Source organism: Populus trichocarpa, chromosome 1, assembly GCF_000002775.5.
Source record: "Populus trichocarpa isolate Nisqually-1 chromosome 1, P.trichocarpa_v4.1, whole genome shotgun sequence".
NCBI classification, from domain to species: Eukaryota; Viridiplantae; Streptophyta; class Magnoliopsida; order Malpighiales; family Salicaceae; genus Populus; species Populus trichocarpa.
This window is the reverse complement of record NC_037285.2, coordinates 6498863-6641432: the sequence shown is the minus strand read 5'-3', so window position 1 is coordinate 6641432 and position 142570 is coordinate 6498863. Positions and strand designations below refer to the sequence as shown.

The following is a 142570-nucleotide window of genomic DNA, read 5'->3' as shown; positions in this document are numbered from 1 at the left end:
ATAACTCCACTAGGTAATATAGGGTTGAGACTAATTACTTGTGTTTATTTTTTTAATTTCAATTCTTTTGATTGTTATGTTATCCACATATGAATTTTTTTGTAAAGATTTTTCTTTATTTATTCTCAGAATAATTTATTTTTATTCATAATAGTATTGCATGCACATGTATATTTATCATGAATGTCACATGCTTCACAAAAAACCGATGAAAGGTCCATACCCGAGCTCAACCCCTTTAAGATTGGATAGGTAGATTCGATGACGAGTTTAAGATTCAATGGCGAGTGTAACTTATGTCTATTGATGCTTATTCAGACTCCCACTCAGATTGGTACTCACCCTATGTACCGGGTATCATATAATTTTCCCCATGTTTATAGTGCATAAGGTTAAGAGACTAAGTTATCCTGTTGGTAATTTGAATAATCTAGGAGCCTGAAAAGTCTTTAAGTTTAGACTAGTTGAGCCCAAAATCTTTATGAGTTAGATCCTTTCTTTTAGGATTGACCCTTCATAAAACACAAATAATAATATGCCATGACATACATATTCATCTTTTTTATTGTGTTCTTATTTTATCTCCTCTGATCCTTATAGGAAGTGAGAGATGAGAAAACACAATGCCATTGAGGAGACGAGGAATAGGTTAGAGCAAGGCCAAAAGATAAAGGAGACTTCTTGCTTATAGGGTTTGAGTCACAATTGCTAGAATAAATGGAATTGGATGAAAAACTATCTTGCATTGGTCAGCTTTTAGACTACTAGGAAATGTTATCTTCACATGAACAAATTGATTTTCAACAACAATATAGGGACATAACTCGAATGCTCAAGATCAAAACATAATATTCTTGTTTTGAGGCCATAATAAAGTTTCAGGATCTAGAATATAGGTACTTTACTTTTGATATAACAGATATGACTCCCATTTTCGAAGAATATCACTATTTGTTATCTATGGTTAGATAAAGTGTACTTCTACACACCAAGAAAACAAACCATATCTAACCATGCCTGGATTAATGAGATAGGCAAGAAACAGGTAGAAGAACAAACAATCATATGAGAAAATAGTCAATGGTGGTACTGAAATCTTTTAGAAGTTACATTTAAGAAGAAGCTTCATGATGAAGAAAATGAAGACCATCTAAAAATAAAAACATTAGGCATTTATGGTTTGGTCTTATTCCAATCAGCAGAAGGGATGATTGACTTTGAGACCGTGAACATGTCTAAAAGTATGGTTTCTCTCAAAATCAATTCAGTTGTAGCAGTTTTAACAGAAAATTTATCTTCACTGAACCATTGTCGAAAAACTAGAAAAGGGCATTTGAGATGTTTTACTATTGTTTTTTGTATGGATCATTTGTCATTGAGTGGAAGGAAATATTTTTTGTTTGCTTAGGACTCCATGACACTTATACTTGAAGCTGGATAAATTCGCAAAATAGCCATTAAGGGAGTTGGGAAAAAATACCTGGGAATCCATATTTCACAGTTTGAGCGAGTTTGCTTTTCATTGGAAGACTCAACATGCTTATTTTCGGATATATTTGGCTTATTGTAGAGATTATTAGTGGGTCCTATTGATAGAAGCACATTGTTGCATTAGTTACTGCCCTCATATGGCTCTATGATAATTGAAACTCGAACAATTCATATCTCAGACTACTAGATTAAATGAGTTCTACAAAGACTTCAAGACTTTTGAAAAATTGATTGAAACAATTAAGCCAGCCTGGAAGCACCCTGTTATAATGGTATCTGCTAATAGAGTTTATAGAAAAACAACTCTAAGTTACCCGATATGGCAAAAACCAGAGGAAAAGGCTATCAGGTCCTACCACACGAGGGTCTTCGAAGACCCATGGTTCAAACCATGAAAGATATACAAGAAGAGATTTGAGCTCAATAAGAGACCTATATTGAGAATTTGAATATAAAGTTAGAACAACTTAGGGCAAAGAAGAGAAAGTCAGAGTCTAATTTAGTTGTTCATGAACAAACTCTAGTTGTATTAAGAAAGGAGAAAGATGGTTTATTGGCACTGTTACAATAATAGCAACAATATTATCAGGAGTTGTAAGACAAATTTAATTTGTTATAAGAGGCCAAGAATGAATAAGATAACAAAATAGCAAAAATGACTCGAGCAACATTGGAAGCTCAAGACAAGATTACAGAATTGAAGCGGACAAAGAAAACACTAAAAAAGTTATTTCAGCAGTAAAATATATAACTACTAGACTTGATGATCAACGAAGGGTTCTTATTAACTTGGCTAACAAGTTCATTTTCACCAAATAGATCTTAACTAGAGATAAGATCATTTCCACTGAATATATCTTAACAAGTTTGTTTTCACCGATAAGATATTAACTAGAGAGAATGTTTATTAATATTTTAAAACGATTTTTATAATTCTAAATATTATGATGGTTTATTTTTATTAATATATAATTAAATAAATAATATTTTTTTTTTACTTTAAAAGAAAAATACTGCGTATCATTCTATAGTTTCAGATCTTAAATGGACTAACAATTTTATTTTATTTTTGTCAATGAGTTATGATAATACTACACAAGGAAGTTGCAAGTGCATTCATAGGCTTACAAAGAGGAGGTTGCGCATGGAGTTCCAAGCCCTCACTACAAAGCCCAAAAGAAAAACCTAAGCCAGCCCTCCCTAGAAGATTGCCAGGAAAACGGCGACAACAACAATAAGACAGGAGCTACAGAAACAACAATGGAGTTTCCGAAAGCATAAAACACAAATAAGGGCAAAGGAAAGTAATCCTCTCTCCTCTTGCTTGGGAGGGGTGAAAAGGGAAGGAAATAAGAGGTAAAAAAATTCACCTCATGCCCTTGTACTTTCAATTTTTATATTTATATGAAACTCTTCTCTATTTTGATTTATCCCAACACTTCTACTGACAGTTTTTGGACTTTTTAACAATTCACTCCGTCAAAGTAGTTTGACCTAATATCACTAGTTGATCAATCCTTATTCAATTAGATGTCAACACGTGTCATGGCTAAAAATCATCAAATACCCATGCACTATATGAATTTAGTCAAATTAAGCTCTCTATAATAAAATGGATTAAATAGTAAAATAACGCAAAAAATAAAGGACTTGACTATCGTTGGTTTCATTAACTAATAAAATAAATCATAAAAAGATTAAAACAAATAAAGCAAATTGTAAAAAATAGTTTAACTCCTTCAATTTATGCTTCATTTAAAATTTAAAATAAAACATAAAAGAATAAATATTTTTAGGTTGCGTTTGAAAAAATACGAGGCAAGTTTAATAATTTTCATACTTAGTTAACCTTACCTAATAATAGCAACTCCTTCATTTTATACTTTATTTTTATTTATGAATAATTAAAAAAAAAGTTGCTATAATTTGATAGCATTTTCAATTTCTTTCCATAATTTTAGAAATAACAATTTATTTTCTAGATCAAATATAATTTTTTTTTAAAATAAAATTGATCTTATGAGAAACAACATATCACACACTTATCCGCTTTCTCTCCTTAAATTTCTAGTCTCTCTTTATTTGATCAAAATCTGAATCCTAAAATCAAAAAAGAAAATTAATCTTCTTTTTCTATGTGCATATCTGAAAAAGAAAGTAGGTCATCCATGGAGAAACCAGCAAAGTGGCCCAAACAACAGCCACAGTAAAGGAAGGAGGTCATCCATGGAGAAACAAGTAAAAAAAGTAGGTAAAAACAGAGAAAAGCAGGGGAAAATCCCTTTGAGTAATTGAATTGTGCAAGTTTTTCATATTACTGACCGCAACTACCACATGTATAGGCATTAATTATTGCAAAAACATGTAGCAGAGCTTAAACCAGAATTATTTATTTAATTATTTTTTGATGTTGTAGTAACTATTATTTTTTTAAGTTTTTTTTGAAAATATATTAAAATATTATTTTTTATTTTTTAAAATTTATTTTTAACATCAATTTATTAAAATAAAATAAAAAACATAAAAATAATTTTTTTTTAAATAATGTTTTTATCACATTCTTCACATGTGATGAAGAATAAATGGACGAAATTGAATTAGCCGTGAGAGTGGTGAACGAGTCACCAACACAATGTTTTCTGGTACACAGGTGGGCCGCGGAGGGATGGATGTTTGTGAGTGTATGACAAAGAAAAGTTTTGGTTGCGGTTTAAAAGTTTACTAATGTCATTTGAAGGAAATGATGTCGTAAGGTGGAGGGGGCGGGGCGGGGCGGGGGAGGAGTGATGGTGGCGGTTGGAGTGATGGTGGTGGTTGATCTGGTTGTGAAATGATGCAAGGAAATAGCGTGGTGTTGGTAATGGCCTAATGAAAGAGGGGAATGGGGGCTAGATAGGACATGACTTTTTGACCGGCTATTTTTTTTAATTTTTTAATTGGTTAAATGCATAGCATATTTGTTATTTTGAGGTTTTATGTAGTTTTAAACATTAAATTGAATATAATAATAAATTTGTAGATATTTAAATATTTTTTTGATAATTTTTAAAGCGCGAGGTTAAAAATATAAATTGTTATTTAATATGTAAACTCCATAAAATAAAGTGTATTTTTTTAGAATATAAAGAAAAAAAGGTAAAAACAAGTTCAAACTTCAAACTATTTAATAATTTCTTTTCTAATTATCTTTTTTTTTATTTATTAAGCCTAATTTATTATGAAAGATTTAATTTGATCAAACTTACTATAGAGGTATTTGATGTTTTTTAGCTATCTTATGTGTTTGTATTTTATTGATCAATTTAAAGTAATGTTTAAGTGTTTTAAAAGTTTTTTTCATTTAAAAATGTATTAAAATAATATATATATATATATATATATATATATATTATTTTTTTAAATTTATTTTTGACATTAGCAAATTAAAACGATTCAAACTCATAAAAAAACTCGAATGTAAAGGGGCAATGCTGATTTTTTACTGGAAATAAAATGAAAAAATATATTTTAAAAAAATTAAAACAATAAAAAAATATTAAAAAATAAAACTACTACTACGTGCATTTAGTTTAAACTAGCTAATATATTTTATTAAAGATAAAATTATAATTTTACAAATGAGAATTTCTTGAATCTTGTGTTTTCTTTTCTTAAAAAAAAAACATAAATATTGAAGAAGAAAATTACTACAATGTGCATATATTTTAAACTAACAAATAGATTTCATTGATGATGAAATTATAATCTTAAAAATAAAAAATTTCTTGAATCTTGAGTTCTATTTTCATCCATATCATTCAATTTTATTTTCCACTCTTTCAAACACAGTATAAATAAATAATTTCTCATCAATGTATGCTTTAGGTATGAATGATCTATTTACTATCTAATTAAGAAGAAAAAGAGAAGGTTAATTTCGGCAGTAACTGCTATAATTATTGAGACCATGCCATGATTTGAACCCTTCACCGGGACTCTTTCCATGGCCCCTCACCATGATTATGGCTTTATAGCAAGGACCACGAGGCTGAGGGTATAGCTAGTCATGGTCACCGACACTTCATTATAATTATTGCAGGAAAAGCTAAAATATACGGGAAAACACTTTATTTTTTTATATAAAACATGTGAGTGTTTTTTGTTTGGTTTATATACAAGTTTTTTTTTATGTTTTTTTTAATTATTTTTAGCGATTTTATTTTTAATTTTGAAAAGATTAAAAATTTCACTTTGTAATTTAACTTACCTGATTCACAAGTTTAACGTATTTACCCAATTCATAGATTGGCGATGTCGATCCAATCTGTCATCGTCTTAATTTTTTTTTTAAAAAAAAATTATCATCTTAAAGTTTTTTTAAAAGTTAAATCATGTTTTTTTCGACCATCAAAGTTATATTTAGACTTATGAAATCGATCGATTTAAGTCGAGCTAACTCTCACACAATTTAATTAAAAATTTCAGTTATAAAAAGAGTTAAATCGGAAGGTTTCAAAATTAACTCATTTGGTCAAATTTAATAACACTATTAAAAAATTCTATGTGCTTTTAATATTTATTTTATATTAAAAAAATAATCTAATTCGCGGCGTAGCGACAACCAATATTTATATATCAATTTGAATATTGGAATATGCAATTTGCTTAACTTGATTTAATTTCTTCCAATGAATCATGTTCCAAAATTGTTGGCCTTCGCTATGATCATCTCCCATCTCAAAAGATTTTGCACGAGCGTAACCAGCAATAACCATGGATTATGCAGAGAAATATCCAGATTATAAAATCACCATGGCTCGTGGGATTGTACCGATACTGCACCATTTTCATCCACACAAACTTTTTAATGGGATCCAGGCACAATAAACTTACAAGGCAGAATTTAAAAATTTAATTTCCATATATAAATGCCATTGAATGTTGAGTCTTTATGTGCCAGATGAATAATTGAATTCAAAGAGATTTATCTGTTTCTTTTGGCTAGTGTTTCTTTACAAGTTCATTGAAAGGGTCTCTGAGCTTCATTACGGGGGTAGCATCTCACAGCCCTCGATCAAATTTGCAAATCAGTGCGCAGTCAAGTATGATCCAGCCACTTATGCCATGTAAAATTAACTAGCTATCGCACAAATGTCTAAGCTGCCAACAAATGAATGGAAAACACTTAAACTGGGATGAAACTTAATTCATGGAGTTTTCAGAGCACACAATTAACCAGACTGATGCATCATCTGTAGCTACCAGGCATAATTAAATGCATTCTTGATGCTCGTAATTATCAAAACAAGATGGTTGTTCAGGGCATTTACAGCCTCAACACTGTACAAGTCCGGATTCTGAAACACAAGGCAATTATGCATCTAAGGTCAACTCATGATGAGGACCTTCTCACCTACCAGAGCTACCAAAAATAGAAAAAAAAACACTTGCAAACTAGTATTAAACGATCAATTAAGTGCTTAAAACCATTTTATTGTCTTCTCACTGATTAATGATTGCTTCTTGTTTTAACGTTGCTATCTATTAAGCCTCCATAATAGTTAGCTCGAATATGAGTTACTGTTCACTTCAGTAACTAATTCTAGAGGCTTTAAATGCTAGTGCTTGGCTGATATTTTTTGACGGTGCCAGGCTGCAAGTTGCTGTTTGCTGATTTCAGGTCTATATAATTTGGATCTATACAACTTCACTTTTATTCCAAAAAAAAGTCTATATAATTTGGGCAGTTCATAAAAAAAACACATATAGCTAATGGTACCGAGGCGCTACCATGACAACAAAATCCTTGGTATGTCTAATCCTGGTAACCAGTTCACTGTTCACATTAGCATTAGGCAGCCAAACACACCGAGGAAAATGGAAGTTATTGAAGAGAAGCATCGGAATTTCAGCAATGCACATGCAATTGTTACCAAATGATAAAATCATCGCATTTGACTGGAATTCCGGTCCATCCAACATTTCTCTACCAGGAGGAAAGTGCGTTGTTGCTTCAGAAACTACGACTAATTGCTATTCACATTCTGTAGAGTTTGATCCCTCCAGCCGGAGTATCCGACCGCTTACCATTACAACCGATACATGGTGCTCTTCAGGTGCGTTGTTGCAAAACGGTATTCTAATCCAGAGTGGTGGATTCAGGCTTGGAGATCGAGTGGTTCGGTCTCTTACACCGTGTGCAAATTGTGATTGGGTTGAAAAAAAGAATGGTCTAATTACTTCAAGATGGTATGCATCAAATCAAATTTTACCAAATGGGAAAATCATTGTTGTTGGGGGCTTAAATCAATTCAATTATGAGTTCATTCCGAAAACTTCTACTTCTGATCAAACACTGTACCAGCTTCCATTTCTGGAAGAAACCAGATATTCCCCACTCATTCCCAACAATCTTTATCCTTTCCTACACCTCACTCCTGGTGGAAAGTTATTCATTTTCGCTAATGACCGTGCAATTCTACTAGACCATGTCAACAACAAGGTGGTTAAGAACTATCCTGTCATGCCCGGAGGCGTTTCCCGCAACTATCCTAGTACAGGTTCCTCAGTTCTGCTTCCTCTTATCCTTTCCAGCAATTTCAACAGCCACCCAGAGGCTGCAGTTTTTATCTGTGGTGGGACAGTACCAGACTCAAACCAAAAGGTAAATGCAGGAGTCTTCATTACTGCTTCCAAATCTTGCGGTCGACTAGTAATAACTGCCAATAATCCAAGCTGGGAAATGGAAGAAATGCCTCTCAATAGATTGATGGGAGACATGATTTTGTTGCCTACAGGTGATGTACTTATCATTAATGGTGCGGCAAAAGGATCAGCTGGCTGGTATGCAGGTAGGGAACCAGTGCTAAACCCAGTTCTTTACCGGCCTAATGCACCTATCACTGCTAAAACTAGCAGGTTTGAGATAATGAGTCCCTCAAAAATTCCACGTCTTTACCATTCAACAGCCCATTTGCTATCAGATGGTCGTGTTTTGGTGGGTGGAAGCAATCCAAATAGTAACTACAACTTCACTGCTCTTTATCCAACTGAGCTAAGTGTTGAAGTATTTTATCCACCATATTTTAGCCCCAACGTTTCTAGACCATTAATTAGTAAGATAAATCCAGGGACCAATCTTGAATACAAGCAGAAATTCACCATGCATTTTCACATACATCAGTGGCATGAAGAGCTTGGAAAGATTTATGTGACAATGGTGGCACCATCTTTTACTTCACATTCCTATTCCATGAATCAAAGGTTGCTGGTTTTGGCTCTGGACAGTGAAGCCCAAAAGGTGGATTTCAGCAACTATGTTGTTGATGTCCATGCACCGGCAACTGCAACACTGGCACCTCCGGGATATTACCAGTTATTTGTGGTCCATGAAGGTGTTCCCAGTAAAGGAACATGGGTCCATATCAAGTAGAAGTTGTAGTAGTTGTGCTTCGTTGAATTGAGAATTTATGATGGTATGGTGATCTTAAAGAAAAGAATGGGTAATCTATTGCAGTCTTGTTGAATTTGTTCTGGAAATGTTACTTTGATGATTTGAATTACGGCATTCATTTCATAATCTCTTTTTTTTTTTTTTTTTGGTGTGTGTGTTGAGACAAATGGATAATTCCAAAGCATACAAGCAACATCGACATCTGCAGCAGCAGGAACCTTTTGATGCAATTATTGAAACTGATGTTCATTATTTACACACGTCAATTTTTTTTAATTCATTAAAAGATTTTTTTAATTTTTTTATTACATGGAAGCATTTTTTTTATTAGGTAACATATATGCCACAAGAGGAGAAATTTAATCGGTTTTGTCCGGTACCAGCTGGGTTAGTCATTTTCCCACTGCTATAAGTAAAATGACCCGGATACCCTCACCTTTTTGTGCCGGCTTTCCTTTCACTGTTCACTAAAGATTGTCCAGTCTATTTCGTTCCGTCCAGAATGATAATTATATATCTCGTTTCAATTCATAAAACAAAACAAAATTTCATCTTGTTCAAAATATCGGCTTGTTCCAGAAATACCTTTTAAATTCCAACCAAAACATTCCGGTTTGTTCTGGCCTTTCTATTCTAGCCAAATAGTTTTTTTATATAATTTTTTTGCTTTTCAAAAAATATATTGTCCACTTTTACAGTATTAATTATATCTCTCAATCCAACCATTGGATCGTGCTAAACTTTTACGAGGAGTCTCCTTACATATTGTTATATCTCAAGTTAAGATTTTAAGATAATCAGAGTTTAGAAAGGTCTTGTAAGACTGTCAATGATATTTTTATAATTTTATTCAAATTCATAATTCTGTTCAGAAATATCATTTTATTTTATCTTTTTTTTTAGATTTGATTTTTTCAATTTCATCATTCAACAATAGGTTTATTGGTAATTGAGTTTCATTATTTATTTTAATTTACTTTATTTGAGGTTATCATAGTCTCATAACCCATGTCACGGATTTAGAAGGTTAATCCGAGTTAACTTGGATCAACACAATATGTTATTATCTCAATATTATTTTTTTAAAAAAGATGTTGTCTTAAATTTGTTTTAGTCAAACAATATTTTTACCACTCATCCAGATTGTCTTTGGATCCTTTGAGTAGATCGTCATATCGGTTCAACTCTTATTTTTTTTACTTGTATTTAAAATTTGAATTAAATAATTTCAAGTTAGTTTATTTTTATATTTGAATTAATATTTTGAATTATATATATATAACCAATACAATCTTGAAATGACATGTGAAAACACTTTGAAATCGAAACACATCGTTTCAATTGAAAAACAAAACACCAACCGGAGCGGAATTAATAACCTTGGAACCACTGGTAATAATGTTGCTGGGCTGGTATTTTACACTTAGGCTTTAGGAGCCAGTAGTAGTTTCCTTGTATTTGAGAACCTACCAGGAAAGCCCATTCATTGCTTGGGCTTTTATGGACCAATAATTGATTGTTCTTCCGTGCAATGATGAACAGAATCCCCTTCATTTCTTTAGCTTGAGGACCCATTTGCAATGTTCTTGTATTTGGGATCCTACTAGGTGTAGCCCTATGCTTGAATTGGGGCCTTTTTGGCCCGATTTCTTATAACTTTATTCCCTTCTTTGATTTTTTTTTAATTTTTTTTTATGAAAACCCTTCTTTTGTTTTTTATAGAAAGATGTTCCTTTCTTTTTGACAGCTAAAAAAGAAAATATATATATTTCCATCACCATTGCTTTAGTTTAATTGTCACTATTGCATTGTGAAATCATAGTCACCACCATGGCCGTGTCTTGCATTTTACATGATGCCCTGCTTTTTGTGATTAAACATCAAATTCCTTATTGGAGGGATTAGTGATGGGTTAATTATCTTATTCCCGCCTTAAAGTATATTGTAAAAGTAGGTAATGATTATCATAGACTTAGCTAAAGGATCGTTTTCCCTCTCTCTCCTTTATAATTTTTAAAAGATTCTTTAATGCCACAAAGATAGACTTTTTGAAACTCTATGAATTACAACAGAGAAAACAAATTAAAATTGATTAAGTTCTAAAAATTATAATTAAAATGTAGAGGAAACTCTGATTTGATCATTTCGAATGTCAATAATAATAATAATAATAATTCAATAATCTTCTATGAAAAACGACATATGAAACTGTTTAAATAATAGTTAAAGGGACCTAGTTAATTAAAATCAAATTAAATAAAAATTGTGAAACTTAACTAGAAATTGGAAAATAACGAGGAATAAAATTAACTAGAAATTTTATCAAATTAAATAAAAAAAACTCATTTGATATATTGATGTTTTTTTTTTTTAACTCGAACTTTCAATATTGTGCCTCCCACATCATTCTTGTTTTCTTACATAAGGTCATTTCAGACACCTTTAGTTAGATTTTACTTTGCTAGAGATAAAGATATCACGTATCTCAAAATCATCATCCTCTAATTTACTCTAAAAATTAAATATGACTGTTGACAAATTATTTAACACACACATAGATATATAAAACGAGAGTAGATTTTATTCCTTTTCTTTCAATTAAATGTATTTTTTTGTGAAAAACCATTGTTTTTGTTATGATAGCTACGATATGTCAAACTTTTGGAGGTTCAGCTTGGTTGGAAAATGTACATTTTCTATGTTATCATCCATTAAAACATATGGCAGGTGCACAGAGCTACACCATTAAACTCTCATTTTGGATGCTGACAACAAAATTACAGTATAGTTTGTCACTTGGATTGTGGTATAACAAGCAAGGCACAGCCATAAATAGGTATCTAGAGTCATTTCATCGATTAGCAATCTCATTCTAGATGGACAAACTAGCCCTTTTCTAGAGGGCACACCGAAAGAACATGGAGCCAATAGTACCCTACTTGATTGATTAGGATACCTCTCCAGGATGCATGAACTTTACCAACGTGTTTTGACGTCTATGAAAAGCTTGAATGTGATCTAGCTAGCTATCAAGTTATAGGAATGGAAAACAACCTCCTTACAATATAATATAGCAACTAAATGAGAAATCATACTGGATCCCTGGAGCAAATGATGAATAATAAACGGTCGAGCAAGCGTTGATTCATTTGAAGAAATTCTATACAGCTTATTTGTTTGTATAAAAATATTAATCTTCTCCCTCGAAATCGCTTTGAAAACACGACTATATAAGGTCCAAAATCACTGTCAATATGTTGGTAGCCATTTACTGGGGAAACAGGGTGTCCCTGGTGCGGGCATGGAATGTCAAACGAGTGAAAAGCTGACGAATTAATATGGGTGTACGGATTTTCATTATTCACTGTATTTTAGCACGCCCAGCAGCCCACGTTGATCATGTGTTCCCTGGTGCTTGTTTCTTAGGCATCACAGTCATTCCATTTATTCTGCCTAGGCATCTCTCCATCAAGTATGCACACGCATAGGACAAACTGACCATGCAAAATGCCACAAGATATCATTCATCTCCCTTCTCTAACCTTTATTTTTATATTCCTCATCAATGCTTGTTCACTCCGAAAGATTCAATGAAACACCCTTTGATCTCTACTAAACAAGCCAAGGCTCGATGAATTTTTACATGCAAGTTTTAAACTTTAAAATCAGGAGATTCATGAAGGGAGAGCAAGAAATTAATGGATTCGAGATGTCTAATGGAAGTGGTCCACTATGACTTTAGTGCGGTTAAGCTTTAGTCCTCAAACTATATAAAACTTATAGAATAGCCCTAGCTTGATCTTTCATGTCATGGTGAGACACTAGTACTTCTTCAGTATCAATGGCGAAGCAAGATAATGCACTTTATGGGTCAAACTCAAACTATAATCATTATATAGAACCAAAACATACTTGGTGACCCCCTCGCTAAGTTTTATGTGAAATAAAAGAAATATTAGACAAGGAACCTTAGAGAAATAATTACTTTAGCCTCGTGATAATTAACCCAAAAAAACACCGAGTTAGGAAAAACTAAGAAAAAGTACTTGTAATTAAACGAAAAAAAAAGGGGGGGAGGGCTTGGAATTGTTTACTTTTATAAAAAGAAATTAGAATTGATGCTATATATTGCATTATTGATGTTAAAAGGTTTGCTTGTGCAAGGAAAAAATAAGTGGAAGGGGGGCATTGATATGACCGTAGCAGCATCAAAGTATGGCTCCGTCCATACTCAAATGTTTTTATATTTGGGCAACCCTAGGTGCAAATAAAAAGACTCTCCATGTGATTCACTGTTAGTTTGGTTTCCTGTCCATTTAGTAATGAGAGTCAAGTTGACTGTTTTAAGGTTTTTTTGTTTTTATTATTATTTACTTCTCCTTCCAAATCATTATTTATTTGAATAATTTACTTTTTTTTCAATTAATATTTTTTTAATTTCATCTTTTAATATTATATTTATTTTTTATTAAGTTATTATACTATCATAACACGAATCGTTGATTTGTCAGGTTAATTTGGTTTAACGGGTTAATTTCATTTACAAGTTATATGGGTTGTTTTTGAACCTACAAAGTTAACCGGATTATATCGAGTCGACTCTCGCACGATTTAAATTCTTTTCTGCTGAAAAAAAAAACATTATTAACATTTCAATATTTTTTTATGTTCAATAAAAATTTAATCACACGTAATATAGCATGGCATGGGTAAATAATTTAGTTTTTATATATCTTAAAAAAAAGGGTTTTGAAATAATCTAGTAGAAAACCCAAAAGCTACTTTTTTTTTTCATCGAGAAGCTTAATTTTGAAGCCTTTTGGCTTTTCTAACTATTCTATTTTTATTTTCTCAAATTATTTACAACCTTTATTTCAACAATGAGTTTTTTTTTTCTACCAAACGTTATTTATTTAATGAACACTGCAACTATACAGTTACAATTCAGTTTTAATTTACAGCTATAATTGTAGCGATGGTTAAAAACTCTTTAATAAAAGGAATTAATAAAAAATAGGTTGCCAATAATAAAAGTAGAAATTAAAGCTTTGAAAGCTTTAAAATGAAGCTTCTAAAAAAGCTGACTTTGGAATCATATTTGAAAAAAAAAAAAAAAAAAAGCTAACTAACTATTGGTTAGTGATGGTTGAAAAATCTTTGATAAAAGGAATTAATAAAAAATAGGTAGCCTATAATAAAAGTAGAAAAGCTTTGAAAGCTTTAAAATGAAGCTTCTAAAAAAAGCTGACTTTGGAATTTTGAAAAAAAAAATTGGTAAATATATAGCGGTAATTAAGGTTATGATTGAAATTGTATTTCAATAGTATTTTATAAAAAAAATAATTTTTTTGATATTTTTAGATTGTTTCAATACATTAGTATAAAAAATAATTTTTTTAAAAAATTTATAATTTTAATATAATTTAAAATAATAAAATATTTAAAAAAATAACCATTCCTATCTTCCGACAACTTTTAGTAATGCACTCCACGTCCCCTCTTGATATGTTTAAGATGCTTGGTGACTAAAGTCTAACTTCACTAAACCTAAGACTCAATTATATTGCAGTAAAATTAAAGCAAGTCTTCATTTAATCGAACCTTGTTTATTTCGAACATGTTTTGTAATCATTTTTTGCCCCATCTTCTAGAAACGCTAGCTATAGATTTCCAATTCTCAAATTGTAAAAACAAATTATGTTTTTTTTATATGAATATCTTAAATCCAACGAGAGGTGACAATATTGTTAAGGGAAAAAAAAAAAACAACTAGAGGTGGCAGTGAAATAGGTTCTAAATATAGCTAGCCACACCTGATTTCGAGTACGTAGCTATGACCATCGTCAACCCTCACATTTTGTTTCTAAAAAATCAATATTAATTAAAATCCCTAAATAAAAATTAAAAAAATATATTGCACATGTCTAAAACGCAAATTTACACACACAAACTTATACTAATGTATTAATAAAAATTATAATTATTAAACAATTTTGACAGACATGTATAAAAAATTCAAGTATAAAAAGAAACTTGGACATTTTTTATAAAAATTAATATAATTTTTTTTATCCGTTAGATCAGATTAAAATTTTATCCGAGCACCGTACAAGCCGTGTTTTCTATTAGGACAGTTCTTTAACACAAGCTAGGTCGGAAACATGTTCAAATTATGTTCAATATTTTTCATTATATCCCTTCTTATTTTTGGATTCCTTTACTAGTTAGATTTTAAAATTTTAAATTGATTTGGTTTTAATTAACTTTGTCAGTTTAGCTAAAATTTACACATCTTTGTAGCTTATTTTCAAAATATGATTATTCATACATTTATTTAGAACTTTTACAGTTCAGAATTTTCTATATAGTTTAGGAGCTGTAATTTTAGGGATTGAAAAATCTTAATTTCTATCTATATAGTTTAAAGTTATGATTTCAGGGAGCTCTTATTTTATGATTTTTCAATATATTATGCGTCAATGAATATTAGAGTATGTTGACCAATTAGATCGACAAAGGAGAGAATCAAATCCCATATCTATTCTTGTAAAGCTATACAGGCATATTTTTTAAACCCGATCTGGTGGTCGACCCGGTATAATAACCGGGTCACAGGTCAGATGGGTTGACCCGGGTCAACCCAAAAAAAGAGCTTAGATTGTGACCTTTACTTTCAAGTAGTTTTGTCTGCGTCTTTTTTTAGCAAATTAAATAATGAAGAAATTAACTTCACCTTCCATCATCTTTTTTTTCCTTCCTTCCCCCTGTCTTGATTTGCCTTTCTTTTCCTCTCCTCCTTTTCTTCTAAAACCAGACTCAATAGCCCTTGACATTAAAACTTTTGAAACCATAATCCCCTCTTGTTTCCTCTCTTTCACAATCCCCGACCGGGTCCCGGGTCGACCTGCCGGGTCGACTGGGTTTCACCGGGCCAATTCCCAGGCGAGTTTTTGCCTCTATCCGGACCGGTCCCAGGCCCAGGTCGGCCGAGTCCCGGGTCAACCCGCCAGGCCGGTCCGGATTTTAAAACTATGTATCCAGGCATCATCATGAGGATATATGAGGAGTGGTATTTACAGCAAACAGAGCACTAAAGTCTTCGTTCAAACGCAATCTTTTCATAGATACATTCCTACTTTCTATGACATTCCTCTTTTTAATGGGGATTTTTTCGAAGAAAAAATTATTAGATGGTTGTATGAGTTGAGAATGTACTTTCAATTAAAGAAAATCCCTAATTATCATAAGGTAGTGTTTGCAAGATGTAAATTTATCTATGGTACTAAAGATTGATGGTACAATATTCTAGAAGATAGTGTTTATGTTAGAAAAGCTTGTAATTTTATCACATCAAACTAAAAAAAAACATATTTTGAAGTTTGTACGAGATAACTACAAAGGCATTTTATTCCAGACATATAAACAATTTGACTGTATATTCAACATTTTCAAGTAATAAGAAGGCGAAACGTGGAGGATACAGCAATGGATTGTTGTGAAAAAATCTAGTCTTTCTTTTCCTTTATGCTGTGTCAAATTTCAATTATGAGCTATGTGAACCCGTGACTGTTTAGGAGCGTGATTGTGATTGTTTTTTAAAATATTTTTTATATTAAAATATATTAAAATAATATTTTTTTTATTTTTTAAAAATTATTTTTAAAATCCATATCAAAAACAAATTAAAATTTTTGTTGAACGGTGCCACAATCCGATTTCAAACCAGTCTTACACATATATTATCAAAATTTAATCGATTAAAAATTAGATTCAATCTAATTAGATAACTTCAGACATTTGAATGAAATTATTATCTCAAATTCCAATATGAATTTATCACCCAGTTTTTAAACAAACCAAGTAAATTTCATTCCGACAAAAACCCAAGCAAGGCCGAAAACACATCTTTCAACTATCAAAGAAAAAAATAGTAAATCACCGTACTATCTAGCTTCAAGGTTCAAATCACTTGGAGAGAGAGAGAGGGAGGGAGGGAGGGAAGGGGAAACAAGGACATGAATCCAACAATTTAATACTTTTTTTTTTCCTTTTTTCTTAACAGAGCGATTTGCTATCATTTCCCAAGAACTTGCAAGTTTTCGGTGGAGTTTGTATGCTTTGCTTTTGTTATTCACAGCAGAAGCTCGAATTTGAGAGCTTTTTAGAAAGAATAATATTGTTTAATTTCATCAATTTAATCTCTTATAAAATCACGAGTGTGAAAATCTTAATTATTAAATTTCTGAAAGCCACAATGATACTTTTATTTAATGGATGTGATTTTTTCGAGATGATTTTGACACAACCTTTCAATGAAGTTAAATAGTTTGAACTCTTTTTCTTTGTTCTTTTATAAAGAAAGGATCAACTTATCCACGCGTCTTTCTCCTATTGGATTGGTTTATAACTTTGTTGAAAGACGAGATTCGTGACAATAATTTTTTCATCTCTAGTACTGAATTTGACTCCTAAAAATTAAATTTTTGCCACTTACGCTAAAAATAATTAAGACCCACCGGCCATAACATCTCGAAGCTCCATGGATGCAGTCAAGTATCATTGAAATCAAGGAAGAAGAACACGAAGAACATAGTCTAAGTTGGCATGCTTAGCAAGGCGTTTGCGAGGAGGGCTACAATTGCATTTAAATTGGGTCGTTGCACATGGTGTCATGCTGTTTCTGTTGTGCCCAAGGCCAGATTCAATGGATCTCGCATCCCCTTTCGAAAATGGTAACGTTGGGGTCAGATTGGAAGAGAGACAACATGGTTTTATTACTATGGCAAACAGAGACCTGATTTTCTCATGCCATTTCTTAAACGACAACCGTACAATTACTTTGGTCCATCGCAGCCACTGTTTCCGGCCCATCTTGGAATGACCCCTCTCACATCGTTGTTGTCATTAAGAATTTGTTTATTTATATATTTTATTTATAAAATATATATTATTTTAATATATTTCCAAACAAAAATTATTTTAAAAAACAATCACAATTATATTCTCAAAAACTTATTAAATCTCTATTATATCCAAAACATTTTTAAAAAGTTTTCTTGTAATCGGTTTCAACTGGTAGCATTATTTATAGTTTTTAAGGTGTTGATATTATAAATGTAACATGCAATTGTTTAAATAGTTAGGGGGTATTAATTATATATCAAGATCGATATATAACTGTACTTCCAATGTCTAATCAAGGAACTTGCCTCATCAACCATGTGATCACTCTATCGGATTGCAAATTGTGATGTAGGTTTCCTATCAATTAGCATTAGCCACAACGAGCACGTATGGCTTCCAACCAGAAGGAGGAGGAAAAAGAAAAAAAAAAGTGAAAAATTATTGGACAAATCATTTGACCTGATTCAAGTAGTGGTTGAAGATTCTTAAGTTAAATTCTTCAATCTCATTAAAAGCCTGTTATTTATGTTAAGATTAAAGGAATAATGGGAATTTTACTCTTTATTTTCTGAATTAGTGATCAATCGGAATGAAATTTGTGTCCTGGTTGCCAAATAAGTTACACAAGTAGCCACTTTATAATCATGAGAGCAAAGCTCTCGATCGGATTACGAGATAGTTGGATGTTTGAACGGCAATTAACACTAGCAATGGCTTGTTGACTATACGGCCTACCGTAAACGAAAAGAAGGGGAAAGGGACTCAGAGAACAAAAATTGCAATCATATTTTTGAGCACATCATGGACTTTACAAAGGTTATTGAGGGAATACCGTGTACCAATGGCCGTGAAGACAAGACAAGACAACCATGATGTTCACGACAGTAGACATCATACTCAATGATTCAAAAGTCAAAATAACAACGAACAACATGCTGATTTCTCGTTCTTTTTCGCCGTTTTCCATTGGCCTTTTCAGGATCTGGTGGGCTAATTATTCAGTATGGGGATGACGATTCGTCTGCACCTAGAGATATCCATCCTAATCAATGTGAATGAGTTGAATATTTTACTATTACTTGTTGTTTGAGTTGGGTTTGGGTAAATTTTGAAAGAATGAAGTCGGGATTTGGGCAGGTCATGGGTACTGCTAACCTATAACCGATCCAAAATTTATTTGTATGTTGTATATATTTATGCTCATAAAGTTAATAAAAACTATATTCTTCTTATCAACTATTTAAATGCACGTTCGGGTAATGGATAATTAAATTAATATTAACAATCTATTCAGATCTATTTTAGATATCCAAAATTCATACTCCTCAAATAATATATTGTGTATACATAGTAGTTTTGGATTGGATATAAGTATGAATAGTACTAAAACTCGATACATAAATACTTATTATTATTATTATTATTATTATTATTATTATTAGTTAGTATTCAGTAGATAGGTAGTTTGCGTTACGTTGTAGGTTGAGTTAAATTTTTTCTAATATAAAAAAGATGCCCGGGCGAAGATAATTTGAGCGGGCCCGGGTTAACTATATTAACACGCGACCCGGGATATAAAATTGAAATAACTCGTAGAAAGAAAAACAAAAGGAAATTACAAAGCTTAAGGTCTAAAAATAAAATATGGAATAAAAAAAACAATTTCAAAAAATATAACGTCAAAGAAGAACACTTGAGTCAACCCGAGCTAACTTGACTAACCCACAACCTGCGATATAAGATTAGAATAAAAAAAATTAGAATTTCAAAAGAAATACTTAGTAAAAAAAATAATCAAAGTTCAATAAAAAAATACATAAAAAAATATGAGCTAATCCGGGTTAACTTTATTATCCTCCTCTCAGGATGACCTAGTAGAAAGAAAAGTAAAAAATTGACAAATTTCAAGGGTTAATAATTTAATGTCAAATGATAAAAAAATCAATTTCATAAAAAAAATCGAGGAAAAAAAAACCCAAGTCAACCCAGGTTAACTCGACTAACCCGCCACCCGCGACATGACATTGGAAAAAAAAATATTAGACTTTAAAAAAAAGGACCTAGCACAAAAATCAAAGTTAAATAAAAAAACATTGAAAAAGAAAACTTGAGCTAACCCATACTAACTTGACTAACTCGCACTCAGAATAACCCAACAAAACTCCAAAGCCAATAATTTAATGTCAAATGATGAAATTAAAAAAAATAATTTTATGAAAAAAACATCAAGGAAAAAAAAGTTAACTCGACTAACCTGATTACTCGGGATATGAGATTAAGATAACTCAACAAAAGAAAAGTGGAACAAAAAATGAAGATAAAAGTCCAATAACTAAATATCAAATGATGAATCTGGAAGAAAAAACTATTTTTTAATAAACAATCTCAAAAAAGGTAGAACATAAATCGGGTTTGGGTCATGAGATGAGGATTACCTTGTGTAGGAAGGGAATTGTAAAAAAATAACAAAGTAGAATTTCCAACCGTAAAACAATTTAAAACCCAAATAATGTGGATCAAATATGATATAAAAACAAAATGAAAGAAAATAATTAAGGGCTAAATTGGAAAACAAAATAAATTAAAAAAGGATAAAAAAGTATTAAAAGAATGATGATCAAAATTAGATTAAAAAAACTAAATGAAATAAAATGTTGAGGGATAAAAATATATATAAATCAAGAAAATGATAAGAAAATAGCAATCAAAAGAATGAGAATCAAAATTAGATTAAAAAATAAATACAATAAAATGGTAAGGGATGAGATTGAAAAAAATAATAATCAAGAAAAGTATAAATACAAAAAAAAAAAAAAAGCAATCAAAAGTAGAAGGACCAAGCTAGATATAAAAATCAAATGAAATAAAATGTCCAAAGATAAAATTAATAAAAAAAGCTAAGCTTCAAAAAGTATAAAAAACAAAATAAATAGTAATAAAAAATAAAGGTTAAAATTGATAAAACTACAAATCAGATGACATAATTGTTTTTCGAAATGATTGACGCTAATTTCAAGAGCATGAGAAAGAAAAGAGAGAGGAAAGAAAAAAAACTCAATTGCAGCCTAACCGAATCTCCGCTGTGATCATATGTCACACTACTGGAAAGAGGATGATTCACCACTTTTTATGCCGTCATGAATGGAGAATTTTTGTAATTGTAAGGCCCCACACATACTGCCCAAAAGATACAGGGTTGTCACATGCTGACGCATGCATTGCACGCATCAACAATTATTTTAATAATATTGAATTATTTAAAATGAGCAACCACCCCTAACTAAATAAAAAAATAACAAAAAATATAGAATAAAACAATTAAAATATCCTTGAAACCTCTTTTATTTTTTTGGATTTCAAAAGTAATTATGTCATTTAACCTTTTTAAAAAATAAAAAAGATGAAGAAACCATATGTGCACATTCACTTTTTTGTTTTCTAAGGATATGTTGTGACTTTATTTTGCAATTTTTCTTCGAAAGATAAAAGAGCTCCTAACCATAAGCTTAACATTTTTTTTTTTTAAGAATAAAATAATTATTTTACTATGATAAAAAAAATGTATCTTGACCTGTTTGGCCCAAATTAATTTTTCTATAATTAATGAAACTACTGGAAAAAATGATTTCACTCCTAATTGTAAGTTTCCTCAAAAAAACAATTTGTCAAGAGTAAAAGCATTTTACAGTGAAATGTTACATTATTTTAGAACAGCTTTTAGTGTCTTTTTGTAATCATTAAATATAGGACGACACCTCTTGTCACTACTGTCCAAAAATTAAAGGTTTCTCAACGAAACTTCTGATGTGTAAAGAGAAATTGGCAGGCTCCTTCATCACCAAGGTACAATGTCATGTGTGAGACAGCGTGAGAGAGGGGGGGGGGGGGGGGGGGAGAGAGAGAGAGAGAGAGAGAGAGCAAATGCATGCATAATAAAAATTTTAGTTGGGGTAATTATTTTTTTGGTTTGGTTTTTTTTAAAAAAATAATTAAATTAAATTTATTTTTTAAAAAAACTGAAACCACTTCAAACCGACCAGTTTTGGTTCTGTTTTTTAGGACAAAAACAGGTTCAAACCGGTTTGGCTTGGTTTTTTTGTTTTGACTCGGTTTTTTCCGGTTTGGCTTGGTTTTTTTTTCTGATTTGGGTTCGGTTCGGTTTTTTTGATTTCAGGCTTATAAAACTAAAACAAACCGAACCGGTCAGTTTTTTCAAAATTTTAATTGGTTTAATCAGTTTTTTTCACGGTTCGGTTTTTTTGGTTTTTTTTCTGGTTTTCTCGGTTTAATCAGTTTTTTGATTTTTTTGCTCACAACTAAATTTTAGTAATCATCAACACGGATATTTTCCCCCAATTCTAGACCATGTTATTTAAGTGATTATAAAGGTAGGTTTTTTAATTTGCAATTTCCGTGTTTTTAAAATTTTTTGAATTTTTTAACTGAAAATTAATTATTTTTTATATTTTTAGATTATTTTGATTTGTTTTGATGTGCTCATGTCAAAATGAGTTTTAGAAAATGAAAAAACATTATTTTAATATATTTATAAGTAAAAAGTACTTTGAAAAACAACCCCTACTATAATCTCAAATACGCTCAAAACCTAGTTTAGTCCAATATGCTGACCTAGAAAATTTGAAACCTAAAACTTGACCTGGTTTTAGTTGGTAGTTGATTTAACCAAGAACTTGACTTGGCGAAACTAGTTTGATTCGATCGAGTTTTTAATAATTAGGATGATATAGCCAAATAAGATTGGATATCTTTTTTCTAAAGAATGAAACTAGAGATGCTAAGATGGTTTTTGATATAAAGATTGGTCGTTAATTGGTTTCAATTAAGAATGGTGTGTGCACTACTAGAAAATTAGAAACTACACATGGTAACACTAAAAGATTTTTTCTGTTAGTATATTACGGTGACATTTACTAAGCAAATTTTGAAATATGTCATCAGTATATGCCGAGAGAATCGCGATCAAAATAGAATAAAAAAAAGCTAAACTGTGCGATGATGTGTAAGTTTTTACATATGTAATTACTGATGGAATGAAATTGTCGGTACAATTCATCCATGAACACACTAACAAAAACATTCCATCAATATATAGTAATGACATTGCGGACGGTAATACAATGAGATTCAAAACAACAAATCTTACAGTGACATGGAATTGAGACCGATAAAATTACCGACAGAATTACTATTAGAATAATTTCATTGGTCAATCCGTCAGTAAAATTTAAAATATGACCTAGTGCTCGACCCTCTTTCCCCCCTCTCATTTCTACTTCTTCCTTGTAAAATTTTTCTTTGCAACAAGATAGTCACCCCCCTAATCTCAACACAACTTAACCTCCCACGCCTTTTCTAGCCACTACAACATTTGGTTTGCCAGCATCTGTGTTCTGATTTAAATTTTATTGAGGGTTCTCCACCTTAAATAAGCAAATCTATCATTTTTTCTAATTTGAACATAATTTTAAAATGTTATTTTTTTTGTATATTTTTGTAGTATATATATTTTGTTTGGGTGTTTACTTGTTTTGTAGTTTTTTTCTCAAACAAACTTGTTATATGGATTTATGTTTTGTACATGTTATGGTTTGTTTTGGATTTTATAAAATTATATATTTTTTTATAAATTATTGAAATTTATATTAAATTACAGTGTGATGAAATTAATAATTACTTATTTAAAGGGATGATAACTCAAATTCTTTTTGAAGTCAATTATCGAATTGTATTTGACAATTAATTATAGTTGATTGTGTGATAGGACTGTAAACAACAAGAATTAATATTTTAGCTAGGCATGGGATGTTTTTAATTTTATTCAGTACTTGATGCATGCAGGGTATTTATTATAATCGGAGCAACATAATTATTCTGATTTTATAAAAAGTACATCCATTAGATTAAGCTAGAGATCAGTCCTAAACTATATATTAATTAAGATAGGCGATATATCTACCTTTTTAACAAGTAGTAGTCAATGGCCATTAATTTCTTAATTACACCTGCTAATTTTGTACAAGCAGCTGCTCCAGCAATATAGATGTTCGAATTTGAGAAACATATATCACGTTGAAGGTTCTACACATAGCAACGTACGTTATGTGGGTCATTAGCGAAACCTACAAGTCATGTTAATTGATTACGGAAAAACTGGTATTTTTTTGCTAAGACCAAAATCAAGTAAAGGTTCATAGTACTTCCATTCAAATTTGCTAGTCGGTGAATTCGACTAATTAAGTAACAATCTAAACCTCGTCCGCCTCTCTCCTATTCCTTCTGTTTTTTTTTTTTTTTTTTTAAATAATTTCATTTCTAGTTGTTAGATCTAATGTTTTTAATAGTCCGAGTAATTATATGGATATAGATATTTTACGATCTTAAATTTTATGTTTTTTTTTTGTGTGGATTGCATCTAGTATATGAGATTATCTGTTTTTGGTTTGTCTAGTGATCGGATTGGAGAACAAATTTACAGTTTTAAGTGGATTTTAGGTTGTAAAGTTGTCATATTAGTCACTTGTTAAATCCTTGTTTCTTCCGTTAATTGAATCTAATGATGCGACCCATTTTTTCATAAACAAAAAATTAAAAAAAATATAGACAGAATATTTTATTGACATATAAAAAAGATTTTATTAGCATTAAAAAAACAGAATATAACAACGATGAAATGTCATCATCAAAAAATATTTTGTTGGTTTTCTATTATGTCAATAGTTTTAAATACCAATAAAATTATTGATGAAATATTCATGTCTCAAACTCCACTTTTACCTCTCATTTTTTGTCGGAGATTCCATCGCCATTTAATTTCTAACAGAACTTTTTGTTGACTAATTCTGTAGGTAAGTTGCTATATATATATTCTGTAAGTTTTACCAAAAGTTTTAGAATGGATGTGAAATTTTTGTGTGGAAATCTTGACGAAACTGCTTTTTCATTAGAGATTTTATTTGTTATGATCTTCGAACCAATAATTTCTTACTCACAATAAACCCTTAACCATAATAAAAAAAACATCTTCAAAAATTGACTTAGACAAATTTCATGATGAATAATGCTAAATGAATTATGTAGACTTGAGAGTTTTCACCGTTGAAAGATTTAAGTAGCAAATTTATATAAATAATACAAAACAATGAGATAGACAGAATTTCATACACAAACATTAAAAAAAAATAGAAATGTAATAAGAGATATAGTAAGAAACCATTAAAGTTCAAATTAAATAAATGTAATAAGAGATATAGAGAGGAGATTGTTGTTATTGAATCACATGAAAAAAAAAAAAAAACTATGATTATTGACAATTCTAAATGAAATGAAAAAGTTTGGACAATTGATTTAGAAGCATGCTAGATACAGAGAATGAAATGCTACCCATACAATCTATGATTACTATTATAGTTATTGGATTTACATAATGAAACTACGAAGCTCTTCTCATAGAAAGAGTTTTGCTAGCACTGGAGCTAAGCCCCATTAGCTTGAGAAAATTTAATTTTGAATCTATATTTCTGTTACAAAGAAGTCAGGTCATGGATCTTCCCTCATATCGGAGTAGAATTCTTGGTAATACTTTATCAAGCAGTGCAAATACAACTTACCTTTGAAAGGTGTTTATCATAAACAGAAACAATGGTACCTAAAACGTCAGAAAACATCTCATTCAAAATCATATTACACTAGATGTGACAAGATTCAATGAAACGAGAACATAATTTTTACCAAGTGTGGGGATCATAATCTTTGAAATAACTTCACGTGATAATGGTGGCAAACAGTGGAAACTACAGTACATGACCAAACACAATGCTTCAGGAAGTCTTTTTATAAGCGGAAATCTCTTGTACATGACCTCCCATTCTCTTTCATTTACAATTACGTTTTTGGCTTTTATACAATCTCCCCCACTCTCCCACTCTATCAAACACAGTGACGTTGAGCTGAAAACCTAGAAAAAAAAGAACAAAAAAGAAAACAAAATTTATCAATGGAAGAGATACTGTCCTCCTCTTCTTCATCTTCACTCATGTCATTTGCCCAAGAAACCTCTTCAACACTTCAACAACGCCTCCAATTCTTCCTTCATAGCCGGCCAGAATGGTGGGTTTACTCCATCTTCTGGCAGGCATCAAAAGATGCCAGCGGCCGCCTTGTTTTATCATTGGGCGATGGCCATTTCCGTGGGAATAAAAAGTATGCAAGCAAGGAAAGCAACAAGCAAAACCATTCCAAATTCGGCTTCAATCTTGAAAGAAAGTCCCTTTTCAATGAGGATATGGACATGGACAGATTGGTTGAAGGTGATGTTGCTGAATGGTACTACACAGTATCGGTAACACGAGCATTTGCCGTTGGAGATGGAATTCTTGGCAGGGCATTTAGCTCTGGCGCTTTCATTTGGTTGACAGGTGATCACGAACTGCAAATTTATGACTGCGAGAGAGTCAAAGAAGCTCGGATGCATGGAATTCAGACTTTCGTCTGTGTTTCAACTCCATCCGGGGTTCTTGAATTGGGTTCCCCGGATTTGATCAGTGAAGATTGGGGCCTAGTGCAATTAGCCAAATCAATTTTTGGTGCAGACATCAATGCAGGTTCAGTTCCAAAGCAGGCCAACCAGGAATCTCAACCTCAAATTCCAAACCGCACTGTTTCTAATTTCCTTGATTTTGGAATGTTTTCAAGTCCTCAAAAGGAGAGAACAACTTGTCTAGAGAATCAAAAAGAAAGCGACACACGGAAAGAACCCTCAGGCCAAGGCCGATCGTCTTCGGACTCAGGGCGTTCTGATTCAGATGCTGGATTCACAGAGAATAATATCGGGTTCAAGAAGAGAGGAAGAAAGCCAAGTGGAAAAGAATTGCCTCTAAACCATGTGGAAGCAGAAAGGCAGCGAAGAGAGAGGCTAAATCATCGATTCTATGCACTTCGATCCGTGGTCCCGAATGTGTCAAAGATGGACAAAGCATCTTTGCTCGCAGATGCAGCTACTTACATTAAAGAGCTCAAGAGCAAAGTTAATGAATTGGAAGGCAAGCTGCGAGCAGTATCCAAGAAATCAAAAATCTCTGGTAATGCGAACATTTATGACAACCAAAGCACCAGCACCAGCACCATGACGAATCACATAAGGCCCACTCCAAATTATATGTCCAATAATGCAATGGAAGTGGATGTGAAGATTTTGGGATCGGAAGCTCTGATCCGTGTACAATCCCCGGATGTTAATTATCCAGCTGCAAGATTGATGGATGCACTTAGAGAGCTGGAGTTTTCAGTCCATCACGCGAGCGTGTCCAAGGTCAAGGAGCTGGTGCTTCAAGATGTTGTGATTATAATTCCTGATGGATTGGTAACTGAAGAAGTTATGAGGGCTGCTATTTTTCAAAGAATGCAGAACTAAGTCAACTAAACAATAATAAGCTGGTGCATTAGAAGTAAGAAATGCGAATTAATTTCATCGTTGAGACAAGCAAACTCCAAGGTGAAGTTCCCGTCATAAGCAACATAAAATGATATTAGCATATGCACTTGAATTATGTGGCTCGTTTTTCATTATCCCACTTGTATAATAAGTTAATGTTCTGCTGTGAGTTTATTGAAAAGCAAGCACTTGAAATTGCTTGCTTGCTCAACTCTTCTAGCCCTTGTTAATTTTCTCTCTTGTTATGCTTTGAAATTAAGTAAGTACTGGTCTTATGAATGTTATGTATCTGCAATTCTTCAGTCTTGATATTCAGTGCATGGATACTGAATTAAGTTTTGTTCATGTGCTTTGTATTTTTCTCTCAGTTTCAAATTAAGGTCTGTAAGAAACTAGAGCTATCAGAGTATATGTGGTGATTAAATGTTTCAGAGTGATGATCATGCGTTTTTTATATTGTTTAACTTGAAATTAAGGACTAGGTCAGTTAACATGATGAGTTCTTCTCTTTACGGATGTTGATTAATGTTTTGATTCATCATAGGTGACCGCTAATCTAGAAATCACCCTATATTATTTCTTTCCTAATTTCTTTGTACATGAATATTCTTCTCTCGAGCTTTTTCAAGCAAAAATGTTTGGAAGGAAATTAAGTTTTATTTTTCACCTAATTAACATATCAAAAGCGGCAATCAAATATTTTTTTCTCACCTAAATCCTTCGTCTCTTAGTCTCAAAAAAGAAAAAGAAAATCCCAACAAGCTGCAACAAGAAAGAAGAAAAATTGCCCTCTGAAGAGGAATAAAAAGGAGGAATAGGAAGTTCTGATTGAATAACTTAGATGAAAAGAAAATGGGGATAACTTAATCTGTATCACTAAATTAAGGACTGCACATTACTTCGGTTGAAACTCATTACAAAATTAATAATATATGATTCTTGGTTAATTGGATTTGGTTATTTTGAATTTATTGTGCTTTTCTTTCCCAAATAAAATCTCAATTCATGCATTTGGACAAATTAATAAAACTTATATTTTCATCATTTTGGACCAAACAAGAGAGGAAAAACAGATGAAATTATATCCGTACTTTCAATTAAATATGAATACATTAACAGTACGGTCATTTAAAATTTCGATTTCGTCAATGTTCAACTTTGAGCAAATGCTAATTTTTCAAACATGTATTCCGAAAGGAGGAAAAAAACTCGGAAATGGAATCTTCAATGCTCAAAAACAAAAATGGAGTTGAAAAGCAAATGCGAGAGAATTGAAAAAAATAGAAATGCAAATGCAACAAGTGATGCAAGTTCAAGCTAGTTTGGGGACGCAGCTAGTTGCAGGATAAAAGTTTTGATTTTTAAAAATTTTCAATTATTTTTATATATTGATATAAAAACTAAATTTAAAAAAATTATTTAAATATATTTTCAAATAAAAAAATACTTTAAAAAATATTCATTATTACAATGTTAAACAAGTTGTTTATCTTATATCTTATGGATGTATACTTTCATGATACATTTAAGAAAAATCCATACAAGCTAGTAAAAGGAAATTTTTATTTTTCATTTCACAAGAAATTTATAGCATTCACAGAAGACAATAGAATAAGGATGACAAAAGAACTTCACCATAAAAAAAAGGTGATAGAATATATATATATATATATATATATATATATATATATATATATATATATATATATATATATATTTTGCAGTACAAATTAACAATTGTTTCACTCTTGAGGTATTAATTTGTACGAGGGAGTTATATATTATAATATTTCTGCTAATCTATTTGCGTAATGATCACTTGCACACTCTAAACAGCAACGAGCATTTGAATTTGGACAAGGTAAAACCTTACACAATTATGCATGCACCCAAATTAATTTGTAATAAAACTTAAGTCATAAGCCAAACTTTTATTTGTCCTCTTGAAAACTACAGATATTAATTTCAAGTGTCAACTTAATTACCGTACCAGTTTCTTAGTTCTAATTTGATTTTCTTGAAAGTAGTACTGAAGAGTGATCGATCATGTGGGAAATGGGATTCCACCACAATTTTGAACTTAATATTTCGTGCCAAAACTCTTCTTATATTTTCGACGGCTTGGCATTTGGAGAAAGCAGAAGTTAGGGTGGAAAGTTGTGGAAAATGAGCTTTCTTCTTTAGTAGAGACGATCTGCAACGGTACTAATTCTCAAGAAATCAAAATAGAAAATATCTATCCCAAGGTTGTCACTCTATTTCAATAAGTGTTTAATTTTTTTAATTGAAATAAAATATTTTAATTTCAAAGTGTTTTAGCGTATAATTTCAAGGTTATACTGTTCATATATATTCAATCAACATAATTTAAATTCAAGATAAATTAATTATAAATTATGCAATATAAATACAATGCCATATAAATATAATTTCAAAATTTAAAATATTTTTAAATAGTCAAGATTAAATAGATCTTTAATTTAAAGTAATTCAACTTAAATAAAATATTAAAATATTATGAAAGTAAAATGTTTTAACACAAATATTTTAAATATGAAGTTAGGTCAATGTTATTAAGACTAATGGGGTCTAAAACATCCTTTGTTTTGCTCAAATTTCTACAAAGTATAAACATGAAAAAAAACAACATGAATATAAACTATATATATTAGTGATAAATCTAATTTTAAAAAATTAATATCATTGTTAATGAAAATAGTAATAATAATTTTCAATATCATTATTAATATCATTGTTATTGAAAATAATAATGAAGAAAAGCTTTTTATACTTGGGTGATTTAATTAATTAAATTGAATTAGGTTCAATTTGATTCAATGGCTTTTCAAGACCGGAACGAAACATGTGGAATGAAACCGGAACATTCCGGCTAAAATTTAGCCGAAAAATCTGGAACAGACTAAGATTTAAAATGAGATGAAAATTGTTTCGTTTTGTTTCATTTTTTTAATTGGTATGAAATATTTTGATCATTCCAGGTAAAACAGAATGAAAGTGACAATCTTGATCTATACATGAAAAATATAGAGAAAAACAACCTTCTTTCTTAATTGGTTTTCGTCCATTTATTTTACTATGTCTTAATTGATTCGTTTCACACATGGAAAACAAGCGGTAAGATGGTCAAGAAGGTACATAGCTGTTTTCACATGAAATAATATTCCGCCGTCTCTTTGCTTCTATAGCTAGCTCGCCTTATAATTTGTCCCTTGGACGGTGCACATACCAAGGATGGAACACTATATCGGTTTTGGGCACAAACATTTTCCCCTAAGAGCCAAGCTCTTGTGGGAATCGAAAAGGCACTGGTTAAAGAGTAATCGATCCATTTAAAGAGTTCGTTTTACGTTTTTATTTCGGGACGTGCCAGAATTAGGGTACATTATCAAGAGAATCATGTTATTAATTATTTGATTTTTCTACTGTACTTCCAATTATAATTTAATTATTTTAATTTCTTTAAATCCAAACTCCAAAAGTAACTTGAATTAATTACATTAATTTATGACAATTTCATGTGGGTAATTGATGGGTTTTTTGTTTTGTTTTTTACTTTGGTGTTGGCTACATATATCAAAAAACATTAAACATGCATCCAAATAAAAGAACTGCATGCGCTCAAAATTCATTCGAAGCCATATATAAAAAACCTTAATCATGAATCCATATCGTGTACAACCAACTTACCATTAGACTGTCAGTGAAAATTTCAAACTAGGTTGCGTTTTTAATGACTGCATCTTGGACTCGGAGAGCAATTGGTCTTGACCACTAGTTAATGGATTGACACAGTGACTTCTATACTCACCTGCAAAAAGCACTCTCTATCAGAATATGGACCCTCACATGTTTAAGATAATAAATGTAGGAGAGAGAAGTATGCCGGGTAGGAGAATGATGTGAGGAGTGGGATAAAATGTATACAGAGGGGAGCGAGAGGAGGATGACAGCAATGTGGCTTTGGGGCATTGTGTAGATTCCTCCGTTGCTCAATGGAGTTCTATGCCCTGTGTTGTTAAAGGGTGTTTTACACTTGGTGATTTGAGATATTTATAAATTTTAATTATATAAGTTTATCTCGAGAAGAATAGAGAATAATTACTTTTCATGGCATGTATTTTGGATGTTGTGCTTTGCTATGTCATTGATAAAAAAAAAAGCTAATACTTGCAGGTGATTGGTAAGAGAGATAGATGTCTTTTAAGAAGATACACTGACGGGAAATAGTCATTGATTAAGAAATATTAGGCACAATATTGATAATTTAGGCATGAGTTACGGAGAGTGTATCATTGTATTGCCTTTCAAAAAACTCATCACTTTGCGTTGTGATGCATGCTAGCAGCTTGAAATCCTAAAGATTTGCACGGGAGGATTCAACTCAAGGTGATTGGGATGAGGTCGAGGTTCAGGGGTCCTGCGTGAGTTGGTGGAAACCTGTTAGGTCTGGCCTAAATGGATTGGATTTAGGCCTGAACGGTTCTCTTTTTTCTTTTCTTTTTTGTTGGTAATCGTCATCTAGTAGTAATCTATTTTTTTCTTCTTTTTATCTTGTGACATGCATGCTTGCTGTACTGTAGAACTAACTAATTTGACAAAGAGAGATGGAAGGAATGAGATTAGAAATTTTATATTCCAAGAACCTTGCTGGGAAGTTAAAACACATGATCAGTACCAAGACATATCGAGATGATCACGTCAGTCTACGTGGTTAAACATCAGCGTTGAAAATGTTTAGCATTGACAAGATTCATTGAAACCTTGTGCACCTAGTTTGCAAGCTTCACAAATCATATCGGTCCCAAGGGGGTGGTAGGATGGCCAGGTGAGGTCCTTTTCCATTTTTAAAATCAAGAAAAGTTGACAGTTCATCACGTGATTATGGTGTCAAATAGCAGCATCTGAAGATTGTGCGACCTGAAAGGGATTCTTGCATATCAATTTATACTTACTTAATTGTTATTTTCAAGGGAAAAAAAAGAAGAAGAAGCAAAGGCTGCCCAATATAAATAGCCTAGCTAGGTCCCTTCGTTCAAAGATACTTTTCGGGGCCCATACTGTTCTCAAAAACTAATTAATTAATTAAGCAAAAGTACCAGATACAATGTTAGGGATTTGATCATGGACGATTTTTGATCAAATCCAGCACTTATTATAATTATGTCCCATTGTCAAAGGTTGATTCTCCACTTTAGCAAAGCGTTCGACCAATGCCATTTAACTGAATTAAAAATTGAGGTTTTTGTGGACATTTTTTCATCCAATTTAGGAAAGCAGATTGCTAACACAATGGGGAAGGAAGGGGAAGTTTTCAGTTCGAGGAAGTCATCTTTGTTTTTTTATGAGAAGAATGAAGGGATTTGTACTTAGTTCAATACACTTCTCAATTGAAACGACATCTATGAATCTAGTTAATAATTCATCAAAAGAAATTATCATGTTTTAAAAGTGTAGAGGGAAGGGCTTGAACTCTATTGAGCAACATGGTTCTTAATCGGCCCTTTCTGCTACCAGGCCACCATCTTTATAGAGAGAGGTGGGTACCCTCTTCTTTTTTCTTATTATTACATTTTGGTAGTTTTGTTTGACCAGAAGGGGAGATCAATGAGCATTTCATTGGCCATGGAAGGGATTTTTTTCAATAAAGGTAAACGAGTAAAATCATCCTGATTGCGGTTTTTTCGGAGGTATTTAAGAGTATAGTAGCGATTATTTTTTAAAGTGTTTTTTGGTCGGAAATGTATCAAAATAATATTTTTTTATTTTTTAAAAATTATTTTTGACATCAACACATTAAAATAATATAAAAACACCAAAAACAACTATTAATTTGAAGGAAAGAAAAAAAATTTAAAATTTTAATTTTTTTTTCTAAAAAACTTTTGAAATGTAAATACAAATACACCCTTATTGTACACTAATGTGATTCGAGTCACAATTTCAATAATTGTGAGCTTTGATTTTTCAGCAGAGAATTTGTTCATTCGTGGATAATTACAAGAAGGGCTACAAGCTACTACTACATTTATTCTGTCTCTTAAGAAGGTATCTGGGTCCAGGCCCGATCACTTCCATATTAAGTAAGGCTTTCACAGAGGATATGAGTTGGGCCTGGACTCTTTACCTGAAGTTGAAGCCTTATTCTTGTCGTCCAGTTAATCAGGCCTGTTATCGGCAGTAGGCCTGATTTTATGTTTTGATTGGCCATGTAGCTACTTTGAGCTCACATTTCTTGTTGTGATGCAGTCTTCTTTTTCATCAGCATGCCCCTCGAAGCCATTAATTTGCATCAACGAACACTGTAATAGATTTGTCCAGCTTATTATTCTATAGAACCGATAACGTATCATAAAAATTATATGTTTTTTTTATTGAAATATAATAGCATAATACTATGTTTTTTTAACAAAAAAAGAGGTACTCCAAAAGTATAATCTTGAGTTTTTCTTTTATATATATATATATACACACACACACACACACACACATTTGTAAATGTTAATTTTTCTTTATTTCTTTCAATACGACATTCCTAACATTCTTTTCTATCAGTAATAAACTTGATTACGTATATATATATATATATATAGATTGAGATTTGGTTTCACAAATTGAATTGGGCAAGAGGAAAGTTTAGCTCCTTGAAAAAAATATTTTAAAAGGGGGATAAAAAACTGGGTTGTGAGAATACGTGTGTGAGATTGTTATGTGCATTAAAGAAAAACCAAGTTCTGTATATTATTAAGCCATGAGCTAGACATGTGGATTTGGGTAAGCACAAGATCTTAACAATAGATCACTGGCAATCCCTCACGTCCTCTAATTAGCTTAATTACATTACAAGTAGCAAAAATGTTAGGTTGTTTCTCTCACCAAATTCATGAAGATCAGGCGTGCGGGCATGAGCCACATTGGATAATATTACTCTGATTAGGTTAGCCAACAGCACCCAATTAAGATGTATGCAAGCAGATCAAGTTAAATCCATTTATATTGTTTCAGGCCTTGCCATAGTCCTTTACATAAAAACATTAGCATGCATGACGGGTCCGATAACACTCGCAAACTCTGCAGTCAAAGTTGGGTTACACTCACCCAACCATATTCGAGATTTTCTTCTTCTACAACTGTTCAGTCCACAATAATGGAGATCTTGAAATCTGGCCAGTGGTTGCTTCTGTGCTGTCCTCAAGGAACAGTATATTTCTCCCGCTGCAGATATTTTTATAGGGGAGAAATTTTTAATGAAGTGGCTTCTGACGTCCGGAGAAAACTTCACACTTACATCAAATTTTGTATAGTTTAATTGCAGGCCAAGACGTGTTAGCTGGGCTTTAATTTTGGATGTGAGCATTCCTGAAAAAACAAGCCTTTCGTGTAATAAAAGACTCTTTAATGTTTGAGCCATAAATGATACAAGAAAGATAATAATATTAGAGAGAATTGAGTTTTGCTGCATAATACAAAGTCAAGAGGAAATGTTGAGTACAAGTTTGTGAACTTGGAAGCTTGTTTTGGAGACTAAATGTTTTGAGCCATAGATCTCGCTTCACCTTGAATGTGAAAGATGATGTTGCCATTGATTAGTAAAAGTATCAATTATGAAGAATATTGTGTGCGTGAATAATACGCGCGGTGCCCCTAGTCAAAACCAAAAAAAAAGTACACGGGGCCAAAGAAAAAAAAAGTGCGGGGTGCAGTCCATTTGAGTTAAGCCTAAATTGTGTGGGTGTTTTCGTTGCCCGAACGATGATAAAAGGTTGGGCTGTTGCTGATTGGGCCACATGGCCCAAATAATATAAATTAATTATTGTTATTTTTATATAAAAACTTAAATGCTTGGTTAGTTTTTTTTTTTTTTTGATAAAAACCAAACCGAATAAAAATAATTATTTATATTAAAAATATTAATTTAATAATTTTTTAAAACCAAATATAGACGCTCCTACACAATTTCGAAAGCAATTTCAAATAATCTAAAAAACAAAACCGTACGCATAAAACTTCAAAAAAGGCAGACGATTTCACCTGCAATATTGCGGTGTATTAATTTCCTTTGACACCTGTGGCAATCCGACAAGGTGTTGATAGGAAGTGCATCAGCTAGACTTGAGGGAGACCTGGCATCCCCTAGACTTGAGGGAGACCTGGCATCCAAGGATTTTCAAAATATTTCATCACATTCCTAAAACTTTATGATATTTCTAATTGGCTCCTCCAGCAATTTAGTACATGCTCATGAATTTGATAGTTTAATGATAATTTGTCAAAACAGTCTGAGGGTAGGAAGGCTTTCTCTTCACTTGATTGAAGTGGTTGGACCGAGGAATTCGGTTCGTTAATTTAATTTCTATTCTCTCCGGCCGAAAAATATTTAAGCTCCTAACCATATTAAATGTGTTTGGAAATGAGGTTTTCTGTGCTTTTAATATTTTCTTTTTCCGGTTTACGTCGAGTCATGATCGGCATAGATGGTTTTATGGAACGAAAGAGATGGTAGACATGGACAACCTTGTCAAGCAAGTCGTCGAAAGGGACATAAACGCTTATCAGAACAATTTAATATATATATATATTGATGGTTTGCAAGGACCGGTGCGACGTATACTTGTATTGTAAATTGTAATTATTATTTAGTTAATGTATGGTATATGTACGTATTAATTGCTTTGGTTTTAATTAGCGACTCTCTTTAAGCAAGTAATTAAGTGGGTGAATGTGTGTGAATATGTCTCATTTAAAAATGACATTAATCTTATTTTTTACCAATGAATTCTTCTCGAACTGTCTTCATTTATATATCACCATTCACACAGTCAGTCGTCGTCGTCGTCGTCGTCATCAAAAACAATTTTGAAAAAATTATTTAATTTTTTTTCCCACTCCAGCACTTAATTGGCTGCATTTCATCCAACTAAGAAAGAAGAATTTATTTTGTTATGAAAGGTAGATTTAGTATTGATGGCATTTCGTTTCGACAGAAGTATTCAGACATTAATAACCTTAGAGATATTAATTAACTAAAATAAATTAATGGCATAGAGAATAAATAACTTTTGGATTTGCAGTAGGATGAATTACATGAATGTGTGACTCGAATTTATTGCTTAAATTAACATCTTTTCACTGTTATGGATTGACCATACAATTCATCGAAGACTATATATGAAAGGAAAAACCAAGAAAAAAAAAATGTAAACTGCGCCAAGAAACTTAAAAAAATGTTGCAGATAGATATTTAATTTAGAGCATTTTGCTTATCTTATCAAATCCACAGGCCTATATAGTGATTAAGCATTTCACATGGCCTAGTTGAGACTTCAAACTTGAAGTAGCAGTAAAGAAAACAAAAGAAAACGCCAAGCTTAGGTTACTTAATTATACCCAATTTTGACAGGAAATATTTATGCATGCGGCAACCGACTTTGATTGAGCTTGAGCAAGAAGAGGGTCTTAATTAACCACTTGATCTCTTCCAAATCTCTTCAAGTTCCCTAGCAAACGCCTTTTGTCTATTAACAACAATCGTAATATGATCTTCATCATCAATGACCTTAACTCGAGCACGAGGGACTTTATGCTGAACATTGTAGCTACATTCAACTGGGATAACCTCATCTTTTTTTCCGTGGAAGATATTGACATCACACTTGAGGTGGTCACGGACTGAATCCAAGTACCCTTCGAGCTTGCTGCCGGTGCCACAAATGATGTTGTGTAGGGTGTGCCATGCAGCATTGTGGGTGTGGCAACAGAACCCTTCAATTAAGAATGTCTTGATCCTGTACATTTTTTTTTCTCAAAGTTTTGCATTTATGTCAATAGGAGAGCAGAGAGATGTCTCTTTCATAATGCATGGAATAAATTCAAGCAGAGGTAGAAGAGAAAATATATATTCACACACATCAAGCAAGCGCAGTACCTGTCCCCATCATTTCTGACTTAGTCTTATGGACATTTGACCAGTGTTTTTAGGGTAACTTACTACACGATTCACCTATCATAGTGTATTTCATTAATGGCTAATACTACTTTTCCATATCTATTTCGTCAAGAAGGATATTTTTCCGAATCTTTATTAATTTGCTGCTTAAAATCTACGTCAAGCAAAAATAATTTTCACATCCTCCCTAAGTTCCCACCCCAAATTAATAAATTTAGAAAGCTAAAAGATCTAGAAGTTACCAATTTTATTACCATAATGCATTATTTGGAACAAATTAGCATATTTTAACTTTTGTAGCTTCAAAATCTCATATCACCAGATTTTAAAAGGAGGGATGGACATTTGTCAAACCAAGATTTGCAATTTTCACCGTTTGAACTATTGTAGGTGTACCAAATCAGTCATCAGCACCATACCCTCCTTGGAACGACCGCCAATGCCATAAAACAGTCAAAGATCTTCTAGCTGGGCAGTTGAGGGCCGGAAAAATTAATACGGTGGACACCTATACGGTGATCGGTCATGGATCTCAAAAATTACACTATAGGCAAGCAATTTTTTTTTTAATTCGGATATGACAATTGTCAATTGTGTGGCGGTGCACCGTGGCCCCGGCCCTTAGCAGGGCTCCGGAACTTGGGTGGAGGCAATCTGTGAAGTACGTGGTACTAACTAGCTAACAGTACCGTGGACGTTATAGTATAGTGATTTAAAGGCTTAAAATGCTCAAAATCTAACAATATTGGTGGTGCCATTATCCCAAAAAAAGACCCCGTAATAGAAGGTATGTGAATGTGGTTGGGGCGTCATTGTCGTTGTGTGTCTGGGAATTGACTGGCAGGCTAGTGAAATGCCAGGTCTCACTCATTTCTTGCTATTCTAAAATCTCAAGAGCTTATTAAGAGTCGATCCTAAATTACTTAGAGCCCTTGATCCTTAAGAGAAATTAGATTTAAAGAGCTCAGAATAAAAAGCCAAATACTTATTTCAAATAAGCAAAAGAAAAAAGAAAAGGGAAATTAAGACCAAATTAATAATAAGTTTGGTGGTTAGTTATGAAATTGAGCACGAAAGCATGAAAATGCGTTTATTATGAACAGAAGGAGAAGTCTCGATGTTTGAATTTTATCACGGCACTTGAATTCTTTGGACAGGTTTTAAGGCGGTAGAGGTTTGATGAGAATTTACCTGTTTCTTGTGACTAGTTTGGTAAGGAACTCCCACAACCGATGATTTTTGCATATGACAAGGCAAATTGCCCTGCTGATGTGCTCATACCAGCACGCTATCGATGCACCAAATGTGATCAGTGGCCAAACACGCCTTGGAGCTACTTGTCTCATCACATGCTGTGTTGCTCGGACACCTTTTGGTACTTTGTAATATGGCTGCCATTATCACATAAACTAATCGGTAATCAATGCATTCAAAACTTTGAACGATTCTGTGATTAATTTTCTTGGATAATTGAAACGTTGAAAAAGAACAGCAAAAAAAAACATTGGAAAAAAAATATGAACTTACTGGTGCAAGGAGAGTCAAGGACTTGACCGAGCCAGGGTGTTTCACGGCAAGTGCTAGGGCCAAAATACAGCCTAAAGAATGAGCAACAATGTGGAAGGATTTGACTTCGTATGGTTCAAGAACGGATTGTTCAATCATGTCCAAATGCTCTCTTAATGTGTAAAGGGAGTCAGCTGGCTTAGGGCTCCTCCCAAACCCTAATAGATCGATGGCAAATAATCGGTAGGTTGATTTAGTTGCATGTGAGAAGTTTGGAAATAATGTCTCTGTCCAAAATGCTGAAGATGAAATGAATCCATGAATGAAGAGGACATCTCCTTTTCCCTTATCTGATCACATATTACAAACCCAATATATATTAGCTAGTTTCAAGGACTTAAACTGATTATTACACATTAGAATTAATTACACTAAATGAATAACTAGTATATACTATATGCTACTAATCAAGATAATTATTATTTTTTAATTTATTACCTTTAGGTCCTTCAGCCCTAACGAAGAGGGTTTCTTTGCTAGAAGAGGTCCATGAAGTGCAAAATTTGCAATCACAATCAGACCATCTTGAAATGGGATGTAAGTGCTGGCCTCCAATCTTCCCTTGAAGCATTTCAACAATGGTAGAGCTGACAGTTAATGTGGATCTCATAGTTCCTTTCTTGATCTTCTCGGATGTCTGTACAGTGACAGTACTGGACTTACCCTCCACCTTGATTCGCTTGAGCTCATTAACCGTTGATTTTGAAATCTCAGACACTAATGAAGTACGAGTGTAAAGAGTGTCGGAGATCTCTTCTAACCTTAACTTGGTAGAAGTAAGGCAAACAATTTTGGACTCACCTTGTTCAGAGACCAAGATCTTGCCACTACTAGTTATGGCTTCCTTAGCTGAGGCACAATAACAAGGTTTCCATTCAGCTTCAATGATGAAATCCGCAGCTTTGAATGCAAAGCATAGAACGAGATCAAGGATGTCTAGAAAAGAGAAGACAATGAAGCTCACAGCATCATGTAAAACCCTGCCTGTTAATGTTAAAACCATCATGGTTTTTCCCATTACAGCCATTTCACCAAGAGGCATCACTACTACCCACTTCAAATAGTTGATTAGACCCCAGAGACACAAATACAAAGACATGTAGAAGAAAGAATGATGAGATGAAGCTAGCTATGAGGGGGAAGTTTTAAGGAAATCATTTGTTCCTAATAGATCCAAAATGTCAATGAAATTAAGCACGCATGCCTCTCTTCTTAGTCTTGATTTCTTGATTTAAAGTTCTCGGAAATGTTGTGGAAACAACGTTTCCCTAACTTGTTGACCACTTCCAAAATGTGCCTCGCTTGATGAAAGCGTGAGGGCTTTTCTTTTCTACCTTCTTAAGACGTATTGGGGAGAGAAAAGGGGGGGGGGGGGGGGGGGGGGGGGGGAGAGAGGGAACACACTACTACTACAGATAGCAGATAATGGAATTGATTGTTTCATTAAACATCGTTTGTTGGCCAAGGAAAAAAGTTAGGTGGTAGTTGAACCTCCCCTGCAGGAGAAGAAACAATTCTTCTTAGCAAATAATAAGACTACATTTAAGTTTCTTTTCTTTGCCTCTTCGAATGAATATGAATAAATAACACCATTAATTAAACACACCCGGACCTCTCTCTAATTAAAAAAATTTTATGGAAAGGAAAATAATTTTTTGTAGAGAAGAAAAGATCTCTTTCTTGCACTTGAGAAATACTACTATAGTTTTTTTCTCATCTACCAAGTTACAACCCATCATTTGTTAGTACTCTTGATCAGAAATATGCGCCTAGCGCATTAATGTAAGGATTATTTTTCAAAATTGAACAGCTCCCTCCGAACCTCTTGTAGTTATTGCAGGCTGTCTTGCCCACATGACTCCATCCTCATAGGTAGTAGAAACTATTATGATCCTCGCCACCGTCCTAACTCCTGAGGTGCCTTATAAATGATAAAATCCCTTGCTTGATCTATAGATGGCTTGGAGGATGAATTAAAACGGGTAGATGACAGAATCCTAGTTCTAATAAAGTACTTTTTGTTTGATGGTCAGGTGATATTCTAGCTAGCTAGCAATAGTACTTTGTGCTTGTAAATTATATATGGTGATCATCAATACAATACAAGTTAACACACAAACTAACTTAGTATTTTACTTTTGAGATAGGAAAAGGATTCTTATTGAAATATTATAGTTTGAACTTACCTTTATATCTTATAATCTTTCTATAAATATAAGAGTCATGTTTTTAGAATTTAGGATGTTTGTGTTTCTATATGTGTTAAATATCTATAATGAATAAGATCTTGGGATGTTAAATACTTAGTGTTTATTGTTTTCAACATGGACAACATAATAATTTAATTTCACCTCCGTGCACGGAGGAGAGACCATGAGTTTGATTTGCAAAGATGTGAAATTTTGAACTAACTACATGGGGTTGAAGTTGGATTTTGATTGTAAAATTAATTTGGTCATCACTAGTTTACAGGACTACACTGCACCAAGGCTCATATATAAATAAAAAATGAATGTAAAAAAAATTCATGTCATGGTGAACTATTTGATATTGTTATTAAACTCAGCTGAATCCTGAAACCTCCTAACTTGACTCCTTGCTTAGCTAGAAATTTAAAATTAAACCGTATAAGAGTTGCTTCGACGTGACCTATTTAATTTAACGGATCTAAAGATAATTTAGATGACTGGTAAAAAACCTAGTTTGACTTAAAAAAAATCAAGATGATATTTTTTATATATATATTGAGACGGTAATTTATTGGATCGAATCGGGTTTCGTGGCTTAACCCTCCAAATCCACGATCTAGATGATTGACTCTACTAGGTTTAAGAACTTTGTTTTCTCAAAACTAATTTTTACTTAATTATATAATAACAAAAATAGATGCTCATAAAATCCAAGTACAAACCAAATATTAAAATGTTTATTTAAAACTGTGATAATCTCATTGAAAACAAACCAAAATAATTTATGAAGATAAATATAAAATCAAGCAAATATTAAAGTATAAAATTAAGAAAATAAATATAAAAATGAAAGAAAAGAAAAGAGTGGGGGAATTCAAAAAGAAAAAGAAAAACGAGGCCACCTCCTTCACTTTTCATATGAACACTGAAAGAGTTGGTTGCACCCCAAGTTTTTTAAAGCAACACTAGTTTGGACGCATGCTCTTTGACGTTGTTATTAAACTTGAAAATATAGTTGTTTTGAATTTTTACTTTTCAATAGAGATAATTTTTTTATTAATGTATATATATCTTATTGATCTTAGCAATGCAAGGTATTTAACATGAATAATTGTTTCTATAAAAAAAAAACAAATAATTTATAATTGTTAAATAAATTTTAAAAATATTAAAATAGTATGTTCATATTTTATGTGTCACTAAGAGCTAAAATATCATAAATATGATAAAATAATGTTTAAAATCTATTTAAAAATTTTAAGAACAAAAGGATGGGGTTGAATTTTCATTCATGAAAAAATTATTATTAGTATTATTATTTTTATATCAAATACATAATAATTGAAAAAATTTATTAAAGTTCAAAAAAACATTAAAACAATCTCTATCTGAACCGCAATATCAGATGTGGCTGGCTATATGAAAACGAAGGAAATAAATGATAGGCAACCAAATATTGGCAACAAAATTAACAAATCAACGTGCGGCGAGTGTACTTAATAATGACCAACCACATTTATCAACCTCCAGACGCGACGTGTTTGATTGAATGATGCTCGTCGTTGGTACGGCCCCTCGCCCCGTCGTATTGTGATATTTATTTATACGATTAATTCGGGTCCTTAATTAAGTGCGCAATCATATGTTTATCATCGGAGGAAATCACTAAATTATTAATCGATTGTTAAATTCAGTCAGTTCAATATCTTAATTACACGCATATATTTTTTATATGATTATCAACGAAAAGGGCACATATGCTTCGCTTGTAATCAATTTTTGCCCCCTTTTTTTTTTAAAAAAAAAAGAAAATAATATGCATACTTCTTTATAATATATTATTTACCAAACACCTCTTTTTCTTCTTTTTCTTACCATCCAAACACTTCTTTTTAAAAACACATGGTTAAACACTTTACAATTTATAAGTAAAAAAAAAAACCTAATTCGTGGAAACAGGAACTAAGAAATTGATAATAAGACAACTAGATCTACAGCTAACTTCACAATTAACATCAACTCAATTTCTCCTCTCTTTTTCTCTCTTATACTCGTCAATTCAGAGCGAATGATGCCGTATGTAATACGATGGCAACAGGCAATAGCATTCAACTGGTTATTTGATATGTGATTTGTCAAGGGCTAGATAATTTTTTTTTAAAATTAAATATGTGAGTTTTTTTAATATATTCTTTAACATACGAAAAATTCTTAATTATAAATTAAAAAACTTATATATGCTTGTAATTAAATAGATCAGCAATAATTTGTGTCAATAAACATAAAAAAATATCATTAATGATAAATAAAAACTAATATGGAAGAATTAAAAGATAGATATAAATCAATATATTTAATTTTATAACACGAGTCTTGTACCAGTTATGTTTAATAACTTTATTTACTAAAATAATTTTTTTATTTAATCAAATGATTATTCATGTTAGTAAAATATTTAAAAAAATCATTAAGATAACTAAAAACTAAGCTGAGAAATAGAGAGATAAATGTAGATTAAAATTTTTTATCTCATAACATGGGTCATGTACATAATTGTATTTAATAACTTTGTTTTTTAGAATATTTTTTTATTTAATTAAACAATAATAGAAACATACACATTAAAGCTATTAAATAAAGTCAAAGAAAACTATTATATAATGTTGCACATATTAAAAAAAAAACGTTATAATTTTACATGAGAACAAAGTAAAATATAACTAATATTTAACTGAAATTAAATTGAAAAGTTAAGAGATAGATATGATTGTAGACATTTTATCTCGAAGCACAAACCATAAACTCGATTGTATTTAATAACATTCCAATGTTTTATTTAATAAAATGATAATAAACAAAAAAAAATATGCATAGGAAGGCAATTGAATAAAATTGAAAAAAAAAAGGCTAATAAAGGATGAACTTGCAAGAAGGAAAATAAAAAGGCAAAAAAAGCCTAGGCGCACAAACCTAGCCTAGGCTTAAAAAAAGCCTAGATCTGCGCGCTTGAGCTGATTTTAATTATGTTTTCGTTTATTAAAGGGCGGAAAACATGTCATCCACTATTATTTTTTGAAAAAAAAATTAAGCTGATGAAACGTCGTCTGCTTATCCCTATATTCCAACCAAAATGGTAGCTGAAAAATTAGGGTTGATGTTCTTTTGACCTAGAAACCCATTTCTAATCCAAAACACTCATAAAACATTCATCGCATCTTGATAAATTTGTATATAGCCTCAAAGAACCAAAAACTTCTCTTAAAAATCTAAAATCAACTCGAAACCATAAAACTCCATAAGCTCAAGCCTACCATTTTAGACAAGGAGATGGATAAAAAAAACATTCAGGTAAAATTTCTCTTGTTGAAAGAAATTAGTTCACACCAAAATCAAACTTTTTCATGGTTGAAATCGATATCAACCGAAACTCTCTCTTTTTTACCATAATCTAACTACTTTCTCTTTTGTCTTTCAAATCAAGGACCATAAGATTAAAAAAAAATGAAGTTTCGGACTACAATTATATTTTTGAAAATTTGAGGAATCGAATAATTTATAATTTGAAAAGTAGAAAGACTAAACTGAACTTTTCTTGCTATTTTTGAAGCTGCACCCATTTCCTCCACTTTTTTCACTTTATTCTTCTTTTTTTCAATCTTGCCCTTGTTTAAGAAATTTAAAGCAATTAGTCTTCAATTTGGCCCTAAAAGAATACAATTGACAAAAAAAAAAAAAAATTTGAAGAATAAAATAAAAAAAATTACCACAATAAATCTACAGTGAAAAGTATAAGAGTGAACAGTGTTTTGGCCCACTACGTTTAGAGTTTCTTGTAATATAATATTTTGTTAATTAATTTTATGGTGTGGCCATTAATTAACTACGTCGTAAAGTAATTGGTATGACTAATTATATAGCTAGATTTATTAGAACGATTCCCTTGTATTCACTCCAAGTCATCGTGAGATGAGAGTCTTTAAAGGGTTAGATCATAGCAATTTTTTTCCTTAATTAATCTCCAAGCCCAAATGATCGGAATTTGAGCTGACGATGAAAAAATAATTTTAATTGCTACCATTTTGAACTTCTTAGCTCAAAAACACACTATCCCCGATTATATTAGTTTTGAAAAGTCTAGTGTATGTGTGTATTGAAATGAGCCCCATACTCGACCCTCAAAAAAAAAAAACATTACTATAACTTACCCTAAATAAAAAAGAAATTATTAATTTCATTATACTGTGTAAAGCACAAATCCGAAAAGATTATAACTTACTATTTGAAAAAGTAATCCACAATACCGGCAATATATCTAATCTTTTGAGCAGCAAACTTAGTTAGTCTTTATTAATATACAATATGACTCCAAGATACTCATAACGTGAAAAATAACTTTGGGAACGCACAAGTCTGATTTATCATCGGGATCAAGAGCGGACAGAGCTTCGAATGACTAAATTATCATCACTGTAAAAAGAAAGGACTAGTAGCATCGCCGAGGAGTCATCAAGCTAGGTCGGAATGGAATCACTAGTTAAGTTGTTACTTTTTCTCATTTGTTTTTTTGATATTTTGGAATGTTGAGGTCGAGATCTAGGAGCTATAGAATCTCAAATGACTCATTTGGTAAATAGAATGATATAAAGATAATTACAATCAATCACACAAGAACACATTTAATTTGATAATTTAGACCTACTCTACAAAGAAAATAATTATAAAAAAACTAAAATATTACAGAGTGTCATATAAAATTTACTAGAGAAATTCATAATAAAAATATCTTTATAAACTTTCAAAACTAAATATTTAGCGGAATAACTATAATCTTAGAAATCAAGAAAACTAAAAAAATTAAATTATTCTTCATCTATGAAATATGTTGAATCTCTAATATCCTAACAATGCCATCATATATCCTATTACAAATTATATCTATGTCAATAACATAAAATTATTTGTTGTCTCTTAATAAAACAATATCATTGATATCTTCATAAGTGTAAAACCAATTTTATTATGATAATTATGAAATGTGTAAGTCAAAACTAGAATCCATTCATCACCTGAGCTACTAATAGGCATAATTAGAACACTTTCATTCAATGTCATCAACAATTTCCTCTTCACTAGAAACATTTGCAGCATCATAGATTTCCTCCTTCTTAACCTAATCTTTTCACTTAGAATAATTATTTCTAAAATGGCATACTTCATGACATTTAAAGCATTTTATATTTTTAGACTTTGATTTTGATCTAGTTATGCCTTCACAACCAGAACTCTTATTATTTGTTCTACCCCTTACAGTTAAGCCCTCTATATGGTTATCATTATGACTCTTTAACACTCGTTTTTTCAACTTCCTAGAGGAAAGCTTTGACATCTTCTGGACTGGTATTTTTCTATCCATATAGTAAAGTATCAATAAAATGATCAAGGCCATGAACAAAGTAGAATCAAAACTTGATTCTCATCTTCAACCTTAACATTAATATTTTATAAATCTAAAATTATTCTATTGAATTCATTATAATGGTCTTTAATAAGCATGTTTTCTTTTCTATGGAGAGTATACAATTGATACCTGAGATCAATCCAACAATTGTAGTTTTCTCAGCAATTTTTTTTAGAACCTAATCAGACAAACTAAGCTGGATATAATTATATGTCCATTCTATGAAATATTGTTTCTCTTCATCATCCATCCTTTTAGACAAATTGTCTACATCTTTCAGTGCATTAAATAAAACCTTATTGAACTAACAAAATACACATCCAACTGTTAAATTTCCTTACATCAAACCTTGTCGTAGATATGATAGGTTAACACGGGTTGATTCAAGTCAATTCAATATATAGTCATTTTAATATTAAAAAATTATATATATATATATATATATATATATTAGATTTTAAGTTCATAATTAGAATTTTTTTTCCAACCTAAAAACGTGTTAGCAATGACTTAGACATTATTTTTTACATTAATAAAAATGGAATCTAGTCCGATTTGAATTAGATTTTGATTCCATTAATAGACTTTGTTTTCAGCTAAAAAAACACACATTAATAACTTCTGAACTTTTCTTACATTAATAAAAATTAATTCTGACAAATGGGTGAATGATCTAAGAAAACAAAGCCGAGTAGCCGACCAGCACTACTCTATGAATTAACTTCAATATTCTCTTTGTAAACTACCACCAACACATGGAACCAGTTATTACTGAAAAAGGGAAAGAAAAGGAAAGGTAAAAGAAATGGCTCTTAAATTGAAGCACCCGTTGACCTTCAAATTGAGCCCAGAAAGAGTTGAATGCGTGAGAGATCAAAAGTCAAAACCCCAACTAAATTTTGGTCTGATGAATTCTTCGCGACCCATAACTTCCAATGCTGTCATAATTTTGCATTCCCGAAGCTTCTTGTTATTGGTTTGTCCCCTTTTTTTTTTTGGAAACCCTTTAGTTCTCATGAACTGCTATCAGTATTAATTACGTAAACGTTGATTTCCTCCCATTGAAAAAACTGAAAGCAAAGATGAGCTGTTGAGTGTTAAAAGAGGCCATGTCTGGGGTTCAGTCTACCTGGCCTCCCGACAGCAGGATATGGGCTCTCTGCTAAACTATTATCGAAGCAGGAAATAGGAGAAATGAGTTAAGAGCCAATTCGGTGTTGAATTCTTAACCATTACCGCGTGAGATGTATCTACTTTGTTCATTTATGTATCCATGCTGTGCTTCTTGTGACACCTCTCCTCTGTGCATTTTGTGCAAGCAGCCAAGACATTGACCAGCTGGTAAAGAAAAGAGGGATTTCCTTTATTTATTTTAATAAAAAAAAAACTTGAAATCTCTTTGTATAAACATTAATGTGAGCTAAGCTACAACTCATTAGCTTTTCTTTATTTGTTCAATACTAATATGATCAAACAGTTGCATATTCAACATAATTTCATCAGTTGCGAACCCTTACCATGATTTTCTTTAGAATAATTAATCTTCTCATGTCATAATGACAATTGATGATCAATTAAAAAAAGAGGGGCATTTGGGCTGGACAAATTCACTAGACAGGCTAGCTAGCTAGCTAGTTTCTCCCTGCTTTGGTGCAATGAGATCGAGTTCAATTTTGGATGGATCTTGCTTCTGGGTCTCTGTGTTAATGCTTTGTAGGGTGATTTCTTAAATAGATGAGATGTTGAGCTGACCTGCTTTAGGTAATTGCATATTGGGCTTACTGACCCACATACGTATTCAGCACTAGCCCTACCAAAAACAAATCTCCTCCTCCAAAGTAACACCAAAATGAGCGAGACCATCTGCACAAGAAATGGGCCACACATCTTCATTAAAAATGTCTTTTTGATAAGCTAAAGTTGGGCTTCATCTTCGTTAACAGCAAACTCGTAAATATATCCACTCTAATTAAGACCATGGATGCTGTTTTTATCCAGATAAACGCATCTTGTTTTGCTTACTTTATACATATACGGTATCTTGGGCTCACATCCACGCACCGAATTAGATTCTTGCACCTCGAACAATGCTCGAGCAATGCTTGCGAAGCAGAATTTACATCCTGCTATTCGTGACTATTAATATTAATGAGCAGAGAGAATCAAACTTAAAACCACATAGAAGGTATATTTCTTAAACTCGTCTATTTTATCAACTCAGCAACTTGTAGATGGTTTTGTTTTGCTTACTTTCTCTTTCCTTTGATAGGCTATTTTTATCTACAATTTGAATAAATCAACATGATGAACCTTTTCTTCATTGAGGACGTATGCTACCTATCTATCTATAGATATGGTTACATAACTATACGTGTGTGTGTTTTACAAAAAAAAAAAAACTAATAGCGCTTAGCTTTTTTCTATAATATGTGAGGAGAAATATTATGGATAAGTAGTATATTGATTATTTTGTCTTCCAATGCACTGAATAACTGTCTTGGTTTTGGAGATAGAGTTGTTTTTTTTAAGGAATTAAAATGTCATTTGTCAATTCTTCGAGGTTAATTTCATAAGTTTAGCAAATTCCATTACCCTTGAAAGCTAAAAATATAAGTGTTTGTGTATTTTTCAACTTTATTTGTATAGTTAAAGGATGATTATGCTCTTAAAAGCTCAAAAGTTTTGGCGTTGTAGAGAGGGGTTTTTTTTTATCTTTGTATATTTTTTTTACAGTAAAATGACATGTTTAGCCTTTAACTTTAAAAATCTAATTTAAGCCTAGCAAGGGAGGGCATTTTCATCTCTGTTACATGTTTTTTTGTCATATTAGGATGTCGTCGAGAGCTTTTAAGTAATTCTTATTATTAAAAATTAAAAAATTAATATAAAAGGCTGACATGCGTCAATACATCATCATCCCTCTCCAAACAGGTGGCGCGTGGACGTATTAAAATAGCCAAAATCTACTGACCGTCGTGTTATCCGACACTTCAAGTGGCGGCGCAACTGTTGGTATGGCGCGTTTGGCTTGGTTAGTGGAGATTCAGTAATGATGGAGATTTTTCCTCCTTCCCTTCTCTTTCTCTCTCATATGTATTGGTTTTCATGCCGATCCTTTAAAAATTCAAATGTATCCTCCGATTTGTATTTGTTTTAAAATTGGTCCTTATTTTTTTAATTTTTATTTGTTTTGATTTTAAGACTTTTTGATTATTTTTTTGTTTCAATTTCATCCCTCTGCATTTTATTTCATAAAACTTTATATCTAATTTGGTCTTCATTCTTTTTATTGCTATTTTTTTGTATCCTTTGCATTATTTTTTTTATTTCATCATTTAGAATTTAATTTAATTTTGTTTTGTTTTGAATTTTAGTCCTCATTTTTTTATTGCTCTTTTTTAATCATTTTCTTCATTTATTTTGTTTTTCAATTTAATCCCTGATTATTTTATATCAATTATTTTTTTATGCATGATTTAGTGCTCATTGTTTTTATTTTTGATTTTTTTTCAATTTTTTTATGATTGAGAATTTTGCTTCGTTATTTTTTCGTGTTTGTCTTTTATAATCATGACTCGGTCCACCAGTTTTGATTATTAATCAATTTTAAGTTCGGTCTTTTTTTAAAATCCTTTTTAAAAATTGATTTTTATTTTTATTTTCATCATTTAACATTGATTTATTAAGCCTTGAGCTTCATGATTTGTTCTGATTTTGTTTTTGTAAGGTTATCCCTATCTCATATCTTGAGTCACAGGTTATTAAAATTAAGCTGGTTTAGCTCAAGTTTTTTTTTTATCATCCGGTATTTTTTCCCACTTTCGATGGGTTTTTTTGAATTTTTTTAGAGTAAGACGGGTTACCACGGGTTTTGTTTTTGTCTTTGTTGTAATTAGATTAAATTAATTTATATCATCCTTCAACATTAAATTAATTTGATATTGCCTTGGTTTTTTTAGTGATCTTTGTTAGATCTTACTCTTTTAACAATAATTTTTTTTAATTAAATTAATTTATCTCACCTTTCAATATTGAATTTGTTTTATATTGAGCTTATTAGTTTAGCTTAGGTTTGAAATTTAATAGTTTGCGACTTTAGAAGATTAACCTGAGTTTAGAAGGTTCACCGAGATTTACTTGGTTTTTTTCTCTTTTTTAGCTCATTTTTTTTTTGTTTCATTCTCAAACATTTTCTTACTTCTTTTTTCTTCCAATTCATGTGATATTTTCCATTCGTTTTGAAAAAAAAAACACGTGATACCTAGAGACCCAGGCCGACCTATGCCCCGGATCCCCCAGGTCACGAGTCAACCTGTCGGGTCGAGCATTTTGAGCATGTATTTTGATTTTGATTTTTTCAATATTTTCCTTTTTTTAAAATATGGTCCTCACTCACTTGATTTTTATTTTTGTTTTGGATTGTTTTGTGAATTTATGGACTTAAGAATTTTCAATTTGGCACTTCATTTCAATATTTGATGGTATTTTAGGTTTTGGCCCTCAATGTTTTGGTTTTAAATTTTTATTCTTGACACTTTTATCAAATTTTAATTTGTTTTTGATTTCATCATTGAATCCATACTCTTGTTTTTTTTTCAATTTCATCACCCAGGTTTGTTAGTATTTTTTTTTTTACTTTTTTTTCAATGATTTTTTCTCCTGATTTTTTCTTTCATCGTTTGGATTCGTTGGGATTGACGATCGGTATTTTTTCCGTTCTCTTTCTATGATGTGGAGCTATTAATTTTTTTAAAAAATACACTTACAACACTTTATCATTGTTTTTTTTACGCTTCAAAAAAATTAGATCCACCCGTAGCGAAGCGCGGGCAAACTATCTAGTATATTGCTATAATAGTAAGGTATTTTGGGTTATTTTTGTATGGGCTTTTTAGTAATTCTAAAGTTGGATGGGAATCTTTTAGTAATTCTATAGATCAAATGAATAAGAGATAAAGCAGATAATAAATCTCTTACAGAAATCTAATGTATGGCTTTAAATTTTTCTATGGAAACAATGCAGGGACAACAGCCAACCACGGTTACCACGCCCTCTTACCTTCACTCATTCTTCCTTCTCGAATTCCCAAAGCACAACATAAATATAAACAAAAAAAGAAACAGAACTCAAAAACATTTGTGAAAGTTCAAGAATTAAAGCACATTACAGCATATTAATTCATGGTGGCTCTAAGCAGCCTCCAAGTTGTCCAGTTTAGACCTCCACAAGATCTTTCATTACATAAATGTAGACCAAGAAGTTTCATCAAGTGTAGGATTGCAGAGCCAACAGGAGAACCGGCCCCTTTAGGACAAAAAACAAAATACATGGATGGGTTCTTTGAGAAAGCGTTCATGACTCTATTTGCTAGAAAGATGGAGAAGTTTGCGGCTCCTGCAAAAAATGGTTCTGCGAGTAAAGAGAAGGGGTGGTTTGATTATGATTATGAGAGTTTTGTTGATGTTTCAAAGAGAGTGATGCAAGGAAGAAATCGCAAGCAGCAACAAGAAGTGGTTCGTGAGGTTCTCTTGTCTATGCTCCCTCCAGGTGCTCCTGAGCAGGTGGACTTCCTCCCTAAACTATTATTACTTCATTGTTTCTTGTTTTTCAGTATGTTTTAAAATTCCAATGTTTGAGAGGCAGCAGCAATACAGTACTTATTAAATCGTGAAGAAACCTCTGAGTAATTTTTGTGTGTGATTAATATGAGAATTTTTTGAAGTTGATGTATGGGGTTGTTTAGCATAACATAGCTTATCTAGTTGTTGTCCTGCAAACACAGAAAGCTTACCTAGCTAGCTTCTGTTATTGCAGTTCAAGAAATTGTTTCCACCTACAAAATGGGCTGCAGAATTCAATGCTGCATTGACTGTTCCTTTCTTCCAGTGGTTGGTTGGGCCTTCTGAGGTAATCTAACCCTGCCTTCTGATCAGGTGTTTTCTCACAGCTGAAAGTGTCAATACTAATTTCCCTCTTGAAAGTTATGCTAACTGGTCAATAATTTGAGATTCTGCACCAAATTGTACTACTTTTAAGTGTAGCACAAAGGATCAAGGATATATTTCCTTATTTAGATTTATTTCTGAGCCTAATTGCCCAAAGGAAACTCTGTTTTTTATCAGTTACAATGCAAGCTACTTGAGAGTTTCAATTGACGCTTACATTTTCTGCATTTTATATGTTCTAATTGAATAGGTTGTGGAAGTGGAGGTAAATGGGGAGAAGCAAAAAAGTGGAGTACATATAAAGAAATGCAGGTAGAAATTCTAATCTCTTCAACAAAATCTTACTATGGTAACATGAATTATCAAAGCCTTCCTCTTTCTGTCTCCTGCTGCAACAAAACTAGGCACAGTAGATAAGTTCATCATGTTGAACAAATTTCCCAATGCTAACTGTAAATTTGAAAAATTCTTTTTCGTCAAGGTACCTTGAGAATAGTGGATGTGTAGGAATGTGTGTGAACATGTGCAAGATTCCTACTCAAGACTTCTTCACTAATGAATTCGGGCTTCCATTAACTATGATACCTAGTAAGTCTTTGTTTATGCTTTCAAACTGCGATTTATGCACGATATCAATAGAAGCATTGGTGAATTTGAAGCAAACATCAAATTCTGTATCATAAATGGATTTTTATGCTCGCAGATTTTGAAGATATGAGTTGCGAAATGGTTTACGGCCAAGTTCCACCCCCATTTGAAGAGGATCCAGTAGTAAAACAGCCTTGTCTTGCAGATATTTGTAAGTTCCCAGTGCTTCTCTTTTGTGGCTGATAGACTTTCTTCTGGTTCTGACTATAACATCCTCTGCAGGCACCATAGCAAGTCCCAACTCAAGTTTTTGTCCCAAGTTAGAAGCTTGAAATGATCTTGCTTCTCAATCCACTTGATTGTAAAAGAATCATGTATTTGATGTGTGCCTTTCAAACCATCAACCTCGGTCTTATCATTATTGGACATAAAAGTCTTCTGTAAAATCTAGCCAGAACCAGCTTCTTTTTTTCATCTTTACAAATTTGTAAATCTCAAACTAACTGATAGTCTGCTTTTTTATAAGCCATGGTCACATCCATGGCAATCGGTTAAGTGTATATTCTACACTCAGTACGATAGTTTCCAAGAATGCAGCTTATTAGCTGGAATATGTTTGCAATAAGAAGATAATTTAATTTTGTGCATGAAAAGGATTGAGTTAAAATAGCTGCATATGATCGGCTACTTTAGGTGTTGTATATATAGTGACCAATTGACGAGGATTCAAATATCATGAGTCATGACATTTTCTCTTAATTTTTAAGGTAAACATCAAGTTTAATCTGCTCTTTAATTTACTTGGCAATAACCTGGGAATTGCTGATGATGGAAGACCAGAAAAAATCCGTTACTTGCCTGAAGTTGTCGATAGTCATAACAGCCTAAATAAATAAAAAAATCAAATTTTAGTTATCAAATAATACATTCTCTGTATAGAAAGAAACGTTGTACAGATTATTATTTATTACAGGGTGAAATATGAACAAGAAATGGCCGTTTTCTTAAGCAGATGAATTTACCATATTCGAATTCTGTTGATCATGTACTGTCTAGCAGAAAAGTTTGAATTAATGTAACGACACCCCCTGATCTCAGAAACCTTACGTTTATGAGAAAGGACAAGAGCTAATTATGGCACGATTTAGTGTTTTAATACTTCCATGTGAAGGTGCCTCAAATTTCTCTGGGGCTAAAATTTAGTTTCAAGTAACAACAGTTACTCAAAGAACATTGTCTCCTTGTCTAAAGATGACACGTGAATCCATAATCACTAGCTCAAAAGGTTTTTCTCTTAACTAGTCCAATCTTTAGGCTCATATGCTCTCTTAAGAGTTCCCAAATCAAGCCGCAAGTATTGCAAAGGAGATGGTAATTCCTGCCCGAAAAAATGTCAAATCTTTGACGAACTATGTGAGATTCTGACATGGAAGGCTCAGCTGGTAATTAAGTCCCACAATATCATCACGGGTTTAAATTTTATCAGTAGAGGAATAATCTCAGTGCATAAAGCAAGCCTAAGGATATACTTGTACCGATACTGAAACCAACAGAAGAAATGCATAACTCTATGTCCTAATCACATGACTTGTGGAATTATGGTTGGACTAGATAGACTCTTTTAAGTAATAAAACTGTTCATTCAAATTGTTGCCTGTGTGTGATAGCCTCATCCTTGCTCTGTTGAGTCTCATGTGATTTTTGACTATATATACGTATCCGTGACTTCATTGCTAAAGACAAAGTACATGTCCACCAAAATTCATTACCACACTCCACACCCCAGCCATTGATTACGGTATCCGAAGTTTAAAAATTCAAGCAGTCTTTAAGAGACATTGTCATGGATTAATAGTAATTTACTCTCCTCTCCCAGATAATTCCGCTTTTTTAAAAGCACGAGAACCATCAAGGGCATAAAATATGATCTTTGCCTTTTGATGTGTTTTTTTGTATGTCATGTCAGTGACTTTCAGGTCCATCATATTTTACATTTTGGATGAAGTTTTTGTATGTTGTGTCTACGCAAAATGTCCAAATTTGCGCACTTGATCCCGGGATCAGCGTTAATTTCTCTCTGTTAACGACCAACGAACAACCGAACTTCCTGTCTATAAAATGGCAGCTCCTCTTTAATATAATTCAGACCCACAACCCCTTGACTGCTATACATTGCAGCAAGCATAGTTCAAGACTCTATAGTGTGGAGCTCTGGAGGTGGGGAAATGGCTAATGCCACTACATTTTCACTAATGTTGCAGTTTTTCTTCATAACTTTTTGTTGTCTGAGCTATTTTAGCTTTGCCTTCACTTCTCAAGACTATGCTAATGCTCTTGAAAAATCTATCCTCTTTTTTGAGGGTCAGAGGTCAGGCAAATTGCCGTCTAACCAACGGCTAACATGGAGGGGGGACTCTGGGTTGTCTGACGGTTCTACTTATCACGTACTAGTTCAAATTCTACTATAAATTAACTTCCTTTTAAAATGAAGAAAACAGGACTGATTAATCCTGGTTTTACTGTTTTGTGGATTTCAGGTGAACCTAGTTGGTGGTTACTATGATGCGGGTGATAATGTCAAGTTTGGCCTTCCAATGGCCTTCACAACTACATTGTTGGCATGGAGTGTCATTGAATTCGGTAGCTCGATGCAGAATCAGATTGAAAATGCCAAAGCAGCCATTCGGTGGAGCACTGACTACCTTTTAAAAGCAGCCACTGCCACCCCTGACACACTATATGTTCAAGTGAGCATCCATAACAAAATTCTACTATAAATTTTGCATACAGAAACCTTCATAAGGAAAAATGCGCCTGCTCTCTTAAAAATAGATTGAACAATTTTGTTAAATGGCGATACAGAAGCAGGAATATTGAACTCTTAGATGACAGCAGGGTCCAGTAGCATAGTAGGTTTCTGCATTACTTGATAATTTGAAATGGAACTTGCGTGTGCGCTGGATGGTGCAGGTTGGAGATCCAAACATGGATCACCGGTGCTGGGAGAGGCCAGAAGACATGGACACACCACGCAATGTGTACAAAGTAACCATCCAGAACCCGGGATCTGATGTGGCTGCCGAGACAGCTGCTGCATTGGCTGCAGCTTCAATTGTTTTCAAAGAGTCTGACCCTTCTTACTCTACCAAATTGCTTCATACGGCAATGAAAGTAAACATTCACTATTGAAACTACATCCACTGCTCACTAGTCCTCAGCTTCTACACTTCCATTTACAAATAACCTAATTGTGATTATGCAGGTATTCGATTTTGCAGACAGGTATAGAGGTTCTTATAGCAACTCCCTCAATTCAGTAGTCTGCCCATTTTACTGCTCTTACTCGGGATACCAAGTAAGATAGTCTTCAGCTTCTTGGTTTTCTGAAGTTCCATCACTGTTGTTGACTAAGTTTGTCTGTTCAGGATGAGCTTCTTTGGGGTGCATCATGGATTCATAGAGCGTCACAGAACGGGTCATACTTGACTTACATCCAGTCAAATGGTCACACGATGGGTTCTGATGATGACGACTACTCCTTTAGTTGGGATGACAAGCGACCTGGGACTAAGATTCTTCTTTCCAAGGTTCTATTCTATAAAGATCTCCGCTTCACCAGCACAAATATTAGAAACCATATAAAGCCTTAACTTTGTGGGATTTTCAACAGGAATTCTTGGAGAAAACTACTGAAGAATTTCAATTATATAAATCGCATTCAGACAACTATATATGCTCTCTAATTCCAGGAACTTCTAGTTTCCAGGCCCAATATACACCCGGTGAGCAATTTGTTCTCTATTTCTGTGCTCCTTACTAGAAATGTTGATGCTAGTGAAAATGACAGCATTTCCTTATGCTTTGCAGGGGGGCTTTTTTACAAAGCAAGTGAAAGCAATCTGCAATATGTAACCTCCACAACTTTCCTTCTATTGACATATGCCAAGTATCTTGGCTCAAATGGAGGAGTTGCCAGATGCGGTGGTTCAACCGTGACAGCAGAGTCGCTCATCGCACAGGCGAAGAAGCAGGTGGACTATATCTTAGGTGATAATCCAGCAAGGATGTCTTACATGGTTGGATTCGGTAATAGGTATCCGCAACATGTTCATCACAGGGGTTCCTCGGTGCCATCTATACACGCACACCCGAATCGCATTTCCTGCAACGATGGGTTTCAGTTCCTCTACTCCAGCTCTCCCAATCCGAATGTCCTTGTTGGAGCCATAATAGGCGGTCCTGATAACAGAGACAATTTCGCTGATGATCGAAACAACTATCAGCAATCCGAGCCAGCTACGTATATCAACGCACCATTTGTTGGTGCTCTCGCTTTCTTCTCAGCCAAAAATTAACAGCACCTCCCACCATCTCATGTAATGTCGTGTAGACGAAAGGTGTAAGAGAGCAATTTAGTACATTTAAGATTGAGCATCATGCTTGCCACTCTAGTTCCAGATCGCTGGATTTGGTCATTTCATTTCCATAAGATCCACATGATCCATGAAGAAGGTAAGGCGCCTCGAGCAATAATTACCTGCTAAATCCTTCAGAACCTATCTCGTGACATGGGCAACGCAAGAACTATTGCTAGTCATCTGGCAACAAAACACGAGAAGGAACAAGTCACGTCAACATATAATAGCATTCGCCTAAAGTTCACCTGGGAAGGTTTATCTGCTTAACCTTAAAAATAAAGAATTCACAGCTCAAAATAATTTAAAAAATCATTTGCTAATCAGCCAACTGTTCTTGCGGAGAAATCAGGAGCTTAGAATAAATAAATAAATCAAGCATTGAAATAATCATCAATACCTTTCAACCTAGAAGTCAACATCGGTCAAAATTCAAACCAACATGCAAATATAGAAACGAAGACTTTGAATTTTTATTTTATTTTTTAATTTTAAATAAAAAATATATAAAAAAAAGTTAACGAATAAAAATAGAAATTTTTAAAATTATTGTTTTATCAATCAACTTTTTCCAACAGTAAAAATACCTTCGGACCATCTTGTTTATCAATCAAAACTAATTTTTTTCTCTAATAATTTTAAAAATATAATTCCACGTTGATTTTATGTATTCAAGATTGAACCAAGATAATTTTTAAAAAACAAAAATAATTTCTTTAACCACTAAATTAAACCCTTTTAGTTGCTAAACAACCCATAAAGCAAGATGATCTCCATCGAATCTTCAACTCCCCAGCATTTTTCCCTTCCTAATTCACGCAACCTTCTCAGATGGCAAATCGGTAATTCTAAGAAAACCCAATCCAATCTCGTATTCTCAACCAAAACTTTCCCGTCTTTAAATAATTGTTCGTAATTCCATCAGGGGACATCTTAGCTCAATTTATTTTTTATGTTTAGACTACATATTTTGTGGAGAAAAACAATTGTTTAGATCATGATTATATATATATATATATATATATATATATATATATATATATTCCACTTGCATTTAGATTTCTCCAACATAAATACTTTAATATAAAACATTAATATATCTAAATTTATTTGTGAACACAAGGATCAAATCCAAAAAAAAAATATTATGTCCCATGTTGAAAATTTATAAACTTTTCAAGTGATTTGATACTTTATAAGGTTAAAATTGGAGTTAAGAAAAACTTTTTTCTTTCATTTTTTTAAATATAAATTATGAGATTATCAATTAAAAAAAATATTTTTTGTTAATATAGTTGATTGATATAAAGAATACATCTTTGTAATTAGAGAAAATTATCTTAATTCTATGATATTTGAGTGTGATAATATTTTGTTTTTAAAAAGAAAAAAAGAAAGAGTAAAAAAAAGTTAGAGATATTTTAACTTTTTATTAAAATTTGAATTTGATTTTTACCAGTATAATTTTTAAGAATATTACCGTGTAATGTTAGAAAGGTAAAAGTAATATTAAATAAATAAAACTATTTGAAGAAAAAACAATCATGAACGTTTACTTGTAAATTGTCCCCCATGTGAGATTTATTTTTATAACCTTTTTAAAAATAAAAGGTTTTTTTATTGTGTTTAAGTGTATTTTACATGGAAAAAAATATTTAATTAATGTTTTTGTTTATGGTTTTAATATATTAATATTAAAAATTAAAAAAATTATTTATAAAAAAAAATTTTAAAAGTTTTTTTTTGTGGTAAAAAAATATTTTTAAAAAAAATTGAATTTTTTTATTATAAATTAATTTTTTAATCCGTTAATGTTAAAAATAAAACCTATCACAATGCTAAAATGATTCTGCACCATAATATCCAACTTACACTGAGGTGTGTTGAAATGTGTAATAGTTTTTTTTTGTTGTGCCTTTTTAAATTGTGTTTATATTTAAAAAATATTTTTTTAATATTTTACTATGTTTTTTGTGTGTTAATATGAAAATTTAAAAAAATCTTAAAATAATTATTTAATATATTTTTAAATGAAGAATATTCTTGACTTTCCACCAAAATACCGAACAATAAGAAATAGCAACAGACACAATAAAATAAAATATAAAAAATAGAAATATATTCTCTCCTTCAACCAACGCCAACCATCATAAAACACAGATCAAAATCAAAAATCAAACTCCAATCTAATCCCCTCTTTCTCAGATCCATGGCTTCTCGCTTCCTCCTCTTCTTCCTCTTCACTTCTCTTCTACTCTCCATCTCCCTCGCCGAGATCCATTTCTCCGAGATCCGATCCGACGACCGTCAAATTATCCCTTTCGACGAATTCGGGTTCACCCACTTGGGCCGACTCGAACTCAACGTCACAAACATCCACCTCTCAAACCCTAACCCCGATCTTGACCGATCAAAAATCGGATTCTTCCTCTGCACTCGTGATTCCTGGCTTCACGTTATTAACCAACTCGAAGATGGTGAAATCACGTGCGCTCTTCAATCGGATCTTATCAAACCCGTTTTCACTTTCAACGAACTCGTAAAAGACCAAACTAGCCTCTCCAAAACACTCACCCATAACGATGCCGATCAGTACACGCTTGTGTTTGCCAATTGCTTGACGTCGCTGAAAGTCTCCATGGACGTCAAGTCGGCGATGTATAATCTCGATAAAGGCGGTAAAGCTCGTGACTATTTATCAGCAGGCAAAACTATGCTGCCGCGGGTTTATTACTTATTGTCGCTGATTTATTTCGGTTTAGCTGGGGTTTGGATTTATGTTTTATATAAGAAACGACTTACTGTTTATCGAATTCATTTCTTCATGCTTGCTGTGGTCATTTTAAAGACAATGAATTTGTTGTGCGAAGCTGAGGACAAGAGCTATATTAAGAGAACAGGTTATGCTCATGGATGGGATGTTTTGTTTTACATTTTTAGTTTTCTGAAGGGAATCACGTTGTTTACTTTGATTGTTCTGATTGGTACCGGGTGGTCGTTCTTGAAACCATACTTACAAGGTAAAGAAAAGAAGGTTTTGATGATTGTGATTCCCTTACAGGTTGTTGCCAATATTGCCCAAGTTGTGATTGATGAGACTGGGCCGTATGGGCAGGATTGGATTACTTGGAAACAAGTGTTTTTGTTGGTTGATGTTGTCTGTTGTTGTGCGGTTTTGTTTCCAATTGTTTGGTCGATTAAGAATTTGAGGGAAGCTGCGAGGACAGATGGGAAGGCAGCCGTGAATTTGATGAAGTTGACTTTGTTTAGGCAGTATTATATTGTGGTGATCTGTTATATTTACTTTACTAGGGTTGTGGTTTATGCTTTGGAGACCATTACTTCATATAAGTATTTGTGGACGAGCGTGGTGGCTGGAGAATTGGCTACGTTGGCGTTTTATTTTTTTACTGGGTACAAGTTTAAGCCGGAAGCACATAATCCATATTTTGTTGTGGATGATGAAGAGGAAGAGGCTGCGGCTGAGGCTTTGAAGCTAGAAGATGAGTTCGAGTTGTAATTAATTTTGAGATCAAAGAAGATGGCGTGTCAAGAAATTGAGAGATTTTGAGGTGGATACTTGATCATTGCTACATTTACATTGCACACATGGGATGATTTACTATGTGGTTTTCTTAATCTCTTGTTTTTGTACCTTATTTTTGTTATTGGGTTAGTAGGGTAGGCTCTTAAATTTCATGTATCTCCATGAAAATGGATATCCAACAGTATGTACAAGCTCTTAAAGTAAATCAGCCACTGTTTTGACTAATGTGTTGTGTTTAGTCCCTTTGTGTTTTTTGTGTTAATTAGCATGCAAGTGTTGAATTTAGGTGAATAACATGGCAATGATGCAGATGTGATAGAATGTGTGCACTTTTGGAATTGGTATTTGGAGATTGATTTGTCGTACAAGATATTATTTTGGTGGGTTTAAGGGAATATGGATCACCAGTTTGTGACTGATTTCTCGTTCACATGGTATTTTGGTAAGTGTTCAGCAAGATGCATGCTTTTCTTTGAATTATGATGGCTTTACTCTGAGTTTGGCACTTACAGCCAAGAGAACGATCGCTCTTTGTTAGTGTTATAGTAGACTTGTTTCATAATAAAGCTCTCGTAAAGTCTATGTTATTACTAACTCTTTTATTATTTCCTGTTAACAAAACAATTATATAATCCTTTACTTTTTAAATTGATTTGATGATTTTTTGTTTCCTTCATCGTTTGGCAAAGATTGGCGGTAGTTCTTTCAGACTTAGTTGCTTAGACTGTCTCAATGTATTTCTATTAGATTGATCCATAGGGGAATGGTCCATGGTTGGTTGCTTATCATGCATTTTATGTTCTTGAGCTGACCTGTTCACTATCCGGGATTTGTATCATGCTCCCACTTTAGACAATTCAAAGAGTTTGGGTCACCTTTTGTTTTGAATGTTGTAGGCTAATTTATAAGATGGCCATCTTGCTTGGAATATTCCTTGTACTCATATGGCTTGTCATTTCAGAATTGTTGGTAAGCATTCTTGTTATTGTTATCAAGATGCATGCTAGTGGTTTTGAGTTGTTTAATATTGTGTGTACTGGATGTTCTACTGGCAAGTTACAGAGGATGGTCATGATCACCATGACACTAGTGTTTGAATATATATCTTCTATTTAGAATTATATGCATGATTATCCTTTTCACTTAAAAAAAAAATATGGTTTTGTTTGATGGATGAATGAATAAAAAAATGGGAGGCTGTTCATGATTATTCTAGCTCATGTGCTACATCGGAGAATAAACTGATTGCATTTGTTCATCATGTGCCACAATCAAGCTAGTGTAGAGTATTCAAATGGGCCGGATAGCCCATGGGCGGCCTGAGCCAAGCACAGTAAGGCTAGTGTCAGGCACGGCCCATATTGTCTACGAGCCTGGTCAATGCCTGGCCAGCTACAGTAACATTGAGGCAGGCGGAAGGACTTGAACTAATGATCTCAAGAAACAAGATGTTCACACCACTAGGTTTAGCAAAGCACTTGTTACAAGCGTTGCGGGTTAGAATAAAATTTTGTTGTCAACTCAATAAAAAATGTAGGGATTGATAAAATAATTTAAAAAAAGATTATGTAATTATATGAATCTATAAATATTAAATGCTAACCAAAGATTAAGTTTAAAATTAAAATAAATTTGCATATTAAGATATTTAATTGCATTATGTAGGGAGCTTTTAAAAAAAAATTATTTAATTATATAGCAATAAAATTATTTCTTGTAATGAAAGTAATTATTTTCACTCCATTGAAAAAAAACATTTCTAGTATAATTCATTCATTTTTATTAACATGTTTTTTTCAATAAAAAAATATACTTTTTCCTAGGTTCTTAGTCTCATAAAAATCATAAGCAATTAGAATTAATAAAAAAAAATGTAGAGGTTTTGAAATAAGAATAAAAAATGGTTTCCTTTCAAGTAAACCCCATCATCTAATATATATATATATATATATATATATATATATATATATATATATATGTAAACATAATTATTTTTTATTTAACTTTAAGAAAAAAACAATTATGAAGGGTTGTAAAAGAAGGGAGCCCGCTAATATTATAAAAAATATCATAATCTCATTTGAAAATAAATCTAAAATTAAATGATATTTAATAGGATAATTTTCTAAGAAAACAATTGTAGTTATTCTAATTAAATGAGATTTAATAAAAATTAAAAAAAAAAGATAAATAAGAGACTTTAAAAAAAGATCTTGAGAGTCTAGGCCTAATTGCCCTGCTTTTAGCCTTAAAAAAAAATGCAAGCCAATGAGCCTGCCCATAATTATTTTTTGCTAAGTTGGGCCTTAAGAAAACCAAACAACGTGTCATAGTTCGATTTCAGCCACCTCAAATGATAAAAAAGTAGAGATGTCGATTTCCATAACCTAAAAAACCTATTTTAAAACCCTTTTGTACATGAAAATGCCTAAAGAACACCATATACATCTTAACTATTCATTTAACCTGCATTTCACCGTGAATTATAAACATAGTTTTCAGACCCGGCCCGGTGGCTAGCCCAATCCAAGACCCGGATTCTGAGTTTTGATCGGGTCACCGGGTTTTGACCGGGTATCGGGTCATCCAGGTCAATTCCTTTTTTAAAAAAATTAAAACGACATCGTTTTAGTAAAAAAAAAAAAACAAAAACAAAAGTAAACGGGTTGCAATCGGGTTTTTGACCGGGTCACACCGGGTTTTTCCTTCCTCTATTTTTTCTTCAACCCAGCCCGGTTCCAACCCCGAGTCAGCCGGGCCGGGTTTCAAAACTATGGTTATAAAATATTTAAAAAAGTACTGAGTATGTAGGCTTCTTCAAAGTGTATTTTTACATAAAAAATCAAAGTATAAATTGAAAAGCCTATATGGGCATCTAATTAAATGAATTGATAATTATGTATGTAATGGTTAATAATAACCAAGAAAAAAACTAAAGAAAATCATAGATGAATGAAGATCAAGATATTCAATCACATAAAATGACACATTCACTCGATTGTGTTTGCTGAACTTATTTATTTAAATCAATAAAACATAAATTCACAACCCCAAAAACTCATGACTTAAAGGATAAATAAAAATGAAATTGATTGAATAAATTCACGCCACAAATAATATTACGCAAGGTTGAAAAAATCAGCAATATTATTTAAAAATAAATATTTTTTACTTAAAAAAATAAACTTCTTTTGTATAGAAAAACATTATAGATGAATTAGAATAATATCTTGAAAAATCAAATGGAAACAAAACAACTAAAAAAAACTTATATTCATAAAAGCATGTGAAATGGTGGCCTAGGTCATGACACCAATAAAACCCATAGAAAAAACTTGATTATAATCACAAAAATATTATTAAAAAACTAATGCAGAACGATAAGATCATACAAAGCCAAATCCCCAACAAATTAAATATCAAAATATGAAACTAGGAATAAAAACCAATTACACAAAAAAAATCTAAAGAAATAAAGGTAAAAAAATAATTAATTAGAGGGATACAAATTTTCAATTGAAGGGTTAAATTGAATTGGAAAATGGCTTTAATTAAAAAAAAAAAACAAATCAAAAGAATAAGGGTCAAACTAAAAAAAATAAAACAACAAAAAAATTGGTTGAATGATGAAATTAAAAGTAAAAACAACTTCAACAAAAGTGCTAAGCAAAAAAATTAAATGTATAAAAAAATAAGTACCAAAATGAAAAATAAAACATATGAGAAATTGCAATTTAAGGACTAAATTGAAAGAAAAAAAATTATATAAAAGGAATAAGAACAAAATAAGAAATTAAAAGAATGAGGACTGAAATTAAAAAAAAAAACACATGAGAAATTGTAATTGAAGGACTAAATTGAAAAGAAAAAATCTTGTATAAATGGAAAACAAATGAAATAAGAAATTAAGAGAATGAAGACTAAAATTGAAAAGTGAGAAATGAAGAGGAAAATATTGTACATTATTTGTTAGGATAGAGAAAAGAATGAGGCAAAATATCAAACGACCATGGGCGACAATTTGACCATTATAAGTTGTCACGCACCACACCACATGAAAAAGGACATGGTGGAGCATCTATGAAAATAGTGGAAGGCCGGTTTTGGCCACCAGCTAACGTCACACGCATTGTGTGCATGATGCAGACGCCACCCGCTCACCAGTGCGTGTTGAACACGCGCCAACAACTTTTCTCCTTAAAAAATGCAAAAATACTAAAATGTCCCCCATGACTCTAGCAATTACACAAAATACTCATGTGAAAGTACAAAAATACTCCCAAATGCAAATCTTATCTTTAGTTTTTTTCGAAGTTAAAGATGTACTTTCACTGTACACATATATTTGAAAACCCTGAAAAACTCTTATTCAGCAGCCTAACAATTTTTTGACCATGGGGAAAATAAGTATTTTTCATGGTAAAAAGCTTACGGAAAGTCAAAAAAGACTTTGGCCAATAATTTTAAATTTTATTAACTTTGGGGGTAAAAGCATATTTTTACTGTGGTGAAATTTTTAAAAAGACATAAACACTCTCATAGAATCTTTTAATGACCAATGGGCCAATGAGAAGGAGTAAAACATCCCTGCCCTTAAGGCTTCATCTTTTTCCACTTAAGGGCAACATGGTAAATTTACTTTAGTAATCCATAATAATATGTCTTGAGCTATAGTTAAACTCCGACGGGTTTAGAGTTTTTGTTAATAAACTCATATATGATTTTAAATTAGCATTGAATTGATTAAAACAATGAAAAATCAACCTGATTTTCAAAAACTTCCTGAGTCCCAATCCCGATCTGCTTTTTCTAAAAGGACACATGTTGACATCAAGATCGATTATTATTTTTGCCAAAATCAAGCCAACTTACAACTTTATTTCTCAGCTCCTATTTTTCTATGACTTTTTCTCTCATCTCTCAAACCTAGGGACTAAAAATGAATAAAATGAAATTTTAGACCAAAAATAAAATTCTAAAAACTAAAGGGATTGAAAATGAATAAAAAAAATAGATGGACCAAAGTGAACTTTTTCATAACAATTTCTTATTAACCACTTGGTTTCTCTATGTTCTACATTTTGATCCTCTTTTTTTTTGTAATTAAGTCTTTCTATAGCAAATTATAAGAAATTTTTCATTAGTTTAGACATAATGCAATGCAAGAGGGAAAAATAGTTCTTGATCAAAACAAAAAGATTGGCAATGCTCCAATCCACTATGAAATTCAAGAAAATACATAGAGTTTGTACAATGAATTTGTTATAGTGAAAAAACCACATGTTCTAGGTCTTATTAGATATGTGGCATGTGCTACATTGCAGTCTAGGTCAAATTATTCCTAACATAATAAAAAATACTCAGACGATAATAACATTTCTAAAGGAGCATGAAAAATCTAGAACCTTAGTCATTGATTCTAATGGGTTCAATGATTTTTGTTAATTTAATAATATGACTAAAACATCCGACGAAAATTAAAAAAAACATAAAAAAATCAATGACTAAAAAAAAATGAATGTTTGCCAATATAATAAAAAGATACCATTTAAATATTTTTAAAATGTCATAACGATCTTATTCGGTAATAAAGCGAATATTTAATGGGAACGAGATAACCTCATAAAAAAAATTAAAAAAAAATTGAAGCTCAATTATCAGCAAAGCAAACGTCGAAGAACAATCTGGAAAAAAAATCAATTTTAAAAAGGATAAAAAAACATGACTCGTGTCAGCATGTCAAATTCATGGTCTCATCGTGAGACCAGGAAAACCCCACCCGTAAAAAATTAAATAAAACGATAAAGGTCAACTCTCAAATAAACTAAATGATGAAAATGAAAAATGAAAAAAAAATCAATTTAAAAAACATTGAAAAAAAACACAAGCCAACCCATGTTAACTCAACTAACCCGTGACTCAGGATATGAAATTGGGATAAACCCACAATAAGAAAAGTGGATAAAATTACAAAGCTCAAGGCCAAATAATCTAATTTTGAATGATGAAATTGAAAAAACAATCAATTTTAAAAAAATAGATTAAAAAAACCAAAGTTAAATTGGGCTAATCTTTAAAACTTGTGACCCGAGTCATGATACCAGGATTACCTTATAGAAGACATACAAGAAAAAATCACGAAGCAAAATTCTTAATCATCCAAAAAAAATTAAAAAAAACAAAACAAAACAAAACAATGAGAACAAAATTTGGTATAAAAACTAAATGAAAAAAAGGGACTAGAATAAAAAATAAAATAAATAAATATCAATCAAAAGAATACGGACCAAATTGAATATAAAAATTAAATGAAATAAAATCATGATGAAATTGAAGAAAAATCAAGAAAATAATAAAAAAAAAACAGCAATCTAAAAAATAAAATTCAAATTAGATATAAAAATCAAATCAAATCAAATGTCAAATGATAAAATTCAAATAAAAAATCAACTTCAAAAAAGCATTAAAACCAAAACAAATAGCAATTAAAAGAACGATGACCAAATTTGATACAATTACAAATTAACATGGCACATTTAATTTTTAAAAGTGTTGGCATGAAATTCGAGGCGAAGAGAGAGAAAACAGGGGGAAAAAAAGGTCCATTGGATCCCTACCGCTTCTCTATCATGCACACACGCCTGACCACGCGGAAAAGGATGTCATGACAATTTCAACATCATCACAAAATATAGCGTTTGACTGTTGAGAGGTGTCGCATGCACCGTCCAAAAGCACATGCGTACCACACGCTAGCCATTATTATTTTTTAATTATATTTATATTTATTAAAAGATTGAATTTCGCCTCATTTAAATTGATTATAGCTAAAAAAAACTTATCATAAAAAGATAAAAATACCCCTGGATGTCAGTTTTAATGTTTTTTTACTTTAAATGGCAATTTAGTCATTATATTTTGCAACCAAAGTGGTAAAAGATCAAAAAGCCCTTGGACCCTATTTTTATTTTTTTTTGCTTTTAAGGATATTTTAGTCATTTAATTGTGCATCAAAAATATAAAAAGACCAATTTATCTTCAATCAATATAATAATAACAAATGAACCATATGAAAAAGATTATTTTGATCCCAATAAATAGTTAAATGATTTTGTTTAGGAAGAGCAAAACTCATTTTTCATAGTGGACCATATTGGATTTCGAAAATACTCGAATACAATTTACTTTTGTTTAAGGTTTCTTGTTGAAATACCATAAAAAAAATATTAACATTTTAAAAGTTTATGATGATGAAAGAGCAATGTTAATGCACAAGTTAGAGAATGATAATGGTAAAGTAGCAATTACAACTGATATGTAGACTTCCAACTATTAAAAAAGAGGGTTCACGGTTATTACAATATACTCCATTGATAATAAATGGAAATTACAAAGTTGTATATTGAAGTAAATTTTATTTAATATATATTGTTAGTAGCTTTTGCAATTACTTATTATGCATATTTATTATTTGATTTGATTTAGATTTGTTTATGTGTCATGCCCACACACAAAAGAAGTGCCAGCTAAAGTTTTGGTTGAGTCCTTGATGGATTGGAATGTTAATACTAACTTGTCAACTATTACATTGGATAATTGCTCAACTAATGATGCATTGATATCTAATTTGAAAGATAAATTACAAGTTAGTTCATTGATATTGAATGGTGATTTTATTCATATAAGGTGTTGTACTCATATTTTGAGCTTAATAGTGAAACATGGGATGAAACTAATTAAGAGTGGGATTGAGAAAACTAGAGAGAGTGTACTTTATTGGACAAGTCCATCCAAAAAAGAGGAAAATTTTCAAGAAAATTCTTGTCATGTTTGTTCCTATAACTAAAAGCTTTGTTCTTGATTGTTCAACAAAGTGGAATTCAACATATTTGATGTTTAGAATGCTTTGATTTATAAAGATGTATTTTCTCAATTTAAGCAACAAGAAAGTCTTTCAAGTGAATTTGATTGGGAGTTTGCAAGTTTAATTTGTGATCGGTAGAAGATGTCTTATGAGGTCACATTATTATTTTTTTCAAGAACAAAGTATCATACAACTAATCTATTGGCTTCTTGTCATAATGCTTTTTCAAAATTTGTTTGATTAGATTAGCATTGCAAAATTAGGCTTCTTGTCATAATACTTTCTTTCATTCAAAGAGTATATAATTGATATTTCAAATACAATTAGTTCATCGGAGATTTGGACATGTAAAGAGTTTTCAACTTTTTCCACAATCTAGTAGTTATAGTTTCCTTAACAACTTCTCTCAAAACCTTATCGGGCAAACAAAGCTGAATAGCACTATATGAACATTTTATGAGATCTTATTTTTCCTCGCCATCCATTTTCTTAGGCAAATTATCTACACCTTTTAGTGTCTTGAATAAACCTTGTTGAACTAGCAAGCACATATTAACATGCAATGGATTAAAGTCATTCTTACCATTAAACTTATCTACATCAAACTCATTGTCAATGTTATTTTTATCGTTATCGTGAAAGCCAACTAATAATTATACAAGTTTTGATACCAGTTTGTTGCAGAAAACCTTGAATCTTAAACTAATTGGCAAGTAGAGAAATATAAATGAACCACAATGCGTTGCACAATCAGTCATAACAAATTTATATGGTTCGACATCTTAAACCTACTTCATAGGAGAGATGATCATAGAAATTCATTATGAAAAAATAAAATGATGTCACACAAAATTACTATTTCATCGAAGATCTCAAAGTAACCCTAAAACTTATATTTTCTCTATTTTTTCTTATCACCAAAATGTAGAGAATGGAGACACTTACAAATAAGTAGTAACCCTAAAATATAACAACTTCAAGATTTTATATATGGATTAATTACATGAATATTTATTTTCTCATTTTAACCTATAATTAAAGACCAACCCAACTTCTCATTTGATGTGTGTCCTTTTAAGAATTTTGTACAAATGTTTTGAGTATAAAGCTTTCATGTCTGGAATAATCATACAACTGCCTAGAAATAGACACCTGAAGTGCGACTCTATACGGCTGGATATTGTAGCATTAACTAGCCTTTCACCTTCCATCCCCAATGAGGTCACTGAGCCTTGGTTCAGTGACATTTAGTGGAGAGTGCATTTGATCACCTCGTGGAATAAGATCAATTGGATTGTGATTCTTGCTCTTGCTAGCCTCGGATGAAGTGGATGCTTGAGTATTTTCAGTCGAAAAGGTGCCAGTTATATCCTTAAAATCCCAATCAGTCAAGTAGCTTGGCTTTGATGTAACAGCACTCACTTCAATATCTCCAGTAAGCATTGCTACAACTCTTGACATTGTTGGCCTCATAGCTGGTGACCCTTGAGTGCACAAGAGAGCTACTCCAACAACTCGAAGAGCTTCATTTTCATCGAATTCTGTTACACTCGGATCCATCAGCTCTAAACTTCGCCCACTTTCATGCAATTTCCACGCCTAGAAACATTATACCGTCAATTCACTTTGAGAAGGACTGATTTCATTAACAAGGGTAAATAGGCAAGTAAAAAAAAAGTATACAGAGTTTTTTTCTTTTACCCATTCGAGAAGATAGACCCTTTCGTCATCCAAACTAGAATCAGAATTTGCTCTCCCACTCAGGATCTCCAGAGCAACCACACCAAAACCAAAAACATCAGCCTTCTCTGTCAGATGTCCACGCATTGCATACTCCGGTGCCAAATAGCCTCTACAAGAAAATTAATTTGCTTGGTGAGAAGGTTTATTGCAAGAATCCCTTCAAATAATCTCCATTGATTTTACACGTGGCTTCTGAACGCTGCGCTTTGGTATTGACTATAGCTTGGTTCATAATCAGCAAATTAAGAATGATTTAAGGACATGGTTGGAGGAGGTCTTACATGGTTCCTGCAACTCGAGTGCTGATGTGAGTTTTCTTGTCATCATAGAGTATTGCCAATCCAAAATCTGATATTTTGGGGAAGAGGTTTGCATCAAGCAAAATGTTACTGGCCTTGACATCTCTATGTACAATCCTTGGCCTTGACTCCTCATGGAGATAAGCTAACCCTCTAGCAGTTCCCAGGCATATATTGAGGCGGGTTGGCCAATCAAGATGCATGCCATCTTTTTCTGCATAATTAGGAGATGCAAGCTTAGTACATAAACCATTCCATTTCCAAAATGAAGTCTGAAAACTGAACATGTATCTTATTGAAGTACAGTGATTTGTCCAGCCAAGATGCAAGCCTTTTCTATTCACATTCTTCAGCAACCAAAAGTAAATCCTGTCTATTTCGATCCTCTAGATGAGTGTAGAGAATCAAGTTTCTATGGCTACTTAGTAAGGGAAATATGCAAGCATTTGGGCATCTTCATACCAAAGAGTGTCTTATCAAGGCTTTTGTTTTCGAGGTATTCATAAACGAGGAGGCGTCTATTTCCTTCAATGCAGCATCCATACAATTTCACAAGATTGCGATGTTGAACTGCCGATATGGTTGCGATCTCCGTCACAAATTGATTTGTTCCCTGGTTAGATGCTACTGAAAGCTTCTTTACAGCAACTTCTCTCCCATCAGAAAGCATACCCTAAAAAGTACCAGAATTTAGTAACGTAAAGCATAATTTGATTTGTTCCCATCAGAAAGCATACCTGGTCCTAGGTAAACAGAAAAATCTTGAACCTCTAGCTTATCTTGTTTATAAAATGTAGAGTAATTGTCTTGCGTTTCTTACCTTGTACACAGGTCCATATCCTCCTTCCCCTAGCTTATTTGAAGGGCTGAAGTCTTCGGTGGCAGTCCTCAACTGGGAATAACTAAAAGTGTTTGGTCTAGGGCCCATCCCAAGCAACACTGCAGATTTAAGCAAGAAAAAATGAAGTCATTAGTTTAGGATACCTTTCTTTATATAACATAATTTGTACAGATCATGTTAACTTAATATATAAAGTTCTAGACAGGAAATGGTGAATCATCCAAGCAGAGTTAACCTCCTCCAAAGAAATTACACCCAGATTCAAGGCATAAAATCATTTTCTGTTTAAGGAAAATTTGAAGGTCCTTGGTTGTGTATCAGGATCAAGTACATCTTCACTCATATGAGAGAGTTGAAGGCTTGAGGAGAGCTTCTGCTCACTATTGGAATCATCACACTTCACCAATTCCAGAATCGATGAGGTTTGGATTGGACAAACTATAATAAGTACAAGTTGTCTGATTATTAGATGGTCTTACCTTCCTCATCTTCGCTGTCTTTTTTCAACCTGATGTAAAGAAGTACAGATATCAGGATCAAGCTCACAACTCCAACAGAAATGGAAACACCAACAATCACCCCCGTCCTGCTCTTCTCTTTTCGAGTACTGGATGGTATCCCACTAACATTTGGTGTAAAATCTGTGCAGTAAATTCAGTTAGCAATAGCAGTGAGAACCAGAGAAGCACAATCTGAACATACTAAGTTTGCTTAGTAAGTTAAGACATGTTACCTGGAACAACATTGAGGGCTGAAATGATTGGTCCATAGTAGCCTTGTACAGGGTTACAGCACGTACCCTTACCAGCCCAAAACAGGTGAATTTCAAGATGATTTTCTGACACAGTAACGTTAAAAGTCTTTGTAATTGCTCTGTCGACCCCACCTGCCTCCATTGATATGTCAAAGTCCTTCAATTGTCGGTTTCCCTAAGAAACATATGAACACAGAAAATGGAATTTTAATTATAGAAATTTGTACAACATGCATTTGGTTTTAAACCTTTTTTACCTGAATATAGATATCAAAAACACGTCGTGCTAAACTATCCCAGGTTTGTGAGCTTCGAGCTGCAAATCTAGTTTCTGCAAATAACAGATTTATAGTGTAAGGCCCATTCTGGAGACCTAGGCCATAGTACCTAAGTGAACCAGGAGATATCCTTGAAGTCTGATAGAGCTCTGGGGTGTTGGTGCCGGTAACTTGTTTCAAGTTATTTTCAACATAACTAGGATTTTCTCTATCAGCGTACAAGCCTGCGTTGCTCACCGCCCATTTCTCAGTGCTAGTTACAGTGAATGATGCTGCACTGATAGATGAATTTTCAGCTTCATAAACTGTGCCGTCAGCAGTTCTCATCATTGGACCACCACACTTGATTGAGAAATTTGCATCTGCAACAGATGACAAGATAGAACTGAAATCAATTATTCTCTTCCAAATTGTTGAAGCATGAAGCCATTGTCACCTTTATATGAAACTAATTCCTGGAAGTCTAGACATGCTAGACAAAACTAGGATGATTACTGGCAGGGTCTAGGAAGGCGCATTTCATATTGAATCAGACAATGAAAAGTTCTAGTAGGAACTAAATTGCTGAATGAAGAAGCTTACAGAGTGGAGGATTCCGATTGCATGGGAAATTTCTCTGTAGACAGTTCAATCCTGGCAGAACACTACATGGGAAAACATTTATTGCTTATCAGAATTGGAAACTAAGAAAGAAGGAAAGGACTGGTTCCAAATACAGGATCAATATTGCACCAGTTTTGCTTGATGTGCACACTATTAATTATAAGGGCTTTGAAAATACATATCACTTCACCTTATATTTGAGCTGTCAAAAGTGAAGTTGTTGGCCACTAAATTCCTGCATAGTTTCACAAAGGTTACTGACAAATATGTGCTGTAAACCTCAGTAAAGATTCATGATGACAGAATAAGGCGATATTGATTTCTAAGAGGTAGTTCATTTATTTGGTGTACAAAACGTAGTGTTAAACTCAGAAAACAAAGATGCGTGAAAAAAGCGTCATGGTTTGGGACACATACAATTGTATATTTGAGGTTACCCATGAAGGAAAAGTCCCTGACAGATAATTGTAAGACAAATCTCTGCAAAAATAATTATATAAGCGGGGGTTAATAGGCGCATGATAACAAAGGAGTTGGGATAAAATTAGATTCTGACTTAATTCAGATACAAAAAAGAAGGAAATAAAGATCAAAAGGGTTTCAGGATATAGTCCAATAAAATAATGGTGTCACGATATGATCTAACATTGCTTCAGAAGTTGTTATGTAATCGCTGCTTGGGCAGTGCCAACAGATGCAATGTATAGTGGTATTCTTTGGTACAAGACTTACATTGTCTGAAGTTTACTGCTCTTCTGGTTAGGAAGGGTTCCGATTAGACTATTGTTTCCAAGAAACCTGGCCATTGCAATAGTATGGGAAGAGAATAGAAAGAGAAAGTAACAAAGTGAAGAGTTCAGCAAGAGTGTCAGAACCGCAAAAAAATGATCAAAGCACTTCTAAAGGTTTAGTGATATTTACAAGTATTGAAGAGAACTCATATTGAATAAAGCACTTGGAACTTGGCCTGTTAAATTGTTGAAACTTAAATCCCTGAAAAATTGATGAAAAAATTACATAAGAAACACACGGGTGCAAGTAGATTTCAAGGGTGGCTTTGGCCTTTTAAGCTAAATGTATCAAGAACTTACAGTCTATCTAGAGTCTGGAATATTTCTCCAATATCAGATGGAATACTACCACTAATCAATGCATTCCTCAGAGTCCTTCGGAGAAGATAATCGAGAAATTAGTGCATATTTGGATGCATATAAAAATAAGGAATAGACTAGTCAACTACTTACAAGTCGGTCAAGCTCTTCAAGTTCTTGATAAAATCAAGAGTGGAGCTCACATTGCTTAAATCGCTGATTCGCCTGTAAAGTTATGTGCATTTACACATTACTGAAACTAATTTTCTTTTGCATGTAGACTAACATATGAAAGACAGAGAGTTATAAATAAATAAATAAAAACTCACAGAGATTCCAGTGAGGTCAAGTTGGAGAAACTGGATGGTATAGGACCTTCAAAAGAATTCCCTTGAAATCTCCTGCAGGAACATTCCATAAACCAATCAAACAAATCATTCTTCCCTGTAGCTGTAAACATACTACTGCAGTGCTGTGTCTAACAAATGCAAATATCAGAAGATTTTATGGCTTACAATGATGTCAGCCTTGTCCAGTTGCCAATAAAGTCAGGTATGTTGCCTGTGAAAGCAGCATCTGAAGCCGAACTGAACATAAACAAGCCAAGCGAAGGTGAGCCATGCTGGGGTACACTAACCTTGGATTTGAAGATGAACAAACTGCTATAAACTTATAGAATGTGATTTCCTTACAAGATTGTCATTTTTTTAAGGTTAACAAATGTTGAGGGAATTTCACCACCCAATCCACAACTATTCACATAACTGCAAAACAAACAGATATCAAAATCCTGTATTTAACTACATATGGTACAAATACTTACAGAAAGGAGGTCTTTGGTTACATTACAGGGAACACGTGCTACAACTTACAGTTGCTCAAGATTGACAAGTTGACCCAGTTCTGGAGGGAGTGTTCCTGAGAAATTATTTATACCAATAGACCTGTTGAACATGTAACAAATAAGGCTTTTTTAGAAGATTATCATCCAAATACGATTGCCTATGTGCTTAAAACCTGTACAATACTTCATCTTGTAATCTGTCCATAAATTAAGACCAAAATGAGGATATATGCTGATAATTTATTCCACGAAGTAAAATTTGATTGAAAAGCAAATCCTACAGCAAAGTTAGCTCCTTGAGATTTCCAAGCTCCGTAGGAATGGTCCCAGAAAACGCATTATGCGCAATTGACCTAGTCACATGAAAAAAAGTAAGGTCAATGAGCTGTCGAGGTTCAATTTTTTTTCTTTTTATGTAACAGAAGTGTGTCAGTTGTAATAAAATGTTCTGGAAAGAACTTCTTTACTTACAAACTCTGCAATGCAGTTAAATTTCCAATAAATGCAGGCAATGGACCGGTGAAGTAATTTTGATCAATTTTCCTGCAAAATTCCTTCAACTATATAAGCTAGAAGCATAGAATCTTTCAACAAAAATTTAATAATTTGGGTGTTTCCTTACAGAAGGGTAAGATACTTCAAAGCCGTAATTACTTCTGGAATCTCCCCTCTTTTGTTCAAAGCATAGACTCTCCTGAAAATAGTTCAAAAGTTATACGTAGACTAAAACAAAGACCAAACAAATGCCAACTGCCCTAAAATTTACGAGGGCTCATGCGAAAAATCGAAATTCTTTAGAGAGAGAGAGAGAGATACAGTTGAGTAATGTGACATGTAGCACTATTATTGTAGGTACAGACACATTTGATGGCAGGATTGTTGGCAGTGTCTTCAAAATCGGTGCCGTTAATGGCAGATCCACTGCATGGCTCTCCACTTAAGTTCCATAATCCCACAGCTTTTGTGTCCCATTGTTCAAATAATAAGTTCAATGCACTCACTGTCTCACCATCACAAAACAACTTTTATAATTAGTTTTAAATAAGGCTGTTTAAAAAAAAAAACCAAAAAATTGATTAAATCAAGATGACAAAAAATAAATAACTGAAAAAACTAGAGAAAAAAAATCAAATGAAGCAATTAAAAAATCTTTTGGTGCGGTTTGGTTTTGCTTTTAATTTCAAAAATTTAAAATTGATTAAGAGGCCGTTTGTTTACGCGGTAGAGATTGCGTTTCAATCAAAACGCATGAGTCAAATGTTTGATAAAGTAAAAACCATTAATTAGTGTTCATGGGCCCCATCATTTTCTATGTTTGCAACGCAAGATTGGAAGAAGCAGGTGTAACATGCTTTTCTTGCACTGTTTATGTTAATTGCACTGTTCAATGACCAGTGCAATTAACATGAACAGTATACATGAATGCACTGTTTATATGAACAGTGCAAGAGAATTGCACTGTTCACTTAAAAATAGTGAACACTGCAATTCACTTGCACTGCGTGAACCCTTTTTTTTTTTAGTGTGTTAATTTTTTAACATTTTTTTAAAAAAAATATTTTATAGTAAATTTTATACCTGATAATATTTTTTCTAATTTTATTACACGCTAAAAAAATTATGAAAACTGTAGTTCTTGTCGGATGTATTTCGTACGTAATAGAATTGTAGATGGTTTCATAGAATAATAAAAAATATTTTATATTAAATATGATTTATTTCATGATGTAATAACAATAGTTAAATACACAATATTTAAATGAAAAATCATCAATATTAATATATATTTTTTAAAATTATTTTAAAACCTCAATTTTAAAAGCATTCTTAACCAAACACATTAAACTACTTTTTGTTCAACCTCAATTTCAACCACAGTTTTAACCAAACACTTATTTTTTTAAACCAACCTCAACTAAAAGTACTTTTTATAAAACAATTTTTTTCAAACCATAACCACAATAGCTATCATAATATCAAACACACTCTAAATTGGACCGGTTCAATTTGAACCCTAAACCGGGTATAAAATGTTTATTTTTCTCTTCGAAACCTTATTCCACTAATTTTCTTTCCTCCCGCAGCCACCCCACCCTCCTTTTCTATCTCTATAGTTTGTCGACTCTGGCTCACCTCTCTCTCAAACTCTCTCACAGCCCTCTCCCCCTCCCTCCTCTCTCTCTATTTCTGGTCTTTTAGTTTGGTGCGGTTGGAATGGAAAAACATTGAATACTAAAAATATGTTTGGAAGTATGGTAGTGGTTTAAAGAATTTTTTATTTTAAAATATATTAAAATAATAATTTTTTATTTTTAAAAATAATTTTTAACATCAGCACATCAAAATGATCTGAAAACATTAAAAATATATTAATATGAAGCAAAGAAAAAAATAAAATAAAATTTAAATTTTTTCAAAAACGTTTCCAAAACACAATGTGAAACAAGCCAATAATCATTAATATATCATCATATTAATATTTAAAAAATATATCATTCAATATCCATTGTATTTTAAGATCATTATTAAATTTTTTATTAAAAAATATATTAACAATGCTTTAATACTTTTTTACATTAAAAAAATAATTTAACAAAACAAGCCAATGATATTCTAGTAGAACCCTAATTTAGAAGAGAGCTGAAAAGGAGGGGAAGAGATTGGAAAAATAAATTGAAATGGCATCTGTGTATTTGTATTGTGTTATATATGAAGGTAAATTTGTTTATTTATTTTTATTTCAAGTTTTGAATTGACTAGGAATATAAAGCGTAATTTGCTAAAATACAGGCCAAAGCAAAAAAAAAAAACAATTAAACTATAAGAGGTTTGGTATAATTTTATCTTTTTTAAAATATAAGTATAAAGGATATTTTTAAACTGAATTTTATATTAATTAATGCTAATTTTTTTTATAAATGATTTTAAGAGAATATTATTTTGGTATATTCAGGGGGAAAAAAATTGACGTTGTATCAAAAATCGACTTCAAATTAAAGGCTCGAGAGTTTGAACGAACAAGTATTACAAAAATTGTATGTAACAACGGTGATATGAAGGGATTCATCACTCTACCAACCAATGACATAGTTTTTATTTTCTGATGATCATGGGTGGACTTCCTAATCGCTATGCCTTGAAACAGAAACAAAATGCCCAGCAATGAATGAATTGAACATAATATTTTAGCTCTGCTCTCAAGGCCTGCCAAAAGTTACGCCAGGATACCTGGAGTCCTGGACCTTTCTCGCTTGCAACCCACAGTAAAAAGTTGTTTATAGTATAAAAAGCTGCAACCCACAATGAAAATTCAAGCCACCAAGTTGGTTTGGTTTGGTTTGGATTTTATAGAGATATACATATCACTTTATCTTAAGTTATCTAAAGGAATCTTTGAAAAATTCAAGGGCTACGTAACATATGTAATTACTTACCCCACTTAAAGTTAGATTAACGGGTTTATTAATAAATTGATCAAACTTTTGGATCGCCATAGCAAAGGTTGGAAGTAGAAAAGTCAATTACTTACATTCAAGAGTTTGATTATAAAAAAAAACATGTGTATTAGTTGACTGTCTGCATGGATTATATGAAAATTCCGAGGTAATATATGATTGTAAGAAGAGAAAAAACCTCCAAGGTGATGAAATTACAGTCGAGGATTTCTAATTTCAAAATGCCCCTTCAAAAAAATATATATATGCGTGCTTCAAGTGGGCATTGATTGTGACCCCCTACACATACCCAGCTAAGTCATCGGTATGGACACGAGTGAAATATTATATCTTTTTCGCTGCCAACTTTGGAGTGGGGCGGCTGAGAGTGTTTTTTAATTTTTTTTAATTTAAAAATACAATAAATTATTATATTTTTTATTTTTTAAAAATTTATTTTTAACGCCAACTGCGACAATGATATAATAATAATGATAATAAAATATTAATTTAAAAAAAAAACAGCACCAAACTGTTATTTAGTTACTTTTGTGTAATCATAACATGCATTGAAAAATTAACAAAAACATCATCAAACACATACATAGGTAGCATTTTTTTAGTTTTAATCTCCTACAAAGAAGGCAATTCTAATCTCCATGAAATATGGATGAAAACAGAACAAGAAAGAAAAGTAAGAGTTTCAGTCAGATTTTACATATATATGATACTTTGCCTTAAGATTATAACCCAGCTTAATTTTAAGAATGTTAAAACAAGATAAGAAAAAACGTATTTTAATTATTAAAATCATTTGAAGCTAATTAAGAGCTATATATATTTCTTATATATAAATCTCCGATCTGTAGTTTTTCTTCTTTTTTTTATCAACTAAACTGCATACCTTAGTTTCTCGCGGTGAGAAAATAAATTTCTGTCACCCAGTTCCCTCATAGCTAAAACAAATGAAACCCCGTATACGCGAAGATTGCAAGAGTAAAAAGAAAAGAAAGAAGATGCAAGAAAGATGGATGGATATGGAAGCAAATTCACATGGTTTATTTTGGAACCATTTGCCCCTCGTGAGGATTATTTAACTTGTACTGCAGAATTCAGGAGATCTGAGAGAGATACGTACCTTCAGATGGATCAGTAGTGGCGTTTTGAGCGTTGGACAAGTGAAAGACTGAAAGAAGGATGAACAAGTGAAGACAGCAAGAGCAGACAGCGAAGACTGAAGAATGGAGCAGCTTTACACTCCATCCCATCTCTCTCTCTCTCTCTCTATGGGAAAAAGAACGCCTCCTCCCTTTAGAGTTTAGAGTTTAGAGCTGTAGTTAAAATGAAATGAAAGGCATGTCTTTAAATACATACAAAGAGAGCGATAGAAGTCTTTTTGATGCACTGTTCTCAATTTTGGTTAGCTGGTGAGGCCATTTCCTTCTTTTTCCGTCTTGCGAAGTTACAACCGTTAAAAAAAATACTCGCAACTTATTTTCAAGTACAAGATGGTCATAATTAACCTGAAGGGTCAACTCACTTCCCATCCAACACAAACTCCAGGGATTCATCGAACATGTTAACTAATCAGTGAAATCGTCGAAAATATCAAATATTTTGAATTACATTTATTAGTCCTTTTTATTTTAATGCAGAACTGTATCTGTCTCTGAAAGCTTAGCTACAGCCGGATTCAACATAACTGTAGTTTTTTAAAATATTTTTATTTTTAACATCAATATATTAAAATTATTTTAAAAGAAATTAAAATTTTATAAAATTCCGATTGTATCGCTCGTGATCCCTAGATAATTAGTTCACGAATGAGCATTCGCAGACGCTCTAATTTGGCTGCTTAGACGTCGTAAACTTCAACCGTACAATACGAAGACTGCCGCTCGTTTTCCCACCTAATTAACGAAGAAGCATCTGCAGACGCTCAAATTTGAAAAGTCTTTCTGGGACAGTTTTCTTTGAGGAAGCCTCTTTTTTATTATTATTATTATTTTATTTTTTTTGCATTCCGACTTTTCCATTTATTGAACAAAGTATAAAACTTGGTTTAAACATTCTCAAAGGTCTTTGTATCTGACAAATATGTGTAGTGGATAAGAGTTTGGTCAGCTATGTGGGGCTATTCTAACTCTGGATTCTCAATATCTGATGTTGAGAATGCATGAGATGGGGCCCAATCTATAAGGCCAGATCACCTTTGCCTCATGATGATGCATCAATAATCCTAAGATGACCAATAGCTCGACGGGTTAAAAAGGAAGAGTTTGTTTTTTTTTTTTTTAAATACTTTTTATTTTAAAATATATTAAATTTATGTTTTTTTAGATTATTTTTTTAGTAATTTTAATACATTAATGTTAAAAATAATAAAATCTAAATGCAAAAATATTTTTGCGATTACAGTTTTTAAAAATTCACTTTTAATTGCATTTGTAAGTTTTAAAAAATATGTTCTAGTAAAAAAGTTGTGAAATAAATATTTACATGCAAAATAAATAAAGTGCAAGTCTACATAGATGAAAAAAAATTATTTTTACATTTATAAAATCTTGTCTACAAAATCTATTATAAAAAAACTAAAATTATTTAACTAAAACTACCACAATCACAAACGAAGTCATCCAATAGATTTGGATCCTATCTATCTTTCATATATATCCCCCGGGGCCATGTTAGTATCCCAAATGATACAAACAGCATATAAATGATCAAGGTGGTGGAAAAGAAATCAAAAGGACTAATGGTAACCAGTGAATATTGACCATAAATGAATCAATGTGTCGAAATCTTACAATCAACAAAAAAATTCTGTGTTAGCATGCCTCAGTCATAATCCTCAGCGTAGTGATAATCATCCTCTTCATTTTCAAAATACGTATCATTGTAGTAGTCATTGTTTCCGGCATCAGTCTCTCCATAATCATGTTCGTGCTCGTCATTTTCTTCACTAGCACCAGAACCGTGTCCTTCAGGGATGGAGTTCTCGTCCACCTGCTGTGAGTCAGCATAACTGGCATTAGAGTGTTTGCTGTCTTCTACCTTTCCAGGAACCTCCTCCTGTGATCATACAGCATATATTAACTCATGACCATTAGGAATAGAATCTTTGAAGAAAATAAAAGCACTGAAAGTATGAAAAAGTGGAAATAATTCAAACCAAGCATTGATGGTAACAAAAAAAGAAACCCACCAATGTCACAATCATACACTGCAGATGAATAACATGTTTCTATAGTTTGCATGATAGGTGCAGGTTCAATTTGCAGAGAGTATTAAGTCAACTTTCTCCCTTAGAAGGTGGTTATTTAACTCAACATGTCTTAGAGTTCAATTACTTAATATCACTTCTGTAATATTTTTGTGAATAGAAATGTCAATTATACTAATAAAATGATGCAAATGAAGTGCTCCTGCAAGGTTAAATGAAATTTTGTCCCCGATAATAAGTTGATAACAACTAGCTCTATGTCACCGAGCCCTATGTTACGTTTTTTAAGATATACAGAGAGAGCAGCTTCCTTTTTTTTCTTTGTTCTTATTTTTTTTTCTTTTCTTCCGAGGAAACATAAAGTGGGGAAATTCATCCAGAAAAAAAAAATAGGGAAGTAGAGAAACGTACAGGCCCATCATCCAATAGCTTCTTCAAGACATCATAGTTGATTTTCGAACTCGATCTCTGGAAAGACCAGACAAAACAAAACGTTAGTATCCAAAAACACAAGAAGTTACTAAGAGGGCCACAAATTCTCGCATGATGGGCAAAGATTTAACATTAAAGCTGTTGGGAAAAAAACTTGAAAACGTGAAAACCATAAAGTTTTCAAATCGATTCTGACTTGTAGAAAAACCTAATAAGCATAAAATGCTTATTTTGAATAATTGTGGGGGAAAAAACAGAAGAAACATGATTGCTTTGAGGATAAAACTGGAAGATAGCAGAAATAAAATAGATACCCCAAGAGTAATTCATCAGCGCTTCGCTCGCATCGTACCAAAAAAAATTTTAACCATGAGAAAAAAGTGCATGCATTGTTAGCAATATATTTTCTATTTACTTAATTATGAACTCAAAATTTAATTTTATGTATATAATTTTTTTTTCTTTTTTCAAATAACAAGAGAATGACATCTTATCTGGATCAACTTGAACTTATCTATCAAACCGGCGATTTCAGTTCTTTCAAATAATTTCTATTTAATTACATAACAATAAAAAAATACAAGCTATTTGAAAAAAATAGCATAAATTTTTAAAAAAACCAATGATGGGTTGTAAAAAGCACTTGTTAATAGATTGTTATACTCTTATTCAAAGTTAAAGTAAGAATTGAATGATATTTAATAAAATAACATCTAAAATATATTTTTATTTAATTTAAGAATTTAATAAATTAATATTTTAATGATATTTTAAATTAATTAATTTAAAATAATATATAAATTTAAATTAATAAAAAAACAAACAAAAATAAATAAAAACATGTGGCACGAGAGCTTGGTATAAATTAAAAGGCCAACATACACCTGGGCTAGAAGCCCAGGCCTCCGCTTGGATTTTTTTTATTTTTATCTCAGGAGCGGATAACATATTCTACTCTCTTGTTTTAGGCGACAGGGCATCTCTTTTGCTTAGAATCTAGCCACCACCAAAAAAATCTAATGTATAAGTTTTTGACTAAAAATTCTTTTTTCAAACTATTTTCATCAAAAAAAAAAAACCTCAAAACACCATAAAAACCACCCAACAATCCCAAAATGACTCAAAAAAATGAAAAACAATTGAATCCAAAAAATCAAAACCAAACTCGATATGCCTATCTCACCATGTTTAGAAAGAAAAATCATCATCATCAAACCTTCTTTTAGAAAAATCATCATCATCTTTTAATTTAGTATTTTTACTATAATTTTGAATCTACTTTCATCTAATTAGACAGTAAGAGGATTTAATTGAAAAAAAAAAAAAAAAAGCTATGTGCTTTACTGTTAATATGAATACTGAAGCTGAAAGTCCAGATTTTTTAGTTTTTTAAGTTAATTCATCTTTCCACCAAGTGTTTATTCTTACCGTCTTATTCTCTGTCTGGCCAGCAATTTTAATGGCTTTCTTAGAAGGTGTTCTTTTCTTTACCTTTCTAGCTCCTTTCAGTTGGTTCCCCTGCCAATAAAGACCCCAGATAGAGAATATCAAAAACTGAAGCTGGTAGCCACACAAGAATAGTGGTAAGCTAGGCATTCCTTTGATAGAAACAATATATCTTCAACAGCTTCTAAAATGGATGTGAGCCAAGATATCTACAGATTGGATAACTTGAAATGGCAGAATTCACAGGGAAGACATTACCTTCAAATATTTCTTGTTCATCATTTCCCAAAGGGTTCTTTTGAATTCCATCTCTTTCTCATTGTGAAGAAGGTATCCAGCAATCTACGAACCATTTGGAACTTGGTCAACATCCAAAGTTGAGCATGACATTAGAGGAAAAAAAATCTATAATTTTAATTTATGACAGAGCTTGGTGAAAGAACTTGATATACTACTTTAATACATGTCTTTATAGGTATGGGAAAGCAACATCAAATGGAAGTTGGATCGGTTGTATGTTAGGGATACAAGACCTAAGTAAACAAGGCATTCAAGCCAGAGGTATAGCTTTTCATATTGGCAGTTTTCTACATTGGCATAAGCTGGATGGGCTTACAAGGGATGCATCAACGAAAACAATAATTTTGTAACATTAAAGTTCTTTCAATCAGGTGGCACATCCAAGTTCCTTTATGGGAATTAAACCAGCCTCATTACCCTTTTGTTTGCATCATTCGGAAGATTGAGCTCCTATAGCAATTTAAAAAAATGATATATTGCATACCTCAGCATCATCGATGTCACTAAGATCTTCTGAGTCATTAGCAGCTGCAGTACTCCTCGATTGATTTCTCTGTAACCAATTAGAGGCATTCTCCACATTTAGGTGGAAAACAGAAGCTACTGAACCATTGGAACAACAATTTGATCAATATAGATCCAAAAAAGCTGAATTTCCACCTTTGAGAACAAATAAATAAAAAGGCTTCCCTTACCTTTACTTCTTTTAAACTTCCCAGTTCTCTTAGACTGTCCCGATGCTGAAGCTCCACCTTTGATGGAATTTAGACGCGTCTTGGAAGAAGATTTTACTTCTTTCTCCATCTAAAAAACCTGAGAAACCATAATAAGACATTGTATAACGCACATTCCTCCATCCTATTCTGCACAAACCAAGTTAACTTTACAGAACAATTTCACCATTTTGCAGAAAAAACAGATAAACCAACAAAAATAGTCTTAATGCAACAACTTGACAGCTAAATAGCATCCTCATTTACACATGTTCAAAAATTTCATCATGTAATAGAAACCAAAGCTAGGAGGACCGTCATTCGTCCATGAAATAAAAACATATGCAAGTAATGTGAATTAGTACACCTATCTCACCAGAAGAAGGAAGATTATCACCCCTCATTTTCCACCGAAATTGTACTAAAATCTTATAAAAGCCAGAGTAACAAAATAGCAATTTAAAAGCAAATGAAAAATGTCTAACAGGAAACCTGCCCATGAGGCAATAATTACATTACAAATAAATTTATGATTCATCAATAAGCAGGGGGTTTAAATGGGCACATTGACTTGTATGTGGAGACAAAATACAAAGACAGACGCACCTGATGGGAAACGCATGTGAGATCCACAAGCACAAGCACAAGCACAAGCACATGGATTAACAGTGAAATCTGAACAGAACGACATCATTTTTTATTTAACCCGAAATCAACACTGTATATAGCAATCACAGCCTCACTCAAAAAATAAAATAAAAAAATTCTTCCATTCTACTTTATCACTTATGTTCTTTCATTAGATGATGATGATGATGATTGTTCTTATTATTGCTATTATTATTATTTACCAGAAACCAATCAAGAAATTGAAAAAATCATCTCATGAATAAAAGCAGCAGCATAGATAAAATCAATCAATAATGACAACCAAAACAAAGACTGTACAAACAAAATTATTAAATGAAAAGGGAGAAGAACAAGAACAAGAAAACAGGGCATACCGTTAGAGAGCATGGGAGAGATGGGTTCTGGAAGAGAAAAAAACGGGGGGGCAGGAAGAGAAACGGAAAGCAGAGATCGTTAAAAGACGATGAATCTCAGGTCTTGGAAGCGTTTTCAAAATTTGCGAGTTGTTGCGCGGCTACTTTTATTCTTAAGCCATGCGAGTCGGTTTGCTTGCCGCTTGTGTTCTATAAGGGTTCTGTGGATGGGTTTTCATTGGAAAGAATCAAGCCCGTCAAATAAAACTACTCGGCCCAGATAAATGGAGTGGATTGAATTAGAAAACCACCTCCAAGTCTGCCCACCCCAAAAAAAAAAATTATTAAATCCTTGAATCTAATTTGTAGATCCAGTACTTTGTCATTTGCTATAAATTATATTATTAACTAATAACTATAAATCTAAAATTCATGAGGAGTTTATTATGTAAAATGCATTGTGGATCCTTTCTTATGGTAATGTTGACGAATTGTTCATAATTTTTTTTATTGTTTTTCCTTTTTTTTTTTAGCCCTTGTTAAACTAAATTGTAGGCCACTTGTAGAGGAAGGATGGGATTGAAAGATAAAGGATTCAAGTAAAAATATAGAGAAAATGGATGATTTTAACAAAGTTTGGGTAAAATATTTATTGTCGTCCCCATACTTTTCAAAATTCAAGGACAAAATCAATTTTGATCACAAATTTTATTTTTTTTAATTTTTTTTTTTGTTCATAGTTTGAGAGAGGTAAAAGAAAGTCACTGAAATCCAACTTTAGGAAGAGTAAATTTTTGTTGGCATCAATTCTGACCACAAAAATATTTAATATTGGTGTCAAATTGTTCATTTGATGAGGAGAGTTCACGTTAGGTTTTTCTTAATCTTGAAATTGCATAAAAAACATATATGAGTTCAGAAAGATTTTTTATTTCGAGCTTTGAGAAGGTTTTTTGAGGTTTTTTAGGTCATTAATGGATTTATTAAGTTTCCTAGAATGTTTTCTAGGTTTTTTAGGTTGAAAAGGGTTGAAAATCATTTTACTGGTTGAAAAAACTTTTTCCTTGATTTTCCAGCCGCTGTTGTGGGCGGAACTGGGCAAAATATCAAACGACGTGTTATCTATCTTGATAAACAATGCATCGTCTAACTTATTATAAAAAATAGGACGAATGATATATCATGCCCCATTAAAAATAAAAAAAACATTAAGGGCCCAAGCACGCGAGCATCTTTTAAAAGGCTAGCGTATGAACCCTTACTAGATGATCTAGGCAAGTTGTCAAACCCAACAATACCTAACTTTTTTTAAAAAAAAAGTTTTTTTAATTAATTCAAAATAATTTTTAAATTTATATTTAAATTAATACACATTCTCTCTTTTATTTTATTTATCTAGCTTCTTTTAAATAGCCTATTTTTAAATTTATTTTTTTAATTATTTTGTATACATTTATTTTTTTTAGAGATTTTTATAATTCATCAATAATTTTTTATGTTTTATATAAATGAAATTTATTTTAAGAAAATTAAAAATATTTCTTTTTGGAAAATATTTTTAATGTGTAATTTTGCATAATATTTTTTTGTTTTTTATTTTATTTAATCAAATTTTATATGTATTTATTTTTATTATCACTTAATTAAATAAAAAAAATGATATTTGTGAATAAAGTTATTAAACTCAACCATGTCAAAAATTTGAGTTGTAAAGTTAAATATCATGGTTTATATTTATATTTAATTTTAATTTTTAATTATTATTAATAACTTTTTATTTATTTAATATATGATTGTGTTTCATGATTTAAGAAGAGAGAGAGATATTGATCACGATTTGATTTCCATTTTACGTTGGAATTGATTGCCCGTGTCAAATCTAATAAATAGATTAATTAGATGATATTTTATTATTGACCTCAATTGAGTCAACTTAACAATCACATCATGTTATTGAATAAACTGTTAACACAAGGAAGATTCTAAATAACTAGAACAAAAAATTAAGTTTTTTTTTTTTAGTTTATGATTCATTGTCGATACTTTCTTCAACATCTTAGAACACTAAATCCTAGTATTTCAATGATAAGAACATTTTAGTGCACTCTTTCACGAAATCCTAGTCTGTGTCTGATCTATAATTAGAGGCGTTTGCATCATGTTCTTAAAAACCTTTTTTTTTACATATATATAAAAAAAAATATGGACATTCGTTCCAAACCTCAAATATCAAGGCCTCAAAGGGTTAAACTGCTAGCATCCATTTAGCCAACGAAAAGCTTGAAACACAACAAATTTATTCAGTACCAACAGGGACAAGAAATACTAATTGATGAGGGTGAACAAATAGCATCAGGAGGCCAACTGTGATGATCGAGATTTGGGAGTATCTAAGTAGAGGCTGGGAGGTTCGCGTTTGCCACAGCTTCAAGGGAGGGGATCGCTGTGCAAATTGGCTTCAATGATGGACATGGTTTGGAGTCAAGGACTCCCTCCTTTTACCAGAGGGTCTCTCATCTTTGTTGCTAGCGGAAGAGACTCTTTATTAAATTCAAATTAATAAAGCTAGACCAGAGAGATAGGCATTTTAACTGGACATTTGGTGGTCTGTTTCTGTGGGTTAGGAGGCTCGAAATAGACGGGCCTCATTTTGTTTTTCTTTCTGGAACATATCATGGTGTAGCCCCTTTTCCTACTGTATCGGGCCTCCTGTGAAGGTGTGAATTATGAAGTGTGTTGCTCACCTTGAGAATTGTTGTGAAACCATGCCATGAGAAACTGAATACACGCGCACGCAGTAGCTGTTCAAGGAGCAAAACATCCCAGCAAGAAGATCTCACACACAATCGAATTGTTTGAAGACCAACGGCAGATGCAAATGAGTTCCATGCACGTCGGGAAATTATTACGAGTCATGCTCATCGACCCGCATTCACAAAGTGATGGCCCGATGGTGAATTCCACATGATTTCTACATCGGCCCTACCGAAGACATCCATCGACTTGGATCGTGTAAAAGGATAGTCATCATTTATCAACTATGAAACGGAAATTAGTTGGATAACCGAATTGTATATCGTGTTATAACTTCCCATCAACTGCTACTTGTACTTTGTAACATAGGGAAAGGATCTACACATTCAATCGGGGAACCTAGACACGGTAAGGAACAGGCCAGACAATCCATCACGAGGCTCAAATTCCACACAGAAACTATCCTCTTGTGCCGAAAAGACTTGGGAATGGGATAAGTTTGGGCCACATTAGCTTCTACCCTCTGGCCTCTACCCAGCCAGAATTTACAACAAACTATAGCGGTTGGTTTTTGTTGACATTAATTGGGGCCACAGCTACTGCTGCAAGGGGATGGTAAATTGGAAGCAGTTTTTGCATTGCTGGAAATGCCAAGACACAAGGCTTCAGCTAATGGTCCACCAGGTGGTGATACTATCCATGAACCACCATGACTCATCATCCACTGAGGTCTCAAGCCACTCGCACTCTGATGATCTCTATCTGATAATCCCATGATCCCAAAACTACTCAGTTGAGCACTCCCATTTCCTTCATTATTAGTTTCACTTCCAGTGCCAGGTGACATTGACAATGTAAGAGCTGAATGTGGCAATACTAACTTCTCACTTGAAGAAACGTAACTTTTTTTACCAATCCCACCAATGTCGTCTCTCCCTGAATTAGTTGACCAAGCATCAATGAAGTGCCTTGTCTCTTGTTCTTGGGTCAGGCTAGGACTTAAAGCCCTTTCCAAAGTAGTTGATTTGGGACTTGATAACACGCTGCAATGATCATTTAGCCTCTGAGCTTGTAATGAATGGCCACCTCTATATGTATTTGAGCAAAGCGGCTGCTCTTCTCCATAAACGTTGTACACTTTGCCATTACCCTTGATGCTGTCTCTCTTCAAATGCTGCCATTCTTGGCTGTAATTACTGGCAACGGGTAAAATCTCGCCTTTCAAGAGCCATTCCAAGCTCCTTCACGGGTTAAAAACAAATCATCAGTTATTTATTATACAGCACAAAAGAGAAAAAAGACACCAACTTCATGTTAATGAATAATGGATAAGAACAAACGGTGTGTCAATTATGAAAGTGAACTTTGTCAGGCAGCGTAAAAGAGGTCTGTTCAATGCATGGTCCTAAGATTCACAACAATTTATTAGAATATTAAAGATCATAACTCTCACCTGGGTTGATCATATGAGCTGGCAGAAGGGGCCATGGCACTAGGAAACATAAATAAATGGCTTGGAAAGTAAGGTTTTTGATTAAACAGGTGTGGATTAGTGGAGTAATTGCTATTGTTGGTGTTAGTGTTATTGTTGGTCAATGTCCTCGGGGAGTCATGAGTGTGTAATTCCACAGGCTTTCTTGAACGGGGACGGCTCTTATGAGAGTGCCTCTCACAGTATTTCTGGTCAGGTGCCACATCTCTTGAACACCTCCATTTTTTCCCATCAGTTCTTTTGCATCTCCATGGTTCTGCATCTGATGAGTTCAGGCTAGGAATTCCCAGTTCTAGTGAACCTGTTAACACTAATAAACATGTAAAATAAGAGCCATTTGTGATAACTTTAATCTAATATAATGCAGAAAGATGTGAACTTGACAAAAAGACTGTTGATGATATTACTGTTAGACCGTGGAGGAAGGACATTTGATTGATTTTTGGTGATGGGTATAAGGAGTTCAGGAGGGACAGGAACAGAAGCCATCATGTACTTGTAAATCGTGGTTTGTCTTTCAAGTTCTTGCCACTGAGCAGCTGTAAAAAGCACTCTCTCATTCACAGATGGTGTCATTTCTCCTGTCACCACAACACAAGCGAGCGCGCGCAGCAGAAATTAAATCAATTAGTCTCCCCTGTATCTTTAGATCAAGGAAACAAAAAGTGAAATTAAAAGAGGAGGAGACTTTACCTGAGGAATTGAAGGTAAAAGGAGAAGAATCAGAGATAAAATAGGGGTACTGCAACGATTTTGACTCTGCTATTGCATCAGGAGTACCAGTCCCAGAAGCAGAGACGGAAGCTACAACGTCTTTTATATCACCAAGACAAGTAACATGGTTGCTTGTGCTATAAAACAGTGGCCCACTACCTCCACCACCACCACTACAAGAAGAAGATGATAACTCATGAGCTGCTGGTTCATGATCACAAGACATCGCCGTCACTGATCTCTTACTACTACCACTACAAGATTCCAGGTTATCTTGCATCCTTAAACCCAACCCAATATCATCCACAAAAACTCCACTACGAGTCCTACTCCAACTACTTCTCATAATATTATCAAGAGAAGAAAACAAAAGGGCCAAGGGCTTTTTTACTACTACGACTTAGACCGAAAATAAAAATAAAGCCAGCCTTAGAACTCACGCTAGCCGGTGCAAGTCTGCAAAACTCTCTCTCTCTCTCTCTCTCTCTCTCTGTTTGTGAGCTTGGATTTGCAAGTGTTATTGATAAAGTTATGGTGGAGCGGTGCCGCCATTTTTAGCCACGAGTTTTTCGCTTTGCTTCCTTGGCTCCCAACATTAGTACTCCTTTTGGATTAAAGACAAATTCCCTTCTGTCGCTGTGTCACTACTGACACATATATATTATAACGTACTTAACACATAGTTTAACGTTTTCTTCACGTTAAGTTTCACTGTTGAACTAGCCTGGTAAAGGTTTTTTTTTTTTTACACACACACCCCGCTGCTTCAAGACAGATTATAATTAGGAAATACTAGACTGGAAGTCTGGAACCGCCATCCGTTGTGGGCACATTCAATTTGTTTTTAACATAAAAAAGGAATGGAATGGATAGTGTTTTTTTTAAAAAAAAAAACAAGAATAATTCACCACTTGAGTCATTAATTTTATTGTATATAATAATATAATATCAATTAATTTAATAGTATGATTTAAATTAAATGTAACAATAACAAATGAATAGTTAAAAAATATTTAATAATAATTGATAAAAAAAAAAATCAGTATGATACATATAGAGAGAAAAAAAAAAGGATTATTGAAGACTCACCATCATTCCATCGTGAATATCAATTATGACCAAGAAAGTTTACTAAAAGCAAACCAAACATAACATAGTGAAGTGAGTATCTTTCTTTATTCAATCAATCAACTCTATTTAATTTAATAATAAAATATATTTAATAAAGAACAAAAAATAAAAAGATTGGACAGTGTTTTTGGGTGATTGGAGGCTATTTTCCAACATTTATAAATATCAAAAAAATTAACACCAACCTATGCAATGATTCAAGTGTTTTGGTGGGGATTGGACGGTGTTTTCGGGTGATTGAAGGCTATTTTCTCTCGGTTTTTTTCAGTTTCTAGAGATTTATTTTCAGGAACGGCGACTATAAAAAAATAAAAGGGTGTTTATAAATACATTGTAAATACAATTTTAAATCGCAGCTTTACTATGAAACTACTATTCTGAATCGTAGTTGTTAAATAATTCTGAACAACTATTCTTTATAAAATATATCATTTTCTTAAAACTTTTCAAACTTTGTTATTTCTTATTATCTTTCTTAAAACTATGTTAGTTTTTTTTATAAAAAAATTAATCAGAAAAGACTGTTCTATTGCGATTAATAATATCTCGGACAGTACTGGAGTTTCTTGTGAACATGCCTACGATGCTCCCGCCATTAATTACAACTTGAAGAAGGAAAAGATATTTCCAGCATATCTAGGCTAACGTACCGAGGCCGATTCTGCAGACAGCTTCGTTTCTCCTATATTGTCCTGTTCATTTGTATGGCCGTAAATTGGTGGATTGGGGAGGCAATCTAGTTAAAGTAGTCACACAAAAAAAAGAAGCTGTGTTGTGTAAAAATGAATCTGGTTCCACTTGTACGAGGTTTTTTTTTTGTTGTAATTATTCCAAAAAAATAATAATTAAACGACTCTTACAGATGCATCGGATTTAAGACCGAATGTCATCAAGTTAAACGATCCCAGGAACATAGTTTAAGGTTTGAGTTCTTTTTAACCTCTTTCTTGTTATTTGAATATATATACCTTGATTTATGTTACATCAATAATATTATTCGGTAATTTTCATATTTAAACCTTCTTTTATTCGTATATGAGATTGTCGAATACTTTCTTTGTTTTTTTTATCAATTTTTTTTATTAGAACATTTATTTAAATTTTTATTCACTGTTCATTTATTAAAAGCTAGATAGCATGGCATTGCTATGCTAGGGGTTTTTTTTAACATAAAAAGAAAGTATAAAACATATATTTCTCAAGTTTAATTTTTTTTATTACTATATCTTTTGTTTATCTTTTATCTTGGTGAAAACATGTTTCTTAACTTAAATTATTTTTTTAAAAAAAAAAACAATTCATAATTGTTGAAGAAAACTAAAAAATACATATCAAAATAATATATCTATATTTTATATGCCGTTGAAAACTTAAAAAATTATATATACAACAAAATCATGTCCAAAATCTTTTTAAAAATTTCAATAATAAAAAAATAATTTAAATCAAATTCTCAAGAGTAATTTAACATTATTATTATTGTCATATCTATGACATAATAATTTTAAGAATAAATTGTTAAAAATCTATTAAGAAAATAATAATAATATTTAAGAACCATATTAAAATTTAAAAATAAGTCAACATGTAAATGAAATAAATACCAAGTTCCTTTCTCTAACGAATTTAGCCACACGCGCTGCGTGCACATGAAAAATTTTCCTTTTCAACTTTCTGTAAAATTCGAGGCAAGATGATAATTTATGTGGAAAATTAATAAAAAGAAAAACTTAAATAACAATTTCACCGAAGCATTGGACAGTCAAGTTTTACTTGAAATCTCCCGTCCACGTGTATGTTTTCCATTGGCTGTGATGTACAAAGAGGGAGAGCGTAATTTGTTTTGACTAGAAGGGTCGCTTTCCGTCAAACACGGCGTTAGCTGGTGTGTTCATTGGGAGTCGAAATACAGAGGGGTCCACTTGGTTTTCGTGGGGGACCGCAGGGAATTTGATGTGACGCAATAACTAAATTATGATGGGTCCACTTTTTCGTTTTCGAGTCAGGTCCCAATAAATGTTTCTATTTCTATGTTTAGGTTTAGAATCCTAGAAATTCAATTTAGACCCCCTATTCGATAAATTTAGAGGATCTTATGCATAAAAAGTTTCCAAGAATCTTAATTTGTTACAAAAACGGTAAACTTTGCAATTTTAACAGGTAAGAAAGACAAAAGTTGGTTCCTCAGAGCCAAGGCAATTTTTAACATCAACAAAATACCAACCTGAATTGGTGACCGCATCCTTTTAAATTAATTTTTTTATATATTTAAATTATTTTAATGTGCCTAACACTTAATTTTCAGACACTTTTTCTTCGAATTATAACATTGATTAGATTGTGCCTTCCCGGGTGACTCGAGTTCTTGGCTAGGTCTGTTTTATTCAAAACCTGGATCAATAATTAGTTTAGAGAAAACCTTTCGACCTGTCAGGTCAACCCGGAACCTGGATGACCTGACAAAACTCAATAAAAACCTGTTTTATTTTTTTTTCAAATGCATTTTTTCTTCTACTCGGAGACCTCTCTCTTTTTATATTTTTCAGTTGATTATTAACTCATTTCAAAGTTCACTATATAAATACTAAAAGAATGTTTTTTTTTTTCCAATGTGAGATTTGAAGTCTTTTGGTATATATACTTTACATTCACATGAAAAAAGTTATATTTTTTTAATGTGAGATAAAGAATATTTTGAAAAAATCTTTTAAATTTCATTATTTACAACATGTATAGTCTATATTCACATGGATTGTTTTTTAATTTTTTTATATGAAATATTAAAATTTCAAATATTTTTTTAAATTTTTTCTGGTTGACCCGGGTCAACCCGTGTAACCCAGGACCTGACCCCTTGGCTGAGTCAACCCCTAGGACGAGTTTGATAACTATAATAAAAATTAGAGTTTACTGTTGAGCTGTCACTATTCACATGCTCACAAAACATTGTGGACATACTATGTATTTTTCAAGAATTTATTTTGATCATCAAAATTTTATTTTGTGTGATTTAATTCTAATTGAAGACCAATCGATTCTAAATTCTTAATCAATGATTAAACTGAAAGAAGGGGATGAAATGAAAAGGACGTCAAACATAGATGGCGCGCCAATGATTAAATGAAAATACACTTAGGTCTTCGATATTTAAAAATAACACAATATATACAATTTAGTTCCCCTTAAATTTAAAAAAATAAATTTTGATACATGAGTTTATTTGTGTTATTTTTCAGTACCTGATTAGAGAGGTAAAAGAGAGGGGGGTTGCTAGATTCCAATGATAAGAGAGAAAGTCAATGTTTACTCTATTTTCGGCTACCAAAGTGAGTTTAATTGGTGTTCACGAGCTCCATAAGATGAGATGGGTTTCATGGTAGTTAGCAAAGAAAAGATGATTTTGGTGTCAATTGATTCCATTCGAAGAAAGGAGTTTAGCCTAGGTGTTCTTTGCTTTTAACCTTATCTGAGATGGTAGATCCGAGGTCAATTTTTTTTTATTTTATTTTAGGTAGATTTTGATTTTTTTGGGTTGTTTGAGGTCATAAATAGATTCTTCAAGGTGTATATGGTGCTTTAAAGTACTTTTGAGTCAAAAGATGGTTGAAAATGAATTTTTTTAAATATAAAACACTAGTGACTCAACTTTTCAACGACCTCTTGTCATTGGAGATATGGGCAGAGCATATGACATGTTGTTTACAAATTTGTTAAAATAATTCAGGTTGTCTGCCTCATTAAAAAAATAAATTAAATATGTTTGGGCATGTGGGCTGCTCCATGCCCAGACACTTGGGCATTATTTTCTTATGCTGAGGCATATGCATGCCTAGAATTTTTTTTTTATTTTTGATTGTTTTGTTTTTCAATTTGATCCTTCACAATTGAATTTTTATTGATTTTTTTGCTTAATCTTTTCCAATCTCATCATTTAATAATTTGTTGTTTTTTCACTAGGAAATATAATTTGTTCTAGTTTGATATTTATAGGTTTATCGCAATCTCAAACAAACACCCTGATATTTAATTGGTTCTTAATTTTACAAGTGTCAATTTTAAATGAAAAATAATTAAAAAAATTATTGAACCCGATTGAGTCTATAATTTATATCACGAGTTTGGTTGGTTAACTTTGATTGGCTAGGAATCGAGTTTTATATTTTTTTTAACTATACAAATAATTTTTTATTTATTGAATTAAATACATGCATCAATTTTTCATTTTATGATTGAGATTTTTATGTTATCATATTTACTTTTTTATATTAAAAATTAAATCTAGCCCGCAACAAAGCAAAATTCAAATGGATAATAATTAACTACTTGTTCGAGTCCAGAGTAGGAACTCATTAACCCAAAATCCAAAAAACATAAAGAGAAGCTCCTTTAGTTATTTTTTTTTTGTGGTAAATTAATTAATTAACACAAAATATAGCATTGATAATTATGGATTTAATAGGCTTCGCGGCCCAAGACAGTGTTTTAAATTTTCAGATTTGCTGGAAGATCCAATGGATTCATGATCCATCCACGGGCCTTTTTCATCTCGCTAGGATAGAATTCGTTAGGAAATCTGCCTTTTCAAATTACAGGTAAGAAGTGCCTATATTTAATTTTTTTACTTTTAGTTTTAAGAGTCGATAAATAGGAAATTTTGTTTTCTTAAATTCACCAAAACAATAAAATAATACATAATTAAAACTGTTATAAAAAAATATGTATTGATATATAAAATGGTTTTAGGATACACTTTACAAAAAAAAAAATGTTTTTATCAATAAAAATTATTACTTCTTTTTAGATCCAAATAAATTACACATGGCTTAAAAACCAAATTATCCGTCTCAGTTTAATGTAGTATTTGAATTAAAATAGCAGTTGTTTTAAAAAATATTTTTTGTTTGAAAAATTATAAAAATAATATATATTTTTTATTTTTTAAACATTTATTTTTAATATTAGTATATCAAAAAAATTTAAAAACATAAAAAAATATTAATTTTTTTAAAATCAAGTTTTTTCAAAAGCTTTCACCACAAACACAAACCATGTCTAGGGAGAGAAAGGCCAAAAATCCCTTTTAGACTTGAACCTCTAATGGTAAATTATTGAAATTTAGGCATTGCAAATTCAAATCAAATCACTCCAGGTTTTTTTTTCTAATACCTGTCAAATGTCAAATCTAGTTGAAAATAGAACGTTTCCCTTTTACCATATTATCTTCCAAAAGATCTTGCTACTTGTATTCATGTCAATCTTCACTGTTTGCATTAAAAGTCAAGCATGTGCGCAGTGCAATTTGACGAGATTCCTTCATAAAATAAAAGATGAGCCCCTTTGAGAGGCGACAAGGTGACCAAAGAACAGAAAAATTATTGTACACTTGCCCAGATCCAAAGCAACCCTTTTCTACTTTCATGAGCTTAAGTATTATTAGACACAAAAGTAAAACTCATGTTGTATACATCATCAGAACTGATCACACTCTCTCAACACTAACAAGCCCACAAAAACACATGAGGTACTACATGTTAGTGTGTAGCAACCCATTTGAAGGAACAAAAATTAAGAAGATATACATAATTGACAGTGATTACAGATTAAGAGAGCACAAAAAATTAATCAAGCACAAAAAGAAGTGAAGAACAATTAATTATGAAATAATAAGATTGTTGGATCTGATGGGGCTTTTTTGTTTCAAAAGAATCCTTAGCTGTGCCTTTTGACACTCCAGCTTCGTACCCCAATGCCTGTTTTTGGATCCTATTGCTCGAATCACTCTTGGGAATTCAACAAAGCCTTTGATCCCTCTCTTGATGTGAGGATTCTCAGGCTCTGGTGATGCTCTACTTCTCTGAATTACCATTGATGAAATGCTACGAGATTTGTCATTGAATGATGACATTTCACTCAAGATCACCCTTGTTGATTCTTTTGAATCAGCACCACTGTTGTCGTAACAGGATTTTTCACTCAAAACTAACCTGTTTAGCTTGCTTGACAAAATAGCTGCGGCCTTGAACGGAGTTGATATTTCAGCTTCTTTATCTTCTTGATACTTCTGTTCCATCCTGGAAGCTGAATTGTGATGTAGTTCTGTCTGTGTAGTTGTTCCTCCCAATTCCAACAACTTCTCTTCAAAGAGCATTCTCGCCTCGGCGAGCTTCATTTGAACTCTTTCTTCTCTTAATACCTCAGCCATTCTTAGCATCTTTCTTTCCTCCTCCATTTCTCTCTTCATGTGATCAATCTCCTCTTTATCACAAGAAATTTCTCTAGCAAGCTCTTCACAAACTCTCGCAAGTGCTTCTCTTCCTCTTCTCTCTTCAGCCAGTTCTTTAGCCAATCTCTTACTCATAGTCTCCAACTTCTTACGTGCCTTGCGTTCATATTCAAGCTCAGCTTTCAAGTCCAGGATCTGTGCTCGAGCGAAATCTAGCTCGGTATCCATGATAGGTCTAAAGAAGGTGAGATCCCAGAAAGAAGCTGCGATCTTGCGAGCTGAAAGAGGGAGGTGATGAAGATGTTTGTTACTTTGACAATGTTGTTGGTGTTGATGCTGGATATTATGTTGTGAATTATAAAATGGATTCTCGTACAATTTCCAGCTGGTGCAAGTGGTGGTGGTGATGGGGTCTTGAGGACTGGATTCATTCATGGAATGGTGTAGGCTGCTCATCATCATCACCTTCACTTCTTCCATATATCTTCTTCTCTGCTTTCTTGATGAGCTTTTTATTTTTCTCGGTAGCTTTTTTCTCCTTTCCGCTTTGCTTTCCTTTTTTCTAATGGGGGTCTTCTAGGTCAAGAAAGCAATTGGGGTAGGTCCATTTATCCTTCATTGAACTTGCTTTGAAGATGTGGTTTCTAAAAGGTAAAGGGGCATCACATGCACCTCGTCTTAATCATAACTAGCTATCCTAGAGGTGGTCATGGCTCTAAATCATGGCTTGATGATCAGTCCACATCTCTGCCCATCTCTTTGCATGTGTGTGCATGCCATAACTTAATAGATCTGTTATGTTTTGTTTTAGGCCGACCCTTCTTTATTTCAGATTAAATGTGGTTTTGGTTTTCCCAGAAATTGCAAAACCAGATACCATATTTGGTGTTTAGTCCCTGGAATTGAAACATGATTTCAACGAGTGTGATGCTTTTCAGTTTTCACCTGCTAGAGTAAAATTTGACCTGTTCTGGACCCTGCTTTACAGTATTGTATTCACTTCATAAATGAATAGACAGGAAAAATTGACAAACTTTTGACTGCTCTAAGCACTCTCTTATCATAATGTCACAAGTTACGTTAAGAAAAAAAGAAGCTAAATAAGCTCTGTATCAATGCGATAATCTCCGATTGCCCAGAACTGTTTAGCCCTGTTTGAAAAATAACCATAAATACACTATCAAAGACGAACCAGGTGAATGTGCCTGGTCTGGTAAACCAGCCAGCTAGAGCTCCACATCCTGTCTGAGCTCAGGGGCCCTCTCTAGCTGGAGCACCTAACCCTTCGGGAGCTGGGCTTTCGGTTTCCTGATCCAATGCACGAATATACGGAACCAAAAGCTTGCAATTTGCAGAGTGCTACAGCCCTAAATAAAGATTTCATCACATGGTGTGTTTGTGAGTGTATGACTCTTACTTTTTAATGTGTTTTTTTTTAAAAAATATATTAAAACAATATTTTCATCACGTGATTATGGAGAGCATTAATAATTTTCTGCTATACAATATCATAAAGAAAAAATCTGGAAATACCAGACACGGTACACCATTCTAATCAATCTTCAAACAGTGAGATAAGGATTAATTTTAAAATTACCTGTTTGGAAATATATTTACGGTTATTTTTTAAAATATTTTGTATTTGAAAATATATTAAAATAATATTTTTTTTATTTTTAAAAAATTATTTTTGATATCAACGCATCAAAATGATTTGAAAATACTAAAAACATATTAATTTAAAGTAAAAATAAATAAATAAATAAAATTTAATTTTTTTTAAAAATACTTTTAAAACACTAAAAAAAAACAGAAAATTACTTCAATCCCACATTTAAATTCGGCCATACACAAGCCTCTTCAACTCATAAATGAAGACCTCAGGTGACAATTAACAACCATGATTTAGAATTTCTACACCAAGGTGTCAGGTTGCTCAAGGGTGTCTACTCCTCTGGAAGTTGACTCGGAAAGGACACTATATTTAACATGGAGGCCCCGCTGATCATCTATTCAGCCTACAGGTTCCACATGGATGCCTTTATTCATCATGTTCTTTCCTTTTGTTAAAAAATATAATCTTCCAACCACCGCAAATAGACTAAACTACTCCTCACTTCATTGGTTTTCAACACAATTTCAATTTAGTCCTCCATGTTAGTAAACCTATGACTTAATTCCAAAAGTACCATTTTACAATATAGAAGATATTATAAGATTTGGTTAAAGTAATTTAATGAATAATCAAATTAAGAGAGTTTGCTCTCTCTCATAAATAATAAATATTATTATAATCAAAGTTTCTAAAAAAAATAATTATAAATTAAATAATTCTATTTAAACCAGCTAAAAATATCTTAAACAACACTAAAAAAATAGTTTTAAATAAAATAAAAAAATCATAAATCAATTAGAAAACTAATACAATTCCTGCATAGTAGTTTTTTAACTTTATTGTAAGGCTTTTCTGATATTCGATCACCCAAAATTTTAATCGATATAAAATAAAACCTCTAAAATATTATGGTAAAATTTTATTCAAATCTAACAGTCGAATAAAAAAAATATATTTATTAGTGTAAAACTATGCATTGAAAAATAAGTTCAAAATCCGTTTATAGTTGCCAAAAGTAATTAGCCTATGAAGTAAATGGATCAAATCCTCTTGCACATAGATTAAATTGACTAAGACCGGACTATCACTTGTTAAAAATGTAGTTTTTTTGAAATTCAAGCCTAAGTACTTTAAATAATCCCTTTAAATATATCTTTTAAGTTCTTTTTGTGCTTGTTAAAATAATTGGTCATCAGAAATTCCTAATGGATCATTGATGGAGTTTAGATAACATGATTTTGGTTCAATGATTGCATAGCACAGAGGGAATCAACCTTTCCTCCTAAAAACTAATTAAAGTAGCGGAAATTGCACAGACGAGAGAATTTGCTAAGCCATAGAGAAAAGTTGGAGTAGTAAACTCAGTTTCATTTCGATGCCAATGCGGTGTCAATGTCCAATAAATGTGGACGGTGCGAGGATTTAATGCTGTCGTAGCTTCGAGACAGTATTTTATACGCAGACAGAAACTTACCTGGCTGCGTTCTTGAATCCGGATTGAAGCTGGACAAGCAGTACTGCCCCCCCCCCCTGCTGTCCTCGTGATCATGATATTTTAAGGGTACTTTTCAAATATTGATACTAAATTACTCCCTTCAAGCAGACCCTCCATGTTATGTTGTCTAGATTTATAGTTTTCTCATGGTTCTTTTTAAATTTGAATTCCGAACGATATCAGGAAACGTGCTATGGATTGATGCTGTCTCCTCGCTTGATATTTGGATTAAGCCTCCAAGGATACGTGATGTTAATTACTTGCTCTAATAAGATCACCGAAACTGTGAAATCAAGAAAAAATAGTCTCTGATTTAAAGATTAGTTAATTTTTTTTTTAATTATTATTATTAATGTATGTATCCGGACTAGCTTACATGTATTTCAACCAAGTAAGTTTCTAATGGTCTCGAAAGAACTCGAACTCGTAACCATTAGAAAATAAATTCAAAACCTGATCAATTGAATGACCACTCAGAATTATTAATCGTCTTTCATAATTTTGTTGGTTGTGCTCGGGCTTGTATCAATTGAGAAACAAACCATTGTAAAAAAAAAGTATTCAAATTATACAAAACAGTAATTCTGGGTTTTATTGTGTCCTAACTCACATAAAATATTATTCATTATAATAGTATCATGACTTTTTTATCCCTTAGTTGTTTTATCTTTCACCTTAACTTTAGGAATATGATAGTTTTTTTTATCATGATATAAATATTTTTTGAGGATTATACAGAGTTATTTTGGTAATTGAATTTTTAAACACACAAAAAAATTACTAATATAATCATATAATAAAATAATCCAATATCTTCTGCATGGGGATATTGTTGTATTTTCACCTTTTGTAGACACAGTTGTAATTTCACCATGGTTTGCTTGTTAATATTGTTAGTTCCAAGGGCATTTTTGGTTTTTGCATCAATTTATTTATTCTTTTAATTCAGTCCCTCTTCTCTTATATGTAATTGTTTTACTTATATTGATTGTTTCTAATTGGATTTTATTTTTTATTTCATCCTTGATTATTTGATTTTTTTATTTGTTTTCAAATTTGATCCTCATTCTTTTAATTTCTATTTGTTTTATTTTGGATTATTTTCTTGATTGATTTGTTTTTTTTTTTCTATTCCACCCCTAGGCATTTATTTTCATTTAATTTTTATGTCAAATTTGATCATAATTCTTTTAATTGCTATTTTTTAATAATTTTCTTACTAGATTTATTTTGTACAATTCCATCCATGAGTATTTAATCTCATTTGATTTTTCTCTGTACATTTAATTTTATTTTATTTTTATGTCGAATTTAGTCATAATTCTTTCAATTCATATTTTTTTTTATTTTGCATTGTTTTTTTATTGATTTTTTTCTTAATTTCATCCCTCAATATTTGTTTGGTTAAGAATCTTGCCTTCTTTATTTTTTTGGGTTTGCCTTTAACAGGGTCACCCCGATTTTATAACCCGGGTAATAGATCTGAAGGATTAGCTTGAGTTAACTTTCGTCTTTTTTAAAGTATTTTTTTAATATTTTTTTGCTAGTGTGTTTTTACTTTCCTATTTATATGGACATCTCAATTTCATATCATAGGTCATGTGTTTGATTTGTTGACCCGAGTTGGTTATGAGTTTCGCTCAAGGCTTTTTTTGTTAATTTTTTTTTGCTTTCACAAGTTTTTTAAATTAGCTTATAATAAACTACTTGATAGGACTCGGATCCAGAATTTCATATAGGTTGTGAGTTTTTTAAGATATGGCTATGTTTAGAATGTTTGTATGAACTTGTTTTGTTTTTATAGATATTTTTTATTTCATCCCTTGTAATTTTTTTTATTACTTTTTTTTGGATTAAATGTGATAAAAAGGGGCTCGTATAGATCAATTGAGTAGTTGACACTCAGATGATACTTCACGTTTAAGATATGTTAGTCCCAAGAAAGTAAACTATGTGGAGATAATTTAAAAAAATCAAGTTCATCGAATCTAATAAATATTGAAAAACACATGATTGGTCAATTTTAGGTATGGACTCTGAAGATGAATAATTTAATCCATTTCAAGTTTTACATGAAAATGGCGAACTTATTTAATGCTTGGATGCGGAGCCGGCCAGAGGGTATATAGAAAATTGGGGCAATGGTACAACATCTCTATTTAATGAAACAGTTACAATAAATAACAAGTAAGATATATTTGTAAGTTACATTTTATAAAATAAAAATTACCTCTTTTTTAATAAAAGATTCTAGATGCAGATTGCATATTCTTAAATCAACTTCATTTGACTTCGACATGCACACACGTGTTCAAATATAACAATTGATCTCTTGGAGGTTACTAATTTATCCCTGGGTTTTTGCTGCGAGTTGGAACTAAATTCTTTAGAATGAGAAAAAATAATATTTGTCAGGATTTTTTATATTATTTCAACTCTACTCTTTGATTAATTTAATTAATCTATTAAATATACAACTTGAGTTATAAATTTTATTATGTTAAATTAATTATTTGTTTTATTATATAAAAAAATAAAAAGTTAATTTACCATCAACTCAATACTAAAAAAAACAATTAAAAAGATCTCTACACTAAATGATGTAATTGAGAAAAAAATTCACAAGATATAAAAAAATAATAAAAAAATCTTGATCTGATTCTTGATTAATATTTAGTTAATTTGTTAAACCTGTTTATTAGATTAAAATAATTTTTTTTTATTTTATGATAAAAAATATAAACATTGATCTACTATTAATTCAATATTAAATATACTAATATTATACTGAATGATGAAATTAAATATAAATCGTTTCAGAAATTAAAAAAAATAATAATTAAAAAGTTAAAACAAAAAAAAAAAACAAGAAAAAAAAGCCTAGCCACATTAAACTGGGCTTATCCTGGCTAATCCTATTGAGTTAGGTGTGGGCTTAAAGGAGGCCTGTATGCTTGGTCTAGCTGCTGTGGTCAATCGTGTGACTTGTTCCGCTCTCGTCCCGGGTTCGACCATCTATGTGCACGCCTGTCACCCCCGCGGTGCCTTACCTGCTCCTGGGCTTGCAGGATATCTAGTGGGCCGTGGGGAATAGTCGTGGTGCGCATAAGCTGGCCCGGACACCCCACGTAAATCAAAAAAAAAAAAAAATTGTGACTCGGGTTTATTTGAAATTATAATAGTGATGGTGGTTTAAAATAATTTTTTATTTAGAAATATAATAAAATAAATTTTTTCATTTTAATTTTTTTTTTACATAGCACATCAAAACAACTGAAAAACATTTTTTTTATTTTAAGCAAAAAAAAAAAAATTAAATTCAAAAACACTCCCTCCACCTCAAATGCTTCAACCACATTAGTTATCACATAATTTCGATATTAAAAATTAAATACTTAAAACAATACATTAATTTTATTTACTGTTCATGTGAGCTGTTAGACCGATGTAATGTATTTTAATTGTTTTAGTAATAATAATAGTAATTAGTAATAAAGATTCTTCCGCTATGTTTCACGTTTCGATTAAATTCTGAACAAAGTTTTAAGTTAATGCACAAAAACATTTAGAGCAGGCGTTACATGGAGGTCTGATAATAAGTAGGGCTATTCCGGCATCGTATTTTTAAATGGACAATTAAATTTTCTTTCAAGTTAGATTTTTTCTGAAATTAGTTCATAAATACTCAATCTCGAATAAATAAACTTCATGAATTGTAAAGAGTACCTGTACAGATTGCCTACTCCAAGAAAATAAGATAGCTTATGAATTCATTCCTGAAAGAACTTCGAAATGATATATCCTTCCATTCGGAATTATAATTGGCCTCTTAAATATCATACAAGATTGCTCCTTTTCTGCTTTCAGTAATTTCTTGCTCACAAAGGAGGATTCAAACTTGCCTAAATCCTAAACCATGGTAGTACGGCTTGGTCCTCCCTTGTAGAAAAGGCTGAACACAGGGCTGTTTTCCAGTCAAGGAGGGTCGTCATTTTCTGTCATGGCTATGAACTTTCCTGGCTTGAGGCCCACATTTTATCTACCTGGACGATGATTCATATCATCTGTGCGGACTTGAGTTATTTGAGGGCATACAAAGGTGTTTCCAATTTAGAGGAGCAAGCTGTCTCGCCCTTGTAGCAGCCTCATTTTGAGATTAAGAAAACTTGATCCGGCTGCTTTCTGGGTCTTCTATAGAAGAAATAATGATAGTGAAATTGGGGTAGAAATCTCAACATCAATTTAGGTAACATCATGATGATAGTCAAATGGCTAAAGATTACAAGATTCAAGGAAAAGATTCCATGATTTAGGTTTGGTGACGAGTTAAAATTGATTACACAAGATGAACAAAAATATCCTTTTCAAAGCAATCTTCTCAAGCTCTTGGCAGAAGCTCTAGAAACCATGAAACCCACACCCAAACACACGACCCAGACACCAACGTCAATAGCCCATCTAACACCCTCCAATTCCATCTCGACCTTCTCACAGTCTGGCCCGCACCACTCTTCCAAATCTCCACCGTACGTCCGCCTCCCCTCGCCATCACTACAACAACATCCACCGTCCGGTTCATCCTCAACAACCTCCCTCTCCTCTGGAATCACCTCCAGCCTATCACACCCTCTTCTACTCTTCTTTCTCCTCTCCATCACCTTCTTAACCAACGCCACGTGTCCCTCCACCGCCACACAAACCTCCACCGCCCTGACCTCACTGCCGCCACCACAACACTCCAACTTCCACTTTTCCGTGTCAGCTTCTCTTCTAAAACTCCCCTCTAACACCCTCTCTTCTCTTAAATAAACCTCAAACCGAACCCCTTCATTGACCCGAACCCGCTCTCTTGACCCGAACATAACCCCTCCATCGTCTTCCTTATTATCGACATCAACAATCCTATAAAGACCCAAGAACGCTTTAGACTCGGGTCGAATCTTGGACCCATCAACGACAAGATCATGAGCACGAGGAAGATAAACAAGAGTGAGTGACTCGGTTACTGGTTTGTTACCGGGCTCGAAACCAGTGAGGCGGACGTAAAAAGATTTGATCTTTAAGTGATTTTGCAGGGCTCTTGATTGCAACCCATGAAAGGCTGTGGTTCTACACATTGTAGTAAGTTAGTAACTACGAGAAAGAATAGAAGTTGTAGGATTGTTTAAAGAAGAGATTTTTAATAGATAGGGAGGGAGGGAGGGAGGGAGAGCTAATAATGGCGGCTATGGAGAGGGGAAATCAGGGGGTGGAAGAGCACGCTGTTTTTGTTGTGTTGGTGTCTTCGGTGTTCGTTAAAAGGACAAAATTTGGGACCTTTTCTGTGGTTTTGGGGTCCTTTTCACTACAGGCGTTGGACTTGCTACGTGAGAGGAATACTCCATTTGTTTTTGTTAAATGATTTAAAAAAAATTTAAATATTTTATTTTAAAATATTTCAAAACAATACCTCTTCTCTTTCGCTGCTTGTTTTAGTGTTATCTTGTGTGGGATAGGAGTAGAGAGTATTTGGTGGACAACTGGGTGATCACCGTGGAACTGTGTTTATGTGTGGTGAGCATATTTGTTCCCTTTTATTTTCTTGGTGTTGGCTTGCTGGGCTTGGGTAAAAAATTAAGTTATGTTAATTGTGTTATTGAAAACTTGATTACATCAATTAGATTTTATGTCTGTTTTATTTATTTATATGAAAACCTGGGAATTTGATTTTCTTCGTTGCTTTAAATTGGTGGCTAGCCTTTTCCACTTTTTTTAAAGCGCGTTTGGTATTCTTTTGATTTTTTTCAATCCAAATTTCCAAGAAAATCAAGGCCGGCAAGTTGATCGAATGTAGCGGGCAGCTGCGACCTGCGCTCTTATCCACCCGTTCCCTCAATGACCAGTTGAGCACTACTAGAATTATTAATTTTTTAATATTTTTTATATACATTATCAAATCATATTAGACAGTTTTTATTAAATGGATTTTAACTTTATTAATAAAAATAAACCCACAGAAACAATTTTTTTTATTCTTATATATAGTGACAGGTATAATTTCTAAAAACACGGTTGAACTGAAAAAAATAAACACTGCCATAATTATAACTCTTCAATCCTATTTCCATTGATCACAGACATAGTTATGAGTTACAAAGAATATGATAAGTATTTGGATAAGACCTGTTCTATGCTGATAAGTAAATTCGATAACTCGCAAAATAACTCAGGACGAGTTAATAGAAAATCTCAATATATATTTTTGGGTTAAATACAAGAAATCTCTTATAATTTGCTTATTTTTTTGGTTTACTTCTATTTTTTTTAAAATTAAATTTTACATGAAATTCATAATATTTTATATCATGATGCTGACGCGCAAAACAAATTAATAAAAATATTAAATTATTTATAAGATCGTTATTTAATGACAATATCACTTTTATATCAAATATTGCAATTTTATTATTGAATTTTAAAAACAAATTCTTAGCCACCAGGACTAACTTCTTCTTTCTTTTCATTTTCAATCACCAGCAACCCCATAAAAATAATTAAAAACATTATATTTCAATGATCTTAGATGAAATGAGGAGCTCAACTTAAATAATTTAAGTATAGTTTGGAAACACGGTCCAACTCACGTTTTAAAAGATTTTATTTTATTTTTCTTAAAATTAATATTTATGTAGTGTTTTTGGATCATTTTGATACGTTGATATTAAAAATAATTTTTTAAAAATAAAAAAATATTATTTTAATATATTTCTGAGTGAAAAACACTTTGAAAAGTAACCGTAACCACACTCTCTAAACTAAATACAAAGAAATGTTCAAAATTATTCAACGCTCTCAGTATCACAAATTAAAACAACAAAAGCACATGAAAAAAAAATATTTTAATATATTTTTGAGTAAAAAACACTTTGAAAAATAACCGTAGATCCGTAACCACGCTTTCAAACACTCTCTAAACAAAATACAAAAAAAATGTTCAAAATTATTCAACCCTCTCAGTATCACGAAAACAACAAAAGCACACGGGACATTTTCATCTCTCACTCCATTTCAGCAGCTAAAATACCAAATTATATAATCTGATGGTGGCAAAATTTCCAAGTGGGAAATTTTCAATCGGCCATAAGCCTAGATTAATTGTATAATCTGATCTTTTGATCTATTAAACAGTCATAAGGCCAATGTATGTAGACTGATCAAATGTACCAAGTAGGGGAGGGAAAAAAAATCAATGCCTTGAAGACAACTTAAAAGCAAGAAGACATTGAATAAAGAAGCGAGATGTTAAGAAAGAAGGGTTAAAAATACATCATTCCAGTGCCAGCCATGGCAACAATGCTTTTAAGAGGTTTTTTCAAGGAGAACATGAGCAAAGAGAAGTCTGAGAATGAGAGTTGCGGTTGTTGATGTTGTTCGGACATAAACGGCGAAGGCCGGAGAACTCAGGTGCGCAGTACAAAGCTGCAGATTTTGGAATGAAACAGTATTGTCATAAGGTTGATTCCATAATATAATAATTTAGATTCTTAACCATGTAAAACTCGATCCAGACACAAAATTTAGCTGTAAGAGTGATGGATGATGCGATAACACATGGGAGATGGATAATTGAAGAACATTTCCAGCATAATATATGATAGCTTGGAGGCTGAGCTGTGCTTGCCAACCTGTGATGCTGGTCTCAATTTCCATGACTAGCTAGGAAGTTTAAGGTCGGGATTTGAGATTGGCATATATACCATCAATGTATCATCGATGTTACATGTGCACATGTCATTGTAGAAAGAGTTGAGATTGGCATATATATATATATATATATACACACCACCAATGTATCATGGATGTATACATGTCACTGTAGAAAGAGTTGAGATTTGACCTAAAGCTTCACATGTACCTTCACGAGCTACAAGGATATGTACACGGGGTGAAACAAGATAGGCAGCATCTACTTTTCTCAAGTTTAATAACAATAAATCATTTTATTAATTAAAAGATGCGTAAAAGATCGGTCAATATTCCAGCGTGCATTGATTAAAAATGATTTAACAATAAATTATACTCTAATAATCCAGTGTTAAATGGTATTGCCACTTACCAATATTTTTCACCAATAATAAACGACACAACAACCACCACGATATGATACATTAACCATAACCATGATTAGCCAAGGCTAGGGTTATTTCCTATATAAAAGGCAGGCATGTAGAACGCCAACTATCAATATCAGCCCCGATGATCTTTTCACTAATAATTAATATGTCTCTATCTCGTTGAAAAAATATCGAGGGCTAGCTGGGTATAAATAAAAATACACCTAGTTACCCAGGCACGAGGGAAGGTGCATGATTCTAGTCAGACCATATATACTATCGTCATACAAAAGCCAGCTAGGCTATACCATACACACAGATACACATTTCCTACTTCATTTTATTTTTTATTTTCATGCACATTAATTATTCCCTCTTTATGAAATTAATTTGAAGTAAACAAACAATTTTAAAATCTTTGAAAAACCGTAAAAACAAACATGCCTAAATTATGAGAGAAGTGAAATATTACATGTATATTATAGGTCCCAAATTAAAAACGTCTAGCTAGCTCCCACATGAATAAAGCGTACGAGGTTGAGAGTCAAAGAATAGAAGTTATAGCTTAGAGCTAGGATTCCTACAGAATATTCATGTGTGCAGTAGGTGTAGAGAATTCTAGAATGGATAAGCTTTTAATGTCCAGTGTACTTAATTTGTAGAGAATTGAGATATTTTACCCAATTTATGGAAACACGTACGGTTTCAGAAATCCAACTCAAGTCTTTTCTTCTTCCGTAAACAAGTTCATTTCCATATTAATACATAATCTAATGACTATTGCTTTTTTCTTATCTCAAAATGGCTGGTGTAAGTAAAGTATATAGCACATCTGAACACCAAAACTCACTCAACTTGAAAGGGATATATAGTCATATATAGGCAGAGACCTATGTGAGGAAATTATCGGTAAATTTCCTGCCTGTGATCATCATATAACTGGTCAAAATCTGGATTTGATTGGGGTTGAAGTGAACTTAGAGTTGAAGCATCTACCAGAAAGTCAACTGATTTTTGAGTGGTGTTAGTGTCTTGAACCACCTGTTGGAAAGCACAAATATAGGGTGCGTTTGCCACCATGCATCGAGGCATCAAATTAATTCTACTGGAACTTTGCCTTTGTGCGCACACATTGCCAGGCAAAGGGCCTTAATGAAAGGATCTTAGCGTTTCAATAATCAATTCAAGTACATGTAGTCATTGAAAATACTCGGTCTTCTAATAAACATTAATGATCTTCCTCCTCCCCTCCTCCACTAATCTAGATTAAATAGGGAAAAAAAAACCCTGCAGGGTGTGGAATGGAACGGGGAGTTAAATGTGAAAGCTTTCAGATGCTTGGTCCTTAATTATGGATTCAGAAGGAATTGAAATCAATTCATGTTTCTTGATTTGTATGTATGTATGTATGTATGTTTCTGTGTCATAAGAAGGTTCAAAGACACCTTCATTAACGTGCAGTACTGTACAATCTGATCTAGTTTAAAATAACAATTAAAACATAAAAATTGCATTGTCTGAACTTATACCATATATGATACAAACTTATAGCATCATGAGTTATTGCATTCAAAATAGAATAGCAGTGTAAGTTTTGGGTAAGGCAAAAGAGAAGAACTCTTGATCCCTAATTCTTTTCTTTGATTTTATTGAAATTATGATTCTTGTAGTCAGTTTCTAGCACACAAGATATAGAGAAGTAGCTAGCATCACACCAATCCATTAATTATGCATGTATTAACTTGTTCCCTATAGGAATTTCATTGAATCTTCACGGCCTACAACAACAGCAACAATATATATCATTAATGCTTTCTTCTTAATCTATCAGTTTCTAGCCTATTGCACGATTCATATACTTATGTACGATCAACGCCATAGCTTACAGTATTGTTTTCTATCGTTGCGTTGTGTTTTAACCATCTTGCAGAAAACAATAAGAATCCCAAGTACTGCTGAGTGCTGACAAGCACTTCAACAACAATGATGGAGGAGAAGAAAAAGGGTAGAGCTCAATGGTAAGGTCCATTATCAGTCCAATAATAGATAGTAACAGTACTGCAGGCCATTACTTGGTTATTGCATATACGAATGCAACTTGTGCCAAGAATTCTAAATTATTCCCACCTTATATAAAGGGATATTGATATCTTCATGCTGTTTGATGGGGTTTTTAGTGCTGTAAATAGAAAAGCTAATGAATGTTTTATGACTACAGGCATTTTGATTAGTATACACACCAATAGGAAAACAAGTTTTCAAGTAAAAAGACTAGTTAGCTACTACGAGAAAAGAAGTGCTGAAGAAGAAACCAAGGTAAGGTTATATATCCATGCATGTTTCTCCTATTCTCTCGGCACTTACTCTCTGATAATTTGAGTTAATTTTATGATGCGTAAAGGATTGCTATTTTACAGCCATGATGATTGAGGCAGTAGAAAAGGAAGAGATTGAAAGAGAAGGGATGGAGTTAGAGCCACAAGATGAATCAGAAGGTTCAAGGACATGGACAAAGCAGGTCACAGTAAGAGGAATCATAGTGAGTATTCTTATTGGAGCCATCTACAGCATCATTGCTATGAAGCTAAGCCTCACAACTGGGATGATTCCAAATTTCAATGTCTCTGCTGCTCTTCTTGCTTTTGTGTTTGTTCAAACCTGGACAAAAGTTCTTCAAAAGGCAGGATTTGTCGTCAGACCCTTTACTCGGCAAGAGAATACAATGATACAAACTTGTGCAGTTGCATGTTATAGTATTGCCATTGGAGGTTTGATCAGGCTTCGATACTTAAAATAATCTTCCTATTACTCTTGACAAATTTGAGCTTCTTCTCACATGGTTTCCATGTTTTGGGCAATAGGTGGACTTTCTTCTTATCTATTGGGATTAGACAGGAACACATATGAGCTGTCAGGGGGGTTGAAAACTGAAGGAAACTCTTCTAGTGGTTTAAAGGAACCTGAATTTGGCTGGATGGTTGGATACCTTTTCCTAGTTTGCTTTGTTGGTCTTTTTGTGTTAATTCCACTTAGAAAGGTATGAATAGAAGTTTCCATAATCCTTCCATGCATCTTAAATTATCAGAAAAAAGATAACTTTTCTTTAAAAAACTATAATCTTTGTGTTAAATAGCCTGAGATCTTATGATGTCAGGAGTCTGTATATTTCTCTTTTGAATCATGATCATGAGTAGCATTGTCATCATGTCACTTGTAAAATTCTTAAAGGTGTGTTTCGGCCTTTTGGGTTACAGATCCTGATAGTAGACATGAAGTTAACTTATCCAAGTGGCTTGGCAACGGCAGTTCTCATCAATGGTTTCCATAGCCGAGGAGATAAGATGGCAAAGTATATACATGAAGTCTAATTTTTTGTTTTGAGAAAACAACTTTCTTAAAAAAGAAAGTATGAATCATGATTGGGTTGTTATTACAGGAAACAAGTTCAAGGGTTCGTGAAGTACTTTTCAATCAGCTTCTTATGGGCATTTTTCCAGTGGTTTTTTACTGGGAAAGATGGATATTGTGGATTCGCACATTTCCCTACTTTTGGAATGGAAGCATGGAAGCATACGTATGTACTTGTATTTCCTCTCTCTATATCTCCAATTATCTGCTTCATTTCTCCCAAATTAAATGTTACTGGTCATTTCTTTTTGGTTATCGGGCTTTTGTAGATTTTTCTTTGATTTTAGCACCACTTTGGTTGGAGCTGGAATGATTGTTTCCTATCTTGTAAACTTGTCCTTACTTCTTGGAGCTGTGCTCTCATATGGGATTATGTGGCCACTTATACGTCAACTTAAGGGAGAATGGTATCCAGCTTCTATAGATGAATCCAGCATGAAGAGCTTAAATGGTTACAAGGTCAGAACAGTACAATATACTAGGGCTTTTAGCTTTCTAAAATTCATAATAGGATTCTAATATATGGCTATAATTTGACAGGTTTTCTTAGCAGTTGCTCTCATCCTAGGAGATGGGCTCTACTTTTTTGTTAAGATAATGGGTATGACAATCAGCAATGTTCGTCGCAGATTAAAGAACAAGAATACCAGTCCAGGTAAATTGGACATCCTTTGCAGTTTTTTCCTGTTTATACCGAAATGCTGCTAAAATAATATTACAGCTTCAGTTGCGCTACTTCTTAACTGTACTTCTTTCCTAGCAGTTCATTACCAGAGGAAGCTCTTTGATGAACAAAAACAAAATAAATTCTTCCTCGGAGAGACCATACCTTTATGGCTAGGCATCATTGGATATGTAATCTTCTCTGTTATCTCCATAATTGCGGTGCCAATCATGTTCCCCCAGCTTAAGTGGTACTATGTTGTCGTGTCTTATGTTCTTGCTCCATCCTTAGCATTTTGCAATGCTTACGGAGCTGGCCTTACCGATATAAACATGGCGTATAATTACGGGAAAGCTGCCCTCTTTGTGCTAGCTGCAATATCCGGCAGGGAAAATGGAGTGGTGGCGGCACTTGTCGGAGGCGGCCTTGTCAAATCTGTTATTTCTGTTTCTTGCATCCTGATTCAGGATTTCAAAACAGCACATTTGACTTTCACCTCCCCAAGAGCAATGTTTTTGAACCAAGTTATTGGCACCGCAATCGGCTGCGTGGTGGCTCCTAGTAGCTTCTTCCTGTTCTACAAGGCATTTGATGTTGGAAATCCTTCCGGAGGCTTTAAGGCTCCTCATGCCTTAATTTACAGGAACATGGCAATCATAGGTGTTGAGGGTTTCTCAGCTCTGCCCCAATATTGCTTGCAGCTCTGCTGTGGTTTCTTTGCTTTTGCAATCGCAGTTAACCTAGTGAGAGATTTTTTGCCGCGGAAGATCGGACAATGGGTGCCTCTTCCATTGGTCATGGCCGTGCCATTTGTCATTGGAGCTTCCTTTGCCATTGATATGTGTGTTGGAAGTTTGATCGTTTTCGTATGGCATAAACGAAACACCAACAAGGCCGAGTTCATGATCCCTGCTGTTGCCTCAGGATTAATCTGTGGAGAAGGGCTGTGGACTCTTCCAGCTGCTATTCTTGCTTTGGCCAAGATAAAGCCACCTATCTGCATGAACTTTGTGGCTTCCTAGAAAAACTTCCTTGATGCAAAGATTCAAGAACAGCAACACAGAGTTAAATATGTAACGTAATTTGTCTCAGGCTGAGAAGTAGAAAGTATTTGAACGACCAAATTCAAATTTCAATCGTCCACTTCAGAAATAATACTGTATTTTAGGATGAAACTAGCTGGTACGCAAGCATGATACTGCGGGTCTATTTTCAAAATCTATCTTTATGGTAATTATAATAAATATTCATAAGAGTTTTAATAATTTAAATTTTAGGGAAAAAATATTTTTTTTTAGTTAAAGCTCCCTTTTTTTATTTATATATTCTTTCTTGTTTTGACAACAAACTTGTCTATTTTATTAATAGCATGGTTTTTTTTATATAAGAAATTTACCATGGTTTGTATAGCAAGTTTTAATAAATAAAAAATCATAGTTTTGATAAATTTATAAGATTGTATATGAAAATAAAGAAATAATCAATTTGAAGAAATTATATAAAAATTTCACACTAAAAGAATAACAAAATAGATATTTTATTCTCATTAAATATTCATGGATAATTTTTTAAAATTGCAAATTAGGTTCATATAATAATTCCTAATATTACTATAAAAGCTCTAATCTTATTTGAAAAGCATGATATTGTTGGATGATTTTTAAAATATTATTGGAAGTATTGCATTCAGGGAGAATTTTATTTTAAAATAAATAAAACAAAAGGCTTGGAAGACCAGGTTTATGTCTTGTCTTAAAAAAAGGTCAATCATACTAAGCATGAAAGGTTAGGCTTGCATGCTTAGCCCAAAAAAAAGCCCATGCATGATTAATTTTTTTTTTTTTAAAAAAAAAAACATAGGGCAGACATGTTTCCCACCATATTATCCCCTACAACCACCTCGATATAAGTTATTAAAGGCAAAAGAGGACCAAGTAAATATTAAATCCAGCCACAAGGAACTGATGGAAAATGGCATGGAAAATATTAAAGGCGAGTTTGGCTATCCTTAGTGTTAGTGCGCAAGAAATTATTGAAGGAAAAAAAAGGACCAAAGTCCTGGTTCATCCCAATTCCCAGTATAAGAATTTTGAGTCAGAATCGTTGCCTGAAATCGCAGTGCTCGATCAAAACCTAAAAGGGACAACACTGAAACTGGTACCGTCAGCATAAACGCCCTACAGCAGCATGTTTTTTTTGCTGGCTTTTATATGTGTTTGTGTTTTTTTAAATTTTTTTTTTATTTTTTATTGTATTCTTGAATTGTTTTGATATGTTGATGTTAAAAATAAATTTTAAAAAAATAAAAAAAATATTATTCTGATGTATTTTCAAGCGAAAAAACACTTTAAAAATCAACCGTTACCACAATCTCAAACATAGTATCATATCATTAGCCCATTACAGCTTGAATTATTTTTTTTATATATAAAAAAATCCTAAGTATTTCTAATGTTTTTTCTTGTAGAAAAACTCTTAAATTGTATGGGAATTAACTCGATGTGACTCGGTCAACTTAGCGGGTTTAAAGGCAACCTGGATAATCAATAAAAACATAGTTTCACTCAAAATAAATATTCAAAATAAGATTTTTTTATATAAATATTGATATGACAACATATTGAATCGATCCAGGTCAACTCAAGTTAACTTGTCATTCCACATGTTGGGTTATAAGACCATAATAATCTCGTAGAAAATAAATCAAAAACAAGTTATGAAACATAATTTTCAATAAACTCAATATTGAAAGATGAAAATAAAAAAAATGACAAAAAATGACCTCAGTCAACCTAAGTTAACCTACCAAACCCACAATTCGAGCCATGTATGAGATCGAGATTACTCAATAGAAAGCAAATTATGAAATTCAATTTCCAATCAATTCAGTGTTGAAATATAAAATTGAAAAAAGATTTGATATAAAAAAACATTAAAAAAACTCGAGTCAACCCACCAAACCTATAACCTAAGTAATGAGATAAGGATAACCTCATATAAAGCAAACCAAAACAAATGACGAAGTCTAACTGTCAATCAACTCAATGTTAAATGATGAAATTGAAAGAAAAAAATCAATTAGGAAAAGGAAAAAAAACTCGAGTTCACCGAATTAACTCATCAAACTCACAGTCCGGGTCATGAGACTAAGATAAACTCATAAAAAATTTGAAAAAAAAATTATGTGTTCAATCCTCAATAAACCTAATATTGAAGGATATAATTAAAATTGAAAAATTGATTTAAAAAAAGACACCAAAAAACGACTTAAGTCAATCCAGGTTAATCCACCAAAATCGTTATTCAAATCATAAGACGGGGATAACCTTATAGAAAGCAAAAAAAAAAAAAAACTATGAAACTTAATTCTCAACCAACTCATTGTTAAAGGATAAATTAAAAAAAAATCAATTAGAAAAGGGGGAAAAACTCAAGTTAAATGAGTTAACCCGTCAAACTCGTATTCTGGATCATGAGATTATGATAACTTCATAAAAAGTAAATTGAAAAAAAAATAAAATTTAATTCTCAATAAACCTAATATTGAATAATAAAATTAAAATTGAAAAAAATCATTATTATAATGAATGTATTTTGTGATGAGAGACACTAAAATCCTCATCTCTTTTAGTTTTTTTTAATAGATTTGTGACTTGCAAGCAAAACTTTTTTCAATGTTAAAGAAGATGCTAAGGAAAAGAAATTTGAGACTGAAATAGTTGGTTCAATTAGTAATTTAAATAATATGATTAAAAAAATATAACAATAATAAATACATAGATAAAAAAACATGAAAATAAAAAAAAAATTAAAAGAACATGATCTAAGTCAACTTAGAAAATTAAACAACTCAATAATAAAAGGTGAAATAAAAAAAAAAACAACAAAAAAAGAGAGTAAAAAGAACTTGATCTAAGCTAGCCTACATTATAAAACAATTTAACAATGAAGGGCAAAATAGAATAAAATAAAAAAATAACAAAAATACATTGTTAAATCAGATTAGCTCGTGATAACTAATTATATTATTAGTTACTTTATAAGAATCAATTTTTTGGTACATCTACAGGACTCATTTTAAATAAACAAAGATACAACTAACAAATAAAAAAATCTAAACACAAATATTTTTATCAATTTTATCACTTTTAATGGTTCATAAATTTTATAGTTTTTTTATTTTTATGTTTTTTTATAAATAATTTTTTTAAAATAATTAATAGTAAATGAGAATATTTTTCAATAACGTCTGCCCAGGCCATGGGAATTTGTTCGTTTCTTTGCCTTAAAAGCTAAATTCGAAGACAGCTCACAATGTGTCATTATTATAAATCTGGGCTTTTAAATAAATCATGTTGGCCCAGCCAAAAAGTGACCGTTGGAAGCTTGAACGTTACAACTTACAACCCCCTTCCATTAAAATCCCTTTACTTCTTCTCTACAGAAAGCATCGGAATCCTCCAGTTCATTCATGACCAACAAAGAAGAGTAGGGAAACCCTGCTGCAATATAGCGGTATATAAAGCCCTCAATTCCCATTCCCTTTCCTCTAGTGCAAAAACCTGTGTCTCTCCTCTCTAAAAACAGTGGCAAGATATATAATTTAGAAGTGAAAGATGGGTATGGTCGTGGTGATCTCTTTGCCTTTGATAATCTTTTGCCTGCTTCTTGGTTTTGGATGTTACTACTTGGGGAGGTACAAGGGAAGACAAGATACCCGTACAAATGCTCAGGTATTTGGAGATCCTATTCCACCACCTGGTTTTGCTAGTACGCCACCTCCTCCACCTCATACCAAGCCAGACAACTTGCACAGTGTTTAGGCTGACTTTTTTTTTTTTGGTTTTGATTTGTTTTCCACTGTCTTATATGGGGGTATAGAGAGTGATGGTTTATGCTGTTGAGATGTATGGTGTGGTTTTTAGCATTATTTCGTGTGTGAATTTTGAGGTGAAAAATTGGCCCAATTGAACTGTGTAATTATACGGGTTGGCTGTTGTATATTGTTTTTCTCTCCTCATTTTGTTTCACAAAGTGCTTGCCACCATCCCAAATGACTCTCTTTCTTTCATGCTAGCAAGGGAGACTGGGAAGAGTTTTAAGAAGCCCTGGGGAAACAAGACATTTTAAAATAACCATGTAAAGAAAATTATGTGCCAGTCTGTGCATTCTTGAAACTTACCTCTAAATCTGAGGAATCTTTATCATGTAAGCTCCTGTAACAGTTGAACTGGATCGGTCAATTCAAATCCTTTGAACCTATCTGTTACGCTTAGTTTACAATGGATACCCCCAATTCTTTTGTTGCATTTGGTTAGAGTCCTCCATTTCCTTTGGTTAGAACCCCTCACAACCCCAAAATCCTTTCCAGATACACCATGTCAAGATGGCTGCCTAATCAATGTTGCATTTTGGCTGCAGAAGCCAGCAGGATGGACTAATATCATTTGTTCAGTACCTCCTACTCCCAACGATATCATCATCCTTTCTCATGCTGATACTAAACATAATATGACATTCCTACTTCAATCAAAGATGTACGAGGAACCCCTTGTGCTGTGGATGGGCTTCGACAGTTCTGTCTCGAGAAACCATGTGCAATGTTAATGACAGATTTCTTCACAAGTGATGATGTTTCATCGCCAAGACACTGAGTATTTCCCATCATATATGCCATACCAGCTTCCCTCGCACCCTCCAGTTCCTCCAATTCCTTTAACACTTCACACGCCACAAAATCTTACTCTCTTGCGTCTAGTCTCTGACCCAGCCCCAGACCCATTCTCAAGTCCCGTATCCCGTGCTAACATCATCCAGTACATGTTTGATTCCTGACAAAGTAGAGTCATTTCATTCCCGAGTCTCTAGCATCACCATCACTCTGGTGCCGCTAGAACTCTGCCAAAGTTTCAATCAGGTTAGTCTCAAAAGCATGACTGTCCTTCCTTCCTTCGCAACCTGACAATGCACAGGTGGAGACGGAACTCAGGGGGGACCAATCCGGCTTACAATAAATCGCTGATTAGCAGAAAACTCTTGGAATTGTCAGGCACTGAAATGTTACAATTATGAGGACATGATGGAAGGCGGGAAAGTTGGTGACAAAATGCGAAAACATTGGTGGGATCTCTGACAGCACATTTGTATAGACTAGGCCAACACCACGAACACAATTTATACCGATGTTTGTGCCCAGACTAAGAAGCATATCCAAAGACGTTCTGTTATATGACTCGAATGGTTGTTTTTGTAACGTAACATAATGCCAGATGTACATCACAGACAAAACTATCAGGGAGAAAATGAGAGGGAGCCAGGCAGCCAGCCTCCTTTGGCCACTCTGACCAGGCAGGAAGACAAGCCTCCTTTGGCCACTCCGACCAGGCAGGAAGACAAGCAGAGCAATCCAAAAACAATTACAAAAGTAAAGGCTTCCAGAATACCCCCCGCTTCCACAGCATAACAATGACAAGAAACATCAAGCAGGTGGTAACAAACATTACAATGATAACTGCAAGACCTGGTACAAAGAGATAAACCTATCAAATCGCTAACTTAATGGGAGAGGGAGGGAGGCATGTACCATATGCATTGCCTATCATTTCTGTGTCCCTGAAGCCGATCACAACAAGAAGACACGAAACCATCAAGATCCAGTTTATCTCCGGTAAATGAGAAATTACCAATAAACCAATAGCAGGCGAAACTGAGAAATTAAGCAGCAGCATGCTTCCCTTTCACAAAATAAACCGATAGCAGGACTAGAGTCCTACTGGTAAATCATATGTACTAGAAAAGATTGGAAATAAAAATGTAAAAAGGACCAGCCCTATCAAAGATCCCTAGCCTGGAAATTTTGGGCTTTAAAGACCATTAAGAACTTGCAGACGAAGTTCGACATTCAATGTTGAATAGAGTAGCTGATCCTCATGAGAAAGATTTTTAGCTAATTCACTGGCACTTAGAGCAAAATCTTATATGAAGAATCCATAAAATTCTAGCAAAATCAGAAAAATAAATGCATGTTGAAAACAATAGCAAGAAGTAGCAGCAGGTCTCTGCCGCTCAGGAGCACAAATTGAAGAAGTTCAAAACAATATCTCATGTTAGTTGAAAATACAAGCATTTTATGATATGACAAATACAATCTCATTTGACAAGAGAAACACAAAACAACCTCTCAATCACATGGGACGCTCTCTTGACTTAAAATTATTCAAATTTAGTTCCATGGATGCAGAATTAATTCCAGATACAAGTACAAACAAATAAATTGGATTTGGGAGAAGCAATAAAAAAAGATCGTACCAGGAATCGCTCTGTAAAGCTTCTCTGAAGATCCACTTTGTGTTTAGAGAGATAAGCAGCTTCACCCATGTAAGCCAGATCAAGCAAGCAAGGATAATTAATTGTAGTGAAAGCAATCTGCTCATGGAAGAAAAAACAAGTCAAAAAGGGAAGGAAATTGTTGCCAAAAATCAGCGTGCATGACCTGGACAAGGTTAATATATAGATGATCATTAAACAAACAAAACGACTATGTTTCTAATTGTCTTCAAGAACATAGCACACAGTCCAAAGAAAGTACCCCCAAGAATTTCGTCGTCCTCGTGAAGTCTCGATCTCCCTGAAAACATACTCGTGTAAATGCAAAAAAACCCTGTCAGAGAGGAAAACTCGGAATAAACAACTTTCACTGGTTTAGAAAATTATAAGAAAAGATATAAATCTTGTGTCTATATTACCTTATTTATCACAAACACCTTATTTTGTTTTCTGCCACTAACAATCTTTAAATTATTGTGAATCCTAACTGGAACATGTTTCTTTTCATCATTTTTTTTTTAAAAATAAATTTAAAATTTTTTATTATTTAATATTAAATAATTTAATAATTAAACTTCATAGTTTTATTCTATTTTTATTTTATAAGATTATTCTAATATTATAACTAAATCATATATATAGTGTACTATCGAATGATCTTGAGTCAGATGTTTTTAGGGTGATTTTTTTGTTTTTTCTTAATTTATTTACCATCATTGAATTTTTTTAATTCATATTATTATATTAGTCGAGTTTATTGGCTCCAATTAAATTAATGACTCGAGTTTTATATTTTATTTTTTTGCTTTTTATATAAATGCTTTTAGCATTTGTTTTTATGTTTGAAAACAATTGGGTTAGCCAACGGCGTAGCGCATATCACCAATATAATAATTTTTTAAAAGCGAATGAAATATTTATTTTTTTAATTTTTGTTGTATTTTTTTATATAATTTTTCTCAAATTTATTATTGTTATAGTTTTTTTTTTATAAATGCACGTCTAAAATATTAATTTTTTGTTTTGCTTTTATTTTTTTTTATTAAAAGTTGCTTTAAAGTTTTTTTAAGAAAAAACAATGCTTGCAATAAAAAAAATATCAAAATAAAAGAATGCATTAATAAGGGATAGAGATTTTGATTAAAAATATAGTTAATTTTTTTTCATTGCTTATAATTTCTTTGCAATAATCAACATGACTAAAGAAATATTTTTTTTATTTAAAAACGTATTGATAAAAATAAAGGAATTTCTATTAAGAATCACTTCTTTTTTACATATTTAAATTTTATTTACTTTTCTTATAAAAAATAATTTGTATTGTTATATAATTAAATAAAAGAAAATTTTGAAGAGTTTACTGCATTATAAGATCAAATATCTTGATTTATATCTATTTTTTAACTTTTCATTTTAATTTTTAATTAGCACTAACAATTTTTTTGCAATTTATTGATTCATATAACTTTTACTTTTACATGCATTAATTTATCAATTTTAAATTAAAATTTTTCATGATATCATAAAATACTTTTACAATAATTGTATTTTTTTATTATTATAAATTAACTTGAAATTTTATCGGCAATATAGGGCTTTGCTAGTGATATTACAACAACAAAAAAAAAAGATATTTAGTATAGTCTCTTAAACTACATAACAAATCAAGGAATTTTTATAGGACTGTGGGAAGAAAGATCCTGTAGATGGATTTCGCTCTGCATTTCATCCTGCAAGTAGGGCACTTCTTCTGAACAGCTAGTGCTTTTTTAATGCAGTTCTTGCAGAAAACATGACCACATTTTGTTGATGTTGCTTCTTGTAACTCATCCATACAAATTGGGCAACGAAATGCAGGTGCCGCTGGTGGTGGCACGGCCTGGGACAATCCAGAAACTTGGGCTGGTGGTTCAGTCTGAGAAAATCCAGGGAATTGGGGTGGTGGCATAGTTTGACACAATCCAGGTAATTGGGGTGATGGCACAGGCTGGGACAACAATCCATGGAATTGGAGCACACTCCTAGCCTGCCAAACCAAATGATATTGGTTAGAGTTTAAGTTTTTAATGGTTCCTAGAAGTTTCTAAGTACTTGACAACAAAGTTGAAAGATAGCTAAATTGAGGTTACAGGAAACCGAAGATATAGTGAATAGCAGCATGAACCTGATTGACGATATTTATGTTTTCCCTTACTGCATCAGTATTTCTCCTAGCTTTCTTCCTGGCCTGCTAAGAGGGAGATCATTTTTAAAGACAATCAGAGACTCGAAGAACACAAGCCAAATCATTACCGTTGTGTCAAGTGTCATACTTGGTCAAACATGCTGGGCGAGATTATAGCAATATCATCATCAATGACCTCAACATCTTGTGCAGTTTGATGTTGTCTGGTCAGACCATACACTTCAGCTTGAAAATTCCGAGGATGACAAGGAAAGTACATGCCATGGAGAGGCATATTGTTCTGAATCGGAGGTGGATAGTTGAGATTAGAGTGCTGAAAGTAACTTCTCTCGGCTTCCCACAAATCATCTTCCAGACGATCTGTATTCCCCAGTAAATCCATAGTGTTGTCTCCGTGATACAGAAACACCTTGTTGTCGTCTAAGTTCTCCACAAAAATCATGTTGTTGTCAAAATTCTCCAGTAAATTCATGTTGTGGTACTCAAAGACACCTAAAATTCCTGGTTACAAACAAGAAATTAAGGCATGCTGAGAAAAAAAAAATATTCTGAGTGTAATACAACCAAATCTATATCTTATTAATCCCATAGCAGATATCAAACCAATCAGGTAAACTTGCGAAATTCCATTGCAAGTACAGTATCATATTTCATAAAGTTATGAAGAATTGTGCAATTTCAAATAACTAACTGGATATTGCATTCCCTGTCCTGTGATGATGAGCAATTGAGTAATAAGAGTTCCCTACTTCGAGCAACTAAATCTCAAGTGAATCTGTGAATTGATTTAATCGCTTCTTGAAGTAAACTAAGAGCCTATTTATGACGGTTTTATACTGATTCTCAAGAAAAAGAAAGAGAAAAACTGATGGTTTTATACTGCAGTCGCAAATTTATTCATAGCAGATATAAAATAAAAGACAAATTTAGAGTAAAATATAACTAAAATCAAGAGATATTAAAATAACAGGAGAAATTTCTTCAGATTCCATTATCCTGAGAGTGAACTGATCATATATATATATGTGTGTGTGTGTGTGTGCGTGTTCTAGCCGGAGGTAACATGATGATTTAGAAATTAGAATTAACAGTATTTGATTGAGTCCTAAGAAACCAAACAGTAGTGTAGTGCTTGGCAGCATACATAAACACACGCAAGCTAGTCCAAACAGAAAATCATCTCCACAATCATAAAAGAATGCAGAAGTAATAAAGATTGTTTTTTTGTTTGCCGATTCTTCATGATCATAGAAATCATACCATGAAACATCGTTTTGAACTTCAAAATCATAGTTTTGAAGATATCCTTTACCGCATAAAAAAATTAATAAAGGCCTAAGCTAGCAGCAAGCCCCAGTATATAAACCCTACTAAATACTAATTAATTCCATGGGAGCCAAAAAAAACATACAAATTAAGAAGATTAAAAAAAAACAATGAAGATGGATGATACCTGAGGGTGCAGCTGCTAGACAAACAAATTTTGAAAGAAGGGAGACATCATTGACAATGGTTTTTATGCCTCTGTGAAGGATCAATTTATAGCAAACAAAAACTCTCCAAGCGTTATGACTATTTGGGAAAGAGACTGTGTGCTTCCTTTTTTGTATATTTGTCCATTATATTTAAAAAAAAATATACATGTCACCGTGCCCAATTGGGTAATATGGGTTTTCTTATTTAATTTCCTGGGCTAAATTTTTCTATATCAAGTACCTTGGAATCGGTGTCTGCACATGTTAACTAGATACATGAATGAATGAATGAATGAATAAAAATAGAAAGTATATGTATTAATTTAAAATTCCATGAATTTATTAGAAAAATAAAAAAATAACATTGACACGTATTTTTATTTTAAACAGTAAAAAATAATATATCTTATCCCCGGAGTACTACAGAGAGGAATTAGTTCACATATTAGGCGATGTATAAAATTCACAAGAATGGTTATAAATATGCCTATGAGAAGAAGATCAATCAACAAACTACCTAGAGCTGTAAAATGGACCGTGTCATCATGCCAGCTCATATTCTACTGCTTTTTTGGCCCAACATAAGCCCAGGCCCATGTCCATGTGAGTTCGTGCCGTATAGTCCTGGTCCATGTGTCGGCCCGTTGTAATTAATTCTTATGATATTTTTAATGACTTATTTCTTTTAATTAAATGGAAGAAAAGGAATAAGAAAATAAAAGAAAGTTAATTACCTCTTTTATTGTTGAAAATCTATACATGTACTTGCATTATTAATGGGAATTTTTATCCCTATCTCAGTCTTTGTCTTATCTTTTCTATTTTTATTATTTCTATATTTTTTTTGTCACAAGATACGTACGCTATCTTAAATATTAATATTGTATTAATATAACAGGAGTGCTTTCTAATTCAACGGACCAAGTTGAGAATGACACAAATAACTCCCAATGAATATGTGTCAATACCATAAAAGAATTTTCTTTGATTTCTAACGTAACGTCTCGTGCATTGAACAAGTGCTTCCCAATAAGATTTATATTAAATTCAATATTTTTTTTTCTTATTTGGATATTCTTACATTTTTTTAAAGAATAAGACTAGTCCCGTTTAAGATTCATGGCTGCCGCTCCCAATAAGTGTGCTTCCTGGAGATCGAACTTGTATTCTTAACCTTACAAACAAGGGCGGAACCAGGAATTTTTCCTGCCCTGGGCTATTAAATAAATATATAAATATTTTTTAAAATTAATTATTAACTTATATACATGAATTTTTAAAGTTAATAGTAAAGTTTTAATTCAAATACACTACCTAAAATATTAAAAAAATAAATTTAAAAGTACATAAAATTGAAGTGAAAGTAAAAATAAACTCACTATTAAAGTTATATCCTTCGATATTTTATGAAATATAATTCATCTATAATCGAATCTGAATCGATATTGTAACAACCCTCAACCGGGATAAAATAACAATCACATGTCAACTGGAAAACAAAGTAATTAAATTTTTTCCCTCTCTCAATTCTTCCTTCCTTCACTTGATTCTTTCTTATATTAGTGTTTTTTAAGTTGGACTTTGTAAGTTTACAAAGTTATTCTCTCACTTTTCTTTTCTTTTTCTTGGATTTTTTTTTATGTTTTTGCCTTACTTTTCTCTATTTCTCTCTAACCTTTTCTTTTCTTTCTTTTTCTATTATGCTTCTACCCAGTCGACAACTTATAAAAGAAAGAAAGAGCTGATTTGTTTTATTTTTCAATGGAAAATAATCATTTTACTCTTAATGAGTCATTTTGCTTTTATTTGATGATTTTTTTTGTTAGCACTATCAAGCTCCGTTCGTCCTAAAATTTTAACCAGATTTTATTCAATATATTTTAAGATCCCTCATAAAATTTCAGCTCAATCTGATAGTCGGATTGAAAATTACGCCCAATAACGTAAAATTAATCAAATTGTGATTTTTTATCAAATTTCTGAATTTCTCAAAAAATTCTGAAATTTTAACTCAAGCTAAAACATCATATTAGAAGGTTTCACGTAAATTTTCAGAATTTTTTGATAACTCAATCAAGAATTACAAAAAAAATTTAACATAAAACTAATAAAAAATTATTGATAAAATTTTGACCTGGGCTAAAGCTCAGCCTAGCCCTCAACATACCTCCGCCTCTGCTTATAGGAATATAACAGTGCCTTAACTGCTAGACCAACACTCCATTGATGATAGTAAATTCAATATGAATTTAATAGTTTAAATTGTGAGGAAATAAATTCAGAAAAAAAATCAAATAAGATCAATAGTACTCTATCAAAATATGGTTACTATAGCAAGTTGTTTACATATATGATTTAGCACGGATTGTAATCAATCCAGTAATCAAAATTACATAGAAATAAACCGAGTCAAGGATGGAAGGCTCAATCAACCGTGTAAATAATCTTATTTAGTTGTTAATTGCGATAGCTCTAATTAATTCGGGTATGAAAAATGTAATTAGAATAAAATTATGTAATTTTCTTTCCAAAAACAAATGAATAAATAAAGAGCCTAGTTGAACAAAGAAAATATCCACACACGTGTGTGCAATGATTTATATCTACAAGTCTACTCACTTCATTATTCAATGTTTTCAAAACCATAAGGTTCATTGGACTTGGATTATCACATAGCAATACTATTTTGTTTCTTGTTTCTTTTCTTTTTTTCCTTTTATCTTTCCAACATTTTCTACATCCATTTTAAAGATTTTAATCACCAAAACGCTTTTTTACTTGCATTATTTCCCTCCATATCAATTTTTCTAAATCAAATTAGAATTGAAATCATCTCCTTTTCTTTTAAAAAAGGAACAATAGCTTTTAAGGTTCATTTGTTTCGTGAAAAATATTTTTTTATAAAATATTTTATATGTAAATATTTTTAATGGTAGTGGTGGTGAGATGATGGTGGTGACAGAGCAACTATAATGGTAAGATGACAATAATAAAAAAAAGAGATAGTGATGGCGATGATGGTGACATGAAGGTGGTGGTTGTAATGAAACTCCAATAAAGATGGAGAAATTGCGGTTATTGTGGACAAAGAGAAGGTGGTGACATGGCAATGAAGGTGACGAAGGTGGTGACATGATAATAAAGGTGACAGTGGTTGTTAGATGGTGATGGATAAAGAGAAAGAGGGCGAGGTGGTAGTGACATGACGGTGATAATATATGAGTTGTTAGTGAGGTGGTAGTGGTGATGAAATGGAGATGATGATTAAAATAGTGAAATGATATTGTAAATAGATTACTATTTAAAAAATATTTTATAAAACTTAACGAGTTACAAATATTTTCAGTAAATGAATTAAGTTTAAGAATTACTCGTAAAATATTTTACAAGAAATAAGTATAAAATAATCTATAAAATATTTTCTTATAAAATATTTTAAACCAAAGAAACATTCCTTTAATCTGTAACTCTCATATATTGTGAATCTCGCTTCTATCTATACAGCATAGGTGGTCCAAACGAATTGAAGGATTGAAACAAAGCATAAGATGTTGACATTTAAAAATGGAAAAAAACAAAGAAAAAGGAGAGAAGAATAATCAGTGCCAAACAGACCGTAAATACAATCAGCATAAATAAGATGGTTTTGACTAAACTGATGTTAATTAGGAGTCCAAAGGAGAGCTGTATGAAAAATCAAAAAACATATTATCAAAATAGCTCTAATTTATTAATTTTGAGTCTTTAAGAGAATATTTATATATGTTAAAATTATTTTTGTCAAAATAAATAGGCATTCTTGTATTTTTTTTTTGTGAGAAAAACAATAAAATAAAAGGAAATTCTTAACTTTCTTTTTCTAATTTTTTTTATTCCATATAAAATACAAAATGGCTTCTTAAATTATTATTTTTATTTGAGTAACATAAAAGGAAAAAAAAGCTAAATTAAACTATTTTAAATGTTATATATTAATAATTTGACTTTTGCCATGAAAATATCCCTTTTGATTTGCGAAAATCTCTTGTCCTTCCAATCTTTTCCTTCCTTTTTCTTTTTTTTCATGCTAATAAACCTAACATTTTCTCTCCCTCCCTCCCTATTAAACTGTTTTGCCCTTAGTCTGAACCAGGCACAATGGCCTCTAACGCATGGCGCAAACTCAAAAAATCCCTCAAGTCAAAGCTCTCATTCCTCTCCACCCCCAGGTCCCCCACCAACGACACAACTGCCACCACCGAAAATCCCCGCGTCGCCACCGCTACTCCTCCACTACTTCCAACAATATCATCATCATCCTCGTTCAGTTCTCGTCTCTCGCGTAGCTTCAGTCTCCACTCTTCTCCAGTAATCATCCCCTCTCTCCCTCTCGTTTTTGCTTTTGTTAGCGTTGACATAATACTGTGATTTATTTTTTTAACTGCCCGGTGACCGGAGTTTTTCTCTTTTTACTTGCCGCGTAAAAACTGAGTTTTGTGACTTGGTATTTTTGTGAGTTCGGCATCCATAGCTGAGTTTGAAGTCTGACGACGATGCCCTTGTGTTTCTCTAGTGTTTTAAGTTTTTTTCCTGGTCTGAGTAGGGGTGTTTTGGTAAGAGTGGGTGAAGCTTGCTTAGAAGATCACGTTTCTCATGTGATGCAGTAAATGGACCATTGGAATAACATTGAAGTACCAGCTGCTCGGGGTAGTTGAAATTTGTATTTAATTATTTTGATTGTGGTGCTTGGAAGCTTCACAAAGTCAATGATTTAATTGAATGCGCTGTTTACTAAGATCACAAACCTAACTAAGTAATTAGAGAGTAAATTGTTGTTTTATTAACTGCATGAAAATTAGGAGAGTGTTTACTAAGATCACAAACCTAACTAAGTAATTAGAGAGTAAATTGTTGTTTTATTAACAGCATGAAAATCAGGACAGTGGCACATGGTAATGTTTATGGTTTGGGGTCAAGTGGGGACGTCAAGGTTAAAATGGTTGTCTTTAAGGCTTGACTTTTTGAGAAGCATGCTATTGTTGCGTTTTTGAAGCTTGAAAGGAACCATTTTTGTTTTGTGTACAATAGGAATACATTAATGAAATCGAATATTGTGTTAGCTTTGCAAGTTTTTGGTTGAAAAGTCAGATCAACACAATAATGTCCTGCGTGTTTCATGATTGTCTTTTAAGTCAAAAGTTTAGAGGTAATTTAATAAAGTTATACTTTTGTTTCCAAGTGGTTGAGGCTTGAGATGCTTAGCCTAGCTTGCTTTTAGTTAAATCCATTGATGCTTAATTAATGAGAAACTTGAAATTCATAGTATAGGTATAGAAGGTCTCCATTGGCTCATAGATGAATGCTTTTATGAGCCTTTTGAATCTTGATTGTGATTTTGAAATGCCATAAACTTGATTGCCTACTTGGCTTTTGGTTCTGAACATCTTTAAATAGTCATCAATGTTCTTGACATGGTGAAGGTAGAAGGATATTGTGAAAAAAACAAACAAACAAATTGTTCCTTGGTTAGTCGGATATTACATAATCAAAATTGAGGAACTTGTGCTGATAAAACAAAAATTGGCATTCATTTGATTTGATGGTCTACATTGGCTTAATAGAATTCATGCTGTTAAATTTGCTGAGATTTTTACTTTTTGACTTTTCCTATAATTTTGCTCATTATCACAGAAAAAATGTGCCATTTGCTTGACGAGTTTGAAAAAAGGGCAAGGCCAAGCCATCTTTTATGCTGAGTGTTCTCACCCTTTCCACTTCAATTGCATTGCTGACAATGTCAAGCATGGTAATCTCAGATGCCCTGTTTGCCGCTCCAAATGGAAAGATGTGCCTTTTCAAGCGCCAAAAAATGTCCCCAGTTTTCAACGTAGTGGTTCATTGCATGCTTATGTACCTAATGCATCTCCAGTTCATATTGAGCCGGATCACTTCTCAGACGATGAACTAGTCCCAGATGTTTCTCAAGGTCAACCCTCTTCATCTCGACCCCATGCTATAACTGTGAAGACTTTACCAGAGTATCCTGCTGTTTCTGCTTCGGAATCTTTCTCTAAGTTTGGTGTTCTTGTCCGTGTTCTCGCTCCTCCGCTTGATAATACTCTACCTCATCACCGTGCACCAATTGATATTGTAAATGTGTTGGATGTTAGTGGTAGCATGGCAGGCAAGCTGATACTTCTCAAGCGTGCTGTCAACTTTATCATACAAAACTTAGGCCCTTCAGATCGACTTTCGATTGTGACTTTCTCTTCATCAGCTCGAAGAATCTTACCACTTAGAACAATGTCTGGAAGTGGCCGTGAAGATGCCATAAGTGTTGTAAACTCTCTTTCTGCAACTGGTGGAACTAATATTGTTGCAGGGCTCAGGAAAGGGGTTCGGGTTCTGGAAGAACGGCGTCAACATAATTCAGTTGCAAGCATTATCCTTTTATCTGATGGTTGTGATACACAAAGTCACAGTACACATAATAGATTGGAATATCTAAAGTTGATTTTTCCTAGCAATAATGCATCTGGAGAGGAGTCTCGGCAGCCAACTTTCCCAATTCACACATTCGGGTTTGGATTGGATCATGATTCTGCTGCAATGCATGCTATATCTGATGTATCCGGCGGCACATTTTCCTTCATTGAGTCCATTGACATTTTACAAGATGCTTTTGCAAGATGCATTGGCGGTCTTACAAGTATTGTGGCCCGGGACGTTCAACTCAAAGTTAGGTCAGCATCACCAGGAGTGCAGATTTTGTCGACCCCTTCTGGGAGACACAAGAATAAAATTTTTGATCAGGGACACCAAGCTACGATTGATATCGGAGATTTATATGCAGAAGAGGAGAAGGAGTTTTTAGTGTTCCTCTCAATTCCTGTATTTCCAGCTGTTGATGGTGAGGAAATGTTGGAAAACATGCCATTGGTGGATGTTTCAGGCTTTCAGAAAGATTCGGTGTCGACGGATACAGTCGAAGTAGAAGGTGAGAGAGTTGAGATACGACGACCTCAGTTTTTATCTTCTACTGATTGGGTACCGTGTTTGGAGGTTGATAGGCAAAGAAATCGTTTGCTAGTGACAGAAACTATTGCCAAGACACAAAGGATGGCTGAAATGGGAGATTTAAAGGGTGCACAGGCTCTTCTGGCAGAGCAACTATCCACTCTTCTATCTACAGCTTCTGCCCAAGCAGGAGATGATCTATGTAATCAGCTAGAAGCTGAGTTGAAAGAAACCAGGAAGAGAATGGAAACCAGGGAATTATATGAACGCTCTGGGCGTGCATATGTTCTTTCGGGAATGAGTTCTCACTCATGGCAAAGGGCTGCAACTAGGGGTCCCTCAATGCCAATCTCATCAGGTGGGAACTCAGATATGAGGAGGACTACCACTAGCTATGAAACACCATCTATGACTACCATGGTAACGAAGTCACAAAATTTGAACTTGGCACCTAGAGAGTAGCTTGGGCAACTACAGCAACTTCAACAAATCTTCCAGCTTGATTGATCAACATCTATATGCATTTACTACTAACACGAGCAAGAAACTCTTCAAGTATTTTATAATTTTGATAGCTTAGTGGTAGGTTAATGAAATCAATTTTAAGGATTCGAACTAAAATAGTCTTGCTTTTCATTGATTTTCATTTTGTGGATTGCGTCGGAAGTTGTACGTGAATATTGAATCACAAGATGTATTACATCACTGGTTTGGTTTTGAGGTTTATTGCTTCAAGGTAAAAAGTGAACCGGTATATGATAAAATATTTTTCTAAATATATTTTAAATTATTTAATTTAAATGAATTTAAATCAAAATAAACAAAAATCTAAGGCATTTACATACCAAACCTAAATGTTTCGGCCTAGCCCATATAAAATAAGGTCAGGAGTGCGCGAGCCTATAAGGCTAATCTCGAGACGAACAACATGTGATGCTCATAATTTTTTTTTAAATGATATTTTTTACCTAAAAAACTCATTGTTAATTTTTTTTTCACCCGAAAATATATATAAAAAAATCTTACAGACATCAATAAATTCATTAATAATCTCAAAAAAATAAAAAATCAATCTGATTTTAAAAAAACATTATCAAGCCCAACTTTTTCTATCAAGATGGAGGGTTTAAAACACCATAATAAAAATCTTTTAATTAAACAAAACTTATTAATATAAAAAACAAAGTTTTTTTGATCGTTGAATTGTGATCATTCAATCACTTTTTCTCTCCTTTCATGTTTTCTTGTGACCCTCCCTCTTTTCTTTTAAATCTAGGGGCCAATCATGAACATAATGAAATTTTGAACAAAAACATGAAAACCACCAAAATTAAAATAAACAAAAACCCTAGAGACTAAAATAATTAAAAGCACTCCTAAAGCACCATGAAAAAAAGATGTTGAATTTTTTTTCAGTTTTAAATTTGATCTTCAAGTTTCAGCTTCAATTACTTTGAGTAAATAAGACTAAATTTTATTTTTTCAAATAAAAAGTTGACTCAATATCAAACTTTAGTTTGAAATTGTAACAAATCAAGTCCAATCTCAAATACTATTACAATCATCTCAAATACTATTGCAAACATCAATGAATCACGTGTTACTCCACATTAAAATCACTAGATGTTATAGTTTTTTTAATTAATTATATTACGTTGAAACGTGTACGAAACTCAATATCCAAAGAGAAATAAATCCCATCTTAATGCCCTCTTTATAAAATAGAATTCTGGGCAACACAAGTCACAGCTAGTTTGCTTACCTTGTACAAGACAAGCTCTCCTATTTCTTACCCCGTCATGCAGGGTTTCTAAATCACCACAAACTTGCTTCAGGCAGATGGCAATCTTATTATACTTTATATATCTGGATTTTCAAAAAACCAGCATAGATGAGACTGACAGAAGCAGCATGCTCTACCTAAGCATGATAATCATACATTTGAAACTGTTCGAAAATCTTCATTTAGATTCTCCATCAAGCATTCAACATTCATCCTCACAAGAAATTAGACAATCAGTCTCGTCATTTTTAAAAAATTTATAAACCGTACCACCAAAGCAAATAGAAAAATATCCCTTTCAGAAATGCTGCCCTTTTAGGGTCAAGCTGAATAATGTGCTGGCAATTTTTCAGGACGCCTTCTGAGCTCGTATGTGTATGTATGCCAGCTGAAAATTTCAACTAGACTTTCAAATTTTAGGCTTCTTTGGTGCACCAGAGAATCCAGTCTCAGGCTTGCGCTTTATCCCCAAGAAGTGCTCAACCTGGGAGGAAAAAAAACAAAACCATATATTAGCAGGCAGGCGGACATTGTGCAATAAAAATGCAAGGGTGCTAAAGTCAGAAAGCCCTTTCCCCCAAGGGAAGGTAAAAGAAAAGGTGCGTGAGAGTTGTAGATTGTCCAAGTAACCTATCCAGGACCATTCTGAAAGACACTCAACATGTGTTGAACCTGAGCACACAACTTTCTTATCAAAGTAAAATCGTTTCTTGAAATAGGAACATCCAAACTGCCATAGGAAATAAGCCCTTGTGGTGGTAGGTTCGGACATAGTAACACAGGAGTCATGGTGAATGAGTTAAGGTCATGGATTAAATTGAAGTTGTCTAAACTGAGGTTTAAAGACAGAAAAGCGGTTGCTTGCTTGCTGGGATCCGAGATTTTGGTTTCAGGAGTTTTTAGGAAGCAAGAAAATGTAAGAATTTATGGATGATTTTAAGATACCAGGGTTGGTGGTATCCAGGAAAACATTTGGGATAAAGAATAGTTTTGGCTCGATAAATTTCAAGAAACAGCAACAGCAACGGTAGAAATGGCACAGAGAATCAGATGGAATGGGGGAGGGGAATGAAGAAGAGAAAGTCCTTCCAGGGATGCATGCTTCTAAAGCAAATCATAGTACTCACTATTGCATTATGAAAGAGTCCAACAATTCCCAGCACACACGTATTCAACTGTCCCAAAATGCACTTCATTTCCTTTCAATGACAGTATGTGTGCGTGTGAGTGGGTGTGGGTGTGTGTGTGTGTGTGAGAGAGAGAGAGAGAGAGAGATGATCACGCAGGACATGAGTAATGCTAAATGGGTGCTGCTTGAAAACCGCTGTGATGATAGGATGAGGTGAACGTTAATGGTTCTGCCAGAAAGGAAAGAAAAAATTCCTAAAAAGTGAAAAAACCTACTGACACTAGAAAATTTCCAAAGGAACCAATGTCTGGTACTACTAATTAGTATTCACATCCAACAGTTCTCAACTTGGGTACAAACCACAACCACTACAAATTGTACAAGAAATCAGGTCGTTTTTTGCAACTAGCATGAGGTATCCACAGCACAGTGAAACATGGGCGAAGCATACTTTTTGAATATCATTCTAACCATGCCAGTGCAGAACAATATATGAATCTGACTGACCTTTTTATCACCGAGCATGGGTGTTAAGCCTCCTGGGAAATCCTTCTCAACAGTTGCGAAGCCACTTCTAGGATCACTGGTTTGCCTGCAAATGAAATTCATAAAGCAAGGTGAATAAGATAACTGTAGTGATACAGTCATACAGAAAGATAAATGCAGAAGAAATGATATTCTATAATCCTTAACTTTCTGAAACTAGCAAGTCTTATTTTGAAATGTATCAAGGCATGATGAACCAAGAATTCATCAAAAATACAGTGGTTAAGTACATTTAAACCAACTGCAAAGTGAGAAATCTTTTCAAGTCTATGAACTTATCACTGCAAAATGCAAATAATCATAAAGACTCAATTGAATAGCTGCTAAAGCTGCATTATATATCAACAAAAACATGTTAATACTCTTATCAATTGTTTATAGGAGAACAACTTGTGCTTGATGATTAGCATTTTTCTTCTTCAAACTATATCCCTCGCCTTTCATTAGTAACAGCTTATCTTTGACATATAAAATGGACATGTAAATCTTACCCTGGTTTAACATGACCACTGAGGACAAGGTAAGGTGTCTTTAATTGAGCTTGAGCTCCCCTCATCCGCTCCACAGACAGTGATGGTGTATCTGAATTTTTCATTTGCTTCAACTTCAATTCTTCCTGGTATTGTTTCATTCTCTTTTCTTGCTTCATTTTGCCAGGCCCCTTCCCATGGAATTTATGAGAAATCATTCGAAAGGCTTCCTTCGGAGTCATCTGTTAAATATAAGGAAACAACATAAAATAGTAAACAGATAGCTAGATAATCAGAGTCAGCATATAAAAACTTTAGCTGCAATCTACATCAGCCACACATGTTCACACATAGAAAGTAGAGCATCGTAGGACTGAAGAACGCTGCCTCAGAGAAACTCTACGAGTGTACAAGGTCACTACAAAAGTCCAGAGTCTTTGACTAATTTATATTTAATAACCAGATGCATAAATAAATCTTTCACTTCTCTGAATTTTGGACATCAAAACAGATGAGTTTATGAAACAAGCAGTCCTATTGTCTAAAACCTCTTAAGCAATTAACTTGAACCCCACCCCGACCCCCAAACCAGAAGAAAAAAAAAAACACCAACCAACTGGCACAGTAACAGCTCTGAAACACACCCCAAACCAGTGCCATTGCTCACTCATCAGCACCCAGAGACTCAAAGTCAGTCTGTGAGGCACAAATTCCAAGGTATAAACCTAACATCTTGCAATGACTATAGGGTAGGCTAATAAAATGGTCGCTCCAAGCCTCCAATGAATTAATCAAAACACAATTATATGCCATAAAAATTTGGCCTACAACTCTCCTTTAATGGACCTGCTCATATGGAGGTCCCATCTCCACACCAGGTGCATAATGGTAAAAAAAGTACAATAAAATTAAGGAATTCTAACACAACAGTAAGTGCAAAGTAAACGGATGATCAAGTGAAGTCCTTACAATTCGCCCAAATTCATCTGTCCTCTCGATGCGGATATCCTTGAACTTATTATCATTATTAGTACCAACATCATCATCTACGATACCAACAAGCTTGCTCTTTTTCTTGTCCATATTTCTGCCACCCCAGTCAATACTTTCTTTAAGTGTACCTCGCTCTTTAAGCAACTTCAGTGCACCAGATAATCCTTTCCCAACAGCAACCTCATGTATGGTTTCATCAGGAACTATCTCCTCATCCTCATTGACAGGATTTTCATCTTTACTGTTGTCTGGAACTTCCATCCATCCACCAGCCTCGTCCTTTTGTTCTTCATCAGAAACTCTTGGTGGTTCATCTTCGTCCATGAAAACATCTTCGTTGTCAGGCTTGTGAACTTCTGAAATAGCAAAAGCACCCTGTTAAATTTTCTAATACAAGCAATGGTCACCTTACTTCAGGTATCAAAAAAAGCAATGGCAACAGAAAAATCAGTGACCAAGATATATAGTATCCAACAACTAAAGCAGAAGATTTAGGATTCTAGCCCATCTCAAGCATCATAACAGGTCAGATTCACATTTGACAATAATTATGCAATAAAATGGATGGGAAAGGATCACATTATAGGTGAATAGAGCAGTAGCATGTCAGCATTCCTCATAGAGAGTTAAGAGCTAGCATAAAACCTTGAATGGCCATAAATGGTTGTGCAGCTAAACATAATATATGCAAGATTGTCTGGTCTGCATACTGTTGTGCTATAGCAAACCCAATGCAACATAGATTGCTGTCAGAAACTTCTTGTTTTTTTTTGGTGATATTTTATGAAACAAAAAAAAAACACTAAGAAAAAAATACCTTCAGCAAGCTGAATAGCTGAGACAAACTCTTCCATCTCGGTGAACACAAGTTTGTTTTCATGTGACTCTCCAGTTTCAGGGTTTTTATCATCTGCAATTTGACTGCTTAAAGTGGTGGAGGCAAGGTGAGCAATTGCTAGAGGACCAGATGCTTCCGCCTCTTGCTTTTTAAGAGCTAATTTCCTTGCTCTTTCTAATGACTTATAAAGATCTTCTTCGTCATCTGCAAACACTAGATTTTCCTCTTCCTCCACTTTAGTTTGTAGAGTTCGATCTAGTCGCAGTGATTTTGATGCCTCATCTGCTTTAGCATAAGCTGATTGGTAGGCATTGTTTCTCATTTCAGCCTCAGATCTCTCTTGTTCCTCTCTAATGGCCTGCCTTCTCCCATCTTTCCTAGAACCAAGATCTCCAATACCCAACCCTGCCGACACAGCTTCTGCTTCAAGGGCATCTATATCTAGCTTATCCTTCTTTCGCAAAGATTTCTTTTTCTTTGGCTTTTTAAACTGAAGCATCTCTTCATGAGTAAAGTAATCTGATGAGATCTTTCCAGATGAGTTTAGATCTTCTAAGCGAGCACTTGTGGAAGTACCTTGTAGCCTTCTGCGGAGCTGGAAATATTACAAAAGAGAAAAAATAATAAATAATAAATGGTCCCTTCATCAGAAATGCTAACATAAACCACACATATCTTCTCAATCTCTACTAAAAGGAGAACCAGTGTAACCACACATATCTTCTCAATCTATACTAAAAAGATAACCAGCGTACCTCCTCCAGCTTTTTCTCTGCTTCGCCAGTGAAGCGGCCCCTTTCATCAAGAGTTACGCCCTGACAATAATCACCAATAGACAATGATCATTTTTTGCTAATAATTCAGAAACCACACTAGGTAGAGGAGGAAAAGGGAAAGGGGAAAAAATCCAACCTCATCTGCATTGGCATCGTCATATTGCGGAAGCATTTTCTTCTCTGAAGCAGGATCATCATTGAACCTAAAATGTTAGGACATCTCGAAGTAGTTAGCAATTTTACAGAATTTAAAACTGTGGTAGAACATCTTCTTGTAATATCAGCTTACTTGTCTTCATAGATACCCGTCTTTTTCTTAGCAGCTTTATAAGCCTCATCCCGGCGCTTCTGCTCTCCAATTTCCACATTTTCAAGCATATCAACCTCTGCCACATCAGACCAAAAACCTCTGTTACACGAAAATGCTTTGTCATTTTAGGAAACTTGGGGCATAAAACATAAGAAGGAAACACCAAACTATTTCTACCTTCATTGATGTCACCATCTGCAAGTATATTCTGATCTTTGAGTGTCAAAACAACAGCTCCGCCTTCCAATACCTTGTCAAGGCCATCAAGAACCTTGATTCCAGCAAGATTATCTATTAAAAGGTTCCATCATAAAAATAAATCAATCTGACAGCATTAGCCATAACTCCTAGCTAAAATATAACTGATTCAATCAGCCAGAAACAGAAATATAAAGACCTTAAAATTTCAACTATAAATAATTATGGCTTGGCTTCCAAGAATATGACCTTAGACTTGCCGATTACAATTCCAAGAGACTAAATTGTGGGTTATAAAAACGTGACTAGCTGTAGATGTCCTCAAATGAAGTTTGAACATCTCATTTCTCAATGAATTTTTTTATGAACAAACAGATAAGACCATGTTCAACTCATTTGATCTAATGAAATTCAGATGATTATGAAAAACTACCAAGTTTAAACAAATGTATCATCTATTCTAGATATGTTTTTAAACGACTGGCTAATGATAAAGAGGGGGGGGGAATGCAGAAAGGATCATACAAGCATTATGCTGGTCTGCTTCCTCATCATCACTGCCTCCTTGACCAATATTGTCCTGAGAAAATTTATAGCATAGTATCAACAATCAAAACTGCATGGAATAAATCATAATACATAGGAAGTCAGAATACAGGAAACACAGTAAAGAAGGAAACCTGCTCCTCAAAAATCTTTGAGAGATGCTTGGCTCTCTTTTTCGCAGCATACTTGTTCTCCTCAATCTTGCGACTCTTACCAACCCATGCTAAAATGTCAGAACCAGGTTCAGACTTTTTCTTTGTTCTTTCTTCCTTCATCCTGAGGGAAAAAAAAAGTATAAGTAGGGCATAACAATAACATGAAGCTGGATGAACTTATAAATTGAAGAATATCAGGAAAATAAGAAGACCATCATCAAAATCAAGAAAAATGCTGCAAAGAAACATAAAAGAAGTTAACACTAATAAAGGAATGGAGGACGCCAACAAAAAAGCAAAAGCAGGAAAATCTACAAGTAATAAAAAGACACAAAATTATATTTTGATTGCACAAACCCACATTGGATGTGAGGAAAACCATCATCCATATGAAGAAAATTATAGATCACACAACAGTGGCATAGTACTGTGATTGGCCCACCCTTTACCAGTGTGCCTCGCTAATCACCATACCATTAAAGATCTACAAAATGGCCATGACAAGAAAAGCAAGGGAGCAGAACCTACTGTCAAGAGATGCTCATTGTTCAATGGCAAGATCTTCTCTCATTGAATTTTACCTGGCATGTATGCATAAAAGAAACTGCATGCTCATTTTATCATGAGAGGAAATCTATGTGATTAGAAAAATTATAGAAACTCTTTCCCTAGTAATATAAAGTATATATGTGAAGCAATCAGGAGCACCTGACACTGGCGTTACACATGAGAAAAAAGAAAGGATAACTCTTGGAAGTAACAAACATCTAATTTAGACTGGTTACAGCTCGCAATAAATGTAGTCGTCCAAAATAAATCCTCATAGCAAACATAAATTTCATCAAATTATACTAAAAATTATCCAAAATAGAAAGGAAAAATGCAAACCATAAAAAAGAGAGCATCGGTGGTGATTGACTTACTTCAAAATGCGTTGCCCAAGCTCCGAGGCAGATGAGTGAGCTCCAGCTGATGCACCTTCAGCACTTTGATCATCTTCATCACGAAAAGAAACCTTCCCTTGTTTTCGATTATCCTTGTCCACTTCATCTTCATAATCCATCTGAACCTTGTCATCATAATCTTCCTCGTTGCTTTTTCTGCTTGCCCTATCCTTCTCTCTGGACCTCTCTTTATCTTGATCCGCTTCCCTGTCTCTCTCTCTCTCCTTAGTCTTCTCTCTCCCCCTCTCCCTCTCTTTATCATTATCCCTGTCCTTCTCTCTATCCTTATGCTTCTCCTTCTCCTTCACTCTTTCCCTTTCCTTTTCCTTCTTTTCCCTATCCCTCTCCCTTTCCTTTTCCTTCCCTCGATCTTTCCTATCCTTATCCTTCTCTCTAGACTTCTCTCGGTCATATTCTTTATCCTTCACCTTACTATCTCTACTCTTATCTTTACCAACATCATTATCGCTGGTTTTCTTCGACCGTTCCCTGTCTTTACTCTTATGATCCCTATCCCTCTCCCTCTCTCTCTCCTCTCCTCTGCCGCTCTTCTTCCTAGTATGCTTACTCGATTTTTCAACTCCATTCACCTTGTCGTCCACATCATCCCTCTCTTCACGTCGCTCGTGCCTAGATTCAGACCAGTCCATATCCATTCTGACCACCACTCTCGAACTATAATCCTGCCAGTACAGTCACCTAAACCCTAGAAATCTACCACTTACAGATTTCGATTGGAATGGAGAGGGGAAAAGAGAAAGAAAGAAAAACCCTAAGAGGGAGCGAGAGAGAATCGTACCTTCGATTAATTGGTTTGGTTTTCAGAGATAGATTATTATGTTTTGGGGGTGTTAAAGTGATAAATGTTAATTTATTTAAAAATATATTAAAATAATATTTTTTTTATTTTTAAAATTTTATTTTTAATATAAGTATATAAAACAATCTAAAAACAATTCAAAAAAAATGTTTTGTGTTGGTTTTCTTAAATTCATCATTTTTAATATGCATTGACACTTCTCATTTACATATACAATACAATTATTTTCCTTTGAACTTTCAGTACATAGTTCTGAATGTCTCCATCTAATTATGTCCATTATGCATGACATTTATTTCTCATAGTTTTTTAGCACAGGGATTTTATACACTTTTTATACTAGAGTTTGCCATCAAATTAGCTTATTTTAGGATGGATTTATGCATGTATTTCAATTATATTCAACATTGAATAAAGTAACCAATCAATGCAGAAATATTAATGAAAGCCAATTGATTGAATTTTTATTTCACGGGAACAACCATGTATATAATCTAGTGCGTGATTTTCATTGTCATCCCTTGCTTATCATTTCCAAGCGCAACAAAAAAAATATATAAAGTTCAATTTTTGTTCTTATGCATGTCACGTAGAACATTGATATTATAAATCTCGAACATTATACTAATTTTTTCCATATATTTGAAGCTGAGAAATAATGTTGTCAATTTGTATTAAAAAGTGATGGATGGTTTTTATGTTGTAAATTGTAATGAACCAAAATATTTGTTATTGAATCTCTACATGTAGATATGGCATTTGAATAGTTTCATGTTATGTTTGGTGTCAACTATGATGATGATTATGATGCTGTATCGAATCATGTTGTTGATCATATTAATTATGATAGTGTCAGTAGTGGTGGTGGAGCTGGTAGTGTTGGTGATGATAATGATAATGAAAAAGATAATGGTGGTGGTGATGATGGAGATGATTACAGCAGAACTAATGATGACGACGACAATGGTAACAATAAAGATGAAAATTATAGTGATGATGAGGTTGAATCATTTTGGCAGCGAGAGTTTGATCATAAAAAATTATTGTTATGCATAGCCGATGATTCACATATGCATTATGTTAGTTATGTGCATAAGAAATCTTGTATGATTTCATATAACACATGAATGAAATGGTTGAATGAAGTAGTACAAGAACACTGGAAATGGTGTGTTAATATATTTAAGATGGATGCAACGACATTGCGAAAACCTTTGTTATGGCTTAGAAACATGATATGGGTTGAAATTCTCGAAAAGGACGAGTTTTATTAAGAAAGTAACAATGTTTTTGTACATTATTGCATCAAGTGCAGCAAATAGGGAGGTCTAATAAAGATTTCAACATTCTGACGAAATTGTAAGTCGATATTTCAATGAAGTGTTGAGGACAATTTGTTTGCTTGCAATATATATTATTAAACCAAAAGACCCTAAATTCTTAAACACCCCACGAGAAATTGCGATAAATCCAAGATTTATGCCTCATTTTAAGGTTACAAAAAAATGGTGTTTTCAGCCATTAATGATATATAAAAATTAATTTCAGATTTTTGTGACTTGTTTATGAAATATTGTTTGTTGTTTTGTTGAGTAGAACTGCATTGGTACGATTGATAACACACATGTTAATGCTTTTGTATCTCAATAAAATCAAATATAATTTATTAGTAGAAAAGATGTGTCGATGCAT

General features: G+C 32.8%; 15 protein-coding genes and 1 pseudogene across 21 annotated transcripts; 8 read left to right on the top strand and 8 right to left on the bottom strand.

Moving 5' to 3' along the window:
* Positions 1–7125: 7125 nt before the first annotated feature.
* On the top strand, positions 7126–9032 carry LOC7467038 (aldehyde oxidase GLOX1). Its single transcript, XM_024609873.2, has one exon. It carries the CDS (start codon positions 7262–7264, stop codon positions 8900–8902), a length of 1641 nt encoding a protein of 546 aa, XP_024465641.1. The 5' UTR covers positions 7126–7261; the 3' UTR covers positions 8903–9032.
* Positions 9033–25724: 16692 nt separating this feature from the next.
* Positions 25725–27715, top strand: LOC7477819 (transcription factor MYC1). The gene has a single exon (XM_002299389.4). It carries the CDS (start codon positions 25842–25844, stop codon positions 27255–27257), a length of 1416 nt encoding a protein of 471 aa, XP_002299425.1. The 5' UTR covers positions 25725–25841; the 3' UTR covers positions 27258–27715.
* Positions 27716–36512: 8797 nt separating this feature from the next.
* LOC7467037 (probable lysophospholipase BODYGUARD 3) lies at positions 36513–40181 on the bottom strand. Its single transcript, XM_002297910.4, has 4 exons — positions 39247–40181; positions 38770–39098; positions 38434–38633; positions 36513–37081 (listed from the first exon to the last, which is right to left on the bottom strand). The coding sequence occupies exons 1-4, from the start codon at positions 39905–39907 to the stop codon at positions 36757–36759; spliced, it is 1515 nt and encodes a 504-aa protein (XP_002297946.2). The 5' UTR covers positions 39908–40181; the 3' UTR covers positions 36513–36756.
* An 11294-nt stretch (positions 40182–51475) lies between these two features.
* Positions 51476–53600, top strand: LOC7467036 (beta-carotene isomerase D27, chloroplastic). Its single transcript, XM_002299388.4, has 6 exons — positions 51476–52017; positions 52271–52363; positions 52652–52713; positions 52883–52989; positions 53105–53200; positions 53272–53600. Exons 1-6 carry the CDS (start codon positions 51637–51639, stop codon positions 53319–53321), a joined length of 789 nt encoding a protein of 262 aa, XP_002299424.2. The 5' UTR covers positions 51476–51636; the 3' UTR covers positions 53322–53600.
* A 1442-nt stretch (positions 53601–55042) lies between these two features.
* LOC7467035 (endoglucanase CX) lies at positions 55043–57440 on the top strand. Its single transcript, XM_002299387.4, has 7 exons — positions 55043–55433; positions 55527–55736; positions 55960–56160; positions 56252–56344; positions 56415–56576; positions 56660–56771; positions 56857–57440. The coding sequence occupies exons 1-7, from the start codon at positions 55215–55217 to the stop codon at positions 57342–57344; spliced, it is 1485 nt and encodes a 494-aa protein (XP_002299423.1). The 5' UTR covers positions 55043–55214; the 3' UTR covers positions 57345–57440.
* A 2061-nt stretch (positions 57441–59501) lies between these two features.
* On the top strand, positions 59502–61176 carry LOC7467034 (protein CANDIDATE G-PROTEIN COUPLED RECEPTOR 7). The gene has a single exon (XM_002299386.4). It carries the CDS (start codon positions 59614–59616, stop codon positions 60922–60924), a length of 1311 nt encoding a protein of 436 aa, XP_002299422.1. The 5' UTR covers positions 59502–59613; the 3' UTR covers positions 60925–61176.
* An 8605-nt stretch (positions 61177–69781) lies between these two features.
* On the bottom strand, positions 69782–80046 carry LOC7477817 (probable LRR receptor-like serine/threonine-protein kinase At1g56140). 2 transcript variants are annotated; one of them, XM_024598667.2, is made up of 24 exons: positions 79841–80046; positions 76085–76268; positions 75891–75962; positions 75740–75811; positions 75550–75621; positions 75297–75368; positions 75117–75188; positions 74940–75011; positions 74754–74825; positions 74578–74649; positions 74425–74499; positions 74255–74326; positions 74066–74131; positions 73751–73813; positions 73524–73568; positions 73313–73374; positions 72710–73092; positions 72432–72627; positions 72178–72339; positions 71678–71796; positions 71320–71530; positions 70840–71071; positions 70517–70667; positions 69782–70414 (listed from the first exon to the last, which is right to left on the bottom strand). In XM_024598667.2, the coding sequence occupies exons 1-24, from the start codon at positions 79968–79970 to the stop codon at positions 70016–70018; spliced, it is 3126 nt and encodes a 1041-aa protein (XP_024454435.1). In that variant the 5' UTR covers positions 79971–80046; the 3' UTR covers positions 69782–70015. The 2 variants fall into 2 exon arrangements, with proteins under 2 accessions (XP_024454435.1, XP_024454439.1); XM_024598671.2 differs by having other exon boundaries at positions 75740–75822; positions 76085–76290; positions 79841–79967.
* Positions 80047–81234: 1188 nt separating this feature from the next.
* LOC7477816 (uncharacterized) lies at positions 81235–86065 on the bottom strand. 3 transcript variants are annotated; one of them, XM_024609072.2, is made up of 8 exons: positions 85821–86060; positions 85423–85491; positions 84799–84916; positions 84588–84706; positions 84062–84145; positions 83786–83875; positions 82337–82393; positions 81235–81774 (listed from the first exon to the last, which is right to left on the bottom strand). In XM_024609072.2, exons 3-8 carry the CDS (start codon positions 84905–84907, stop codon positions 81541–81543), a joined length of 693 nt encoding a protein of 230 aa, XP_024464840.1. In that variant the 5' UTR covers positions 84908–84916; positions 85423–85491; positions 85821–86060; the 3' UTR covers positions 81235–81540. The 3 variants fall into 3 exon arrangements, with proteins under 3 accessions (XP_024464840.1, XP_024464848.1, XP_002297944.1); XM_024609080.2 differs by lacking the exon at positions 85423–85491 and having other exon boundaries at positions 84588–84703; positions 85821–86065; XM_002297908.4 differs by lacking the exon at positions 85423–85491 and having other exon boundaries at positions 85821–86056.
* Positions 86066–88829: 2764 nt separating this feature from the next.
* LOC7477815 (growth-regulating factor 8) lies at positions 88830–91346 on the bottom strand. 2 transcript variants are annotated; one of them, XM_024608619.2, is made up of 4 exons: positions 90739–91346; positions 90453–90626; positions 90007–90355; positions 88830–89794 (listed from the first exon to the last, which is right to left on the bottom strand). In XM_024608619.2, exons 1-4 carry the CDS (start codon positions 91103–91105, stop codon positions 89134–89136), a joined length of 1551 nt encoding a protein of 516 aa, XP_024464387.1. In that variant the 5' UTR covers positions 91106–91346; the 3' UTR covers positions 88830–89133. The 2 variants fall into 2 exon arrangements, with proteins under 2 accessions (XP_024464387.1, XP_002297943.1); XM_002297907.3 differs by having other exon boundaries at positions 90007–90346; positions 90739–91344.
* A 5934-nt stretch (positions 91347–97280) lies between these two features.
* LOC7477814 (protein BRANCHLESS TRICHOME-like) lies at positions 97281–98897 on the bottom strand (annotated as a pseudogene).
* Positions 98898–105432: 6535 nt separating this feature from the next.
* On the bottom strand, positions 105433–106476 carry LOC7467033 (uncharacterized). The gene has a single exon (XM_002297905.4). It carries the CDS (start codon positions 106338–106340, stop codon positions 105588–105590), a length of 753 nt encoding a protein of 250 aa, XP_002297941.1. The 5' UTR covers positions 106341–106476; the 3' UTR covers positions 105433–105587.
* A 5166-nt stretch (positions 106477–111642) lies between these two features.
* LOC7467032 (metal-nicotianamine transporter YSL1) lies at positions 111643–114653 on the top strand. Its single transcript, XM_024611603.2, has 7 exons — positions 111643–112084; positions 112178–112353; positions 112571–112665; positions 112753–112890; positions 112994–113183; positions 113265–113379; positions 113488–114653. The coding sequence occupies exons 1-7, from the start codon at positions 111736–111738 to the stop codon at positions 114408–114410; spliced, it is 1986 nt and encodes a 661-aa protein (XP_024467371.2). The 5' UTR covers positions 111643–111735; the 3' UTR covers positions 114411–114653.
* Positions 114654–117856: 3203 nt separating this feature from the next.
* On the top strand, positions 117857–118408 carry LOC7477813 (uncharacterized). Its single transcript, XM_024595485.2, has one exon. It carries the CDS (start codon positions 118005–118007, stop codon positions 118209–118211), a length of 207 nt encoding a protein of 68 aa, XP_024451253.1. The 5' UTR covers positions 117857–118004; the 3' UTR covers positions 118212–118408.
* Positions 118409–122242: 3834 nt separating this feature from the next.
* Positions 122243–124511, bottom strand: LOC7467031 (E3 ubiquitin-protein ligase complex slx8-rfp subunit slx8). Its single transcript, XM_002297903.3, has 4 exons — positions 124353–124511; positions 123027–123400; positions 122879–122941; positions 122243–122740 (listed from the first exon to the last, which is right to left on the bottom strand). The coding sequence occupies exons 2-4, from the start codon at positions 123369–123371 to the stop codon at positions 122390–122392; spliced, it is 759 nt and encodes a 252-aa protein (XP_002297939.1). The 5' UTR covers positions 123372–123400; positions 124353–124511; the 3' UTR covers positions 122243–122389.
* A 3881-nt stretch (positions 124512–128392) lies between these two features.
* On the top strand, positions 128393–132090 carry LOC112326296 (E3 ubiquitin-protein ligase WAV3-like). 2 transcript variants are annotated; one of them, XM_024593893.2, is made up of 2 exons: positions 128393–128721; positions 130045–132090. In XM_024593893.2, exons 1-2 carry the CDS (start codon positions 128512–128514, stop codon positions 131830–131832), a joined length of 1998 nt encoding a protein of 665 aa, XP_024449661.1. In that variant the 5' UTR covers positions 128393–128511; the 3' UTR covers positions 131833–132090. The 2 variants fall into 2 exon arrangements, with proteins under 2 accessions (XP_024449661.1, XP_024449660.1); XM_024593892.2 differs by having other exon boundaries at positions 128423–128721; positions 130170–132090.
* Positions 132091–133306: 1216 nt separating this feature from the next.
* LOC7477810 (SART-1 family protein DOT2) lies at positions 133307–140912 on the bottom strand. Of its 2 annotated transcripts, none has more exons than XM_024583509.2 (12): positions 140038–140912; positions 139094–139235; positions 138939–138993; positions 138393–138506; positions 138195–138291; positions 138042–138108; positions 137885–137944; positions 137109–137724; positions 136268–136644; positions 135320–135540; positions 134790–134874; positions 133307–133637 (listed from the first exon to the last, which is right to left on the bottom strand). In XM_024583509.2, exons 1-12 carry the CDS (start codon positions 140712–140714, stop codon positions 133563–133565), a joined length of 2586 nt encoding a protein of 861 aa, XP_024439277.1. In that variant the 5' UTR covers positions 140715–140912; the 3' UTR covers positions 133307–133562. The 2 variants fall into 2 exon arrangements, with proteins under 2 accessions (XP_024439277.1, XP_002297938.2); XM_002297902.4 differs by having other exon boundaries at positions 136268–136647; positions 140038–140911.
* Positions 140913–142570: the final 1658 nt, after the last annotated feature.

Coding starts and splice junctions, on each gene's coding strand:
- LOC7467038 (XM_024609873.2), top strand. CDS start 7,262: ATGACAACAAAATCCTTGGTATGTCTAATCCTGGTAACCAGTTCACTG.
- LOC7477819 (XM_002299389.4), top strand. CDS start 25,842: ATGGAAGAGATACTGTCCTCCTCTTCTTCATCTTCACTCATGTCATTT.
- LOC7467037 (XM_002297910.4), bottom strand. CDS start 39,907: ATGTCTTTGTATTTGTGTCTCTGGGGTCTAATCAACTATTTGAAGTGG. Junction 39,099..39,246: donor TAGGGCTGAAGGACCTAAAG/GTAATAAATTAA, acceptor ATATGTGATCAG/ATAAGGGAAAAGGAGATGTC. Junction 38,634..38,769: donor CCTTGACTCTCCTTGCACCA/GTAAGTTCATAT, acceptor TGATAATGGCAG/CCATATTACAAAGTACCAAA.
- LOC7467036 (XM_002299388.4), top strand. CDS start 51,637: ATGGTGGCTCTAAGCAGCCTCCAAGTTGTCCAGTTTAGACCTCCACAA. Junction 52,018..52,270: donor CTCCAGGTGCTCCTGAGCAG/GTGGACTTCCTC, acceptor CTGTTATTGCAG/TTCAAGAAATTGTTTCCACC. Junction 52,714..52,882: donor GTACATATAAAGAAATGCAG/GTAGAAATTCTA, acceptor TTTTTCGTCAAG/GTACCTTGAGAATAGTGGAT.
- LOC7467035 (XM_002299387.4), top strand. CDS start 55,215: ATGGCTAATGCCACTACATTTTCACTAATGTTGCAGTTTTTCTTCATA. Junction 55,737..55,959: donor CTGACACACTATATGTTCAA/GTGAGCATCCAT, acceptor TGGATGGTGCAG/GTTGGAGATCCAAACATGGA. Junction 56,772..56,856: donor CCAGGCCCAATATACACCCG/GTGAGCAATTTG, acceptor TATGCTTTGCAG/GGGGGCTTTTTTACAAAGCA.
- LOC7467034 (XM_002299386.4), top strand. CDS start 59,614: ATGGCTTCTCGCTTCCTCCTCTTCTTCCTCTTCACTTCTCTTCTACTC.
- LOC7477817 (XM_024598667.2), bottom strand. CDS start 79,970: ATGGGATGGAGTGTAAAGCTGCTCCATTCTTCAGTCTTCGCTGTCTGC. Junction 74,327..74,424: donor TTCCAGACTCTAGATAGACT/GTAAGTTCTTGA, acceptor TCAATTTTTCAG/GGATTTAAGTTTCAACAATT. Junction 73,814..74,065: donor AGCAGTAAACTTCAGACAAT/GTAAGTCTTGTA, acceptor TTATTTTTGCAG/AGATTTGTCTTACAATTATC.
- LOC7477816 (XM_024609072.2), bottom strand. CDS start 84,907: ATGGAGAAAGAAGTAAAATCTTCTTCCAAGACGCGTCTAAATTCCATC. Junction 83,876..84,061: donor TGAACAAGAAATATTTGAAG/GTAATGTCTTCC, acceptor CTTTATTGGCAG/GGGAACCAACTGAAAGGAGC. Junction 81,775..82,336: donor AGCTATTGGATGATGGGCCT/GTACGTTTCTCT, acceptor GTATGATCACAG/GAGGAGGTTCCTGGAAAGGT.
- LOC7477815 (XM_024608619.2), bottom strand. CDS start 91,105: ATGAGAAGTAGTTGGAGTAGGACTCGTAGTGGAGTTTTTGTGGATGAT. Junction 90,627..90,738: donor TTTTACCTTCAATTCCTCAG/GTAAAGTCTCCT, acceptor TTGTGGTGACAG/GAGAAATGACACCATCTGTG. Junction 89,795..90,006: donor AGCTCATATGATCAACCCAG/GTGAGAGTTATG, acceptor TAACCCGTGAAG/GAGCTTGGAATGGCTCTTGA.
- LOC7467033 (XM_002297905.4), bottom strand. CDS start 106,340: ATGTGTAGAACCACAGCCTTTCATGGGTTGCAATCAAGAGCCCTGCAA.
- LOC7467032 (XM_024611603.2), top strand. CDS start 111,736: ATGATGATTGAGGCAGTAGAAAAGGAAGAGATTGAAAGAGAAGGGATG. Junction 112,085..112,177: donor TTATAGTATTGCCATTGGAG/GTTTGATCAGGC, acceptor TTTGGGCAATAG/GTGGACTTTCTTCTTATCTA. Junction 113,380..113,487: donor GAACAAGAATACCAGTCCAG/GTAAATTGGACA, acceptor CTTTCCTAGCAG/TTCATTACCAGAGGAAGCTC.
- LOC7477813 (XM_024595485.2), top strand. CDS start 118,005: ATGGGTATGGTCGTGGTGATCTCTTTGCCTTTGATAATCTTTTGCCTG.
- LOC7467031 (XM_002297903.3), bottom strand. CDS start 123,371: ATGAATTTACTGGAGAATTTTGACAACAACATGATTTTTGTGGAGAAC. Junction 122,942..123,026: donor CGCCCAGCATGTTTGACCAA/GTATGACACTTG, acceptor CCCTCTTAGCAG/GCCAGGAAGAAAGCTAGGAG. Junction 122,741..122,878: donor ACATAAATATCGTCAATCAG/GTTCATGCTGCT, acceptor TTGGTTTGGCAG/GCTAGGAGTGTGCTCCAATT.
- LOC112326296 (XM_024593893.2), top strand. CDS start 128,512: ATGGCCTCTAACGCATGGCGCAAACTCAAAAAATCCCTCAAGTCAAAG. Junction 128,722..130,044: donor TCAGTCTCCACTCTTCTCCA/GTAATCATCCCC, acceptor TCATTATCACAG/AAAAAATGTGCCATTTGCTT.
- LOC7477810 (XM_002297902.4), bottom strand. CDS start 140,714: ATGGATATGGACTGGTCTGAATCTAGGCACGAGCGACGTGAAGAGAGG. Junction 138,109..138,194: donor ACGGGTATCTATGAAGACAA/GTAAGCTGATAT, acceptor CTAACATTTTAG/GTTCAATGATGATCCTGCTT. Junction 136,648..137,108: donor AGCTATTCAGCTTGCTGAAG/GTATTTTTTTCT, acceptor TTGCTATTTCAG/AAGTTCACAAGCCTGACAAC.